The 143,757-nt window shown below is 37.1% G+C and overlaps 4 protein-coding genes across 7 annotated transcripts; 3 read left to right on the top strand and 1 right to left on the bottom strand.

Moving 5' to 3' along the window:
• The first annotated feature begins 7,096 nt into the window (after positions 1-7,096).
• Positions 7,097-18,370, top strand: LOC106054657 (uncharacterized). 2 transcript variants are annotated; one of them, XM_013210744.2, is made up of 8 exons: positions 7,097-7,247; positions 9,132-9,276; positions 11,137-11,340; positions 12,262-12,386; positions 13,248-13,359; positions 15,019-15,070; positions 17,067-17,224; positions 17,958-18,370. In XM_013210744.2, the coding sequence occupies exons 1-8, from the start codon at positions 7,226-7,228 to the stop codon at positions 18,112-18,114; spliced, it is 975 nt and encodes a 324-aa protein (XP_013066198.2). In that variant the 5' UTR covers positions 7,097-7,225; the 3' UTR covers positions 18,115-18,370. The 2 variants fall into 2 exon arrangements, with proteins under 2 accessions (XP_013066198.2, XP_013066125.2); XM_013210671.2 differs by having other exon boundaries at positions 7,098-7,247; positions 17,064-17,224.
• Positions 18,371-36,645: 18,275 nt separating this feature from the next.
• On the top strand, positions 36,646-86,819 carry LOC106069873 (uncharacterized). 2 transcript variants are annotated; one of them, XM_056018950.1, is made up of 25 exons: positions 36,646-36,926; positions 58,320-58,405; positions 59,175-59,307; positions 60,103-60,398; positions 62,309-63,001; positions 65,655-65,815; positions 66,285-66,683; positions 67,614-67,722; positions 70,192-70,383; positions 70,901-70,939; positions 72,157-72,321; positions 73,500-73,649; positions 74,092-74,286; positions 74,952-75,058; positions 75,934-76,093; positions 78,037-78,230; positions 78,984-79,068; positions 80,053-80,275; positions 80,734-80,906; positions 81,678-81,833; positions 81,957-82,102; positions 83,679-83,821; positions 84,475-84,572; positions 85,312-85,486; positions 85,777-86,819. In XM_056018950.1, exons 1-25 carry the CDS (start codon positions 36,854-36,856, stop codon positions 85,839-85,841), a joined length of 4,416 nt encoding a protein of 1,471 aa, XP_055874925.1. In that variant the 5' UTR covers positions 36,646-36,853; the 3' UTR covers positions 85,842-86,819. The 2 variants fall into 2 exon arrangements, with proteins under 2 accessions (XP_055874925.1, XP_055874926.1); XM_056018951.1 differs by having other exon boundaries at positions 36,648-36,926; positions 62,309-62,467.
• An 8,347-nt stretch (positions 86,820-95,166) lies between these two features.
• Positions 95,167-103,153, bottom strand: LOC129924465 (uncharacterized). Its single transcript, XM_056018948.1, has 2 exons — positions 102,808-103,153; positions 95,167-99,061 (listed from the first exon to the last, which is right to left on the bottom strand). The coding sequence occupies exon 2, from the start codon at positions 98,922-98,924 to the stop codon at positions 96,519-96,521; it is 2,406 nt and encodes an 801-aa protein (XP_055874923.1). The 5' UTR covers positions 98,925-99,061; positions 102,808-103,153; the 3' UTR covers positions 95,167-96,518.
• A 4,257-nt stretch (positions 103,154-107,410) lies between these two features.
• On the top strand, positions 107,411-143,420 carry LOC106057907 (cadherin-99C-like). 2 transcript variants are annotated; one of them, XM_056018947.1, is made up of 16 exons: positions 107,411-107,529; positions 115,022-115,149; positions 117,836-117,907; positions 119,957-120,132; positions 121,657-121,746; positions 126,507-126,599; positions 129,789-129,893; positions 130,058-130,207; positions 131,921-132,103; positions 134,171-134,291; positions 136,763-136,905; positions 140,001-140,204; positions 140,299-140,433; positions 140,958-141,107; positions 142,842-143,026; positions 143,240-143,420. In XM_056018947.1, the coding sequence occupies exons 2-16, from the start codon at positions 115,053-115,055 to the stop codon at positions 143,286-143,288; spliced, it is 1,953 nt and encodes a 650-aa protein (XP_055874922.1). In that variant the 5' UTR covers positions 107,411-107,529; positions 115,022-115,052; the 3' UTR covers positions 143,289-143,420. The 2 variants fall into 2 exon arrangements, with proteins under 2 accessions (XP_055874922.1, XP_055874921.1); XM_056018946.1 differs by having other exon boundaries at positions 115,016-115,149.
• Positions 143,421-143,757: the final 337 nt, after the last annotated feature.

The raw sequence follows: 143,757 nt of genomic DNA, 5'->3' as shown, positions 1-143,757 counted from the left end.
GTTCTCGTGCGAGAATAATCCGAAAGCACTGTGTATTCCTAATGAAGAGCGAAAGATCGTTTTATGTGGGTTTCAGTTTGTAAGGCGATTGTTTCCATTCTATTTGAAATAGTTTAGTAATTGATGGATAAACTCATACCAGGTTGGTGAGATCTGAACAATCTGGATACTTTGGAGCTACTGTGTTGTTGTGTGTGTGGGAGAGAGAGAAAGAGTTAGAGAGACATCAAGCTGCTTCTTTATCACTTCCTTATTTATTTCTTCCTAAAATGTTGACAGCCAATGACACATTTCATCTCACACGCTTCGATCTTCTATCAATTGTTTTCCCATTTGTGGTATTTATTCTTGATACACACATTTAAATTAGGCTGCCATCAAGCTAAAGGCTACACCACTATTTGTCATTGTTATGATTTCAACAAATTATTTTTAAGTTTTCTGCAAATAATGTAGCATTGATTTTATTGGTGTAAGTTATAGGATTATCATTTTAGTTTTTGGAGACTCCGCCTAGGAACTTTATCATCATCATCATCATCTGTCCTTTGACTTTTTTAGTTGGGTTGCTGTGACAGTTCGATTCACCGAATCTCTCCATTTTTTTTCCGGTCAGCAGCTGTTCTTACTATGATATTGTTATAAACCTGGTGGTGGCACAGATGGGGGTAGTGGTGTGTGTGTAGTTAGCCGACGCAAATCGCCCCAGGCCAGCGCTAGACGAGCGGTCAACCGTGACGAGCTACTACGGTCAGCCGAGTCGAGTGTCAACAGGACAGTTCGGGAAGGATCGCCATCGTGAACAGAGCTCAGGGGCGTCACGAGAGTTGTAGTCATCTGACCACCCAGAAACGTCGAGCGGCGTTCTGTCCGGTTCGAGAAGGCCAGTAGGGACCCTATATAAGAGCGGAGGTGTCGCAGTCAAGACGGTTCAGAAAGGAGGTTCAAGACAAGAGTTCAAAACACGGTCGACTACAGCACAGTTCAGCGGTGTGGTTCTGTACGGAGCATTACGACGGTTCAGTGCGGAGTACTGTCAAGTACAGTTGAGACGACTGGCGTCTTGATCTTGGTCTGCGATCGAGTCCGACACAACGAGCCTAGTGTGTGAAGTCAGTCCTGAACTGTTGAACCCAGTGCAAGCCCGGAACGAGACGGAGAGGCCAGTGCAAGAGTTGATACGGCGGAACGGTGTTATCGGAGAGATATTTGTACAGTGTACGTGTTGCCAATTGTACAGTATTGGCTGTTATTTATCAACTATTAAAGTGTTACGTTACTTTGGAGCCCTGAGTTGTCAAGTTCTTTAAGTTGGTGGTGTATGGTGCAGTTTGCAGAGAGCCTGGATAGTGAGATTCGTAACAATATCAAGAGAGATAGACCGACCTTCATGTTAGCTCTAGGGGCTTTTTATTATTAACATAGGCTTTATATCAAATCTATGGGCTTTACATTAGCTCTATTTCGTTATTCTTATAGGTAAACAAAAGGTAGAGGCCTATGTTATAAATATATGTTTTTGAAGTATTTGTTTGATGCTATCACTTTTAAACGGTCCGGATTATGCCCCCCTTTTAGAGCCAGATATACAGCGGTAGGGCTCTAGCAAGATGGTATTTTAAACAAAACTTCAACTTTTCCCACAGCTTGCCCATCAGTCGGTGACTAGTTTTTCTGGACCTAAAACTTTTTAAAAAATTCCTTCATATATACGAAGATTGTTCGAACCTAAACGAGCTTCAGGACAACAGGGGATGGCAGATGGCAGGGTTCGAATCCGTAAACATCGTGACAACGTCGGAAGCGCATGTAACACGCCGAGGCATGGAGAAAAATGAATTTCATTTAAAGTACATAAAAAATATTCTTAGAATATTTCTACAATCACATATCTAGACTAAGAAAAGCTACTTGACAAGGTAATCCTCGATTCCAAGATTTTTTTTTTTTACAAAACAACCACAACGAGATAAACCAAATACTTGAGATATCAAAACAAGATACTAACCTATAAAAGCTTCCTAACACGTTTTTCTGTTGAACGAGTGCAAGACATTTTGAACTCATTGTCAGATTTGAGCCTCGTTTTCAGAATGAAGGTGCAACAAATAATTTAAAAAAAACATAGCACAAGAGAACATGAACAATCCCTCGCAAGCTTGACTGAAAATAGTTTGTAGCATACTTAGAAAGTAGGCATAAGTGTTGTTGTTTTTTTAATCTAATAAAATAACGACTTGGAGGCGAAATTATGTTTAAATCTAGCAGCATTATTTGTTTTTTGTTTTTTTTTTTAACATTACCTCTATTCAAGTCAGAACTTAACTAGAACCAGGCAGAAACCTGCCTGGACGCTGATCTAAAAAAAATGGCCCTAACGATTTTTTTGTTTACAAATTTAACGGTTTGGCCACATGGGGAGAACTCTAGTTTGACTGTTATAATTTTTCGAAGTAAAAAAAAAATGTAAATTCGGCTTGAGTACTAGACTTAGGATAGTTAGGATAACCATGGAAGAACTTAGATCTAGAGCCAACATCGGTTTTGAAAGGAGTATCGCGTTCTTAAAAGGACTATTTAGGGCATTATTTGATTCAATGCCTTTTAGATGCCGTCTGCTGCCAGCTGCTTTTAACACGTAGCGCAAGATGTTTCATTTTCTAAACAAACAGCAAACGTTTCCAACGATTGAAACCGAAATGACTAAAGAAAAACAATAACTTTTTGGTTCGAATCCAACTCCAATTGTCTTTCCTTCGTATGAACTCTATTTAAAAAAAAAAATGGAAGTCTTTGAACATACCAAATAGATCTCTTGAACCCATGAACACAGACGAGACGGCTACATCAATCGAGTCTGCATCAATGGGTTGAAGTTTCATGTGAAACGACACATTCATCTTTCATAAGGGGAAGACAAGTAAGTGGTAAAAATAAACACGGAAGATAATCGCATTTCCAACTTGTGAACGAAAAGATTATTAGTGTTTTTATGTGATATATATCTTTTTTTTTTTTCAACTCACTGAGCCTGTCTGCCTGGTAAAACGTTTGTAAACGTTAGTTCTCCGACACCCAATTACGGATGAAGCTGAAATTATGCAGAATTCCTTTTTTTTTTTTACCTGACAACACAAGACTTGTCTTAAAAAATTAACCAATTAGTCAAATATTGGTAATTAATTATTTTGCTTGGTTTCTCGAACAAGGAATAGAAATTGTACTTCACTGAAGTGGTGGTATAAGCTGAATTAGTCCCCTTTATAGGTCGCCGCTTTTAAGTAAGTTAAACACTTTTGAAACAAACAATAGATTTCCATAAGCTAGCAAAGTGGTTTTATGGAGGCTTGAGGAGGATTGAGTTCGACTTCACACATACTAACCTTTTTTTAAAATTTGATATAAATGCTATTAAAAAATGATTATAGTAAAATTTACCCAGATATCCCTTTCTTCCCCCCTCCCCCTCATTTACCCAACTAATCCAGATAAGTGAAAGGATCATTGCGCGTTGAGAAAGCTAAATGCATTGTTGGTCTAGATTTATTACACATGTAATTACATGACTGATCTAAACTAATTGATACAACTACTTTTTGCATAAGCTTTGTGGTTGTTGTTTTTTTTAAGTATTTTTTTTTCCTGTTATCCACTACTTTTTTTTAGATACATAAAGTGCTTATACTGTATAGGCTGCAGGTAGGCTCCATTCATCTACACATCGGACACATTTAGTTTCGTATTTTTTCAAATCTCATATCAAGTCACCCCTTCTTATCTTATCTTATATAATACAGACGTTACTTCAAAAAAGAAGATGATTACGTCCTACGCGTCATGCATTTAGTCTTGCATATTAACCAATGACTTAAATTCTGCCAAGTCACTGGTTTTCCTGGCTAGCTCAGGCAACCCATTCCATGCTCTGATAGCACTAGGGAAGAAGGAGTATTTGTACAAATTTGTCCTAGCATATGGGACGAGGAATGTGCCTTTATCTTTGTGTCTTTCAGAGTATTTTATTAAATTTTGTTTTTGTATTTGAAGATTATTTTGCTTCCTTTGAAAACGCGATTTCTCCCACTTCCCATTCTCGTATCAAGTTGAAACTTTGCACAATTATTCATTATTCCTAACGAAACCCCAATAATGTAATTAAATATTGGCACTTATTAATTTTGTTGGCTAGCGAAAAGGAAAAATTAAATCTTACAGTATTGCGAGAAATGGCTGTGAATGTGGTGCTCTCCCCCTTAGATAAGCCCTTTTTTTTAAAAAAAAGTATCTATATTTATAATTCTCTTCATGGCTCAACATTTTGGACAAGAAGAAGTAAAGGAAAGATCACTCTTTTATTTCTGCAAGTTGGACTTGTGTCACTAGAGTAACCCCACGTAACTTTAGCGGCGAAAAAAAGAGGAGAGGGGGGGGGGGAGAACAAGTAATCTACTCTGTATTCACCCGTCACTAAATAGCAGGGTCAGACTCAACCGTTGTGGGGCCCTATGCGAAACGGATTTCACGGGGCCAAGTTTGGGTAGGGATACGGATGATAAGTGAAAATTAAGAGTTTGCATTAGAAAATAAATTTGTCATTGCATTTTACTTATTCTTTACTACGTACAAAATTACTTTATGAGCCTTGCGTGTAGCGAAGTCATACAGTATATCATAAAAAATATTTTTCCTACATGGATCACGCTCAATAACAAGAATTACCAAATTGCATAATTCCGATTTTTATCGCACGTAGGATTGGCGTTTTTCACATTGAATATTGAATGACACCCCAAATGTCTTTTATATATATATATATATATATATATTTCAGGAGATTTTTTTGAGTTTTAAAAATATTTTAATAATATCCGGAGATTTCCAGGACTTTTTCGGATATTTTGCGATTTCAGGAGATTTTCAGGTGCTCCTGGTAAATCAGGAATCCGCGGGAAATCTGTTAAAATTTATAAAATGGCTTGATTTAATAATTTACACCTATGAAAGTGCGGGGCCCACTGCGGTCGCATAGGTTGCAGTGGCCTAAGGCCGGCCCAGCAAAATAGCGGCGTATGCTACGCCGTGGGTCGACTAGTATTTTTATTTTGCTTGTTTCTTATCCAAGAAAGATCAGCTTGAGATCAAAGTTGGCATGTATTGTAACTGCCAATATTCTACTTCTTCGTGACAAGGGCAGTGGGTTATGACTTGGTGCTATTTTAAGCCTATTGGAAAATGAAAATCACGAAACTGGTATCGTAGGCTTGTAAATAGACAAGGAAACACAAGGTTTTCTTAGACTGTGTTTTAAATTGAACTGGAGTCACAATAAAGTACTGATCTCAATGAAAATATTCTAGAATTTATTCTATTTGTAATGTAAAAAATAAATAACGTTTTACACTGAAATATTTCCTGAGCTTGATTGTAGACACAGATCTAGCTATGTAAATCTAAAGAAGCTAATCTACGTACGTTTCTGTAGTTATCTAACAAAGCTCACAAATATTGTAATATCTGGCACATGTATATGGATATAAAGGAGGAATTAACAAACACATTTATATACAAACACTCCTACAAAACAGAGCTAATTATCATTTGTTTTTAAAGACATTATGAGATCCATATGAATGGGCTAAAAAACATGTATGAATAATTTACTCGGTAGGGGTGGTGAGTATGGGACCACTAAATTAAAGATTGTAATCGAACCCATCTTATAAGTTTGGGTCCAGTTCAGATATAAGATTGATTTTGATTGATTTGATTTTTGATTTGAGGCACATCGGCCATGTCGTGCCTGCAGTCCCCTAAGGATCCCTCTCTCTCTAAACAACAAGGGCCAGATTCTATACAGTCATATCATTAAAATCAAGGTTCAGATATAAGCGGATCGGCTCTATAAGGAGGCCGGTTCCGTCAGATCCTAAGTTTCGGGTTCGGGTTCGATTCCATTATATGAAATTAAGCAAAAGTAATACCAAGTAATAACGCAATTTATTAGTTCAAACAGTTAGACTTGAAACTTGGCATAAATCAAGATAGAAGCACAACTCCTGGCAATGTCTTCCATTCCGAACAGTAGGAATGTGTGCAGTGTCTCCCATGTCTATGCCAACCCAGTTGCGATAAATTTATGTGCATTATAACTTCAAACATTCAAATGACAAAAGTTTTCATTAAAATAAAACACATAAATGGGATAACTAATTGTTAGCCGCTTCAGCGCTGTATATTTTTGAAGCCAAGTGAAACGGAAATAGCATTCAAATAACGACATCCAATACCACAGGCGAACAAGATAAGTTACTCGAATGTTGAATACATTTCATAATCTCAAAGGGTGTCAATCTAGTTATACATATGTTAATCAGTGACTTAAAACTCTTTGAAGTTGTTGGTTTTTGTGATCGATTCAGGCAGCCCATTCCATTCTCTAATGGCACTAGGGAAGAAGGAGCACTTATATGAGTCTGTCCAGGCGTATGGAATAGTAAATGTGCCTTAATCTTTTGTGTCTTTCTGAGTATTTTATTAGGTTTTGTTTTTCGATTTGTAGACGTTATCTCCCCCTTTTTTTTCGATATCAATAAAAAAAAAAATTAGGCCTACCAATTTGACTTATTGGTTAATTTTTTAAAAATAGATTCAAGTTTTGTTAGGTACAATAAATTAATTGTTTTAATGTACGACTCTGTACGCGGGGTGAAGGTCATCAAGAGAATAAAAATTAAAACACATTTTTTTTTTCTTTTAAAAAGATATTTTAGCATTATTTCTCATTGCGAAGGTCTGCTTTTGGAAAGTTATGCACTGCTCGGTGGTCCTAATTGCAGATGTTTTTTATGCTTTATTTAAAATGTTTTTTGTTTTTTTTTTAAATGTTATTTATCAGAAAGGTACTTTTTTGGGGTCACTACAGGTGTTGAAATCAGACCCTGTGATAGAATCGCGAGTCTAGGAGAAAGCATTACAGGATTTTTTTTCCAATAGCGAGAAAAGGTCAGGGGTCAAGTGCTTACCACATCGACGGATACTATCACTGAAGTATTTCTCGGATGAATCTCAAAAAGTGACTCATATTTAAACAAAAGACTTGACAATTTTTTATCAGTTTCCGTTTTAGTTTCCTCGTCAGAAAGTAAGAAACAGAATCTCTGACAAAGTTCTTGAAGATAACAGCGACATAAAAATTTGTGTACATTTATTTGCAGACTATAAAAAAATGAATGATTGTCAACTATCAGGTAAATAATTGCATTATATCACATCAGGTTTTATTGAGTTTTCTTTCAACGGATAATTTGATTGCTGCATTAACAGATAGTGAAATGTGTTGGGATCATGTTTGTGCTTCTTTTGAAGTTGCCTGAAGGCCTTATCTAACTTATGCTTCTAAAACAAACTTATTAGGTCTGAGCTAACTTACGATTCTAAAACAAACTTATTAGGTCTGAGCTAACTTACGATTCTAAAACAAACTTATTAGGTCTGAGCTAACTTACGATTCTAAAACAAACTTATAAGGCCTTAGCTAACTTACGATTCTAAGACAAACTTATAAGGCCTTAGCTAACTTATGATTCTAAATAAAACTTATTAGGTCTGAGCTAACCTACGATTCTAAGACAAACTAATAAGGCCTTATCTAACATATGATTCTAAAACAAACTTATTAGGTCTGAGCTAACTTACGATTCTAAAACAAACTTATAAGGCCTTAGCTAACTTACGATTCTAAGACAAACTTATAAGGCCTTAGCTAACTTATGATTCTAAATAAAACTTATTAGGTCTGAGCTAACCTACGATTCTAAGACAAACTAATAAGGCCTTATCTAACATATGATTCTAAAACAAACTTATTAGGTCTGAGCTAACTTACGATTCTAAAACAAACTTATAAGGCCTTAGCTAACTTACGATTCTAAGACAAACTTATAAGGCCTTAGCTAACTTATGATTCTAACACAAACGTATTAGGTTTTAGATAACTTTAAATTCTAAAACAAACTTATAAGGCCTTAGCTAACTTACGATTCTAAGACAAACTTATAAGGCCTTATCTAACTTATGCTTCTAAAACAAACTTATTAGGTCTGAGCTAACTTACGATTCTAAAACAAACTTATTAGGTCTGAGCTAACTTACGATTCTAAAACAAACTTATTAGGTCTGAGCTAACTTACGATTCTAAAACAAACTTATAAGGCCTTAGCTAACTTACGATTCTAAGACAAACTTATAAGGCCTTAGCTAACTTATGATTCTAAATAAAACTTATTAGGTCTGAGCTAACCTACGATTCTAAGACAAACTAATAAGGCCTTATCTAACATATGATTCTAAAACAAACTTATTAGGTCTGAGCTAACTTACGATTTTAAAACAAACTTATAAGGCCTTAGCTAACTTACGATTCTAAGACAAACTTATAAGGCCTTAGCTAACTTATGATTCTAAAACAAACTTATTAGGTCTGAGCTAACCTACGATTCTAAGACAAACTTATTAGGCCTGAGCTAACCTACGATTCTAAGACAAACTTAAAATTATTAGGCCTGAGCTAACCTACGATTCTAAAACAAACTTATAAGGCCTTAGCTAACTTACGATTCTAAAACAAACTTATAAGGCCTTAGCTAACTACGATTCTAAGACAAACTTATAAGGCCTTAGCTAACTTATGATTCTAACACAAACGTATTAGGTTTTAGATAACTTTAAATTCTAAAACAAACTTATAAGGCCTTAGCTAACTTACGATTCTAAAACAAACTTATCATTAGGAATTAGCTCACTTGCGATTCTAAAACAAACTTATTAAGTTTTAGTTAACTTACGAATCTAAAATAAACTTAATTAATTTCTGGAAAATGTCATCTTGATGTTCTCACATTGGCGACCTGGTCGAGTGGTAAGCGATTCGGACTCTAGTGATAATAGTTTCAAGTTTAAACCCTGTCCGCATTCCTCCCCTAAGTCATACATGGTACTTGGACTAAGATTTATTTCTCTTCCTTTGGGTCGAAACATTTGAAACTTCTAAAACAAGGGAGCTCATCCCCTGAAAAGTTTTATTTTGTTCTCTTGTTTTATATTTGTGTAATTGTAGCACTCTAATCCCCCAGGGAACAGCGATTACATTGCCAGCCATCTAGATGCTTTACGTCAAAACTGCTCTAAAATCGGAGACTGCATCAACAGCATTCGCTCCCAGGAGAGCACTCTAGCTGTTCTGGGCAGAGACTACATCAAGCTTAATACCATTTGCCAGTGAGTAATCTTCATTAATGAATATCTACATTTTATTTACTGTGCCATCTACCGTTATGGATTCTTAAAATAGTTGATCGATAAGAAACTAAAAAAAAACAACGAAATAGACCTACACATATGAAAAATACATATAAAGTATACTAGAATATATATCACGTCACTCTGTCTGGCACACATTTTCTGTTCAAATAAAATAGTAAGCAATCATATTTTGTTTGGCAGTGAATAATATATAGGGATCGAACCCACGCCATTTGGATTTGTTAGCGCGATGCTCTATCTCTTAGATATCTTGCCACATTGACATTAGAGAAATTTTACCTTCATTTAAATGGTTCAATGTTTTACATCGTGCTTTTTTTGTTTTTACCAACTTCCATTTTTTTGGGAACTTTTTTTTACAAAGCTCATATTAACTCTCTCCGTCTGGTAAAAGTGGGTACATGTTATTTCCCCCCACACCCATTCTCGGATCAAAACTGAAACTTTGTACAAATATTAATTGGCATAGACAAGACATGGATAAAAAAAAATTAACCCATTAGTCAACTAAATACAGGTAATTAATTATTTTGTTTGATACCGACAAGGGAAATTAATCCTTCAGAATGTACATATATGGCTTAATATGTAGGGTTTGATCCCCTTATACAATTGTTCACATTATTTCTCCCACACCCATTCTCGGATCAAGTTGAAATTTTAAACAGTTATTTACTGTACCCTCTAAAACATGATCAAAATTAACAAAAAAAACTAACCAATTAGTCGATTAATTATTAATACTTTTTTTTGTGTTGTTGTTTGAAATCGAATAAGGGAAGCAGCTTGAGAGATTGAGAGATTTAGTTTCAAGTGCAAAGTTTGAGTTCTTCCCCTTAGATAAACCTTTTTTATCGTGAGAGTTTGGAGCTATGAGAAAAGTGTAAGCTGATAGAAAGAATTGTAAAATGGGTGGGGAAGCAGATTTGAAACTTTCAAAACGACCTGAAACAATTCGTTTATTTTTTAATGAGATTGTACTGTATTAGATAGGTAGAATCGATACATCTTTCTAGACATATCTCCCCTTCTACAAGCAAAAAACGGTAGAACATCATAGGGCAATTTTGCATGCTAAAGGAGGATTGTAGTTTTTTTCATCATAGATGAACATTCCATTATTAATCTTAGGAAAAAAAAAGTAAAGTTCCCCTTTTCAGGCCATTTGTTTCTTTGGCAAACGGTTAACAAGCAGGGTGTCATGTGGCCAGCACAACGACCAACCGTCTTTACTTTCCCCAAATAAAGTTAGGTACCCATTAGAGTTGGGTGGAATCAGGGGCGCCCTAAAAATCCCGAAATTAAAAAAAAATTCCAATCATCACTGAGATTCGAACCCCAGACCCCAGGTTCGGGGGCCAAGCATTTAACCACTCAGCCACCGCGCCTCATAAAGTAGAGTTTCCCTTTCAGACCTTAGGATCTATATGACATATGATGTTAAGGTCATCTGTTTCTATAGCCAACGGTTTACGAGCAGGATGTCATGTGGCCAGCACAACGACCAAACACGTTTGCTTTTCCCCAATTTAGGTACTCATTAGAGTTCAATAAACTGAAATCATGTGATATTTCAAAGTATCGATTTATTTACAGGTAAAATATGTACAGAATAAAATTTACGATTTAGATATAAAACAGGTTTTAAGCGTTTAATGCATAGACATTTTTTGTTTGTTTTAGATGATGTGCGTACATAAAAAGATACCTTGCCCCCCCCCCCCCCCCACACACAACTAGCTTAAGTTATCTTTTTCTCTTTGGTTTTGAAATCTATTCGCTCGGTCCCTATTAAAAATCTTTTTTACTGCACAGATTTATCTCTGGAAGCAAAACTAGCCATTCTTCCAATGTCAAGGGTCAGTGCACCGCGGAAGTCCGCCAAGACATATCCAAATATTTAGAAGAAAAAATTCAGCTAGAAATAAACAATGGCGGAGACTGGGCGATGATGGAGAAATGTTTGTCTCAAGAGAACGTCAACACTACCACACTCAGCAAAGTGGACACAATATGTAGGTAAGTGCACTCACTAATGGGCTACAAGCTTGCCTTTGTAGGTCTATGTAGATCTTTGTAGGCCTATGTAAGTCTTTGTAGGTCTATGTAGGTCTTTGTAGGCTTATGTAGGTCTTTGTGGGTCTACTTCAGGGATTCTCAACCTGTGGGTCGCGACCCTTTTGGTGGTCGATTGACGATTAGCCAGGGGTCGCCTAAGACCATCGAAAAAATGAATTGTTTTTCTCCATTCTTCTATTGCTGTGTGTGTCTGTGGAGGGGGGTCGCGACAGAGTGGGGGGTTGTAAAAAGGTGTCGCCGAGCCTTAAAGGTTGAGAACCGTGTCTAATTGAAAGTGAGCAGAAAAAAATGGAAACTTCGAGTTCAGGCTGTAATATAGTGTTGGTCTCTCCCAGTCTTAGAATGAGTTGGATTCATAGGGCGTATTGAATGTCTGAGTGTTAGCTGTAGTCGGAACGATGTCTCCCACACAGCAGTTCCTTTCTCCACCCAGCTGTTATAAGAGGGAAATATTTTAGAATAGACATAGCTTCAAAACACTGTTTGATTGCGTTGATCCTGAGAAAATACTAGGCTCTATCCGGGAGGCGGGATTGACTACTAAAATTTGAGTTGAGCTCGGGCAAAGTATAAATATATACAATTAACAACAATCTTGAGCGTTTACCTTTTGAAGATTGATGACTGACTGGTCGTGTGGTATGCGCTCTTGACTTTTGTCTCGATGCTCCCGGGATCGAGCCCTGCCTCCACCGCCGTTCTGTGGGAGGTTGTTGGCTAGGATGTAAAACATGTATATAATCTTCAATTTTGAAGGAACATCCGAAACACGCGAAACAAGACCAAAAAAAAAATGAATGTGTGTCGTCAAGTATCAAGAATATTTCCCTAAAGGTCAATTTTTATTCACCACCACCCCAGGTTGGCTGAGACCCAAAGTGAAATCTGTAAAGATATGGGAAATAAACTTCACGGGACTGTCCAGAACTTCTTCACACATGAACTCCAAGATGCTCTTTGTTTGTGTAAAAAAATACATGCAGAAGGTGGGTCTGTTTTTGTTGTGCAAGGCAATTTTTAAAAAATAAATTTTCATTGAACTTTAGCTTTGGGCAAAATATAGATTAGAATTTGATTACAAGGTCTAAAAAAGCACACAAATTATGACATGGTTAAGTAAAATGCTACGCTGATCAATACTTCAGTGGGTTTTTTTATACAGTGTACATCAAAAGCTTATACCGGATACACCTAATAGCTTGCTATTTATTAATGAGAGATTTCATAAGTGGACTATACAGTAGTAATCTAAGCAAATGTTCACAGTGCACACCAATTTGATTCACTTAGCGAAGATTTGAAGCGAATAAATGAAACATAAATTTCTAAATTTATCTAAACAATTTTAGAAAGCATATTTTTCATTGAATATTTTTTACACCATTTTAACACCTGGTTTTGCAGTAAATTCTCAACAATGCCAACTGCAGCCGAGTACTAGAACAAAAAAAAAATCCGGATATAATTGCATTACTAACTGATCTTTATGGAGGATGTATAACTGCGGTTGTACATTGGATTAAATATTGTTAAAAGTTGTCATAATCTCAAGAATTATTAATATATTAATAAAGTATTTGCAGTGCAACATAAGCTATAGTTTAGGAAACCCACTTCCCCCTTCCCCAATGGTTCTAGGGATATTTTCAATCCATCTTGAAGAGAGAGCAAAGGAAGATATATCTTTGTTATTTACAAGTGGGACCATATCTCAAATAGCTTTGGGTCTTATCAAGTCTAAACCCGGTCCTGAGTATTTGTGTTCGAAGCACAAACAACAAACAAACTAAAAAAAAAAACAACTCAATAGTAAGCTCAGTGTATTATTTCATCTTTTTTTTCTTCAGAAAGTTGGCAGATGACAACTGTGTACATTTCTGTCGGAGCAGTACTTTTGTTCTTTCTCATTTGTTTGGGCATTTTCTGTGGCCTTAGAAAACGGAAATTCCGTAAGAAAATGTAAGCGCTTGGTTTTGTTTTGTTTTTAAATTCATTTTCTATTTCCATTACAATAACATACAAGTCAAACAAGGGAACAGGTTCCCCGAAATACAACACGATCAAGTTGTAAGTAAGTAAAGTTCCCCTTTCAGACCTCACGATCAAGTTGTAAGTAAGTAAAGTTCCCCTTTCAGACCTCACGATCAAGTTGTAAGTAAGTAAAGTTCCCCTTTCAGACCTCACGATCAAGTTGTAAGTAAAGTAAAGTTCCCATTTCAGACCTTGCGATCTCTAGGACAGATGACGTAAAGATCATCTGTTTTTGTGGCCAACGGTTAACGACATGGGTGTCATGTGATGTGGCCAGCACAACGACCAACCGCCTTTACTTTTCCCCGACTAATGTCAGCTACCCATTAATCCAGAAATTAAAAATCCCAGTCTTCACCAAGATTCGAACCCGGGACCCTCGGTTCAGAAACAAAGCGCTTTACCGCTCAGCCACAGCGCGTCAAAACACGTTCAAGCGGTCGATATAAACAAGCAATTGTATATTGTTCAGTTTTATTTAGAATGTTCAGTTTTATTTAGAATGTTCAGTTTTATTTAGAATGTTCAGTTTTATTTAGAATGTTCAGTTTTATTTAGAATGTTCAGTTTTATTTAGAATGTTCAGTTTTATTTAGAATGTTCAGTTTTATTTAGAATGTTCAGTTTTATTTAGAATGTTCAGTTTTATTTAGAATGTTCAGTTTTATTTAGAATGTTCAGTTTTATTTAGAATGTTCAGTTTTATTTAGAATGTTCAGTTTTATTTAGAATGTTCAGTTTTATTTAGAATGTTCAGTTTTATTTAGAATGTTCAGTTTTATTTAGAATGTTCAGTGGCATAACAAAATGTACTGCCGAGGACAGGCGACGTAAAGAGGATGGTACTTGGGATAGCCCATTATACAAAATTTCTCTTGGACTGAAGCGCACTATTCAATTTAGTGAACGAAAAATCGCGTATCAAATGAAAACTATTAAAGGCAGCACTGGCCCATATTAGTATGTTAAAACATTCGCTTTGCTTACGTCTGCGGTGGGCGTGATCCATCTTCGTGTTAAGTAGGACATCTTGCCGCGGACCATTTTTAAAATTTTTTTTTGTCACACAAAAAGTTGTCAACATACCAATGTACAACAGTCTGGAGAATTTCGACCACTTTAACATGAGAAAGTAGAGAAGAATCGCGTTAGCGGAGACGTTCTGAAAATATCTTCTTCAAACACTTTTGATTAGATATTGTTGAAGACGCCGCTCACAAAAGGATGTACATTTTAAAAGGTCATTGGAAGATGAAAGATCATAAAACGACGTTCATAATATTTGAATTTGTTGATTCTAATGTTAGTTTAGTTGGTTAGTAGCCAAAAGTGGATTGATAAATATCAACAATGAAAATAATTTTTTTTCCTTTCGAAAAAAAAAATTAACCATCCGATTTCCCCTCCCTTTTGCTCCCCCCCCCCTCACCCTAAAATGACTAGGGAGTGTGAGTCTGTGTGACACAGTGTGGCAAACGCTGCAATACATAATGACAATTTTGCAAGTATAAAACTAATGTAGGGAACTCAGTAATGGATTTTATTTTAAAGAAAGATGGTATTAATGAATCATTGTTCATGTTTCAGGTCAACAAAGCAAGAATATCATATTTACGATGAACTAAACAGTGAAATTAAAGTAAGTTATATATCTAGGGTTAAAGTTGGTTTGTATACAGGGAAGATGTTTGTATATCCATTTGTTTCTGTGTTTTGTATTTTGTATGCAGGAAATATGTTTCGATATCGATTTGCTTATGTGCTTTAGTTTGTATGCAGGAAAGATGTTTCTATATCGATTTGCTTATGTGCTTTAGTTTGTATGCAGGAAAGATGTTTCTATATCGATTTGCTTATGTGCTTTAGTTTGTATGCAGGAAAGATGTGTGTATATTCACCTGTTACTGTGTTGTAGTTTGTATGCAGGGAAGATGTTTGTATATCAATTTGTTTCTGTGTTGTAGTTTGTATGCAAGAAAGATGTTTGTATATCCATTTGTTTCTGTGTTTAGTATTTTGTTTGCAGGAAAGATGTTTCGATATCGATTTGCTTATGTGCTTTAGTTTGTATGCAGGAAAGATGTTTGTACATCCATTTATTTCTGCGTTGTAGTTTGTATGCAGGGAAGATGTGTTTATATCCATTTGTTTCTGTGTTGTAGTTTGTATGCAGGGAAGATGTGTTTATATCCATTTGTTTCTGTGTTGTAGTTTGTATGCAGGGAAGATGTTTGTATATATCTTTCTCAACAAAGAGAGTCCATTATTTTCTTTAACTAAAGTTTTTACAAATCTTAAATCGGTCTATTTACTTTTAGTTTTGCTCTAGTCACCATTCTCTACTCACTAATCACTAGCTTCTACCTTAGTCATGGTCCTCACCACTCACGTAGCGACTATGGATAATCTTGGTGAGATGAATGCCTGGGCATTAGCTGTGGTCGGAACGATGTCGTCCAAACACCAGTTCCCCCACCCCCTCCACGCAGCTGATGTATCCAAAGGAGTGGCAAGTGCAAATACAGGGATTAGCAGCGTCGCAGGCTCTGCCAAGTTGTAGCACTGAGTGCTGCAAATGCTGATAGATCCCCGGCTCCTCATTTTTTTCCTCAGGGTTAACTCCCCAAAGCCTTTCCCGTGATTGGGTTTAGCCGCAAGGCAGCAGAGGTTTTTATTCTGAGTTTTCCTTCTCCTAGATGTGTAGCCACCAGTAGCTAACGAGCCTCCCTTGTCCGAAGCTTACTGGTTTAGGCGCCAGTTATTCGCCTCCGCCCCTTTTCCTGTTAGTGAAAACAGTTCCGCCGGACTTAATATCTGGGCCACACGCGAATACCAGAAGTTAGTCTGGTTGTCAGAGGCTATTTGAGGTGCATGCCATTAGGAAGCATTTTATAGATAGTGGAGTGTTTATATCCATTATCACTTACAGCAATGACAATCTTTCGGAAGTGAATGAATGAATGAATCTCTAATAATTCTGAAAAGCGTAACAGAATTGTAAAAACACTCTAATTTAAAGTTACTGTGTATACAAAAGAAATTCTTCATTATTTCTTTTCCATAAATGCCTCTTGCAGTTCTATCTTTCTAAAAGGTCTTTAACATGGCCAAACTAGGCTAAATCTTTATTAGGACTCAACAAACACCAACATGGTCCAACAATGCTTAATATTCATCATGATTAAACAACATGGTCAAACAGTACATAATCTATATCATAATTAAACACCATGGCCAAACAGTGCCTAATCCATATTATGTTTAAATAACATGGCCAAACAGTACCTAATCTACATCATGATTAAGCAACATGGCCAAACAGTGCTTGATCTACATAAAACTTGTTTCCGTTTGTAAAATGTTTGTAAAATGTTTTACATGTTTAGTATGTTCCTTCAGAGTTCCTAGCCCACACATCCCACAGGACGACGGGGGAGGGCTGCTTGCAGGGTATGAACCCGGGTCCATCAAGAAGTCCAAACGACAGTCGAGCACGACCACTCAGCCATATTTTCTTTATACCATACCTTGGTAATTTATCCTGATACTCGGTCCACCTATCTAGTTTATCTTACACAAAAATACACCCAATGTAGCTTACACTGTTGTAATGAGCACACAATATGTTGCAGCAGCTTGCTGGTGAACAAAGGCCCTCTATGGTCTCAGCCATGTCAGAGTTTAGCACTGGAACCATAGCTCCAGATGAAGGCAGCCGCTATGCGAAATTATTTTTCCCGGAGATTGAGAGGGTCTGTAGAAGTCAGTGGAAGTCTACCATACGAGATTGCAGGTAAGGTCTGGTGGTTAATTCATTTTCTATAAATGGAACGATGTTATTTTTTAACTCTTTCTCTCCGTAATTATTTACCATATTCTGGTGAAATCAACGCTGGTATCGTCAGCTAGGAGAGAAAGAGTTAAAAAGGAAATCAAATATAAAAGAAGTCTAAAAAGTGATTTTCAATAATTGTTTCTAGTAAATTACTTTCTTATTTTAAAATCCTGAACAACCTATAGGCGATATTTTTGAAAAAAAAAAAGGCCTTTACATAAATTTGTTTTAAGTTGACGGAACAATTTGATATCGATAATTAAACTATACTGACGTATTGTACAAGAATATGAGTGTAATATATGAGTCAATGGTGCGATTTCAAACAATCATTTGACATAATTAATTTTTTATAAAACAATATCCGGAACAACTTTATAGTTAATAAAATATAAGTCAGTATATGCAACGTGGCCATGTGGCCAGTACAACGACCAACCGCCTTTTAGTTTTCTACAACTAATGTCAGGTACCCATTAGAGCTGGGTGGACTCAGTCAGAGGCACCCAAAGATCCGGAAAATAAAGATCCCAATCTTCACCAGGATTCGAACCCGGGACCCCCGGTTCGGAAGCCAAGCGCTTTACCGCTCAGCCGATGTTCACATCATTATCTGCTATTCTCCTACCAACTTTGCAGACACCCTTATCCTTAGTATAATGTTTCTATGAAGGTATTTAACTGTCCTCAGGGTTGTGGCCACGATGGCTGGCAGACCTGCAGGTGATCTCACGTCCATTGCATTTTGTGAGCACTGCCAACTGGAACATGCCGTGGAAACATGCCAGGGTGACTACGGCGTCAACTTTCCGCAAGGACAGCCTCGTTTAGAAAGCCTCGACTTCTGATCACAAGAACGATTTATTGGAAGAACGCTGCTCTCAACTAGTTTACTAGGAGTGCAAGCATCATTTTGAGAGATATTGGAATGAATTATATTTGTAGTGTAGGATCTTTATGTAACAAACATGAATCAAACTCTGGTGTTGTAGGATCTTTATGTAACAAACATGAATCAAATATGTGTTTTATGATCTTTATGTAACAAACTTGAATCAAACCTGTGTGGAAGAATCTTTTTGCAATAAACATGAATTAAACTTGTTTTGTATGATCTTTATATAACAAAAATGAATCGTATCTGTAATGTAGGATCTTTATGTAACAAACATGAATCAAACCTTTCCGCAAGACAGTCTCGTTTACAAAGCCTTCTGATCACAAGAACATATTATTGGAAGAACTCTGTTATCAAATAGTTTCATAGGAGTGCAAGCATCATTTTGAGACATATTGAAATGAATCATCATGAAGCAGGACGTTTTGGCGCAGCCATTTTGGCGCAACCGTTTTGGCGCACGTGACGTTTTGGCCCAAAATATTTTGGTCACATAATTTACATTCATTGTATTATTTATTTAAAAAGCATGATACATATCTATGTTTTGTATGAGTGTCTTGTGTTAAGACGAATGTTTTATGTACAGAACAAGAGATATTTGTGTCCGTTATTTTTGGTATTTAAGTTTGTTATTTAATTATTGTTAGATCACTCACTAACATTACACAAGACCAGGCAGCCATTTATACTTCACAACATGCGTGCATAAAATAGTCAAAGTTATTAAAACTTTTTTTTTCGCGTGTGTGTATGTGGGGGGGGGTATATTGCAGTAGTGCATATAGGACAGGCAGTACAAAACCTCCTCTTTCTGCCATAATAACGTAGATCTCTTAGAATATAGAAGGGGTGATTCTGAATGTCCCATCCAAGTAAAGCTTTTTCATTTGACTGCTCCAGCTGCCATTGGATTCTCTACCGAATTGTGAAATTCTTGTATTTTCCCTTTTATCCCGAGTCATACAAAAGAAACGTTTTCTTTCAGCTTAGGTGAAACTATAGTTTTGGTATTCTAATGGAACAGTCAGAGTTGACTTATGTTTAGGTTGTGGAAGAGCTTCTTACATTTCATGTCTTCTCCGTTGAATTACTTTACGTAAAACGTGTTTTCTTGGGCAATTTCGCATGCACTAAAGTTTCCTGTAGAGCGCTGTTTACGATACAAGATGGGATCTCTGTGGAAGAAGCAGCCCTCTTTTTAATTGTTGTTAAAATAGAGGCAGCCTGAAGTTGTGCAGCATCACTTCCATGGCTGTGCTGGTCTAATTGAATGGAACAAGGTCTTTGTTTACAGCATCACTTCCATGGCTGTGCTGGTCTAATTGAATGGAACAAGGTCTTTGTTTACAGCATCACTTCCATGGTTGTGCTGGTCTAATTGAATTGGAACTAGGTCTTTGTTTGCAGCATCACTTCCATGGCTGTGCTGGTCTAATTGAATGGAACAAGGTCTTTGTTTACAGCATCACTTCCATGGTTGTGCTGGTCTAATTGAATTGGAACAAGGTCTTTGTTTGCAGCATCACTTCCATGGCTGTGCTGGTCTAATTGAATTGGAACAAGGTCTTTGTTTACAGCATCACTTCCATGGTTGTGCTGGTCTAATTGAATGGAACAAGGTCTTTGTTTGCAGCATCACTTCCATGGCTGTGCTGGTCTAATTGAATTGGAACAAGGTCTTTGTTTACAGCATCACTTCCATGGCTGTGCTGGTCTAATTGAATGGAACAAGGTCTTTGTTTGCAGCATCACTTCCATGGCTGTGCTGGTCTAATTGAATTGGAACAAGGTCTTTGTTTACAGCATCACTTCCATGGCTGTGCTGGTCTAATTTAATTGGAACAAGGTCTTTGTTTACAGCATCACTTCCATGGCTGTGCTGGTCTAATTGAATTGGAACAAGGTCTTTGTTTACAGCATCACTTCCATGGCTGTGCTGGTCTAATTGAATTGGAACAAGGTCTTTGTTTACAGCATCACTTCCATGGCTGTGCTGGTCTAATTGAATTGGAACAAGGTCTTTGTTTACAGCATCACTTCCATGGCTGTGCTGGTCTAATTGAATGGAACAAGGTCTTTGTTTGCAGCATCACTTCCATGGCTGTGCTGGTCTAATTGAATTGGAACAAGGTCTTTGTTTACAGCATCACTTCCATGGCTGTGCTGGTCTAATTGAATGGAACAAGGTCTTTGTTTACAGCATCACTTCCATGGCTGTGCTGGTCTAATTGAATGGAACAAGGTCTTTGTTTGCAGCATCACTTCCATGGCTGTGCTGGTCTAATTGAATGGAACAAGGTCTTTGTTTGCAGCATCACTTCCATGGCTGTGCTGGTCTAATTGAATTGGAACAAGGTCTTTGTTTACAGCATCACTTCCATGGTTGTGCTGGTCTAATTGAATTGGAACAAGGTCTTTGTTTACAGCATCACTTCCATGGCTGTGCTGGTCTAATTGAATTGGAACAAGGTCTTTGTTTACAGCATCACTTCCATGGCTGTGCTGGTCTAATTGAATGGAACAAGGTCTTTGTTTACAGCATCACTTCCATGGCTGTGCTGGTCTAATTGAATTGGAACAAGGTCTTTGTTTACAGCATCACTTCCATGGCTGTGCTGGTCTAATTGAATTGGAACAAGGTCTTTGTTTACAGCATTACAACGCCAGAACTTCTTAGAGCGGTCTGCACTAAACCTATCGAAAACATAGAGATATCCTTCATGCAAAATTTTGTCTTTTCCTCGATTTGACTGGACTTTTTCCATTGTTTATACAGACTGCCATCAGGTTTAAAAAAAAATAGAATAGAATGAAACGGGGAAAGTTTTGCCAGTCTTTCAGCGTGCAGGACAAATGATTAGTGAATGTTCCAAACTATTATGTTAACCGCTGTGATGCGGACGTTATTTGTATTCTAGAGGACTTGCGTTTTGTGCCCTCTATTATGCGGATGTAATTGTATTCCTATACATTGGAGTATGTTTTCTTTGTGTAACTACTATGAAGTGAAATATATTGTTATTAATGAATAAATCTCATATTTGTCTGGTAAAGATGGACTCTAGTCTTTGTATACAATTCATGTTTGTTACGTGTTAAGTGGACACACGAACCCAGCATTCTACAGCATGTTACACATCAGCATATTACAACTAGAAACAGATTATCGTCTTATCCGTCAGAGAGGAAAGGGTGGAGGAAAGAGTTTATACAAAGAGTAAAATGTGCCCAGAAAAGAGGGGGCGGGATAGGTGTCACAGGCAATGACCATTCCTAAGGATATGATCGCCAGACGCATGACGCCAACGACCAGTGCTCGGTGCTGGTCTTGTCTTGATTTGTTGGACTTGACCTGCGTCAAGGGGAGATGTGTCACTCAAATCACCCTTACCCAATTTCTTAAAATATATCTTTTAAAAGTATCTTAGCTTGTTCGGATATTAATATTCTTTTTTTAAAATGTCTTTTGGAAAGAAATCAAACAATGTCATCCAGAAATCATATATAATTAAAGAGGAGGGGGAGCATGTCATTACCATTCAGGAATCGGACTTATTATATATTCATGAAATAAGCAAAACATTAAAAAAAAAAACAGAAAAAAAAAGTTCCTGAATGTTATAATTCATACTATACATACACTATTATAGCAGAGTGAAATAAACATTGTTATAAAAGCTACGCGGTAATTAAACTATCGTCTGATGATATCTCGCGCCAAAACGTCCCCTGCGCCAAAACGTCTCGCGCTAAAACGACTGCGCCAAAACGGTCGCGCCAAAAAAACGGTTGCGTCAAAACGTCAAGTACCGATATTTGTAGTGTAGGATATCTATGTAACAAACATGAATCATATCTATATTGTAGGATCTTTATGTAATAAACATGAGTCATATCTGTAGTGTAGGATCTTTATGTAACAAACATGAATCAAATCTATATTGTAGGATCTTTATGTAATAAACATGAGTCATATCTGTAGTGTAGGATGTTTATGTAACACACATGAATCATATATGTAGATAGGAATGTTGATTTAGTCACAAAAGAACATGCCAGAAAATGCAAAGTGAAAAGAAAGCTGGATGAGAGAACGAATCTAATCAACAACGTTCAAATATCGAATCTGGACGAGATATTAAAGAATGAAGACTGAGCTCTGAGAACGGGTTTGGGGGAGGAAAGAAAGTGAGAATAAAGAACTAACCAGAAAAATATAAGACTACTTTAAAACAAAAAAAGCTCATATAAGGAAAAGAACCGCACAATTACTGCTAGATTTATTTACCCTTTTCTGTATAAAACAAAACTAATTCATGACCACTAATTACTTAACTAATTGCTGACTTTGTTAAATAATTCATTTGTTGTTATCGACGATGAATGTGTAAAGTTTCAACTTGATATGAGAATGGGAAGTGGGAGAAGAAACGTTTAAAAGAATCCTGACAGACAGACAGACAGACAGAGTTTATAGAAGCTTTGTAAAAATTGATTTTTTTTTAAATGTTAGTACCTATATAAAATGCTCAAAAGTAAAATAAGGATGGGGCAAGTTGTTTCAGTTTCTTGTTATGTAATAACTCAATGTCTGCTTCTTGAGAACCATCTTCTGAAATCAAACAACATGCAGTGGATCCATGCTACAAGTCTATGTTGACTGTTTCGCTTTGCATTTTAAAGCTCGATAATCAATCTGAAAGTGTAATTGACCTCATTCACCAATCGTAAACTAACATCATTTAGCCACGTGATTCTCTATCTCTTCTATACAAATTACGATCTAATTTTTATACACAATGACTATCACGTGACAGTTTTTTTTCAATGTTTTATCAATATTATCACGTGGCTAAATGTTGTTTGTTTACGATTTGTGAATGAGGTCCATTTATTTATTGAAGACATAATACAAATACATGTTTTATGTTCATGTGTTTTATTTTCCTTGATTCACGAGCATTAGAAAAGTTAATATAGACAGCTTGTATTAACTCACTGTCTGTCTGATCAGTTTATTTCTCCCACACCCATTCCTACAACCTTTCTCGCATCAAGTTGAAACTTTACAAACTATGTATTGTACCAAACAAAACATCAATTAGTTAAATATAAACAAATTATTCAATTCATTATTGGTAATTTACTATGTTGTTTGAAATAGAAAAAGGAAAATAACGACTACGTTATTGAGAGAAATAGTTGTAAATGTGGAGTTCTTTCCCTTAGAAAAGCTTCCTTTAAAAAAAAAAGTAATTTTATATTTTGCTTGTTGCCTACATTCACTGACCTATATATTTATTTTATTTTTTTTTTGCATTTCGGTGAAATTATTTTTTCATTTAATGAAAGCACACATTTATAAAAATTGAAATACTAAAGAGATGGTTTATATCGTTTTGAATAGTGTACGCGTACATGTGGACATTGTGGTATCCAGCGCAAGTTTATTAATCAAGTAAAGGTGTTCATTATTTACGACAGTAAAAGGGAAGTAAGTGAAAGTATTTATGTTCTATGTGTATTAAAAGCAGTATTGATTGGAACTATTGTATGAAGACCCACCAATAGTGACGAAATAAAAAAAAACAGACTACGTTGGGCAGGTCACCTTGAAAGAATGTCAGATAACAGAGGAGCGAAAGTCGTATACTGGCGAAAACCAAAAGGCAGGCGACCCAAAGGCAGACACCGAATGCGTGGAAGCAGATCTGAAGCAGCTTGGGGTCAGGGCGTGGAGATGAAAGGCCCAGGAGAGATCTGAATGGAAGTATGTGTTGAAGCAGGCCAGAGCCCTCCGTGGGTTGTAGCGCCACTGAAATGGATGGATGGAATGATTGGAACTGCGGCAGATAATTGTGTATCCATCGTATGTATTGACTACAATCTTCCGTCTCTCTTCCTCACTCCGTTCTCCCTTCCCACTCTTTTGTCTATTTTGAAGTCTAGGTAACTAAAAAAAAGAATAGCATCAATGACTTGCATGATATTGAACTAATAGTCATTGTAACCAATGTAAAAAAGGAGAACTTGGGATTAAAGTCACCGAAACTGAGAGGCTCTTAGTGTATAGAACAATGATTCCCAAAGTGGTCTATATAGACCCCCAGGGGTTCTACGAAAGTGAAAAAATAAATTAGGCGGGGGGGGGGGGTGTCTATCAGATGTCCATGGGGGTCTACGATAATTAATTTTATTTGATTAGGTAGTGACTTATATTTTCCCTTCCCATGTTCAAGGTGTTGGTGATTAAAGTTGTCAATAGCTTGACGACCATAGATTCAACAACACAATTAGTGAATAAATAACGAATGATAGTTTGATAGCAAAACTCGAAATTCGAGGAAGCCGCCATTTTGGATGAAATAAAAAAAACAAATTATAAGGGAGACTACTCCAACAAATGGCTGCCTGGTCGTGCGGTTTGCGCGCTGGACTGTCGTTCGGATTTATCGATGGTCGAGGGTTCAAATCCTGCCCGCTCCCATCCCCCGTCGTCCTGCGGGAGGTTTGGACTAGGAAGAAAATTATCTTCAACTCTGAAGGAACATCCGAACCATGGAAAACAAACAAACAAACAAACAAACAAATACTTGATGTTTTTAACATAATAACATAAGTAATATCTTATATAATCTTATATAATACAGACGTTACTTCAAAAAAGAAGATGATTACGTCCTACGCGTCATGCATTTAGTCATGCATATTAACCAATGACTTAAATTCTGCCAAGTCACTGGTTTTCCTGGCTAGCTCAGGCAACCCATTCCATGCTCTAATAGCACTAGGGAAGAAGGAGTATTTGTACAAATTTGTCCTAGCATATGGGACGAGGAATGTGCCTTTATCTTTGTGTCTTTCAGAGTATTTTATTAAATTTTGTTTTTGTATTTGAAGATTATGGTTCAGTGTTTTATGTATGATTGCTACTTTACTTTTGAGCCTTCTGTCCTGAAGGCTTTCTAAATTTAGTGATTTTACTAAAGGTGTTACTCTAGTCAAATGTGAATATTCGTTTGTTATGAATCTCACTGCTCTATTTTGTGTCTGTTCCAGTTTCTTAATGTTTTCTTGAGTTGAGGGGTCCCAAACGGAGGATGCATATTCTATTATTGGCCTAACCAAGGTTAAGTAACATTTTAGTTTTATGTTCTTATTTGATTTATAGAAATTTCTTTTAATAAATCCTAATGCTTTGTTTGATTTTTTGTAGTTTCATCAATATGTGGATTCCATGATAGTTTTTCATTTATTATAACACCTAGGTATTTTGCGTTTTTAGTCTGTGATACTGGTTTGCCATGAAAAAGATAAGTGGAATTAATTTGTTTTAGTTTTTTTGTTACTCTTAACAACTGACATTTTTCTGGGTGGAAAGACATGCTCCAATTTGATTCCCATTTCTGTAATTCATCTAATTCTCTTTGTAAAATATCTGTGTCTTGTGTTGTTTTTTTTGTTCTATATATTATGCAATCGTCTGCAAATAATCTGACTTTTGTTCCTGAACTAATACAATTAGGTAAATCATTTATGTAAATTAAAAATAGTAGTGGACCCAAGACTGTACCTTGAGGTACACCTGAGTTTACTGTTATCGGTGTTGATTTAGAGCCATTTATTATTACAGTTTGTTCTCTCCCTATCAGAAAGTCTTTAATCCACTGATGCAGTGGACCATTAATGCCGAAATATTTTAATTTTTTAAGCAAACTATGGTGGTGAACTTTGTCAAAAGCCTTAGAAAAATCTAGTAAGATAGCATCTATTTGTTCACTATTATCTAAACCTTTTGAAAAATCATCAATTAGTCCTATTAGTTGTGTTTCACATGATCTATATTTCCTAAAGCCATGTTGGTATGGTGTGAGGACATTATGTTTGTCTAAGTGGTTTATGATGTTGCTACATATTATGTGTTCTAGGATTTTACATGTGATGCTGGTAAGTGATACTGGTCTGTAGTTCCCTGGGTCAGATTTTTCTCCTTTTTTAAATAGGGGGGTGACATTAGCTTCTTTCCAGTCCTTTGGTACTCTGCCCTGGTTAAGTGAAGCCTGAAAGAGTATTTTGAACACTGGGGCTAGCTCATTACTTAGTTCTTTGAGTAATCTAGCTGGAATACCATCAGGTCCAGAAGCTTTATTTGGTTTGGTGTTGGCTAATAGTTTTTGAATTCCATTTTCTTGTACTACTATATCTTCTATGTTGTCTACTTGGTTCAAATTCAGTAATATGTCTTTGTCTCCTGGGGCTGAGAATGCTGATGCAAAGTATTTGTTTAGAATGTTTGCTTTAGTTTCATTATCATTATGTATTATGTTATGTTCATCTTTTAATGGCGCTACGCCTGTTGTTTCCATTTTCTTAGACTTAATGTAATACATATTAATTATTGATTTAAATTTGAATTATATCAAGAAAATAAAGATCTCTCTAGCTTACTAAGTAGCTTTAAAACTTTTTCACTCTTCGACTCACTGCAGTTACAAATTACTTGACAAAAAAAATGTATTTGCAAAAATGCAAAATAATTTAAACAGTCAGTCTACCGAAATCCAGAAAACATGGCAAGGTGTCTACGGGACAAAAAAGTTGGAGAACCACTGGTATAGAATGTATGTAGTACTATATCAGGATAGTAATAGTCGGCTCATATATGTAGGTTTCTTACATTTTTAACACTAATTTAACAAAAAAAAATGCTTACAAATTATTTTTTTTTTAATTCACAACATTGAGTGCAAGAAAAGTTATGGCTCCTTCTTTTTGTTATGTTGCTAAAAAAAAAAATTCTCTACATGACAAGGTCAGCGTCACGGAGCTCTGACGTCACAAATAAATGTCGTTCAACAGACTTGTCTCCCTTCTATGTCTATATTTAGCCGCTGAGCTCTGCCCGCTGGACACGAAGTAGGGAAAGAAAAGAAAGTTTGGTATCCTGTTTGGCCAGGTTTGGCATGAGGTAATAACCATATTGTTGTCTGAAGGTGACTAATGACACGTGGGAAAGAGGTCGTGGAGTCTTCACAGACTCGGCTCCGGGAGTTTCACCTTTACAGTCAAGATCCACACAACTGTTAGAATTACAAAGAAACTAGTCGACCGGCGGCGTAGCATACTCCGCTATTTTGCAGGGCAGACCTTAGGTGACCGCAGTGGGCTCCGCACTTATGCGACCGCAGTAGGCCCCGCACTTTCATAGGACCCGCGCTAATTCTAGGTATATAAATTATTAAATTAAACCATTGTACAACTTATAACAGATTTCCGCTGCCTCCTGTCGATTTACCAGGAGCTCCTGGAAATCTCCTGAAATTGCAAAATATACGAAAAAGTCCTGGAAATATCCGGAAATTATTAATTTAATTAATAATTAATTATTAAAATCCCTGATTTGGGAACCACTGCGCAGTTCATCTCATGTATTGGTCTAGTCATATGAACACTCCAACATAACAATGAGAACGATGAAGAAGAAGAAGAAGAATTAAAATCTTTAGAAAACTCATACGAATCTCCTGAAATATATAGACGAAAAATTGTCACCTTGGGGTGTCATTCAATCGCGATAAAAACGGCATTATCCCGTAATAGTGTAATCTGGTGAAAGAAGATTCTCGCGCCTCAAACTAATGAATAATTACTTTAGTTCAACAATTCTCGTAGATAGATTGAAACATTTGTCGATTCTTGCTATTGAGCGTGATCTATGTAGGAAATACAATTTTCATGATACACTGTATGACTTCGCTACACGCAAGGCTCGTAAAGTTCGTGGGATAACTCTATCTGCAGAAATAAAAGAGTGATCTTTCCTTTACTTCTTCTTCTCGTCCAAACTCTTGAGCAAAGAAGAGAATTATATATATATAGATAATTACAATTATAAACAATGATTGACTATATGTAATCAGGGTATCAACCATGGCGCGAAGGCTCACTGCGTCCTGGCTAATGACTTATAGGGCTCAGACAATGGCGTAGCAAGGGATTTAGGGCATGGGGGGCTTGGCCTTTTTAGGGGTCCCTTCATTATTCGACCTCATATGAGATAATGTACTTAATAAATATATACGTCTAATGTGTGGAATACACGCAACATGGTCAGTGATTTACATAACGACATGAATAGCAAGATAATATGGTATTGGGTTAATATTTAATGTAAAAAAATAATTCAGACACTCATTCAGGTCCCCCCTCAAGTGGGGGCCCGGGTAGAGATTTTCAAATTAGGACCCACCCTACCTCCACCTTAGTTACGCCACTGGGCCAAGATGGGGCCATTAAAGGCCTAGTCGTTCATTACTTTAAAAAAAAAATAGCCCTCAAGCATTGGGTATAATGGTAGGCCACTCTTGCTTGTTAGAAGTCGTAAATAAATTGGGTTGAAACGGCATTAAATGCAAAAGATAGTCTACCTGCCTTAAAACATAATTTTATAAATGCGCAGCATCAGGGACAGAAGAACTAGCTGACCTGGTGACGCTCTATTTAGCGTCCTTGACACTATTTCGTTTATAGCGAAAATCTCCATTAGCAGATTTAACTGCATTAAAAAGAAAGCTACTTACACACAACAACTAACACTCAAAAACACACAAACATGTGTACGTCTAGAGAGGCCTTAAAACTATTAGGTTTTAGAAGCGACGTCTGTAAATTAAAAGTTTTTTTTAGAAAAATATCAAAATGGTTCGTAGCTTGATTGCCTTGTCACGTGGAATGCGCTCCGGACTAGTGTGATGATGGTCTCGGGTTCAAACCACACTCTTCATTTCTAAAAGAACGTAGAAAAACATATTTTCTTAACGGTAATAACTCATTAAAAAAACGTGTCTTTGATTGTAATCCGTAGAGGTACACCTAATATATTACAATGAGGCTGAATGGAAATGCTGAAAATGTCGGCTTTCTAATAATTATCAAAAATGGCAATGAAAATCTAATTCGACGAAATCTAAAGAAAGAATTAGTAAATGGCAATGTTTTCAATTTCGAAGATTAAGGATGAGTGCAATGGCTACGCAGACCCACTTGCGATCTGTATATTTTCTCACATCTGACGCTGACAAAGCCGTCAAGGGTTTATTTAACTTTTCATTGCGTCTTCTGCGCGCGCCAGTTCTTTACAACAATGGTTCTCAAACTTTGATACGCTGACACCCAGGGGTCCTTGAGACGACCGTATGGGGTCCTCAGAAATATTACAATTGTATACAATTAAAATGACCTCTTAGCTAAATGACAGTTTATCCAATCGGGTAATTTTAATAATATTCAATTCTCCCCTGACTGCTGTTTTATATGCCTATTACGTACTATTCTTTGACCACCTAATTTATATTCTATGCATTTATGTAGCTTTTTCACTTAGGGTTCCGTGGGCCAGTTTTGACAATGTAAAGAGGTCCCCTGGTCAAAAAAGTTTGAGAATCTCTGCTCTACAAGGCTTTCCTGTTGGCCTCGAATTAATGTCCCGTGTTCTTCATGAGAGTTCTCCAACTGTAAAAAAGAAAATAAGTCATCTTAAAAAGACGTGGCAAAAATAGTGCAACAATAAATTTATGTGTTTTTTTTTTTCTTTTCGCTGTTCATTTCTATAGTCCGCTTTCACTGGTTAACACTATAATGCGGCCCATTGTCAGAAATGTTTCGACAACCCTGCTCATGTTGTGTGATGGTTTTCTAAGACGCTTGAGTTATAAATAGCCTAATCAACTGACTAGTGAGCTATTTATAGCGCAGTAATTGTCACGTGGTGTAAGGTCAGTTCATTTCAGCAGACATACAAAATGAACAAAAGGTTCATTACTGACTGTCCCAGTCAATCCCAAATAAACGTTGAAAGAAACGAGAAGACTACCAGTTTGGCCACTCCCCCACTACTCTGATGTAGATGTAAGTAAGTAAAGTTCCCCTTTCAGACCTTGTGGTCTATAGGGCAGATGATGTAAAGGTCATCTAATTCTGTGGTCTACAGTTAACGAGGGTGTCATGTGGCCAGCACAACGACCAACCGCCTTTACTTTTCCCCAACTCATGTCAGGTACCCAATAGAGCTGGGTGGACTCAGAGGCGCCCAAGTATCCCGAAATAAAAATCCCAGTCTACACCGGGATTCAAACCCGGGACCCTAGGTTCAGAAACCAAGCGCTTCACCGCCTCCGATATAGATGTACTTTTATGAATATATATAGCAAATATTATTTACCATAGAAATATGTTAATACGATATGTTTATTCTTTTCTAGATTAACCCCTAAAATCGAATATAATTGTATATATAGAACTCTTAACCTCTGAAGGGAATGTTATAGGTTCCAATTTCAAATCTTGTTGAAAAAAAAAGATAAAGGTACATTTCTTATTTCATATGCTAGGACACATTCATACAAGTACTCCTTCTTCCCTTGTGCCAGTAGAACATGGAATTGGTTGCCTGAATCAGCCAGGAAAACCAACGCCTTAGCATAGTTTAAGTCATAGATTAACACGCATGACTAGATTGATACAAGGATAAGCATAGGATGTAATTATCTTCTTTGAAGTAACGTCTATAATTTTTAAGATAATGAAATTTGAAAATGCTTAAAACCCACCTCTATATTTTTACTTGACATTTATTAATCAAAATATAAAAATCGTCTTAAAAAGCCAAAACTCTAATTCACAGTTAACTCTATTCTTCCTGTGAGACCGATAATACTGAAACTTAAACTGGCACTAAAAATAGAAACATTTCTCCCCTTTTACCAAAAATACTTACCAACTGTAAACACTAGATTTTTGTTACTGTCCATTAACTGCCCATTAATCTTTATGGTGTCGTGATATCTACCTTTCTACGCCTCACATAGACTCTCTGTAGACTTACACGGAACTACTTTTAGATCCAAGAATGTGATGTGTCACCAATCTCTGTCACCGAAATAAAGAAAAAATAGTTCCGTAATTGTTTGCTGGCACACCTCGGCCTAATTCATAAACATGTCATTCGTTTGTTGCCAAGGTAACCTTTTTTTTCTCCATTGGTGGCTGGGGCTGGCATCCTGGTTTGTGCTTTAATTGGACACATTTTCTAGAAAATATATGGGGAGACGAAATGGTTTGGGGGCTAATTAGTTTTAGGAAAGGTCAGACTTCGTGCCAGTAGGTTGGCTGCCTGGTCGTGCGGTTTGCGCGCTGGACTGTCGTTCGGACTTATCGATGGTCTCGGGTCCAACGTTGCCAACTAAATAAAAAATAAAATTATTTGAGCTATAAACGGAAGAGCGTAGACAATTTGAGTCTGCGGTGCTAAAAAGTGACAAAAAATGTGTCGTATAACTTGAAAAAGCCTAGCTTATCAACACTTTGCACTAACTCAGTAGAGCCAAAAGACAACAGACAGAGACAGAGCGACTTCCTGTTGATACAAAGCCGTTGGTTTGTAGCTCTAGACAACTGGTAGAACTAAACCGTTGTAGGCGTATTACTTTCTTAATGCAGATTGTGAATACAACTTTTAACAAACTTCTTTTAAAAACAAAACTGAATGCAACTTTTATTAACATTATAGAATAATAATAATATTAATCATAAGGCTTGTCTTCGAGTCCAGTGTGGAAAGCGTGGTCGAGAGGCCAAGTGCTCTTGAACTTAGCTTGGCTCGGCTACCTAGAAGGGGGCTCGAGGTTTGACAGAGTTGTGTTTACTGAGCGCCTAAAGGCAGCACGGAAAACCAACTCTTAGAACCCCCCCCCCCCAACTGGTCCACAAATGAGATTGAACCAAAAGCGCTCTGAGCATGCTATAAGCATGAAAGTAGCGCTATATAAAAGCTATAATAATAATAATAATTCACTTTGCTTCGCAGTCCTAACTGCGACCTACATATTTCGCCACTCTCAGAGCAGACATAACCGTTGTCCACCGGTGCTCGATTTAGCTTCTCTTTTCGCCTTCTACATTATATACACGGCTTACAACTTCAATGTACACGTTTGTAAAAAAGGACACGTGAAATATTGATGATATAATAGTAACCAAATACAAGTCACTTTAACAAAAAAAGTAAAGTCTGTCAGAATGACTCTTTCTCATTTTAACATTCTAACCGCACTTCACATTATCTTCCATTTTCATAAACTCAATTACGACATACTTCCTCTTGGTTACATCAGAATCTATTCAAACAAACAAATTGGCATTGCAGTTTAATTATATCTGAATCAGAAAACACACACACACTCAGTCCATAGCAACTATGACAAACTCAATCACTTTAAGTAAACACTTCGCACTTTTAAAGACAATTTAGTCACAAGAGCAGGTCATCCCTTTTCCAAGAATGGGCCATTGGCAGATCCAGGAATGGGGCAGCAGCAACGACTGCCCCCCTCCGATTTAAAAAGTTCTGAATCCGCTCTAGGCATTGGCAAACTTGTCATAAAAAACCAGAGTCAATATCTTATTATTATCTCATTATTTTATTAAAGGATTAAAAAACTGCTAGGTTGTAATTGTATGCAAGCTTTTCGCGTGTTCAGTTAATTGAGGCCTCGTTCATTCTGGTTTAACGCAATCTACCAAATATGCAAAATTGTGACTTGTAGCGCCACCTTCCTTCTTGCATCCTTATTGGTTACAATAATAAACGCCTGCCTCGTGTGACAGGTTTTTCACGATTCGGATGTCAAGGTCTATTTCGGTTTGACAGGTAAGATATCATGAGTTTCTTTTTTCCTGCTTCTTGGCCCGAAATCTTTCAAATTACTGGCACCTCTTTGAACCAGCTCATTCACACGACTGTATTCTAATTGATTGTTAGAAAGGTTCTCGACGGATGGTCAGTCAGTGCGAAAAAATCTTTTTAAGTGAAATCGCATCAAAATCATTCTCAAATGATATTCTAAATGCCCTAAATACTAGCTGGGTGTAGTTGTGTTAGTAGAAACAAGTTAGGTACCCCTTTCAGACCTTGTGATCTATAGGGCAGATGATGTAACGGTCAACTGTTTCCGTGGCCTACGGTTAACGAGGGTGTCATAAGGCCAACACAACTACCAACCGCCTTTACTTTTCCCCAATTCATGTCAGGTACCCAGAGCTGGGTGGACCCATAGGCACTCAAAGATCCCAAAATAAAAAATCCATGTCTTAACCAGGATTCGAACCCGGGAATCGGCATTATCGCTCAGCCACCGCGCCTTTATTGATAGCTTAAAGTAATATTTTAAATCTGAAGACAATGACTGAATGAAACTGTAGCTCTGACTGATGAAAACTGTGTGAACAATCAACCAAATCTGTATAACTGTTTTTTTTAAACATGTTTCAAATGTTCCTTCAGAATGGAAGATTCTTACATTGTAATAATGTTGATTTTTCCTATGCTTTTCTTCTGTTCCAACTATTACTTCCTTTTCTTTTGTTCCTACTATTTATTACTTTTGTTGTTACTATTACTTACTTTTCTTCTGTTCCAACTATTTATTACTTTTGTTGTTACTATTACTTACTTTTCTTCTGTTCCAACTATTTATTACTTTTGTTGTTACTATTACTTACTTTTCTTCTTGTTTAGAAATACAATGTATTTATTTTGACAGCGTTTCATTCTCCTGTCGATCTGAAAGTTTGCACATAAACTCGTGCTGCGTGACAACACATTTGATTAAAATTTCAGAACTAATCCTTCATAATTACTGAATTCATTAAAAATATTTATACAAAAAAACACTATTAAGGGGCATAACCAATGTTCGTAACAATATATATATATATATATATATATATAATATTCTCTTCATGGCTCAACAGTTTGGACACCAAGATGAAAAGGAAATATCACTCTTTTATTTCTAAAAGTCGGACTAGAGTTATCCCACGTAACTTTAGCAGGAAAAAAAAGAGGGGGGGGGCAAGTAGTATTCACCCGTCACTAAATAGCAGGTCCGGACTTAACCATTGTGACCAAGAAGTCATGGAAAGATAACTGTTTTATTTAGAAAGTCGGACTAGAGCCTTGCGTGTAGCGAAGTCATACAGTATATCATAAAAATTCTATTCCCTACATAGATCACGCTCAATAGCAAGAATGATCAAAATGTTTCAATCTATCAACGAGAATTGTTGACCTTAAGTAATTTTTCATTTTTGAGGCGCGAGAAGCTTCTTTCACCAAATTCCACAATTACGGGTATTGCATAATGCCGTTTTTTTTTATCGCGCGTAGGATTGGCCTTTTCCATATTGAATGACACCTCGAAATTTCGGTCCATATATTTCAGGAGATTTCTATGAAAATTTAAAAGATTTTAATAATTTCCTGAGATTTCCAGGACTTTTTCGTACATTTTGCAATTTCAGGAGATTTCCAGGAGCTCCTGGTAAATAAGGAAATGTGTTATAAGTTAAAAAAATTGTTTAATTTAATAATTTACACCTAGAATTAGCGCGGGTCTTATATACGTTCATGGCCCATTGCGGTCGCATAGGTTGCAGTGACCTTAGGCCGACCATGCAAACCTATGCAAACTAGTCGACCTGCGTATGCTACGCCGTGGGTCGACTAGTACTTATTTAAATATTAAGTATAAGACAACATAATTCTGTTTTTTTTTTATCTAATTAGTTGTATAAACATTTTGGTAAACTTGAGAGTAAATGAAAATGCCTATTGATCTTTTTTTTCTACTAGGAATTTGTTATAATCATTTTTTTTTTTTTGGTTAAGAGTCATGCTTTTTTTATGATTATGTCTCGGAAATGAAAGGCGACTCTTGTAATTGTGCGAGGCGCCACTTTTGGCGTATGTACCATAGGTTGACCACCCCTGGCATAGCATTACGGAGCCTAAGGACATCCTCATGGGTCTTTTTATCTCGCTGTGTGGTAGTGAAATGTACATTGGAAAGCTTTATGAGCGTCTCATTATAAACCTCGAGAAAACATAAGGAGTGATGCGGCAAGGAACCTTTTAACATACCAGTAATCAATGGTGAAAATACGATAGTCATATGTTTATCTCAATTTCAGTCATGCAAGTAGCATTGAAGTATATTTACATTTTTTTTTTACTATTGCAATGTCGTTCGTCCGACTTATGGCGGTGTGACCTGCCTCCACGTCAAACTGTCAAAACATAGTCAATTCTAAGAAAGATCAGTCCGCGGATCATATGTCGGTAAACGTCCAACTTTGGTGGAGATACGGGGAAGCATCTTTCAAACATCTGTCATGTTGCAGTCAGGAGTGGAGTCATCGGAGGAAAGAGGAAGAAACTCGGAAAGAACTATACAATCGATGCCATCAATTACTTCCCTTTGATTTTTTTTCAAGGTCATTAATAAAGATTCTTTTGCTTCCTAGGTCCCTTGCACACTTAAAAAATATGACGAAAAATGTAAAAGTAGGTTATGGGTGCTAACGGGGCTTTCACATTATACCGTGAGGGTAAAATGATCATATGGCTAATTGAAACAGCAGTGTCTTGTCCCAGAATTCAATGGTCATCGGACGACGGTTCGGACACATTGGCAAAGAAGTAATTTGTTGACGCTTCATTTTACAAAAACAAATCACAACACATAAAAAAAGAGTGAAAATGTAGAGATGGCATGTCTATGTCTTAGAATTCCTACCTCAGAAATTAATTCTATCACAAAATATGTATTATTCTGCTGCTTCATTTATAGCATTATCTCAATTTGTTTAGAGATGCTTTGTTTATCATGTCATTGCTTTAAATTTCTACGCTATTATTCTAAAAAAGGAAAAAATTATGTAATCGTTATGAAGTGTATGTGTGTGTGTTTCCAAGGTGATTATGAAGAAAGGGAGCATGTATTGTTAGTTGTAGAGAGAGAGCATTAATTTCATGTTAGTCTTGTAAAATGATGCAAGATAAGCGGCGCTGTTGTAAGCTGTGTTAAGTACGTGAGACGACTCCAGAGTGTAAGGACGCGTTTTTATTGTGACTTAGATTTGTTTAAATACCAGATTATAGTATATTTAAGTGGTTTATTTAACCTCTAATTGAAGTTGTCTATATTGTAATAACAGTTATATTTAGTTTTGTTCTCATGGAAGTTATTTCAAGTTTTATAGGTTAAAAAAAAACAACAACACCCACAACGGTTTGGTTGTCTACCAGAAGTTCTGTGCTATAAGTCAACGAACGCCGACAACAAATCATGTCATATTCGCATTAAGTTTTTTCCTCAACAGTAGAAACAAATTATTTTCTATAAATGTTTCTAAGTTACACAGATTCAAATCTATTTTAAGCATCAAACAGGACATTGCGTAAACAAAAAAATAGGTAGCATCGACTTCTTGATTTCCTCGTTCTTCAATATTTCTGTATGTCATAGTATCCCCCCCCCCCTCCATTTTAAGGGCACTACTTAAACTGCGCATGCTCAGAGTAGCCGAGCGTGTGTTTTTCAGGCTATTTTCACCGTTAAGCACGTCATTTGGACAGCCGTTTAAATAGCCAGGTACAGGTGTGCATGGGACAACTTCGTACGGAACTAGACTAGCAGTAAGAACAACTAAGGAACACGCTTTTATACAGTTTTAATTCTTAAGCAGTGAAATCAAGTTTAACCACGTTTTCGTAATTAAGATTCAAATAAGTGAAAGAAAAACAACAACAACAAAAAATAAGAAAAAGAACTGCCAATAAATCAAACATGAGGACCATAAATGAAATTAGCAACAAGAGAACTATTTTGGTGTGCTGTATCACTATCTTCAGTCTAGTAGGTAAGTCACAATGTAGGTCTAGTGTAACTTTATATTTCTGAATGGAGAGAGATGCTTTCAATGGCATTTTATAACATACATTTGTGTACACGTTTTATTGGACTGTTGAGTCAGCTACGTCTGACATTACTTCATTCTGGTAAGAACGGAAAGAATTTATCATTTGTTAGTTGCTGTGTGAGGATAAGTCGTTCGTTTTAAATGTTCGTTTTAAATATTCGTTTTAAGTGTTCGTTTTCAACTCGTCATTAGTAAAGTTTCCCCTTTCAGACCTTGCGATCTATAGGGCAGATGATATTATGGTCATCCGTTTCTTTGTCCAACTGTTAACAAGCAGGTTGTCAAATGGCCAGCAAAACGACCAACCGCCTTTCCTTTTCCCCCAACTTAACTTAAGTCAGATACACATTAGAGTTTGGTGGACTCGGGGCGCCCTAAAAGTCCGAAATTGAAAATCCCAGTCTTCACCGAGATTTGAACCCAGGTTCGGAAGCCAAGCGCTTAACCACTCAGCCAGAGCGCCCCCATTCAATTTGTTGTTTAAGATAACTTTGACCAAACAACTAGACCATGATATTAGGAAGAGTATTGATGATGTACCCAGGTCTCTGAATTTGACCTATTTTGTTCATAATATTATGCAAAATATTCTAAATACCAATTTAAAAATCTGAAGATCATGTGAATATATTTAAAGGTAGACAGATTTATATTCTACTACATATTTAATTGTATGTGACATAGATTTTTTACCGTTTTAAAACGAATGTAACAATTACACTGCTGTTAGATTATGAAAATGGCAATGTTTTACATGAATACGCAAGCCCAGTTGCGACCTACATATTTTCCCACATCAGACGCAGACAAGGCCGTTGTCCACCGGGGTCTATTTAAGTTTTCTTTACGTCTTCTGGGCCTGTTAACTTCTAAGTCTCATGGGACTCTCTGTCTCTTTAAGAGGGTCATCTGCTGCAGCTACTTTTCTCTATGCTAGTGAGGGCAAAATGGCGATTTTATCTTTATAGCGTTTACTGGGGGCACCTTTGTTACGCCGTCCTCCTTAACGCTCGCCAAAAAGGTCGCTTTTGGCATGCGGTTGTTTCCTGTGAGCTGTATCGGACTGCTATTAGATATGACGCATATATTAACACAGAACTGATCAATATAGAGCCTAGGCGTATTTGTTTAATAGGATAGTGTTCGATTGTATTTTTAGTTGTTGTTGGGAAATGTTGATATATGTTATATGTAGGCCTTGTTAGGGGATGTATTGTTTCATTGGCTAGATGTAGTCTTAACTGTTTTATTTTTCTCTCTAATTAAACAACAATGTTTGTTATGATTTATGTAGCTTGAAATTTTTGCTTCTTTTGCTCTGGTATGTTCAAATATTTTTTTTTAAATGTTATGTGTAATATAAATATATGTATTAATTTCTGTCATATGTTGTATTGAATATACGTCTCTGGAGCCGCGGCGTTTGCTAGGGAAATGAATGAATCATTTTATACTGACAATGTTTGTCATGCTTAGAGGTTAGCGGTGGTATGAATCTTTTGTCGTGTCTCTATCATTGACATGAATATTTCTGTCTATCATGCATGCACTTAAATTAATTTCGTTTGATTTTAACATTAGATGCAAATCTTTTCGTCTCTTTTCACGTTCTAGAAATGATCTTCAAATCGTTTACCTTAGGCTTAAATTAAAATTCTCTTTGATCTATTTATAGATTATGTTATAAAGCCTTATTCTGCACATGGACAATAAAGTTTATAATATGAGTTAAATTACCTTATTAAGCCTTTAAAAAATAACTTTAAAGCAAGGGAAGCAACCAGGATAGATCAAAAAGTAAGATGAATAACTACAAAAAAATGACAGCAGACGTCAACTGTATTTCACTATGACATGTCCTGATAACTGATGAATTTCCTTACAGTTTACTTTGTACTTTGTATAAAGAGTAGGCTCTTCTTTTTTTCTTTTTTTTCCTCTTTTATAAAGTTTCTTTTCCTAGCACGAAACAGCAAGCTTTGGAAACGAAAGTTAAATCGTAAAAGATCACTATTATTGTATGTAACATAATGCAAGGCACAATGTCACATAGTCAGTGATGCTTCAGACTATTCTTTTGTAATATAATAATATATCCAATTATCTGTTGTGTTCCGTACAAGCAAAACAAACATGTGAGCGAAGTTATTTTCCAAAAAAATATAAGAACAGGTTGGCCATTGTGATACCTAAAGCTTATTTCGGGCATTTACATCAATCTAAACGATTACTTGAAATGAGGGAGAGAGAAACGGGCTGGTCCTTGTTCTGGCCATATTACACCTTCACAAGTGACCCAAACATCACCTGAGCCCCATAAGATTAACCTGCGCCTCCTTCATGTAAAAGTTTTTGTCAGGTCAGGATCTATGGCCAGGATACATGATAAGTAGCAAGTAAAGATAAATAGGCTAGTAAAGCCGCTGAGCTGCTTCTTTATTTTTACAAAGCTTTTATCTATTCACTCTGTCTGTCTGGTAAAAAGTGTGTACACGTCATTTCTCCCACACCCAATCTCGGATCAAGCTGATACTTCGCACAGTTATTTCTTTCACCTGACAACACAAGAATCAATAAAAAAAAAAAAAAATAAATAGTTAATTAAATATTGGTAATTAATTATTCTGTTTGGTATCTCAAACAAGGGAAGGAAATTGTACTTGACTGTTGTGGTGGTATAAGCTGAATTATTTCCGCCCCATCCCCCCCCCCCATTTTCCTAATTTGTCCAGATAAGTGAAAAGAAAGCTAAAAGCATGAAATAGCGCTAAACACAAACGATTGGTACAAAATATTTTTAATCACACAGATTTATTGTTGTTAGCCTAGATCAGTGGGGTACGCCAACCCCCAGGGGTACGGGAAGACTTTGATGGGGGTACGCATTACGCCTCTGTAACTATTCTGACTTTTTAAAAATAACCATTTATAATGTTTTGTTAATAAATTAAAATGGGGTGGTGAGAACTTCTACCTCCCTACCCCCACTGCCAGTATGGAGTTTTAATACAACATATTCCATTTAGCAATGAAGGCCTATATAGGTCTTAATTTTTTTATTGGTTTAAAGTTTTTTGTTTTTTTTTATGGTTAATGCTAGATTTCTTAAACGCAAATGTTTCGTATGTATGTGTGTGTGTGTGGCGGTTTGTTCTCTCGTGTGTGTTCAGCTGACTATGGAAGCGTGAAGCTCGAGGGACAGAAGACATATGTCAGTGAGAAGACAGTACACAGAAAGTACACAATGAAGAACACACACACGCACACACACACACACACATCCAAACAGAAATCTTTTTTCGACTACAAGTGACAAAAAAAAGTTTTTGGTATGTATGGCTGAGTGGTATAAAATGAATGTCTGTCTTATTGTGTGGGTTCGAGTTTGAGTCCCGATGGAGACTTGGAATTTTTAATTCGAGTCAGACTAGAGATGACTTGATCGATGCGAGTATGCTTTCGTAGAGACCAGAGTGCACTGAGCGTGTTCTAGTAACATAGAGACCAGAGTGCACTGAGCGTGTTCTAGCAACATAGAGACCAGAGTGCACTGAGCGTGTTCTAGTAACATAGAGACCAGAGTGCACTGAGCGTGTTTTAGTAACATAGAGATCAGAGTGCACTGAGCGTGTTCTAGTAACATAGAGATCAGAGTGCACTGAGCGTGTTCTAGTAACATAGAGACCAGAGTGCACTGAGCGTGTTCTAGTAACATAGAGACCAGAGTGCACTGAGCGCGTTCTAGTAACATAGAGATCAGAGTGCACTGAGCGTGTTCTAGTAACATAGAGATCAGAGTGCACTGAGCGTGTTCTAGTTACATAGAGACCAGAGTGCACTGAGCGTGTTCTAGTAACACAGAGACCAGAGTGCACTGAGCGTGTTCTAGTAACATAGAGACCAGAGTGCACTGAGTGTGTTCTAGTAACATAGAGACCAGAGTGCACTGAGCGTGTTCTAGTAACATAGAGACCAGAGTGCACTGAGTGTGTTCTAGTAACACAGAGACCAGAGTGCACTGAGCGTGTTCTAGTAACATAGAGACCAGAGTGCACTGAGCGTGTTCTAGCAACATAGAGACCAGAGTGCACTGAGCGTGTTCTTTCAACATAGAGACCAGAGTGCACTGAGCGTGTTCTATCAACATAGAGACCAGAGCGCACTGAGCGTGTTTTAGTAACATAGAGATCAGAGTGCACTGAGAGTGTTCTAGTAACATAGAGATCAGAGTGCACTGAGCGTGTTCTAGTAACATAGAGACCAGAGCGCACTGAGCGTGTTCTAGTAACATAGAGACCAGAGTGCACTGAGCGTGTTCTAGTAACATAGAGACCAGAGTGCACTGAGCGCGTTCTAGTAACATAGAGATCAGAGTGCACTGAGCGTGTTCTAGTAACATAGAGACCAGAGTGCACTGAGCGCGTTCTAGTAACATAGAGATCAGAGTGCACTGAGCGTGTTCTAGTAACATAGAGACCAGAGTGCACTGAGCGTGTTCTAGCAACATAAAGACCAGAGTGCACTGAGCGTGTTCTATCAACATAGAGACCAGAGCGCACTGAGCGTGTTCTAGTAACATAGAGACCAGAGTGCACTGAGCGTGTTTTAGTAACATAGAGATCAGAGTGCACTGAGAGTGTTCTAGTAACATAGAGATCAGAGTGCACTGAGCGTGTTCTAGTAACATAGAGACCAGAGCGCACTGAGCGTGTTCTAGTAACATAGAGACCAGAGTGCACTGAGCGTATTCTAGCAACATAGAGACCAGAGTGCACTGAGCGTGTTTTAGTAACATAGAGACCAGAGTGCACTGAGCGCGTTCTAGTAACATAGAGATCAGAGTGCACTGAGCGTGTTCTAGTAACATAGAGATCAGAGTGCACTGAGCGTGTTCTAGTAACACAGAGACCAGAGTGCACTGAGCGTGTTCTAGTAACATAGAGACCAGAGCGCACTGAGCGTGTTCTAGTAACATAGAGACCAGAGCGCACTGAGCGTGTTCTAGTAACATAGAGACCAGAGCGCACTGAGCGTGTTCTAGTAACATAGAGACCAGAGCGCACTGAGCGTGTTCTAGTAACATAGAGACCAGAGTGCACTGAGCGTGTTCTAGTAACATAGAGACCAGAGTGCACTGAGCGTGTTCTAGTAACATAGAGACCAGAGTGCACTGAGCGTGTTCTAGTAACATAGAGACCAGAGTGCACTGAGCGTGTTCTAGTTACATAGAGACCAGAGTGCACTGAGCGTGTTCTAGTAACATAGAGATCAGAGTGCACTGAGCGTGTTCTAGTAACATAGAGATCAGAGTGCACTGAGCGTGTTCTAGTAACATAGAGATCAGAGTGCACTGAGCGTGTTCTAGTAACATAGAGATCAGAGTGCACTGAGCGTGTTCTAGTAACATAGAGATCAGAGTGCACTGAGCGTGTTCTAGTAACATAGAGACCAGAGTGCAATGAGCGTGTTCTAGTAACATAGAGATCAGAGTGCACTGAGTGTGTTCTAGTAACATAGAGATCAGAGTGCACTGAGCGTGTTCTAGTAACATAGAGACCAGAGTACACTGAGTGTGTTCTAGTAACATAGAGATCAGAGTGCACTTAGCATGCTCAGAGCGCTTTTGGTCCAAACTCATTTGTGGACCAGTGGGGGGAGGGGGTATCTACGAGTTGGTTTTCCGTGCTGCCTTAAGGCGCTCAGTAAAGGCAATTCAGCCCGAGTCGGGTGTCGAACCTCGAGCCCGCTTCTAGCTAGCCAAGCTCAATTGGCCTCTCGACCACGCTTCCCACAATCAACAACAAATGTACCGATGTTCTATCAAAGATATGCTGTAATCAGGAAACTATTTATTCTTAGTAATCTTAGAACTCACTTATCAAGGTGCATCAGCGACTTAATTAACAGTGAAACTGTTGTAGCTTTGTTAACACATCAAAAAATGTCCAACGCAATACGTAAGAATGTAAATATAAAAAATGTCTTGAATTCACAGAATATAAGAGCCACGCTTCTTGACCTAATTATGAACATTTGTAATCACCGTAGGAATGTTTCGAAAGCATTTCAATCAATGTAGACATCACTAGGAAATAGATTTGCGAAACATTTTTTAAATGCAATATCGACTTCCCAAAGACATATATAGGTCAGTCTATCGTCATGCCTAAATTCCTATGTTTATTACATACACTCGCTCTCCGAGTAAAGAAAACATAAAACATCTTCTTGTTGTTTGCTTTTATTAAATCCTAAGACAAAAGACTTTCTAACTATTTAATTTCCTATTGTAATTGTACTAGCCGGATATGACCCGCGGCCTGCGGGCCTTAGTTTGTGTATTGATCTACTGGATTGAATTTAGATCTATGTCGAACTTGGAGAATGTTCCCTTCACATTTTTTGTTTTGCCATGAAAACGGTTTTGATTTGTATTCGAGACATACATACATACGCCTTACTTTCTGCTTTATATATTAGATAAATAAGAGCGAAATATTTAAATGAAAGGATGTTTTATCTTATAGTTAAAGGAATGTCTACCTTTCTATTTTACGTGATGTAACAAATGTTTCAATGGGTTGTTTTTTTTTATTTAAGCAGAAATTAGTTGTTCTTGGAACAATACTTTTTTAAATTAGGAAAATGATTTTTTCTTTAAAAGTAATTTTGTTTCCCATTTAAACCCTAGACTAAGAATATGTCGTGACAAAGTGTCCTCTTTTGTCCGTGCGACATGTCAATTTTTAGCACATGACGTAATGGTGGCCAAAAAAAGTGGGCGGAGCTTATTGAATAATCACTATATCACCGTCAGAGATGCACGTTCTTACACACACACACACACACACACACCAGTGCACATCGGACTACACATCTGCACTTATATATCCGGATTGAGTCATAACCCAAGCGTAGAGATGATGCATGGTGGTGACAGTGTGACGTCACACACCAGAGACATCCATCAACAAAGATGTCGGAATGTAGGGAGACACGTGAGAGGTTGTCGAGAGAAACAAAAAAAATCAATATAAATTAGAAACAGATGTAAACATTTCAGTCTTGACAAAGTTGTTTATTTTCTTCTTATCCGCCCCCCCCCCGTCTCCTCACCAGCTGTCCCACTAGCTGTCCATGTCCACAACGTGTGACTGTTTTATTATTTTGTTGTTGTTGTTGTTTTCGCCGAAAGTTGAGAAACACTGTGCCTGGACTTAGCTGCATTTAATTACTAAGTATTAAGTTGTAATGTGAATTATATGGCTCCTTTTGTCTCGAAAGGCAATGGATGCGCCCAAGTGAGTCACTGGTTTTGGCTTAATCTTGAGACGGGGCAGAATCTGGTGTGGCTAATCAAGCCAATTCTAGAACGGCAGACTTTGCCACAATTCGTACATTTGTATGCCTCTGATTTAGGGCTAGCAGACAGGGCAGCTTTCTTTTTTTCCCTCTTGATTAAAGCCGCTTCAATTCTTTTGTTCTCAGCAAGGGTTGTCCCAACACGCACAGTCTGTCTCCATGCACTCCGGTCTTTGGCTATGTTTTCCCACATACTTTCACTGATGCCTGAGGCTCTCATGTCTCGCTTGCAGACATCTCTATATGTTAGTCTTGGGCGGCCCTTGGGTCTGACTCCTTCCACAAGCTCAGCATATAAGATATCTTTCGGGATTCTACCATCTGGCATGCGGGTGACATGTCCGAGCCAGCGTAATCTCCTTTGTGTCAGGAGAGCATACATGCTGTTCATATTGGCCAATCTCAAAACTTCCTGATTGGAGACATGGTCCCTCCAAGAGATGCCCATTATGCGTCTCAGGCAGCGCAAGTGGAAACTATTCAATCTGTGCTCTTGGTACATGTATGTTGACCAGCTTTCACTGCCATAAAGGAGAGTGCTCACAACACAGGCGTTGTAGACTAGGATTTTGGTCGCTGTGGTCAATTTACCATTTTCCCAGACGCGCTTGAAGAGTTTTGCCAATGCTGTGGTAGCTTTTCCTATCCTTTTTGTCAGCTCGATGTCTAAGTCTAGGTTACTGACAATTGTTGAACCCAAGTAGGTAAATTCCTGCACCACTGAAAGGGTGTGGTTCCCAATTTGTATTATAGGTATTTCTGCAACGTCTTGTGCCAGGATTTCGGTCTTGGAGAGACTTATAGTAAGGCTAAACTCTTGACAAGCAGCTGCTAAGGCGTTCACTAGCTTCTGTAGACCTCCTTGTGAGTGAGATACGAGTGCCGCGTCATCGGCAAACAGCAGCTCCCTTATCAAGATACGACGCCTTTTCGTTTTGGCTTTAAGACGTGCCAGGTTAAAGAGCCTTCCATCGGATCTGCTATGGATGTATATTCCGTCTTCCAGGGATTTAAAAGCACTGGATAGTACGACTGAGAAGAAGATGCCAAATAGTGTAGGGGCCAGTACACATCCTTGTTTTACACCGCTCTTAATGGAGAATGGCCTGGAGGAAGAACTTTCAAACTGAACGGTGCCCTGCATATTTTCGTGAAAAGCTGACACTAGTTTTCTTAACTTATTTGGACAGCCGATTCTCTCTAGTACAGCAAACAGACCGCTTCTGCTAACAAGGTCAAAGGCCTTGGTCAAATCAATAAAAGCTATGAAGAGGGGCTGCTTTTGTTCTCTGCTCTTCTTCTGTAGCTGCCGCAGAGAGAAAATCATATCTGTTGTAGATCTTCCTGCCCTAAAGCCACACTGCGACTCTGGATAAACACGATCTGCCAGGATCTGTAATCGCTTTAGTAACACTCTAGCAAAAGCCTTTCCGACTATGCTAAGCAGTGAGATGCCTCTGTAATTGTTACAATCAGAGCGGTCGCCTTTATTTTTATAAATTGTAACAATGTTGGAGTCTTTCAATTCCTGGGGGACCATTCCTTGTTCCCAGCACAAGCTTAGCAGTTCATGGAGTGGTTTGATTAGGGCATGTTTTCCAGCCTGAATTACTTCAGCAGGAATGCCATCTCCTCCGGGTGTTTTCCCATGTGCAAGCATGTCAATGGCAATGCTCAGCTCCTTTACTGAGGGCGTTTCGTCTAATTCCGTCAAAACTGGAAGTGATGGGAAGTTGGAAACAGCATTTGGTGAGATGGCGTTTTCAATCTGGTAGAGTTCTGCATAGTGTTCTACCCATCGTTCCATTTGCAGCGCACGATCGCTGATGATTGAGCCATCTTTTGACTTGAGCGGAGCACACTTGCTGGTGTGAGGTCCAAAGGCTTTTCTCATGCCCTCATATAGTCCTCTTATGTTACCACAGTCGGCACAAGATTGAATATCTTCGCATAGCTCCTGCCAGTATTTGTTAGCACATTGTCTCGCTACTCTTTGGGCATTGTTACGTGCAGCTCTGAGCCTTTTTAAGTTGCTTGGGGTGGGATCCTTCTTGTAGATTAGCATGGCTGCTCTCTTGTTCGTAGTGGCAGTTTCCATTTCTGGTAGACTAGCTTCAAACCAGTCTTCGCTTTTCTTGGTTTTGTTTCCAAAGACCAGTGATGATGTTTGGTAGATTGTATCACGCATAAACGTCCAGCTTTTTTCTACCTCAGTCGCAGAGAAGTTTTTAAAAGCTTCCTCTAATTTGTTCTCAAATTCGGTGCAAAGATCAGGATTTTTTGTGCTAGTAGTATTCAGGCGTGATTTTCTTTTTCCCTGTGAAGTGTGGATCTTAGTTGGCAGCAGTCTTGTCCGGCATGACACTAAAGTATGATCAGTATCACAATCCGCGCTTTGGTAGCTACGTGTCAGCAGTATATTTCCAATGTCCTTTTTTCGTGTCAGTATCATATCCAGCTGGTGCCAGTGCCCAGACCTAGGGTGCCTCCATGAGACACAGTGCTGTGGTTTTGTTCTGAAGTATGTGTTGGTAATGCAGAGCTTATGGTATGTGCAGAATTCAAGCAGTCTTTGTCCGTTCTCATTCATCTTTCCGATTCCAAAAAGCCCAAGACAGTCTGGCCAGGTAGTGTGATCTGATCCTACTCTGGCATTGAAGTCACCTAGAAGGATCATATGTTCTTTTTGAGGAATGTTTGCAATGGCTTCTTTGAGGTCTTCATAGAACTTGTCTTTGTCCTCCTGAGGCGAGCATAGTGTGGGGGCATAGGCACTAATTAGAGTGACTTTTCCAGATGCTGTCATCATACTTATGCTTAGTAGCCGTTCCGAGCCACCAACTGGAGGGACTATCATGGGAAGAAGACTGTTCTTGACAGCAATGCCCACACCATGTATTCGAGTCTCATCCTGTGCTTTCCCTTTCCAAAAGAAAGTGTAGTCAGTCTCGCGGAGCATGCCGTTTTCGGCCAGTCGGGTTTCTTGCAGGGCTGCAATGTCAATATGTAGCCTTTTTAGCTCGTTGTTTATAACTGCCGTCTTCCTTGCATCGTCGATCTGCCTTAGATCATCAGTGAGACCAGGACACATTGTCCTGACATTCCAAGTGGCCAGTCGCATGACAGGGATTTTCTTTTTCAGTTTAATTTTTCTTCTTTTGTTGCTTGGTGCAAGTTTCCAGCCTACTTGTCGTTTTAAACTAAGCTCTAAGCACCCATTAGAGCAGGCAGGCTGTGGCGGATCAGCACCTAACTGACTGGGGGCTGCCCAGGTTGAGGCGGGCGGTAGCTGATCAGTGAGGCGCGAAGACCTCTCCCACCGTCAGAGACAACCCGTGGCGTCCATACATTACGCCAATCAAGTTGGACTTATAACCCGTAACTGTTGTCTCCCGTGTTGTTTTAGCCGCTTTGCAGCAGCACCAGAGTTTCCTCTCCGGGGCGCATTCCTGGGCCTTGGATAAAGGGGTCATGGGTGGCCCATGCGTCATGATCCCTCTCTCGACCTTGCTGATGTGATCCAAAGGAACGCATCGCATTACATTTGGCACCAACTCAGTTGCAGAAGCTGCCGGAGGGAATTTCATAGCTGATACTCCCAACGCCTAAGGGGCTTCACTCCTGATTTCTCCTCGAGGTTGTCTCCTGAAGCCTCAGTACCGCAAGGCAGCGGGGGTTTGAAGTCAGAGTACCCCTCTCCTAGATGAACTGCCTTACTAGGCTGACGAGCTCCATCTGCCCGAAGCTCCCGGTTTTGTGGCGCCAGGTATCCGCCTTCACCCCTTCACCTGTTAGTAAGAGCAGTTTCGCCGGGCTTAATATCTAAGCCACACGAGCAGGCCAGGTGCTGGACTTAGTTGTCAGAGGCTATTTGATACGCATGCCATTAGGAGTACTTTATAGACAATGGGAGCTTAACCCCATTGACATCCCTGGCCATGACAACCTTTGAAACCTTTGTAATGTGAATTACAATGTGTGTATATGTTATAATTACTTTATAACTTCTATTAGGCCCAAGTTAAGCCCGACAGTCACACCATACACACCCAGTTGTACATAAACTAATAAACGAAGTGTATGATGATTTAAATTAAATTATAAATTTAATTTAATGATATTTATAGAATGAACATGATATATGACCAATGATAATGATAAAACAAATACCTATAGGTCTAGACTAATATGGTTCAATTAAAATACTGGATAGTATGTATAAGAAAAAAAAAACAAATATTGACCTTATCAATGTTTCACTTCAAGACAAAGATTCAGTAATCAGGATCATTACTATACAAATGTTCATGACAGTCCCAATATGAATGAATAAGCAAAAGTTCATAGTATCATCAAAGCTCACAACTTCACAAAGCACCACCAGGTCTGAATATATCAACCCGCAATCTGGAACCTCAGGTTCGTAATTCAAACTTGAAACATCAGACAGACAAACTGAGATGAAAACCTCCATCCCGAAATCTAAAACTGAGACCCTCTAGAAAGATAAAGAGTCATCCAGCTTTAATGGGTACCTGACATTAGTTGGGGAGAAGTTGTGCTGGCCACGTGACACCCTCGTTAACCGTGGACCACAGAAACAGATGACCTTAACATCATCTGCCCCATAGATCACAAGGTCTGAAAGGAGAACTTATAATTTACAAAATCTCATCGGATGTTCCTTTAAAATGCAACTCTATTTAATCAGCTTCTGTTGATTGGAAAGACAATGTTTAAATTCAAAATACATTTTCTTGTGGGTAAAATAGTGTGCACTTTATAAAGTGCAAATAAATAAATAGAAATAATGATAATTAAGCACCTTACAGCGCTTTGTACAATTACACTGCAACTTGGTATTTCGAAAAAGAGAAATATTAAAAAACAATAACAACAAACAATAAGTTGTTTATTTTGACCGATAAAATTCAAAGGCGATGAAATAAAGCACTCTGCCACTCCAAACATATTCATGTAATCTATTTGTACTTTAATATGACATTTTTCAATGTTTGCCAGCGTTGTACGTATAGGTTTTGTATGACTTGGCGTATAAGATCTAACACCGGGCATTTACCTGAATACCCATATAGCCAGTCCGCCCCTGGCTATTGCCAAGGCTTTCATCTTATCCTAGAATTATGTGGTATACTGCAGTCATTTTTGAGACTGAATGTGGCTGTGGTCGAATCGTTGATACATATTACACTTTTTATAGTAGCCAAATAAAAAAGGTTACAAATGTATGTTATTTGTACTAATATGATATCTTCCAGGACGCCGATTCCGCTGTTTCATTGATATAAAATCAATAGATGATTAAACGCGAAACATTAATTTCTCCGTGGGGACACGTCCAACAACCGGAGAGGAAAAGGACCCAGCACACATGACCTAAAAAAAAAAAGAAGGACCCATAACTCACAGCTCGGTGACACTTAAACAAACTCATTTATCTCCCCCAGTCATGCAGTAGCTTCTGGTACATCGCAATTAGTTTCCTTTCTCTGCCCTTCAGTTACAAGAGATCTTTTTTTTAGGTTTATGCACATTTCTGTTTTTAAACGAGGCAATATGCTCATAAAAGTAAACCCTAGACCAAAATTTAGGCCAAAGTCAGTCCTTTTTGAAGGAATATATCTACAGGTGTTTTGGTTGAGGATGTTATCTCCCCAGGGGCGTAACTAGGGATTTGGGGGCCCGGGGGGATTGACCTCTTTGGGGGCCCCTTGCATTTTGACATTCGACATATGACATGAGATAATGTACGCAAAAATATATAAGCCCCAAATCAAATTGGTTCAGTATATCAGTAAACTTAACAAAAAGTAATCATCAAGAATTCTTTTAAAGAATAATACCGTTGTTTATTAGTTAAATAATGCACAAGTGACAAATCTAAATTGATATCGCTTCACGTGGTGCATTCTGTGCAGCAAAGACATCTATAACATCAACTACATCGATACTTTCTAGTATTTGTGACTTCACTGACATTAAAACCATGATAAGCCTTTCTTGCGTCATTGTGCTCCTGAGATACTTTTTGATGAACTTGAGCTTTGAGAATGACGTAATGGAAGTGGCCTGAGTTAGCGGTATTCGGAGGAGGTTGCAAAGTCTGAGCACACGTAATTCCCATATGAAGCCTGTTTCCTCAATATGTCTATTGGTGATTGTATTACTGGTTTGTTGATGAAAAGTGCTCGTGCATCAATGACATCATTGAAAAAGCGATTTTCCATTTATTTCATCAAACAAACAGAAAAAGTAGCACAGTTTGTCACAAGCGTGTCTTCTAACAGGTGTCTTGGTTCAAGAAGAAACCCAAAGGTATCCATTTTCTTTCCAGTCTTTGGAATCTGTGACGAACTTGCCGAAGGATTGTATTAATAAGTTGATGAATTCATATGAAATGACGATCACACTTGCCGGGGATTATATGATTAAACTTGACAATTCAATGAAATGAAGAAAGAAACATCTCTCTGTATTTTCTTCAAACTTCTTTAATAACTTCTTCAACTTTCACATCAAATTAACTTCTTAATTCAATAACAACTTGACACTTCATAAATAAAACTTAAAGATACATAAAACTTCACTTAGTATAACTTCAACTTCAACTACTAAAACTTTACTTAATGGACCCGCTAATATCACAAAACTTATTACTAATCGAGGACTGAGCGAGGACCATCGCTCTACAAGAACTACTACTATGCGAGGACCCCGTCTAACTGACTTTCCCGTTATTTATACTTTCTTTGATCGTACGTTCCAGAATCATGGAACCTTCTCAGATAATTATTTTAGTAACTTTGACCTTCTAGAAGCTGACGTGTGCTATTTTTTCCCTTAACCTCTTTCTTTGATTGGATATCTAAAATTAACTTGTTTACGCTGGACACTTGCACTGGTTTGAACTTGCTTCTAGAAACTGGTCGAAATAGGTCACAGACTCGACTCGTGACATTACCCCCTTGCCTTTTTAGCATTTTGTATGCAATATAAAATGCGTAAAATAACATTATTTCTTTTATAATATATGCACACAAAAATCTAAAAAAAAATTGTTCCTATAAAGTACAGAACTGATAATTCGAATAATTGTTGCATTACATTTACATTATTCAAAATTCAAAGTATTGTACATATTCAGCATATATAATTAATATTATAGAAATTACATCTTAGTTCCATACATCACTTGTCTCTACATGATATTTGAGCATGAACTTTCTAACTTTTGTAACTCAAGAAAATATCAAAATTATACAACTTCACAATACTGAAAAATACATGTCATCTCATCATATTACTTGCTAATACAGAATATCTGAATATTAACTTACTTAATAATATATGAAATCTAAACATGTACAATGTCAAATTACTCATTTCTAAAACTCTTATAACAACAGTATTAATGTAAATATACTAAGTAATAAACAATAGCATGACATAAGTATTAAAATAAATCTTGACCCAGCTGTAATGTCTTGTTAGATTTGCTACTTCCTTCTTTCCTGGTACTTGAAACAATTCTAGTTTGTCTGTACATTTCTTCTGTTCGGGCACTTGAAACAATTCTAGTCTATCCGTACATTTCTTCTTTCTTGGTTCTGTATAGTTCAAAATACGTTTAACAATATTGTCATGTGTTTTCAGAGAGTTTTGTTCAACTCTGCTGTTGAAAAATGTCACTTTTGGTTTCAACACAAACTTTCTTAGTTTAGCTACAAATGTACTTTGTTTCAAATGGTACACAATGTCTCTCAGTTCATGAATATGTTTCATTCTAGCTTTAAGCAACATACAACTATTGTCCTTATAAGATTCTTTGCTTTTCATATATTCAAACAAGAACTGTCCAAAATCGACACTAAATCTTTCTTTTAGTGACAGTTTACGTTGTAAAACGATTGAAGTAGAAAACGTTGAGTTTGAATGTTCATGTATGCATTGCACTAATAAATCAGTTAAGTCTTTCTGCAGTAAATCTCTATTGTGCAAAGTTAGAGAATGAACATTTGAGTTGGCAAGTTTGTCAGTTTTTAAGTCAATCACATTGTCTATAAATGTTGATATGTCAGGAACATCATGAAATATCTCAGAATATTCTTCACTTGTATTCAACAGGTCTGTCTTACTTTTCAACTTTAAATGATCTATGTCAATGTCTTTGAGAGATTCAATTTGTTTTGATGTCGTTGGTAATAGTTCATTTATATTGTCTTCATTTTCCTCTTGAATTTTCTCTAAGCATGTAACATTATCTTCTAGTTCTTTTGATAAGTTTTCATTATCTGTATCCTCATTGTATTTTTCAAGCATATGAACATGAAACACTTTGACATATTTGTTAATGTTGATTTCATAAGTTACGTTTGAAATCTTTCTGATGATAGTAAATGGACCTTGCCAGGTATAAATCAGCTTGTTGCTCCTGTCAGGTAACCATAACTTCACTTTGTCTCCTTGTTTAAAATTTCTAAACTTTCTGTATTCATTTAATTCTCTTTCATTTTCAATATTGACTTCAGCTTCTTGAGTTTTTTCACATGGCTCTATGACTGTAATATTTGTATCAAAATCTTGTTGAAAAGTTTTCGTATCTGAGTTATTTTGTTTTGACTGAGACAGTGACTCATTCGAAACAAATATGTTTGAATCTATATTTGATTGACTTTCTTTGGAAGTACTTATGTTACTTTGTTGCTGAGTCATATCACGGTTGTTGCATAAATTGTCCATCAATGTTAGACGATTTTCTTTCTTAAAGTTAAATGTAAAATTGTTTAATTCATCAACATTTGAGTCATTTTTGTCTGCTATAATATTTCCAACTGGTTCGTAATTTTGTTCAACTTTCATATTCTGCTCATGAACTTGGTTTCTCTTAGAATTGTTCATTTGACAAACTTGACATTGACTAACATGTTTCTTAACATCTTTTGTAATGCTCGGCCAATAAAATTTGTCTAGAATTCTTTTCTTTGTCCTCGTCACACTCGCTAGTTTGGTATGTAGAAAATTGTGATTCTTTTCAATGATGTCTTGAGTATATTTCAGTGGTAAAATGATTTGTTCAACAAACTCATAGGTATCATAATTAACACTTTTCTTCACAAGTATTCCTTCTTTGAAATAAGGTACATTAAGTCCTGGCTGCTTTACAATTGTTTGTGCCTTCTTGTACATTCTAGTCAAAGTTGTATCTTTCTTCTGGTCAGCTTTAAATTCTTCATTATTAAATAGTTGAAGTTCAGTAGTATTCTTGTTGTACTCATAAACAATGTAAGGTCCTTCCGTAATGTTTGTTTCTTTTTCTTCTGTTTCATTTTCTGTTTCTTTTATTTCTTTAAGTTTCCTTTCTTCTTCTTCTTTTCGTGCTTTAAGTTTTCTTTCTTCTTCTTCATGTATTTCTTTAAGTTTCCTTTCTTCTTCTTCTTTTGCTTTAAGTTTTCTTTCTTCTTCTTCTTTTGCTTTAAGTTTTCTTTCTTCTTCTTCTATTTCTTCTTTGCGTTTCTTCTCTTCTGCCTCTATGTCTACTTGTCTTCTTTGGTCGTCTCTAAGCATTTTTCTTTCTTCTGCCTCTTTTTCTTCTTGTCTTCTTTTTTCTTCTCTAATCCTATTTCTTTCTTCAGCCTCTTTTTCTTCTCTAATTCTTTTTTCTTCTCTAATTCTTTTTCTTTCTTCTGCCTCTTTGTCTTCTTTACGTCTTCTTTCTTCTGCCTCTTTGTCTTCTTTACGTCTTCTTTCTTCTGCCTCTTCGTCTTCTTTACGTCTTTGTATCTCGAAATTTACTTTTTGAGTGCACCATTCCTCCATTCTTTCTTGTGGCATGTTACCGTAAGCGGCTACTTTGATGTATGCTTTCCACAGGTACGAGACTAAAGCCATTGTAATAACTTAATAACTTTTCTATTTATAAGTACTGCCTACACTAGCGATGACCGACACCTGTCCACAGGTGAGAGGTTAACTATGGCTGACCTAGTTAAATATCGATCGGTGTCTCCTCTTGAGGAATGCAAGTGGTCAGTATTTGTAACCAAACTAGTGTACAACTAGCTTTAGTAACGTTGCCTTCACAGCTTAGTAGATATAGCTTTCACAGCTTGGTAAATGTAGCTTTCACAGCTTAGTAAATATAGCTTTCACAGCTTAGTAAATATAGCTTTCACAGCTTAGTAAATGTAGCTTTCACAGCTTAGTAAATGTAGCTTTCACAGCTTAGTAAATATAGCTTTCACAGCTTAGTAAATGTAGCTTTCACAGCTTAGTAAATGTAGCTTTCACAGCTTAGTAAATATGAAATGTAAGGTACTGACCTTAAAACCGATGATCTGTCTTGCAGGACGTCCTCTATGTCAACTATTAAGTAACCTATTGACTGGAAGTGTCAATCATAAAATACTTTTCGTAGCAATGAATGTACGTCTTGTTAAAGTTTTCTGAAAGAGGCTTTTCTTGTAATGCTTAGTTGAGGCTTTGTCGTTACGAGAGGCTATGATTTATTTGTTAGAGGCTTTTCCTTTTAAATTCGTAGTCCTTGCTAGAATGTGCCGACTTTATTCTTTGAAAATGCCGTATGTGATGCTTGTCTTCATCGGTGCCTTTATTTATAGATGCCTTTTTTCGTCAGGAGGTGCCAATATATGTGACGTATGTATTCTTCGATGTCGCCTTTATTGTTTGATGCCTGTATTCATCGATGCCTTGCCTTATTTATCGGAGGTGCCATATATGTGACGAACTTGCCGGGGATTATATTATCAATACTTGACAATTCAATGAAATGAAGAAAGAAACATCTCTCTGTATTTTCTTCAAACTTCTTTAATAACTTCTTCAACTTTCACATCAAATTAACTTCTTAATTCAATAACAACTTGACACTTCATAAATAAAACTTAAAGATACATAAAACTTCACTTAGTATAACTTCAACTTCAACTACTAAAACTTTACTTAATGGACCCGCTAATATCACAAAACGTATTACTAATCGAGGACTGAGCGAGGACCATCGCTCTACAAGAACTACTACTATGCGAGGACCCCGTCTAACTGACTTTCCCGTTATTTATACTTTCTTTGATCGTACGTTCCAGAATCATGGAACCTTCTCAGATAATTATTTTAGTAACTTTGACCTTCTAGAAGCTGACGTGTGCTATTTTTTTCCCTTAACCTCTTTCTTTGATTGGATATCTAAAATTAACTTGTTTACGCTGGACACTTGCACTGGTTTGAACTTGCTTCTAGAAACTGGTCGAAATAGGTCACAGACTCGACTCGTGACAAATCTGCCCTTCATCTCCATATGAAATCTGTCCAGCACTTCTGTCGCAACACGTTTGAATTGCAGTTGTATTGACAGTCCGACATGAGAACTCAACTTCCCATCAAGTCTTTTCTTTCATATGGTTGTTTTGATTACAGGGAATCCATAGTATTCACTACCTTCTTTTGCTTTTTCGATGGATTGGGTTTTTGTCAGTTTCTCATCATTTTGCAGAAAGCATGAAAGGGTAATAATTTCTTTAGCAGATTCCCGTATATGCAGTCCAGACTTTTGTAGTTTCTTCCGAACTATATTAATTGGGCATAGGAGCTTTGACCAGAATTCAAGATAGGCAAAAAAATTCGTAATTTTCCACTGCACGAAGAAGATTCTGTGCTAATATTATATGGCATTACGTCATTGTTGGTTGTTTATGTTTTGTGCGAAAGCAAAAGGATTCAGAGTATACAAAAGTGGGAAAGATCCATATCTCGTTATGCTCGAGTATAGAAATACTCCGATAAGTGGACTGCCGTATTCACCATCACAACTGCTGACGAGTAGAAGACTCAGGGAATCATTCCAACTGATGACAAACTATTGAAACCATTGGTAGCTGAAAATGCAGAGACATTACTCAACGAACGACAGATGAAAAGCTAAGTGAAATACGATGCAAAAGCAAGACTACCTAAAGATTATTCTGTCGGAGAGTTCGTCTAGGTCAAACATGGCAGAAAGCAGTTGTCATAAAAAAAATTCAGCACTCAGATCTTACATCATAAAGACAAACAATGGAATAACATGCAGAAGAAATCAACGCTTTTTAAATAAGAGTTTCGATGAAGACATCTCTGGGTACTATGATACCGATGAAGACAATGAACTGCAAACTGTTGCTACAAACGAAACAGACAGTTATAGACCAACGTCTAGAGAACTTGTTGTGCCAGACAACCAGAAGTGGACGAATTGTTAAAGTTCCTAGTAGACAGTGCTGGTCGCAGTGGGCGCCGCGCTTTCATAGGCCCCGCGCTAATTCCAAGTGTACATTATTAAATTAAACAATTATAACGTATATAAAATAACAGGGTTTTCGCGACCTCCTGATTTTTCAGGGCCTCCAGGAAATCTCATGAAAAGGCAAAATATACGATAAAGTCCTGAACTTTTTTTGAATTTATTCAAATCTCCTGAAGAATAGACGAAATTGACGTTTTGGGGTGCCAATAAATAAAAAGTGGCATTGCGAGCTTTCATTTGATAAAAATTTATTGCAAAGACAAAAGTAGGCCTATTTTCTAATTCAAAAAATAATAATTTTGACATTATGCTTATCCCTACCCAGACTAGGCCCCGCGCGATCCGTTTCGCTTAGGGCCCCGCAAATGCTAGGGCCGGCCCTGCTAGTAGATATCACTATTAAGAACTTTAAAAGGAAGGGTGTGATAATAACTTCAATAGGAAGGATGTATTAATATTATATGATATTACGTCATTATTTTTTGTTTATGTTTTGTGTGAAAGCAAAAGGATTAGATCATTAGATGTAAATAAAAAGAGAGAGTTTCCATTGGATTGAGGAAAGATGAATAAAGGGGTAATAACTCGAGTGTGAAGTTTAATTCTGAAATTATAGACGCCAAACCCGAATAATGGACAATTTTAGCATTGTTAAGAATAACTTTTAGTTATACTCGATTCTGTAAATTTTGCTTCAAGGTTAATTAGTGTAGCCATATAATACTCGCCATTTAGATCTATTATTAGTAAAGGTAACAAGATACCTGGAATTCGCTGTATATCATGCAGTTTTATTCGTGGCAACAAAGTTTAAAATGGAGGAATAGTTACACTATCAAAAACTGATCTCTGCGGCAAAAATATCTAGGTTTAGTCTTTGTGATAAATTTAATCCATAAATGTTGATTAAAAAAAGACACCCGTTGACACAATTTGTCTATCAAATATATTAATTTATGTATTTACAACTAAATTTCGGACACCCATTTAGGGGCCCCCCCTAGGTGGGGGCCCGGGGGGATTTTAAAATTCCCCCCCATCCCCCCCCCTTAGTTACGCCACTGTATCTCCCAGATCACACAGAAGTAATGCGCTGAGAGACTTGTAGGTTCTCTGTCTCTACTACAAACTTTCAGGCTTTCCGGATCTCTTTGTTCAAATTAGTTGAAAATGACCCACATTGAGAAATGAGTACACTATAAATCTTAGGTCTTGTTTATAAGTCAACTTCGCGGAAGCGTCTAAAAAAACGAATTGGTTCTGTCCTGTACTCTCAAGGCACAGACACTATTAACGTGCTGACAGTGTTGAGTTGTGTGTAGGAACAAAACATTTCTCCTCCTGCGTAGTTTTAGTCTTATTTTAGAAAGCGTCGCTATTCCCCCCCCCCCACCCCCTCCTTTTCCCATTCTCGGCTCAAGTTGAAACTTTGCACAATTATTCACTGTTCCTAACAACATGGGTCAATAAAAAAAATCAATCAGTTAATTAAATAATGGTAATTAATTAATTTTGATTTAATATCGAAAAAAGGGTCATACATCTTACAGTATTGAGACAAACGGGTGTAAATATGGAGTCCTTTCCCTTATGTAAGATTTGTAGTTTTTTTTTTTTACATTTAATTTGCTTGTTTTTCTGTCTTCCTTCAGCGTGCAGAGCAGACGAGATACCAAAATTAGTCGAAAGTGACCCACTGAAACCTTTTAGCAATGATGAACTTGGGGAAAAAATCAAGGTCAGTACATCTGAACACGTGATCTGCATGACACGTGTTCACACACATAAACATTGGTCTGTTCTGTTTTAGTACCTCCTAGCTTTCTTTTAATGCTGCAGATTTATTTAAAGTTCTCTTCGCAACATGCTGAGAAAAGCTAAATTACTCCTTGCTCAATTCCATCTCACCGTTACATATAAGATACTTAAACGTATCTTTTCTCTCCTAATCAGCCCTAATCAGCCCTTCTGCAAACACTGCTCAACACAACACATCTAACTCAAGAACTGACAAAAATAATTTGGTACTTTAATGAGTAAATAAATAAATAACAGCCAATACGACACAATAAACTGACTACACTGTACACCACGGTACTAAACTCTACTGTCTCTTCCTGGACCCCTACTGCTTCACTCGAGGACTCACTCCCCCCGGACTGACTTCATGGTAGGCTAACAGTCCTAGCACACTATGTCTCTGGTCCACGAAGGCTTTCGATCACATGACCATAACACGAGTCATATTAGCTAGTACTATAGTACTGTCCCTTGTCCAATGACAAATATTAGAACAGTTTTCAATTAAAAAGAACAAAACAAACAAACAAAAAACAACAACAACAACATAGTAACCGAATATTCAAAGAGATCTAGCTAATAACTCAGATGACCATGTTTAGTAATGGGTTCATTCTATATCTAGATTTGTGCTATGTCATATATGTACTGTATTACTGTGTTTAGAGACTAGGTTTCTATACTTGTTAAGTGTGTTTATCTATTAGGACTTGTTGGACAAGAGACCAGAACTACCGGACATCGAGCTGGAATTCGATGACCTTTTCGAAAATCTAAATTCCCTATCCTTGAGGATGCCACCTGATTTCGAGTTTAGAGTGACCCAGTTCGGACCTAAAGGTAATGGACAATAAAAAATGTGTAGATTGTAGATTTGTAAAAAGTTGGTCTTACACATTTCATAAAGTACGCTGTCTAATTGTTTTCAGTCTGTCTTGAGTCCGTGTCTGTCTTCAGTCCGTGTCTGTCTATCGTTTGTGTCTATGTCTGTGGCATTTTACGTCTCCGAGACAATATTTTCCCTTTGCAAATTCTCCTTTGACTCAAGAGGCCGACCGTTGCTATAAAGATACGGTCACAAGTTGGGCATCTGTAGTGGTATTCGATTTCACTTTAGCAGTTGACCACCTCGTTCCAATAAATAGGTCATCTGTATTGAAATATTTCTTATACAACAATTTGCACTTTTGAATTCAATATTATATCAATAGAACAAGCAAACTATAATTTAAAAAAAATACTTTATCAAAACAAAGCTTAAATATAGGATATCATTGCACAATAACAGGCATATCTCTCAATGCTTCAAGATTTTGTTCCCCTGTTCCTATATAAAACGAAATGAATTAATTACCACTATTCAATTAACTAATATGTAATTTTTTAAATTATTGCTTCATGTTTTGTCTTTGATTATGAATAATTATGCAAAATTTCAACTTGATCCGAGAATGGGAAGTGGGAGAAAAAATTGTCTAAAGAATGGAATCAGTTACTATAAGCATTGTAATTAGGGTTTAATAAATGCAATTATGTTGCAGTCGGTATATGCTATTGTTACTTAAATTTGGGGTCTTTGATTATTTTCGTGAATATTTTGTTAGATTCACTTTTTTTCGCCCTCTTTGCATTCAGATGGCAACCCTTTGCTCCAAAATGCCAAGGCTATGAAGTGTCTCAGCAGCAATGATCAGCTGAAACATTTTCTGAACCGCGTGAAGGAAGCTTTTAAGGGCGAGTCATCGGAAGATACGTCTGACGACCAGGATGACAAAAAGCCAGAGCTCAGCGACAATAAGAAAAACGACACTTCAGATGAAGTGGACAACACGAAGAAAGAAAGCCAAGACCAGGACAATGACCACACTATGAAGAAACGGGACACAAATGATGAAAAAATAGATTGGGAAGATGTTTTAGAAGAATTGGAGGTAATCTTTTGAACGAGGTTTTATGTATTATTTCTGAACCAATTTAATAACTTATTTAACTTATATTAATTTACTTAATTTTTACATTATGTTTCGTTGAAACCGAAAGTCCTTTACACTATCTAATTCCTATCGAAATTAGATATACACTTAGCCAGGTGCTATTCTTAATTGTTGTTAGGGTAAAAATGCCTTTCCATAAAAGGTCTACGAGATAAACTATAGACCTGAAAGGTTTAAGCATCTCGAAATTAAGTTTATATTTTTATTAAATAATTAGAAATACTGTCGAATCACGTTTGATCTGATCATATTGGGAAGTGTTCGTTTTGGTTCTACACATCGGCATGTCCTATTACACCAGTGCGCCCCGCAATTTGCTATGTGCCATAATTTATATAGCATCCTGCATTGCCATTTACACCGACTCAGAGGAGTCATCAACACCTTGCAGGTATTCCAATCAGTCAGTCATTGGCCTCCTTCAGTCGTAGAACGACTATGGTTCATCTCAGAGCACACTTCCTCATGTGGCTGTGGAGCCCTATTTTGGAGAGACACTCCCGTCCACAGATAGCGCAGGTTAAGGTGGCTTTTGCTTCGGGGGTAGAGGAGCTGGGCGTTTTTCGGATTGTACGTTTTTCTTCCTGAGCTGAGACCCATGTACTTTCACTGTCCATAGCCTTCTTGGTCACTGTCTCTCTCCATCTGTTGCCGTCTAGAGCTATGTCTTCCCAATGGTCAGTATTGAGGTATTCCAAATGCTGTCTTGTGTTTCTATTAGATTCAAGCAACAATCGCAGCCTTGCAATCTTTATTTTCATTGTAGCTTTGAAGCTAGTTGTCATTGGTTACAATTTCTTTTTTAATTTCAAGCTGTTGAACCGGATTCCCACAGCATTGCAATTTATCGAATCACACACACACACACATAAATGGATGCTTATTTCTCCCTTCGTTTTATTTGTAAACAGATTGAAATGTTTTAGGGTGTGCCGATGTTTATTATGTCCTATTAACGAACGTTCGGTCGTCTTCGTAGTGTTAAGGGAGTTAGAGGTGATCTAGTTGAGTCTAGATCAGGGGTTCTCAACCTGTGGGTCGATTGACGATTTGCCAGGGGTCGTTTAAGACCATTGAAACTATGGATTGTTTTTGTCTATTCTTCTATTGCTGTATGTGTGTGAATTAGGTCGCGGAAGAGTGGGGGATTCTAAAATGGGGTCGCCGAGCTTAAAAGATTTAGAACCGCTGGTCTAGATGATGTTGATTCTCTGGCTATTTGAACTAGTTCAATTACTAACAACCTCCAACAGAATACAAATAAATCTAGTAAATAATGATGAACTCCAGTTCTCTACTAAAACAACATTGTATTTCAGAATAAGGGCACAGTCTTGGTCGTCTCTTTAACTACAAGCCTGTCGCCTTCGTCCTCGTTCGTGCTTCATCGTTTCTAGCATATTTCCGTTCTAGCTTTTACAATGTAGTGTCGCCTCACTAAGGGAAATAAACCCTGATTCTTGCTATTGCGTCATTACACTATCAACTAGCCGACCCGCGGCGTAGCATGCGCCACTATTTAGTGACGGGTGAACACGTCCTGAAAGACACAGTTGTCCTAATGGGGGAGCGAGGGGGGGGCGCGGGTGCGGGCGGGAGCGGGCATGGTTGGGCGAAGTAGAGAGCTATATATACAGAGAAGTTTACTTGTTCTCCCCCCCCCCTTTTTTTTTTTTCTTAGCCGCCGACTTGCAGAAATAAAATATTTATCTTTCCATGACATTTTCATCGAGGGTTAGAGAGTTGACGTGCCTGCGTGGTTTCCCGCATGGTTGGGTGACGTAGAGAATTATAATACAGATTAACTTATAGTCTCATGCTTTTTTGTTTTTCCTTTTCCTTTGCAGACGGAAGACTTGGAATGCCTGACAGGCTTTGTCACCGACAGAGAAGAAAAGTTCTTGTGCTCTCGATTGGCACGAGGGTCAGCTGGCGTCTTCGCCAGGATTCTGGCTGGAGGCTTTGAGTGCGACGACCACCTGGACGACAGCGACGAGGAGCACGATGTGAGTCATGAGGCTATAGATGGTTTGTTAGACGATCAAGCCGCGAACAGTAAGATGTTGGGTAACGACGATCAGGACTCGGCGGAGCACGCCCTCGACAGCGTCTCCCTGGACGATCTTCTCCAAGACGAGTCGTCGGAGGCTGTGGATGACATTCTGAAGGAGATTGAAGAATTGGCGGACGGCGTACTCGACAGCGGGGAGAGCCTGGACGAAGTGCTGGACGACTTGGTAAAGTCTGTTGTCCCCAGTGATGACACAAAGGAGAAGACTTCTTTGGACGTTTCGGAAGAGCTGCACAAAGTTGTTCTCGGAGACAGAGACGAGAATGATAGAAGCCGAGAGATCTCGATCGAGATAAACAAGGACGTAATCATTGTGTCCAGTAAAGAAATCACTGAACGAAAAGACGATAAAGATGATGATGATAATGATGATGACGATAATGATCATAAAAAAGATGATGATGATGATGATAGCCACGACGACGATGATGACGACGACAAAGATGATAATAGAGGCCGCTGGCGAAGCGTGAGTGTACTATATAGACGCCATGTCTGTCTGCTGACATGAAACAAGTCGCTTTGCAACGCTTTCAAATAGGGTGCAAGGGAGATAATTTTCAAAAGTTTAAAATAGTTTCAGTAGAAACAATAGCTCCGTAATTGGTTCATTTTTTAAAATAAGTACCTTTATTCTATAACAAAGATATCATATATATTGTATTTATAGTTTTAGTCTTAACAAGGTTTTAAGTATAACAACTACTTCAGCTCTATATAAAATAAAACATATCTAATTGTAGACATATTATATTGACTTCAAGAAGCCTTAGCCACCATAGCGCGTTCCGCTTATTGCTTATAAAAAACATTCCTACGCCATATAAAATGTTTATCATAAACTAAATATATTGAAAACGATTTATATACACCAAATGCTACTAACAAAACATGATAGTTCATTTTCATGTCGATTGGATATATTTGTAATTGGAAGCAAATTTAAAAAATCGCAAGCTTTTTTGGTGTATCCGGTGTAAGCCTTTTGGTGTATCTGGTGTAAGTCTTTTGGTGTATCTGGTGTAAGCCTTTTGGTGTATCTGGTGTAAGTCTTTTGGTGTATCTGGTGTAAGTCTTTTGGTGTATCTGGTGTAAGCCTTTTGGTGTATCTGGTGTAAGTCTTTTGGTGTATCTGGTGTAAGCCTTTTGGTGTATCTGGTGTAAGCCTTTTGGTGTATCTGGTGTAAGCCTTTTGGTGTATCTGGTGTAAGCCTTTTGGTGTATCTGGTGTAAGCCTTTTGGTGTATCTGGTGTAAGTCTTTTGGTGTATCTGGTGTAAGCCTTTTGGTGTATCCGGTGTAAGTCTTTTGGTGTATCTGGTGTAAGCCTTTTGGTGTATCTGGTGTAAGTCTTTTGGTGTATCTGGTGTAAGCCTTTTGGTGTATCTGGTGTAAGTCTTTTGGTGTATCTGGTGTAAGCCTTTTGGTGTATCTGGTGTAAGTCTTTTGGTGTATCTGGTGTAAGTCTTTTGGTGTATCTGGTGTAAGCCTTTTGGTGTATCTGGTGTAAGTCTTTTGGTGTATCTGGTGTAAGCCTTTTGGTGTATCTGGTGTAAGTCTTTTGGTGTATCTGGTGTAAGCCTTTTGGTGTATCCGGTGTAAGTCTTTTGGTGTATCTGGTGTAAGCCTTTTGGTGTATCCGGTGTAAGCCTTTTGGTGTATCTGGTGTAAGCCTTTTGGTGTATCCGGTGTAAGCCTTTTGGTGTATCCGGTAAACAAAATAAGGAACTATTTATAAGCAAAGTATTTTGAAAAATCAGATATGTCGTGTGCACTTTTCAGCACTGTGAAATTACATTTCACCTGTAGCACAAAGTACCTTGTCTTAGTTAGTTGGCAACAGTTATATTTCAATTAGGCCTCCTTGACCTTGTTTATTTTGTGTATTTATTTCAAACTCTCAATCTTCTTGTTTTCAATTCCCTACGTTTGTCTTTAGGTTCCATTATATCACCAACACATTGTGTCATATCGCTTTCTCTTCTTTTTTTTTCTCTCTTATTAATTTCTATAACGTAGACGGAAATTTAAAAATCAAAGCTTATCTACAGAGCAGGGAACTGATTAAATTTAAGTGTGATGGTCTCTAACAGGAAGCACGGGACATTAACCACGATTCATTCACTACATTTAGATAGCCTGGATACATGGATACATGGATAGTAATTTGGTATTGGGCAGTGTTTCCCAAATTGTGTTCCGCGGAACCCATGTGTTCAGCGAGGCCTGAATAGGTGTTCCACGTACTACTGGAATAACTATCTAATAGGCCACAACGTGAAGTATTCTCTCTAAAAAAAAAAAAACCAAGCCAAGTGTTCAGCTAAATACCCAGATTGTGCGAAGTCTGAAAAATTTAGGGAACACTGGGATAGGGTCAATACTTTTGCTAACATTTGCACCTGATAAAGAAATGATGCATCGTCAGTAATTAAGTAATTTGTCCGCTTTCGGATCCTTGTTAATACACGATGCTATGGTGGCTTATGCTTTGTTGTTTATTGTTATAAATGCCTAACGTTCTACTATAACTAACATAACCTCTATGATATAGTAAACAATCATTCAGAGGTTCACGTGATAACAGCCAGGTGCACTAATCATAACACGCTTCAAAAATTGGCACTAACTACAAAAACAAAGATTAACATAAGGAATATATTTATATTGAACAAATGTTTTGTGTAGAAATTAACCTCTAGCTTAGTTAAATAGAGAAAAAAAAATACTGTTTATGTATTGGAAACAGTTCATCAAATCATCATCTATACATCATTGATGGACACATCTATAACATTATAACATCAGCTTAATGTCTCTAAGCTTACAGTCTAAAGTTGAATTATTGAAATGTTTTTTTTATAAATGTCATTTAAACAGAGCTTGGCTAACCAAAGACAATGTGCATTTGAGAATCATTTCTATTTTTAAAATATCTTATTTAAGTGCTTTGAAAATCAACAACACAAACACAGATAATGTAACTTATTAACTCTTGCTGTCAATTTGGCTCTTAATTCTGTGTGTAATAGAAATTCTTACTATATTTGTAACTTTGTTTTTGATTTAAATTAGATTTGTAGTGAAATTTAAAAGAATGAAATATTTTTTTTTTGTCGACAGCGTCTGAGCCAATCCCATCAGATAGCCATTCTCCAACAACTTAAGGCTAAAGGCTCCAGCGCCTGGACAGATGATGACGTCAAGAGAATACTTAGAGTTGCCCCTGACGTCATTGATGACGACTTCCTGGAAGAGCTGCCAGAAAAACTGTTTGACGCACAGTAAGCTCGAGGAAGGGAGAGGGAATAGAAAGGATGGGGAAAAGAGAGGGGGAGAAAGAGAGAGTGTGTGTGAGAGAAAGATAGGAAGTAAAAAGGATAAAAAGGAGAGAGAAAAGAGAGAGAGAGAGAGAGAGGTATTAAAAGAGAGAGCGTATAAATTAAGAAAGAAAACGAAGCAAAAAGAGTACGAGGAAGAAAAAAAGAGAGAAATAGAGAGATGAAAAGAAAGCAAGAGAGGAGAGAGGAAAAAGTGACAAAAATATTTAAGATTAAGGAGTATAAAGCTTAGATAATTTTGAAGTCTGGGTGTAAATTTTCATTTCACTATTATTCAGAAATACGGAGTCCTTTAAAAAAATGGCATAGTGCCTTATCTTTGCTGTAGTGCCGTATGTTCCGCCCCTAAATACAAATTTGTAAAAAAAAAATAAAAAAAATTCCTGATTAAAACTTAGTTTTATCTCCACAGCATGAAACAGTTTGCCCGAATGGCCATGAGCCAACACAGCAACCCCTTGCTCAGGTACACCCTACGAGAGAAGCTGGACGACGACATGGACAAGATGACCGCAGAGCGTCTCCGACAGATCGGCCCAGCTCTGATGTCTTTACGTTTCGACCAGATCCAGCAGCTGGACGGCAAGCTGCTCCTGGAGGTCGACGTGGATGATATCCTCGACGATGACGATGACGACAAGGACGATGACTCCAAAGAAAAAAGCGACAAGGTCAGGAACGTGACTAGAAAAGCTGACGACGATGACGACGACGATGATGATGATGAAAAAGAAATAGTGAGATTCTCTCTTGGGCAGAGGATTAAAGCTTCACTGAATGCTGCCTCTTTAAGTAGACCTCAGTTGAGAAGGTTAGTGTTTCTAAGTGGCATCTAATATATAAAGCAGAAAGTAAGGCGTATATTTGTATGTATGAATGTATGTATACAAATCAAAAGCATTTGATAAAACTTGGCATAAATCTCCTTAGACCATGGCAGTGACGGTAGTGTATGTTTTAAGTTTCTCCCATAACCGGAGAGCTATGATAGTATACAAAAAGTACCTAATTGTATCTCCATTAAAGAACGAAACTTTTTAACAAATCGGGTAAACCCGTTTTCACACTCAACTTTCATTTTCGTGAAAAATGTCTTTTTTTAATGCGAAGGGAACATTCTCCCTGTTTGACATAGATTTAAATTCACTCCAGTAGATCAGTAATACCCAAACTAAGGCCCGCAGTCTGCGGTTCATATCCGGCTTGTTATAAATAAAAGCGCCTTCATAGCTAAGGGAGCTAATCATAAATAAAAATGGTTTCCATAAATAATGGTGTTAATCTTTTTTTAAAAAAAAAAAAAGAAAAGGAATTCTATAATTAAGGAAATTAAGGCAACATTTCTAATCATATATATCTAAGGGAGCTAATCAAGAAAAATGACTTTTATAGCTAATGGAGAAATGAGATATTATTCTCTGCAATCTTCTGAATTCATATAAGTACCTTAGCCATTTAAAACTTCTTCAGCTTATGCCATGAATGATTTGCAGTCCTTATTTATATTGTTACCAACATGGTTTGCGTAGATGTATCAAACATTACACTCATCTTTAATCTTCAGAATCGAAGACATTGCGAAGACATTATTGTTCCCTCACCCATGTCATCACACTCTGCCCTTCTGACGCAGTTTGTGTTAACATTCTATTTTCTTCATTCCCGGCAGTGCGATGTCATCACACTCTGCCCTTCTGACGCAGTCTGTGTTAACAATTTCTATTTTCTTCATTCCCGGCAGTGCGATGCGTTACCTCCACGACGACCTTGACTTTGTTCGAAGTGTCAAGCCTGATGATCTGTTGGATGCCTTGAAGGACATCAGTGACCTGGACTACGACGATGACGATGTAGGTATTTCAGAACTGGTAACACTAGTAACATTTACTTGATGCAGGCTACAGCCATGTTGCTTATAGACGAAGCTCTGTTGGTTTACTTGCTGATTATATTGTAACCCAATCATTGGAAAAACTTAGGGAGCCAACCCTGAGGCAAAATCAGGAGCTGGCGACTCTAAGGCAGTTTGCAGCACCCAGTGCTACACTCTGGCAGAACCTGCGACGCCGCTGACCCCAAACTGTGTCGGCACTGCCGTTTGGATACATCAGCTGCGTGGAGTGAGGGGAACGGATGTGTGGGCGACATCGTTCCGACCACAGCTAATGCCCAGGCATTCATCTCATTTCCATGAAGAAGGCCATAGAGATATTGTAAATAAAAAAGAATGGATTTAACTCACTTTTTAGCAACAATATGATTATGTCGTCACATCCTGTGAGCGAGTTCGGTGTGTTTGTGTGTGTGTGCCTATTTTATGAGTGTTAAGTTTTTTCACTGTGGACCTTTCGGGCTTCTCAGTTTGTTTTGTTTTTTTCTAGGGTAGATTATTTTATGTTTTCTGTCTGTCACATTTTTTCTCAAGAAATGATCTTATCCCTTTGCAAATTTTCATACGACTTAAGAGGTTAATCCTTAATACACAAGCACTGTCAAAGGTTTGGCAATTGCAATCACCAGACGCTGCAGTGTTTTCAGCCTTTTCCATACTTCTGATGTGTACACCATCTGCGACCCAGGACATCTCATTTAGGCTTGCCATCCATGTAGGCTTTATCTGTGACATTTCCTTCTAACTGTTGCAGTCATCTTGAAGAGCTTCATGTTCATGCACTTCATCTTAAGGAGTTGGAACGTGATACTCCCTTGCCTTCTATTACATCCCCATTGTAGTGGCCTAGTTTAGTTTAGAGATTATTGTTATGTCCCTATTGGCGGCGCGAAAGGGTTAACTGTAGGTTCAGCTGACATATGTGACACAAGCCAGTTATACAGTTTAGCGTGCTATATCGAAGGGCAAGGGACAGTACTGGCTTGAACTTTGCACGTGAATAGGGCCCGTGTTATGGTCATCTGATCATAAGCCGGCGTGGGCCAGAGACACAGTGTGCAAGAAAGCGGCAGTTCAAGACAGGACACGGTTGAGACTGGGACTGTTAGTCAGCCATGAAGTCGGTCCTGGTCGAGTCCTCAAGTGTTATGTACGAGTCCAGGTAGAAATAGAGACAGTAGAGTTCAGTACGGTAGTAGTAGTTGATTGTGTTGCCCATTGTGTCATATTGGCTGTTTTAATTGAACATTATTAAAGTACCAGATTATTTGGAGCCTTGTCGTCAAGTTCTTGATGTGTTGATGTGTTGTGTTGTGTTTAGCAGTGTTTACAGAAGGCCTGATTAGGAGAGAGAACGTAACAGTATGTTAGTTTTGTAAATAAATATAGTGTGCATTGTTTTTAACGGCAAAAGTTGTGACGTAGTCAGACAGACGAATGACGTAGCATGATACGGGTAGGCCTACATGATAGGAGAACAAGATGGCTAGGGCTTATAGAAAGATGGATATTGATAGAGATTGCTAAGTATACTACAGATAGAGAGACACGACGAGCATCCCTGTCTGTAAATAAACATTAGTTGAAGTGTTAAAAAGCTGTATTAAGTGTTTTATAGTTCATTGTGGTGTCGCTGGGGTGTATCCGGACTTGCGCAGTAGAATAGGTGAAGCAGAGTTAGACAACATCCAAGCCAGGACACAATATGTCCGGTGGGAGTTGGGTCCAGTAAATAAAATATCTTTTCACTTCAAGTTTTACCTTCTCTGAGACGTAGCGATCAAATGCTGCTCAATGGACCTCATTCACCAATCGTAAACAAACAACATTTAGCCACGTGCTGCTCTATCTCTTCTATATAATTTACGATCTCATGTTTAATTTATGATGGTTGTCACGTGACAGTTTATTTAGTTGTTTTATCAATAAGATCACGTGACTAAATGTTGTTTGTATACGATTGGTGAATGAGGTCCATTGGTCTCCTAGCCGATAGGTTCTAGTAAATGGACAGGACAACCCTGAGGTCTGCTGAGCTTTGAGTAAGTGAAACCTTTTCGTTGGCCGTCCAGTGCGGAGAGATTAGGTTGCTCAATTGACCACTAGATGAAGTGTTACTACTCGCCTATTCTTGTTTGAAAGATTAGTACTGTTTCCTTTCCAGTGCTTTTTTTTTTGTGTGACGGTACGCACCGGTACGATGTACCGGCACCTTTTTCAATATGGTGAAAAATATTACTTTTCTTGTATTTTAACGTTTATTATTAATTTATTAGTAGGTAATCCATCACTGAGTACTGGCACCTATTTTTTATTTTTTTTTACAAAAAAAGCACTGGTCCTTTCTGTGTTGAATATACAGCTTCAAACTACGGAAGGGCAGTCTATAAATATTTGTTTCTCTTATCACTTGTATTTCTTATCATAGGCAAGGGCTGTCTTCTCACATATGGCACTGTCCTCTCACTTCCCGCCAATTTCCAAGATGACCGGAAGTAACTTGACCGCCATGGGTCACCTCATCCGAGGTCTCGGGGTTTACCAGATGGCTGAACTCCAAAGGGAAGCATTGGAGGAATCTCTGGACAAGATTAAGGACATCGACTTTGACGACGATCAGGTATAGCTTCTTTCTTTAGTTTCGTTTGAGAGTTTCTGTTTTCTTTACGCAGCAGACGACATATTTACCAATAATCGCCTACGTATGTGATAAATATATATTACAAGAATTTTCTGATGGAGACTGTACCAGACGATAGAACTAAATCAGAAACCTTAACGTCATCTTTAAAAAGTTAAACGTTGACATTCCTATCTAAAATATAACACCAGGGAATCTAGGTTAGCCCTATGCAAGCACCTGGCCAAAATTCTGATAAATATTAAATGATTACCCATTGTTTTATGAATAGGGTACATAACATCACAAGATATATTTATAACCAAAGAAACAATTTGTAGAAAAATTAATATATAAGTCATAGTTTACATTTTAATAAGTTTGTTTACTTTGAATACTATTTTACAATAAAAATGAAATACTAACTAAAATATTTCACTAATGATTTTCATATTGGTGTATAAACTAAATTTCTTATTGAGAATATTTTGATTTGTTTTGCTTATGTTGTTCTCAGGCTGAGGTTGTCTTTCAAAAAGTTGTGGATGAGGACGAGGTAAGTGATAGTTTGTATTTAGGGATGTGTGATGTCTACTAATAACTAAATACTATTGCAGGTTGTACTACTACTTCTAGTTATTACTACATGGTCTCACTAGCTATTTTGTGTTTTGAAAAGGGTATGAAAACTAAAACATAATTTCTTATATTTTACACTATTATTTCATTCACCATTTATATTTATTCAGCAAATAGCGTGTTCCCACTCTCCCTTTGAATTTTTATATCGATGCCGTATTAATATAAAAGTATATACATCATAATTACCATGGCCTTGTAGAGGGCATAAATTATTTTACGGTCTATATCGTTCTTATATAAGTATACCTAATGATTGCTTCAACCTTAGTGAGAATTTTCATATATTAGCCAACAGTAAGAGTTTTGAAAAAGTAAAGTAGCCTTTTCAGACCTTGAACACCATAGGGTAGATGATGCGAAAGTCAGCTGTTTCTGTGGCTCCCGGGGATGTCATGTGACCAGCATAACGATCAACCGCCTCTATATCCAAAACGTGTATCAGTTACCAGGATGGCTGCCTGGTCGTGCGGTTTGCGCGCTGGACTGTCGTTCGGATTTATCGATGGTCGAGGGTACAAATCCTGCCCGCTTCCATCCCCCGTCGTCCTGCGGGAGGTATGGACTAGGAAGTAAGCTATCTTCAACTCTGAAGGAACATCCGAAACATGTAAAACATTTTACAAACATTTTACCTATTAAAGTTGGGTAGACTCAAAAAATCTCGAGATTCAAAATTTCAGTCTTCACCGGGCATTGAATCCAAGCCCCCCCCCCTCCCCCAATCCAAGGAATTACAACTTAGCTACCACACCGTCTAAAGTCAATACATTGTGTAGAAATGTCGTCACCAATACTCGTGTCAGGCAATGTCAGCGCTTGTTTCAATGTCCTCAAAACTAATTCAAGCTTTTTATTGCAAAGTTTATATCAACTCAACTCCGTCTGTCTGGTATGAATTTTGAACACGTTTTTTCCCCCATTCTCGAATCAAGTTAACATTTGTACAATTATTCATAGTCCACGAAACTATAAGAATCTGTAAATATATATATTTAACTAATCAACAGATACCATTGACCGTATCATTTGCAGAAAAGGCGAGTTCAACGTTACAAAATGATTTTGTGGTTCTTCCTCGTAGATAACTTTTTTTTTAAGAATGTTTACATTTTACTTCTCTTTTATGAACAGGTGGAGACTTTAAGCTTGGAACGATTCCGTAAACTTGGCAAACTGGTCAAAGGAATGCCCACTGGTCAATTGATGAAAATAAAATCTGATGTCATTGATGACCTTCTTGATGATCTGGACGACGTTGACCTGAATGATGCCCAGAAACGGGTTATTGCTGGGATGGTATGTAACAAAATACCTGTCCAGTAATCACATGACTGACTAAGATTCTTTAGACCAGTGTTTCCCAAACTGTGTTCCGCGAAACCCTTTGTGTTCCGCTAGTCCTGAATAGATGTTCCTCGAACTACTGAAATAATTAACTAGTAGACCACCACGTGAATTAACCTCTCTAAAAACAAATAAGCAAAGTGTTCTGCTAAATACACAGAATGTGCAAAGTGTTCCGATGAGGGAAAAGTTTGGGAATCACTGCTCTAGTGAGACAAGATACAATGCTAATCAGCTTTCGTATACAAACTTCTATAGAACATCTCAAAGGAAACATCCACCTATCTTTACAGTGGCGTAGCTAGGGTGGGGGAAAGAGGTGGGAGAATTTGAAAATCCCCCCGGGCCCCCAAATGAGTGTTTTTTACGTTAAGTATTGAATATTACGCAAAATGCAGGGGCCCCAAAAGAGGTCAAGCCCCCCCCCCGGGCCCCCAAATGATGGCAAATTCCTAGCTACGCCCCTGTATCTTTAATTGTATCATGTGGACTATTCACCACTTAACTGTTCAAATAAGTCAGCTTCTTTGACTTTATCTTCAGCACATTCTACTACAGAACTATTCAAATAAGCAACACATATCATTTAAATAAGAGCTAGCACTAAACTGTTCAAAGGAGCCACACACCTATTCTTTAATTATATCAATAGTACAATCTACCTCTGAGCTGTTCAAAGATATTTATAATTATAGCATTAGTACGAATAACCCCAGTTTCAAATAAACCATCAATGTATCATTGATTTTAAGATAAGTATAGTATAATTAGTATAATCTACCAGCTATCTACCTAGTGTTCAAATAATCCACCCAACCAACTTTATATCATCAATACAAAAAGTAAAGTTTCCCCTTTCAGGTTTTTCGATGTATAGGGCAGATAATGTTAAGGTCATTTGTTTCTTTGACCAACGGTCAATGAGTGCATTGTGGCCAGCTCAACGACCAACCATTTTTACTTTCCTCAACTAAAGTCAGGTGAACTCAGGGGCGCCCTAAGAAATCCTGAAATTCAAAATCCCAGTCTTCACCGAGATTCGAACTCAGGACCCCAGGTTCAGAATCCACTCAGCCACCGCGCTCCGCATCATCAATACAAACTACCACCTAATTGTTGATATCTTTCAGGCTCTTCAAAACAAACACACTCAACAAAAGTTTCTGAAGCTCCAAAGTTTCACAGAGGTGGTCAGTGTGACGGATCTGGACGACCTAGACGATGATGACATCTTTGTTTACATGAATAGGTCAGCCAAACTGGACTGGTCACACTCACAGGTAAATCAAAGTCAATAATTTAAATAACTCTTACAACATTTAGTCTTCAAAAGTTTGACAATCGGAATTTCATCTCAGATTGCTTTAAAAACAACTTAGTTTGAAAAGCTGTAACTAAACAAATGAATGATGTAAAATGTTTATTAATTGGAAGGTAAAGGCATCTAAAAATAAGAATCTTTGGTCCCGTAATCAACCACAAACCTTGAGCCCCCGTAACAATATACCCTGGTTACAGTGTTACAGTGATATCCAAACCATATAACTTTAAACCTTTACCATGAACCTTGATGGTGTAGCCATGAACCCTGAACCCATAACCTTAAATTTTGATACCGTAACCATGAGCATTGAACCCGTAAACATGAGCCTTAAACCCTTGACTATGTAATTTGAAACAGGGAGATTTAACGATGTGTAACTTTATTCCCCCCCCCCCCAGGCCTCTGTTCTCGCTCACACGTACATTCAAAAGATTGGAGAGAAAAGATTCAAACCTTCAGCTATTGGCACCTTTGGTCATGTTGCCATTGGGCTCTACCCTGACGATATGGATGACCTGATGAAAACGGAAGACGACGTGCTAGATCTAGCAGACGAGCTGAAGGACATTGAGGAGGATTTAACCTCTGGCCAGGTGAGTCTCTATAACTTAAATGTCATGTCTGCTGCAACTATGACATTATTGTGGTCTGGATAAACGCTGCTGATAAATGGACCTCATTCACCAATCGTAAATAAACACATTTAGCCACGTCATAATAGTGATAAAACAATGAAAAATACGTATCACATGACAACCTTTATGGATTTCATAGTTTGTATAGAAGATATATAGAATCACGTGGCTAAATGTTGTTTGCTTACGATTAGTGAATTAGGTCCATTAAAACAAGATTATGGCGATCAAGAAAACAAAAACTTTCTCAAACAATCTTGGTCATCAGTGCCCCCCCCCCCCAAATGAGTGTCCGAAATTTGTTTTTACAGTAAATATTTCGTCATCATCTCATGTCATGATGTCGAATGTCAAAATGCAGGGGACCTTAAAGAGGTCAAGCCCCCCCCCACCCGCGGGTCTCCCAAATCCTTAGCTACGCCACTGTTGCTCATATTAAATGTTGACGTCATCTCTTATTTTCTCATGTACCTCAAATTTATAAGGCGCAATCATTTCGTGACCCTGATATAACATAAAAAAAACACTTTTACATATACCAACACAGACACACAAAAAAACTATTATAGTCTGTAATTCGAAAAGGAAACAACTTCTTGGACAATACTTTGATGCTATTTCAGATTGATGAACTGGTAGAGAATTTTGAAGACATCACGGAAATGGAGACTAAAGCGTTTGAAGTCGATGAATTGAAAGCTGTCAGAGGTGCTCATCTTATGGCTTACCTGTAAGTCAACAAATTTTCTGAATATTATTTTTATCAAAAATGTATTTCTGCATACAAATGGTGTTTCAGTACTTAGGCTTGCTTTTAGGTCCAATATTCTCCACTATAGACAGCGTACACTATTAATCTTTGGGTACGCCAGGACAGTCACAAAGAAACGGTTATAGGAGCCTTTCCCTGCTACTAAGTCATTGATGAATGTAGATCCCAGTCATCCCAGGCTTCTCTGTAACTTAGCAGTGGTCATTCCTTGGGTCTCTCTTTCTTAGAAGAGTCTGCATATATACTGCTTACTGTAGGTATCCTTCTAGAAGAGGATTCTATTGACTTGTTCAGAACGTGTTTTAGACTTGGTATTAAACGTTATGCATTGCAAACAGCGCACATGAAAGTAGTTGAATCTATGTTCTCGGTACAAAAACATTGACCAACTATCAATTAGTTGAACCTATGTTCTCGGTACAAAAACATTGACCAACTATCAATTCCGTAAAGAAGAGTGTTGACTATACAGCTAGTTAACAATACCATTTTCATTGCTCTAATCAACCTGTCACATTCAGAGACTTTCTTTAACGTTGAACTACCAAAGTACCTCTTTCACACCTTTCCATCTAGAGGTAGATCCTGTGACTGACCGTTAATGAGGGTGCCATGTGGTCAGTACAACTACCAGCCGCATTTACTTTCCCCAATTAATGTCAGATCTCCGTCTTCACAGAATTTTGAAACCCCTCTGTTTGAAGCCAAACGTTTGACCACTCAGCCACCATGAGCCCCTACTGCCGCCTACTTAAGGAAATCTTTTTTTTTTCAAAACTAATTAATTACAGCAAAGATATTTAGAGATACAATCTAATTTTCTAATTTTCTAGGTCACATGACAAGTTTGACAAATTAAGATTTACTGCTGGAGGAAAAACTGCTTTCATAAGCCAGATGTCCAAAATGGCGACGGACAAGATGAGCCGGGAACACATGCATCACTTGGCCACAGCACTATTGAAAATGATGGACGAGGATGACTCTAAGGAGGTCAGTGCAGCTTCTGCCTCAGTTTCGATACTTATAATACTTTCGATACCATCCGCAAGATTCGATACATACCTTAAGTTACGTTAAATTAAAAGACAGTTTCTCCGATTGTTAAAACACGATTACAAAACATGGTATCGCTTCTTTGTCTCGATAAATACAATGTTATGTTGTATTTTGAATGGTGCTGTAGTATTTCATACCAGTCCATTTTTTGTTAGTATTTTTGAGTATTACTTTGTAGTCTTTTAACTGTGACGTTTAATTTTTTACAACGCTTATATTGAGTCACTTTGTTTTGTTTTTTTTTGTATGTCTGGATTTTTGCGATCGATTTTTTGATGCCCGTCAAAATTTTAATACAAAACTCGTGCTCGATAAGAACACATAAATCAGTCAAATGTTAAAACAAATAGTTAATCAATTAGACGTAGTTAATTGATTGTGTTTTTAGATGAAAAAGTACTCAGATAAGTGGAGATCAGTTTTGGGTGGTTCCGTTGACTTCTCTTGGTGAATAGTTTGGATCACAACCATTCTGATTATTAGGATGTAGCAACAGTAGTCGAAAATAGTTGTTAAAGTTTAAGACTAAAAAAGCCCAAATATTAAAAAGTAAAAAAAAAAAAAAATTAAAAAAAAAGCACTAAAAAGGAGAAAATAAAGTAGAAAAAAATTGAATCATTGGGTGTGAATTTCACTTTAACTCACACTTTAACTCACACTTTAACTCACACTTTAACTCACAATTTAACTCCCACTAAACATAAGTTTTGATTTTTATTCTATTTTGTTTTCTGTTTTTAGTGCGTTTTAATATAAGCGGGGTTTTTTTTGACAATGCTTATATCAAGTTATCAACTCTGTTTATCTCGTTCAAAGTTTGTACAAGTTATTTCTCCCTGGTGTAGATTGGAATTTCTATCGTCAGAATCTTTAGGGCGCCTCTGAGTCCTTTTACCTTTGCCTATCCCTTAGTCTGTTGGATCGTTGGGGCACCAGGCAAAATTTGTCGACCGTCTTTCTCCATTCCTCTCTGTCTTTTGGCTTAGTTAGAACCTCTTTCAATGGCAGGCCCGTCCATTCTTTTATGTTGTCCTCCCATCGCTTTCTCTGTCTGCCTCTTCTTCTTTTTCCTGGTACTGTTCTCTGCTGGAAGGTCTTTGCGAGCCCCGAAGATCTTATAATATGGCCTTAGATTTTTAGCTTGCGTTTTTTTATACGGTAGTTAGCAGGTCATCATGGGGTTCAATGGCTGCAGTAACCCTGTCTCTCTAATCTCTTGGTTTGTGATGCGGTCTTTGAGTCCATCCTGCTCTAATAGGTCCCTGACATTAGTTGGGGAAAATAGAAGAGGTTGGTCGTTGTGCTGGCCGCATGACACCCTCGTTAACCGTGGGCCACAGGAACAGATGACCTTTACATCATCTGCCCTATTGATAAGAATGTCTGAAAGTGAAACTTTACTTATTGTTTACTTTATTTCTCCCACCTTCCAATTCTCAGATCAAGTTGAAACGTTACACAATTCTTTATTGTTCCTAGCAAATTATGAATCCTTGAAAAGATTAACCGAATAATTGCTATCTTACATATTACATGTTAATCAATGACTTGAACTCTGCTAAGTCTTTGGTTTTCCTGGCTGATTCAGGCAACCCATTCCATTGTCTAACGGCACTAGGGAAGAAGGAGGACTTGTAGGAATTTGTCCTAGCATATGAAATAAGAAATGGGTCTCTATCTTTGTGTCTTTCTGAGTATTTCATTAATTTTGTTTGATATTGATTAAAGGAAATACATTTTACAATACCGATAGATATGGCTATAATATACAGTTCTCGCCCTTTCATAAGCTCCGTTTATTTGTTTTAATAAAGAAATATACGACTTTTGTCAATCTGTCATTAGTCCTCTTTTTTTATTTCTATTTTAAACTTTAGATAAAAATGAAAGTCGAGGATCGTGACTCGAAGAGACTCAGATCTCTCGGACAGCTGACCCTCGGACTATCCCCCGACCAGATCAAAAAGTTCAGCGGCAGCGCCATCATGGATAACCTAGACATTCTCAGGACTCTCCCCTGGAGCAAATCACAGGCCGAAACTATCTTGGACAAAATCGATGATGTTATTGAGTAAGTGACTCCCATTGGAAACGACGCCAATAAATATGTTTAATATAAATGTACTTAATTTTTACAAAGCTTATATCAACTCACTCTGTCTGCCTGTCTGTCTGGTAAAAGGTTTGTACATGTTATTTCTCCCACACTCAATCTCGGAATTTCGCATACTTATTTCTTTTCACACAAAACGAATCAATACAAAAAAAAAATAACTTTTAGTTTATTAGCTATTGGTAATTAATTATTTTGTTTGGTATCGAACAAGGAAAAGAAATAGTACTTGACTGTTGTGGTGGTATAAGTTGAATAAGTCCCCTTTATACTTTGTAGCGAGAAATAGGTCGCGGTTTTCAAGTTTGAAACTAACAATAGATGAGAATATAAACCTTCAATTTTCATAAGCACTTGGCTGGCATAGTCGTCTTTTGTGTTCGCTTGATTAAGATTGAGGAGGCAGTGAGCCCTTGAATTCAGGTCATACGACTTTAAAAAAAAAAAAACGTTTTAAAAGCGATCAAGGTGACCTTCAAACACAAACCCCCCCCCTCCCCCATCCCCAACCCTTTCCTAAATGGTCCAGACAAGTGATAGAATCATCGCCTAGTGAGGAAGCATGAAACTGCGCTAAACAAAAACAATTGGTCAAAAAAAATATTTATGACCTGTCTGAAGGTTCCACAATAGTATTGACCATTACTGCTGCAATTAGGTAGTTCCGTATCAGGCCCACTCACTCACTATATTCTGTTTCTCTGTTTGCAGGAAGTGGCACTGCAGGCCTGACATTATGGCAAGACTCGGACCAATCCTGCTCCACGATGATAACCCTTTGAGTGACGACTGTGACGTAAGTCTAAACACTTTAGAGCTTTAGCGCAATTTAGAGTTGTAAACAGATGGATTAGTTGTGTTTTTAAAGTTGTCACAGGATTCAAAACCAGTTATATAAAAAAAATATTGCCAAATTATTGGGGGAGAGTTTCGTGACAAATGTCAAGGACGCGAAAGTGAACTTCGATGTTGCCAAATCATTCACTCACCAATTTAGGGGTTTAGAAAAATTCAATTCTGCAGTAATAAAAAGTGTACAGAAATTATCACATAACTTTAAAAAAAAAGGCTATCTTATCAACACAGTGCACCAAAAAGACTGCTATAAATATCTTTCCAGCCATTGATGAAATGAGAAAGTTTCTTGAATTGGAAAGAAAACACTTTTGGTGTTCTCAAATCAAACTTTTTTTTTTAATGAGTTTGATTTGAAAGTGAACAGTATGACAAACTGTGTTGATATGATTGTGTGATTTTTTCACAAAGCTTATATCAACTCTGTCTGTCTGGTAAAAAGTTTGTAAACGTTATTTCTCCCACACCCAATCTCGGATCAAGTTAAAACTTTGCGCAATTATTTATCGTCGATGACCACATCAATCAATAACAAAAAATAACCAATTAGTCAACTAAATACTAGTTATTAAGTATTTTTCATACCAACAAGGGAAATTTAATCCTTCACTTATTTCACTATGTACATATATGGCTAAATATGTAGGGTTTCGTTCCCTTAGATAATTGTACTCGTTGTTTCTCCCACACCCATTCTCGGATCAAGTTGAAACTTTAAACAAGTATTTATTGTACCTAACAAAACGTGAATCAATTAAAACATCAGTAAATTAATTGTTTGAAATTAATTATTGTGCTTGATTTTGAATCGAATAAGGAAAATAGCTCCTGCATTATTGAGAGATGTAACTGTAAGTTTGGATTTCTTCCCCTTAGATAAGCTTTTTAAAGTAAGTATTTTTTATATTTTTGCTTGTTTGTTTAGTGGGAAGTGAAGAAAAGTCTCCTTGGAAGTTTTAAGGTCATCATGAAGGGCTTGGAAAAGAGAAACGAGAACATCAAAGAGAGATTAGAGGAAGGATTCTCCAGGGAGGACAGTGATGACGACGACGATGACGCTGGAGAGAAGAGGCTGGTCAACGCAATGGTCATTCTGGCGACTCAGACGACAAAACCCATATCCAGAAGGAGGCGCGCCGTGCCAGGAGGTAGTTGCAACATTACAGTTTGAAGATGTATATATAGCGTTTAAGATTATGATGGATGCTGAAACTGATGCGCTAAATCCCTGGCGCTAAAATTGTGCTAAAACGTTTGTGCTAACTGACACTGAGTTTATGTATTTGTTGTTAGCATATAGAGTTATCCCCCTTGGTAAGAAAGTTCACATTGTCAGTGTTGTGTGTAACCTGTGTTACGGGAGAGTTTGTGATTAGGAGTCTGATGTCTCCAGCATCTAGTGTTGGGGTCGCTTATTGAATTCAGTGTTCTTTAGTGTAATATTAAGCTTGTAAGTGTATCATTATTAAAGCTAGCACTAACTTGTGGGGTTAAAACTGATATGTACAAATTGTCACTACAAAACTATAGTAACGCTCTAGTTAGTAAGTGAAAATTTATTTTGTTTATTTATCATCTTAACGAATATTTAAATATAAATCCATAGCCCCGTTAACATGTGAGATACTGATGATGCTTCGCGGTTCTGCCAACCAAGTAGACCCACAGACACTGACCGCTATGAAAGATGATGACTTTAAGAACTGCCTGTCCACCTTAGGAGCCATAAGCGATTGGTCAGCTGAGTCTCTGACTACTTTGGTCAACAAAGCGAAACAGGTCAGTAATTAAACAATTCAGTATCTCGCCTCTTTCTATGCAGCTAGGTCTACCGAATCTTTTATTGATACAACGGTCAGGCAGACAATGCCTGATACTCTGACTAAATACTTGATACTTAAAGGCAATATATATATATATATATATATATATATATATATATATATATATATATATACATATATTGATGTCATTATTGTTGTACTAGTGAGCCAATATCAAATAGTTAATCTCGACCACTACAGGGATCAATATTTATTAAAGGGAAATAACATGCATTCACTCAATTCCTTAGCGGTGTCTACTACGGAATGTTCTCATGATGTAATGGGTCTTCCTTTATGCTTTATGCAACGGCGCCTGGTGATTATATATGCCCAACCTGCAATCGCAGCAGTGTATCAAGGATTGGCCTCTTTAGTCACACAAGAAGTTGCAAAGGGAAAAGATCGTCTCTCGAGACGTAAAATGCCACAGGAATGGGTCTACAGCAGTACTGCCCTCTCATTGGTCACATTTCTTAACTAGAAAGATGGCGGCTTGGTCATGCGGTATTGATCTGGACTCTGCTTTGATACAACTTCTGCTTTGTATTGGGCGCAAGTCAGGAGGTAGATAAACATTTGGGCTCTATTGACTAAATAAAAAATAAAAGGGCCAGGAATTTTTAGGGTAATAAAAGTCTTTAAAGAAAAAAGAAACAAATAAGAAATTGAAGATACCAAATTTTTTAAATTTCTTGATTTTAAAAAAATATTTTACCATGATCAGGTTCTGAATGAAACGAAACAATGGACCAATGAACAGATCAAGCGACTAGGTTCCTTGGTGTCTGGACTTGTTCCCACAGAGATCCAGGATCTTCAATTGACTGGAGTGGACGCTATGAATAGTATTGGGAAACATGGGCGTCTCTCTGCAGAACAGGTAGGGGCCTACACAAAAAAATATTATACTTTTAGTGACAGTATAAAATAATATTTTCATGTATTTTTAGCAACATTTATCAATCAAAAAATAAATAAACTTTTTTTTTCTCTTCTATTTCAGCTAAGGGCGGGTTTCCTTCGGTGGATGAATTTGACAGGCAAACAGAATGTTAAACAGATCACACCAGGAGAGTTCTCTTCCTTGTCGGAGTTTGTATGTGCTCTAGATGTCAGTGAAATAGAAAAAATCGACGAGACGTCCTTTAAGTAAGTCCACCATATGATAGCTTGAAGTCTATTTGATGAGTAGGACATGTTAGCTTGAAGTCTATTTGATGAGTAGGACATGTTAGCTTGAAGTCTATTTGATGAGTAGGACATGGTAGCTTGAAGTCTATTTGATGAGTAGGACATGGTAGCTTGAAGTCTATTTGATGAGTAGGACATGATAAAGTCTATTTGATGAGTAGGACATGGTAGCTTGAAGTCTATTTGATGAGTAGGACATGGTAGCTTGAAGTCTATTTGATGAGTAGGACATGATAAAGTCTATTTGATTAGTAGTACATGATAGCTTGAAGTCTATTTGATGAGTAGGACATGTTAGCTTGAAGTCTATTTGATGAGTAGGACATGGTAGCTTGAAGTCTATTTGATGAGTAGGACATGTTAGCTTGAAGTCTATTTGATTAGTAGGACATGTTAGCTTGAAGTCTATTTGATGAGTAGGACATGTTAGCTTGAAGTCTATTTGATGAGTAGGACATGATAAAGTCTATTTGATGAGTAGGACATGATAGCTTGAAGTCTATTTGATGAGTAGGACATGGTAGCTTGAAGTCTATTTGATTAGTAGGACATGTTAGCTTGAAGTGTATTTGATTAGTAGGACATGATAAAGTCTATTTGATTAGTAGGACATGATAGCTTGAAGTCTATTTGATGAGTAGGACATGGTAGCTTGAAGTCTATTTGATGAGTAGGACATGGTAGCTTGAAGTCTATTTGATGAGTAGGACATGATAAAGTCTATTTGATTAGTAGGACATGATAGCTTGAAGTCTATTTGATGAGTAGGACATGTTAGCTTGAAGTCTATTTGATGAGTAGGACATGGTAGCTTGAAGTCTATTTGATGAGTAGGACATGTTAGCTTGAAGTCTATTTGATTAGTAGGACATGTTAGCTTGAAGTCTATTTGATGAGTAGGACATGTTAGCTTGAAGTCTATTTGATGAGTAGGACATGGTAGCTTGAAGTCTATTTGATGAGTAGGACATGATAAAGTCTATTTGATTAGTAGGACATGATAGCTTGAAGTCTATTTGATTAGTAGGACATGGTAGCTTGAAGTCTATTTGATGAGTAGGACATGGTAGCTTGAAGTCTATTTGATGAGTAGGACATGATAGCTTAGGTATAGGCAGAGCTTAGGTATAGGCAGAGACAAGGTATTGGCAAAGCCCAGGTATTAGCAGAACTTAGGTGTAGGCAGAGCTTAGGTATAGGCAGAGCTTAGGTATAGGCAGAGACAAGGTATTGGCAAAGCCCAGGTATAACCAGAGCTAAGTTATAGGCAGAGCTTAGGTATTGGCAGAGACAAGGTATTGTCAAAGCCCATGTATAGGCAGAGCCGAATTTTTAGGCAAAGTTTAGGTACAGGTATAGGCAGAGCCGTTGGTATATGTAAAACTTAGGAATAGACTGGTATAGGCAGAGCTTAGGTATAAGCAGAGCTTATGTATAAGCAGAGTTTAGGTACACCGTATAGGCAGAACTTAGGGATAGAGGAGCCTTGAAATATTGTATAGCATTGACCTAATTGATTATGTTTTGATCCCAGACGTTCAGTAGAGGTAATTGGTCGTACCGTGAGCTGCTCGCCGCCACAACACGGAGCATATGTCAAGAAGGCTTTCTCCATTTTTGGCGCAGATGTCAGCTTGTGGCATCCAGCTGTCGTCGGAGACATGGGCGTGTTACTAGGTAGGTAAACGAAAAAAACAGATTTACCAATACGTCAATCTATGCTAAACATAATTTATGAACTCCAGTAATGTCTATATTGGCCCTATTAGACCATTTTACTGTTAAATGAGTTGAGGCGAAACTCTTGAACCTCTAGACATGTAAGCCTGGTTGAACAAAGCGCTCTGTCTGGAAGTGGTCCAAGCTACTGCTAATGTCCATTTTAAACTTGCTTTTTTTTTTAATGCGTCGGACATTCCGAACGCACGGACTTGAATATGTGTCCAAAGGCCGAGCACACCGGGAACCCCGCCTTTTTCCTATAGTTTACCAAGCTAACCGTGCAGGACTCGCCATTGATGAAACGGTCCTTTGAGGAATGGCGTCTGAATTGTATTGTCCTTGCTACGCTACTGTATACAGTGAATAAGTTAAAAGTTTGGATCACATTCCTTTATTCACTATATTATTAACAGTACCATAATACAAAACAAATATCATAGATGAACAACTGCTTCGCATATACAATCTGTATGGTTTATTGTTCAAAATAGTTTTAAACAACATTTGCAGACAAAAACAATTTCTCTATCTCTTGTGTATGTAGGTAAATATGAAAGATGTAAAGCCGATAATGTGTTAACTTGTATGCCTTCTATTTCATGCACCAGCTGGATTTAGCCCAGACCAAATCAAGAGCATCAACTCCAAACAGCTGTCGTTGATACAACCAAAAGTTATCCCAAAATTACCTAACGATATCATCAATGTGAGTAGTTTGTGTTTTAAATTTTTTATATTCTTACTTTGGTTGATAGCTGGTTGTACTTACCACAAGGATCTTCATACTCTCTACCGATACTAAGTTCTGTTAGTTAATCTAGGATATTTAAACTGACATCCTTAAATAGTGTAAGTGTTATATCCTAACGTATGTTTTATTGTACTTTGAGTATACTCAAATACACATAACTCAATGATTGCGGCCTGTTCGTTAGCTATGCATTTCGGACTGTCATCGCGATGGCTCCAAGTTTAACCCCTGCCCTCTGCCACCAACTGCTGTCCTGCGGCTTGTCTGGTCTGGGACGTAGTAATCTTCACTTCCAAAGTAACGTCCAGACGTATAAAACAAAAACAAGTCTCTTATTTCTAGATTATCTTTTGAAGACGTGGGATTGGTGGCTGAATGATGTAAACCGTTTGGCGACCTAATAAGGCGGCTGGAATCTGAATCCCAACTTGAACTATATTTGCTGAACCAACACGGAAAACGTTTCCTAGATAGGCCTACCCCCCCCCCCAACTGCTTTGGACCACAACACAATGTAGATGCTATAACATGAAAAATGTACTATACAATAGTTATTAAAAAATATAGGCTATAGGCCTATATATAATTCCAGCTTTCAACTTTCCAAAGATGATTTATATATATATAAATATTTCAAGCTCATTGAAGCTATCAACAATCTCGTGATAAAATGATTGAACTCGTGATTCCATAGGCATTTACTGTTGACCAATTGAAAGCACTAAGTACCAACCAAGCTAATGCAGTCACCGATGTCCAGTACAAAGCATTGACGGCTGACCGACAAAAAATTTTGGACTCCAAGGCATCCGTTGTGTTCAGTAGTCACGTGACGTCAACAAGTCAACCCAAAGATGATGGTCGCAATGGTAAGTCAGGCTATTTAATGGAAAGTCTTACTTAACAAATGTGTGTGTGTGGGGGGGGGGTACAGTAAGACGTCAATGTACCGAGCAATCAGGTTCTTATATCTGTGTTGATATGGTTGTTAGGTTTACATAGATGAGGTTGTTAGATCTGTGTAAATGAAGTTACTAGATCTGTGTAAATGAGGTTGCTAGATCTGTGTAAATGAGGCTATTGGCGATGTCATCTCTTCCACTGAATAAGATCTCTGAAACAACTAACCAATTTATCTATTCATTTATTTCTTCGCCAGGTATCGCTCTGACGTCATACAGTATTGCAGCCATCCTCTCAGCTTTGTTGATATCTTTGTTATAATAAACCGTTTATAAAGTTTCTAGGCTGCTTTAAGTACGATATCTGAAACGAGTCAAGAAAAATTCAAAACAAATCTTATTTTCCAAATGTATTTCCAAAATCGTTACTTTCTATAGAGATGTAATATTCTTTAATGTTGACATTTCTTATTGTGTAATTAGATATATTACACACCAGTGGACTTCATTCACCTGTCGTAAACAAACAACATTTAGCCGCGCGGTTCTCTCTCTCTTCTATACAAATTACGTAATATACACAGGCTGTCACGTGACAGTTTTCTTCCATTGTTTTATCAATATTATCACGTGGCAAAATGTTGCTTGTTTACGATTGGTGAATGGGGTCCATTGTGCATTAAGCGATAAATTTCATTCAAATAAAATAGCTTTGTTTTGATTCGTTTGTTTCCTATATACATTTTTTATGATTCGTGAGTGACTAATTTTTTATATGTTTAAAAGTCATTGGCCTTAAGAAACAAATAAAGACAGAACTGTTATTGAATCTACTTCCATATCGGGGAACATACAAGTGTATAAGTGAACATTTAATTAAATTATGTTTAGTTTTTATATATTGCATTTTATGATACAGTATCTTGTGTTTTCAACTGAATTCATGTGTAGGTTTTAAAAGAAGAAAACAATATTTTAGATCAATTCAAGTTTTGATATAAAATTGAAGTATTACATTTAATATATATTCAAACCACTGTACGTGAGAGAATCAAGTAAAAAAGAGACTTTATAATATAACTTCTTATAACTGATGAGTTTTTTGTTTTGTCTATGTATTATATTCATTTCACACTGTTATAATTGTTATATACATTTTAACTTATTGAATTGTATTGTATATGTATCATTTGTATATTCATCACCCATGCATAATGTTCGCCATAATGTTGATAAACATTTCCTTAAACAAAAGTTATCCATTGTACATGCGACAATAAAAGTTTTCCTAATAAAATTATTAAGTGTAAGATTGTTAATATTATGGACCTGATGCTCATTTAGTGAAGAATAAAGTATTCATGAAATATAAATATAGGTATGCACATGATTTAGACCAGTGATTCCCAAAATGTGGTCTATATAGACCCCACCCCCAGGGCTCTATTACGACTTCTAAGTGGTTTTTGGAATTTAAAATAAATGAAATGTAAACTGGGGTCTATGATAGTGCATCTCATGTTTAAGAACGTCAAGTCAACTTTCATTTCCCATTAATCACCATTAACAAAATCAACTCAATACTCAATTTGAAATCTACCTTAGTTATAGTCCAACGCTGTAGTCCAGTGATTCCCAAAGTGGTCTATATAGACCCCCGGGGGTCTACAAAGACTTCCAAGGGGTCTACGAAAGTGAAAAAATAAATTGGGGGTCTATGAGATGTCCACGGGGGTCTACGATAATAGATTTCATTTAAGCAGGGCGAGTTACTTAATTTTCACATCACATAAATGTAATTATTTCATACACTAATATATGATTTGTACCTTTGTCAATCTTTTAAATATTTATCCTGCTATTCAAACGAAAAATTGTTGTAATCAATTTCAATACTTATATAAATAGCTTAATTTTGTCTACATGTAACTAATATTTAGAAAAAAAAAAAGAAATGTAGACAGTACAGCATTAATTATTTAAAATTGGGATTCTTTCCTTCCTTGTCAAACAAGCACTTGCCTAAGTGAATTTTTTATGACGATATGAGACCAGTTACGCTGGAGATCATCTGAGACAATGCCACCCTGACAAAAATTTAGATTTGAAAAACTTTCAAACATTCAAAGTTCAAAATAGACCCGCAAAATCTCTGTTCGACATCATGTAGAGAAGATGATGGTTTGTGAGCGTCTTACAAGATTTCTTTACTTATAGCAAAATACGGAAAACAACAAAAGTCAAACATTGATTGTACCAGTCGTTTTACACAAACCTACATCTGTTATTATGAAAAGAATTTCTTTAAGCAACAATGCAGTTCAAGGTCGCTTCGGTGGCATGAGTTATAAAATTAAAAGCTCTTATTTAAATCTTTGCAAAAGATAGAAATACAGTTTGGTCTGACAAGGTGTAGCGCTGTGTGCTACAAACTGTCTAATAGTCACCATCTTATCTCATCTCTGCCTGTGGTCCTTTCTGGGCATAGGCCACCAACCAGCTTCCCCCAGGCATCTCGGTTCTGGGCGAATCTTTCCAACTGTTTCCACGTCTTGCCCATCTGCATGGCATCTGCTTCCGAATTGCGGAGACCTGGAGAACCACCATCACCACCTTGAAAAAAATCCAGGTATTCACCAATACCTGCCTGAGGAAGATTCTTATTTTCCGCTGGCCAGACAAGATCTCGAATGAGGAACTGTGGCAAAGAACAAAACAGCAGCCCATTAAAGGAATACATGGCGCTAATGGTCACCGTCTCCTTTTATTTCCTTATGGTTGACCCATGTTTGGGTATAGTAGCAAGGCAACAGGGGTTTGAATTCAGTTTTCCTTCTGCTAGGTGGGTAGCAAGCCAAGGCATAATGAGCCCTTCATGCTCGAAGCTTACTGGTTTAGGCTTCAGTTACTCGCCTTCGACCCTTCTCCTGTTAATGAAAACAGTTCCGCAGATTCAATATTTGAGCCACACGAAATACACGAGAAACTGTTCTTTGCGAAACCTTTTACAATGATACTTAAGACATATTAATTAATTATTATTTAATATTGGAAAGACTACTTCATAGAACGAAAAACTCGTAAACGAAACATAATGTCCGTAGTTGTGTAGTTTTAAACTATTTTTTCACTCTTCAACTCAATACAGTTAGAAATTTGTTTTTAAAAAATGTTAATGAATTTGCAAAAATGTGGAAGTTGAGCAGGGGGTCTACCGAAAACTAGAAAACATGACAAGGGGTCTATGAGACAAAAAAAGTTTGGGAACCACTGCTGTAGTCGAATGATTTTTTTAAAATTTCAAATTGAAACATTTTGTTTTAAATAGTTTACTTGTGTCTACATAAAAGTAATAATGTACTCTAATTGAAACGTTTTATTTAAATAGCTTACTTGTGTCTACATAAAAGTAATAATTTACATGACCGAGTCTACAAAAAACTGTAGACAATACACTGCTGATGATTGGAAATTTGGCTTATTTTTCCTTCCTTGTCGAAAAAGCAATTGTCTGTGACTCTGTCCACTTTTCATGCCACAGAGTTTTAAGCTATGTCGCTATGAAACCATTTAATCTGGAACATCAATTGAGACAAGGCCAACAAGATAAAATAGATTGAGATTTGAAAACAAAACTTTCGAACGCTCAATGATAAAGTTCAGAATAGCCTCACTGTAGACAAAATGTTGGATAAAACATCACAAAACAGAAGTTTGTTAGCATCTTACAATATCTTTACTTAGGCCTATATCAAACTCCAGAAAACTGGACACTATAGGCAAAAAAATTGACCATGCCAGCCATGGAAGAGGTTTAAAAACCTGTTTTACACATTCCTACATCAGATATCATGATAAAACAATTCCTCTAAGCAACTATACAGATCCAAAGTTTAATGGTAAGATGAAAGGTTATGTAATTACTTGCAAACGACAAAAAAAAAAGCTGGACTAGTTAATCGTGTCTGATGATAATGCATTGTTATTATCGTATGTTTGTTTTATTATGGATCAATAAATCCATAAAGAACTGCTCTTTGCACGAAACTTTTATCAATTTATCTTTTTCTCTGAAGTATGATAAGTTATGATAAGCGTCCAAAGTTCTGACAATATTTTCTGTTCTTTTTTCTGAGTTTTTTTAAAGCAAGGACATCGCTGTTTGTAGTGCGGTCATGCCACCGTATGTCCATGATGGAGCGCAAGCATCTTTGGAGAAAGCGCTAAAGTGGGACTTCTATAATTACATATCTAATATAACATTTCCTGATTACATACAAAAAAAGTTATTGAAGTTTAATCATAACAGAGTAGTGAAACACAAATGAGCAAAATGAATAATTTCATCGGAACGTAGAAAATAAATACGGAGAGAAAGAGTTAATAACCAGACTGATGTCGGGGTCTTGGCAGGAAACTTTAAAACGAGGCTTGGCCTACTTCTAGGAATGGCGTGATAAACCAGAAGAAAAACCGACGTTCATTGGCTTAAAAACCAGACAAATTGATAGAACGACGCTGATTGGTTTGTAAAATAAGTAAATTTGATATTCATGTGCATAATTAAATTATATCAAAGGACTGTAAGGCGCGGTGGCTGGGCGGTAAAGCGAGGTCCCGGGATCGAATCTCGGTGAAGACTGGGATTTTTTATTTCGCGGTGTTTGGGCGCCTTGAGTCCAACCAGTTCTAATGGGTACCTGACATAAGTTGAGGAAAAATAAAGGCGTTGGCCGTTGTGATGGTCACATGACACCCTCGTTAACCGTGAACCACAAAAACAGATGACCTTTACATCGTCTGCCCTGTAGATCCCTAGGTCTGAAAGGAGAACTTTACTTACAAGACTTAACAATAATTGTTTTTTTTTTTGTTTTTTTTTTGTCAAGCTGCGTCAACTGATAAAATCGTCATAGAAAAGTGTGTAATTGACATATTAAACATTAGTCAGGAGCGAGATGATTATTATTAACATATCATATCGGATTAATTGGCTTTTAGCGAAGAAGTTTTTGTTTTTTTTATTTTATATAATTTTCATCTTACCGTGGACTCTTTCGTCTCGTGAGTCCTAGGGTCCGCGTATGCAGATGTTGCGGCCTCGGAGTATGGGTTAGACAGGCTCATATTAAACCATAAATTTGTAACTATAAGTTAGTTGGATAATTATGAATATTTACAATGCTTCAATACCGAAATAACAAATGCCAACCAGTCAAACATCAACGATGATGGCAACATTTTGACCTCGCGCAAATTTCTAAGGAAGGAAGTAGGATTGATTGATTGATTGATAGTTTGTAGGTCACAGATTTGAGATACGTCTGAACACATTGAAACCTGTCTTTTGACCTGCATTTCTTTCCAAATAAATGACCCATGGGCCGGCCTTAGGCCACTGCAATCTATGCGGTCGCAGCGGGCGCCGCACTTTCATAGGCCCACGCTAATTCTAGATGTAAATTATTTAATTAAAACATTAAAACTTTTATATATCTATATAATAACAATGCTTTCGTGGCCTCCTGACTTTTCAGGGTCTCCTGGAAATCTCCTATAATTGCAAATTGTACGAAACTGCCATGGAAATATCCTGAAATTATTAAAATCTCATGAGAACGCATTAAAATCTCCTAAAAAATAGACAAAAGTGACAATTTTGGGGTGCCAATCCTACGCGCGATAGAAAAAAAAACGTCAAAGGCGAATGTATTTTCTTAAACCAAATCTTAATTTTGATGTTATGCTTATCCCTACTCAGACTGGACCACGCGCAATACGTTTCGCGTAGGGCCCCGCATTTGTTAGGGCCGGGCCTGCCCATGGATGAACCTTTTAGGGGCCACATAGAAGTTAGTGATCCATAATTTTGTTTTCTTCGCTTCTTATCGATTAGTTTTAAAAATACGTGTTGTTGTTGTTTTTTAAAGAGTCAGAAACTATAGGAAGTAACATAAAATGTTTGTACATATGCACATAATAATCAATTCTCATTGGGTGTTTCAAAATCAATTACCTTAATTATCGAGACAGAGTTATGCTCTGGACATACCAAAATTAGAAGATCGGTATTGATCGACGGTAGTGGATGATGTGTTGTTATACGTTATCATTGGACTTTAACGAATTATTGTGCAAATTCTTTTAATATTAACTATCCATTTATACCTCAGTTGCGAGTCTTGGACGCTGACTGCAGAGCTAGAGAGGAGTATCCTAGCAATGGAATTCGAGATGCTAAAGAAGGATCTCAGTTGCAAGTCCTGGACGCTGACTGCAGAGCTAGAGAGGAGGATCCCAGTAATGGAATTCGAGATGCTACAGATGGATCTCAGTTGCGAGTCCTGGACGCTGACTGCAGAGCTAGAGAAGAGGATCCTAGCCATGGAATTTGAGATGCTACAGAAGGATCTCAGTTGCGAGTTCTGGATGCTGACTGCAGAGCTAGAGAGGAGGATTCTAGCCATGGAATTCGAGATGCTACAGAAGGATCTCAGTTGCGAGTCCTGGACGCTGACTGCAGAGCTAGAGAAGAGGATCCTAGCCATGGAATTTGAGATGCTACAGAAGGATCTCAGTTGCGAGTCCTGGACGCTGACTGCAGAGCTAGAGAGGAGGATCCTAGCCATGGAATTCGAGATGCTACAGAAGGATCTCAGTTGCGAGTTCTGGACGCTGACTGCAGAGCTAGAGAGGAGGATTCTAGCCATGGAATTCGAGATGCTACAGAAGGATCTCAATTGCAAGTCCTGGACGCTCACTGCAGAGCTAGAGATGAATATCGTAGCAATGGAATTCGAGATGCTACAGAAGGATCTCAGTTGCGATCCCTGGACGCTGACTGCAGAGCTAGAGAGGAGGATCGTAGCAATGGGATTCGAGATGCTACAGAAGGATCTCAGTTGCGAGTCCTGCTTCAGAAGGATCTCAATTTATTACATTTAAAGACCGCATCACAAACGAAGAGATTAGAGAGAGTGCTACTACAGCGATTGGACCCCACGATGACTTGCTAACAATTGTAAAAAAAAAATACAAAAATGCAAACAAAAACTCTATTGCCATATTACAAGGTCTTCGGGGCTCGCAAAGACCTCTCTTCAGGGAACAGAACCAGGAAAAAAAGAAGAAGAGGCAGTCAGAAAAAGCTATGGGAAGACACCATAACGAATGGACGAGCCTGTCATCGAAGAGGCTCTATTTAAGGCAAAAGATAGACAGGAATGGAGAAAAATGTTCGACAAATCTTGCGTGGTGCCCCAACAGTCCAACAGACTAAGGGATAGGTGAAGGTGAAGGAAGGTGAACCAAGCATGACACCTACCTCGTATGGGGAATGAAGGCATGTCTAATACGATCCCTTTCTAATCAGTTAAAAGAAGCTGTGATAGCACCGGTGCTCCGGGAAGCGCTACATAGACGATTTCAAGTACCATTTAGCCCAATTAGAAAATATACTTATTTGTTATTTTAATAACGTAATTTACGATTTAATAACTAGATCTAGATTTTAAAAAAATATTAAGCGTCGCACGTGGTTAAGTCAAATCTCTTATATCTGATTTGACTTAAGACTAAAACTATTTCAAAGAACAGTCGATAACCTTAGAGATTTCATCCCTTGTATTTGCTGAGCGCCTGAAGGCAGCATACTTCCTCCCAGACACCCCCTCAGCCCACTGGTTCACAAAAGAGATTGAACCCTCAGCCCACTGGTTCACAAAAGAGATTGAGCCCTCAGCCCACTGGTTCACAAAAGAGATTGAATCCTCAGCCCACTGATTCACAAAAGAGATTGAACCCTCAGCCCACTGATTCACAAAAGAGATTGAACCCTCAGCCCACTGGTTCACAAAAGAGATTGAACCCGAAGCCCACTGGTTCACAAAAGAGATTGAACCCTCAGCCCACTGATTCAAAAAAGAGATTGAACCCTCAGCCCACTCATTCACAAAAGAGATTGAACCCTCAGCCCACTGATTCACAAAAGAGATTGAACCCTCAGCCCACTGATTCACAAAAAGAGATTAAACCCTCAGCCCACTGGTTCACAAAAGAGATTGAACCCTTAGCCCAATGATTCACAAAAGAGATTGAACCCTCAGCCCACTGATTCACAAAAGAGATTGAACCCTCAGCCCACTGATTCACAAAAGAGATTGAACCCTCAGCCCACTGATTCACAAAAGAGATTGAACCCTCAGCCCACTGGTTCACAAAATAGATTGAACCCGCAGCCCACTGGTTCACATAAGAGATTGAACCCGCAGCCCACTGGTTCACAAAAGAGATTGAACCCGCAGCCCACTGGTTCACAAAAGAGATTGAACCCTCAGCTCACTGGTTCACAAAAAGAGATTGAACCCGCAGCCCACTGGTTCACAAAAGAGATTGAACCCTCAGCCCACTGATTCACAAAAGAGATTGAACCCTCAGCCCACTGATTCACAAAAGAGATTGAACCCTCAGCCCACTGATTCACAAAAGAGATTGAACCCTCAGCCCACTGATTCACAAAAGAGATTGAACCCTCAGCCCACTGGTTCACAAAAAGAGATTGAACCCTCAGCCCACTGGTTCACAAAAAGAGATTGAACCCTCAGCCCACTGGTTCACAAAAGATATTGAACCCGCAGCCCACTGGTTCACATAAGAGATTGAACCCGCAGCCCACTGGTTCACATAAGAGATTGAACCCGCAGCCCACTGGTTCACAAAAGAGATTGAACCCGCAGCCCACTGGTTCACAAAAGAGATTGAACCCTCAGCTCACTGGTTCACAAAAAGAGATTGAACCCGCAGCCCACTGGTTCACAAAAGAGATTGAACCCTCAGCCCACTGATTCACAAAAGAGATTGAACCCTCAGCCCACTGATTCACAAAAGAGATTGAACCCTCAGCCCACTGATTCACAAAAGAGATTGAACCCTCAGCCCACTGGTTCACAAAAGAGATTGAACCCTCAGCCCACTGGTTCACAAAAAGAGATTGAACCCGCAGCCCACTGGTTCACAAAAGAGATTGAACCCGCAGCCCACTGGTTCACAAAAGAGATTGAACCCTCAGCCCACTGGTTCACAAAAAGAGATTGAACCCTCAGCCCACTGGTTCACAAAAGAGATTGAACCCGCAGCCCACTGGTTCACATAAGAGATTGAACCCTACCGCACTGAGAATGTTGTTCATTTAAAAGGTGCACTTTATAATAAAAGTAACTAATCATTTTTTTTAAAAAGATATTTAACATTGTTAGCTTATGCACTAGTGTAAAACAGCCTCCTCTGGGGATATTGAAGAAATAGTTTGTTTTTATCTACTTTAAAAAAAATATAAATTTTATAAATATTTAAGAAAAAGAAAGATAAAAGCGTACTGGAACTTAACCTACATATTGTTTTAAAATAAACGTTTTAAGAAGTGTTTTGTAGTCTCTCTCTCTCTCTCTCCTTCTCTTTCTCTAACTCTCTCTCTCTCTCTCTCTCTCTCTAGCTGTCTATCTCTTTCTCTCTCTTTTGAAGATAAAGTAAATTTTCTTGGTATTTTATCACAATCTTGGTTTTAGCACTTTGTCTCCAGGGAATGAATGCTTAAGACATTATATGTGTATTATTTCTATGATATGGAGCAAAAAAAATGGAGCCTTCAATTAATTTAATAAAAGTTTATTTACTCATGAGATTCAATAAGAAAACAAAACTTTAAAAAAAAAAAAAAAAATTTTTTTGTTTCTTCATTGACTATAAATAGAATATCAACATAATCATCAGAAATACAAACATCAGACATACAAACATCAGAAATACAAACATCATAAATACAAACATCAGAAATACAAACATCAGAAATACAAACATCAGAAATACAAATAACAAGCATACAAAACATATAAACACAAAACATACAAGTAACAAACTTATTAAAAAATTAAGAATATAAACAACAAACACATAATAAACATACAAACTACATATAACATACGAACACCAATCATAACATGCTCTACTGGTCAATAATCATAAACAATTAAAATATCCGATTTTCACACACAATCAAAAGGCTCGTGAGGTTGTAAAGCAGTTCCTCAACAGTAAACATCAGCGAACAGTGCAATGGTACGAAATGTATTCAAACAATAAATAACAGTTCCACATAAATGGTAACTCAGAACCTAGACAAAGAATCTCCAAACACAGACTGCAAGGGACACAATCTTATGCAGACTGGAAGGAAGATATGCTGAATAGAAAGTAAATCTATGACGTGATCTACAAAAATAAACTCTCTATTCCTTTCACGACACAGACATTTCGATGAATGGAGTGACCTAGATCGTGCACACATTACACATTCTAAAAATATCTCAATATGTCCGGCTCTACAGCCACGCTTGTTGTATACAAATAATTGTAATAACAATCTTAAAAAAATAAGAGTTGAAACTAAAATCAAGTTAAACAAAAATAGCATGACAACAAAAATACTAAAAATATATTTTTTTACATATACTATTAAAAAGTGGAGACGTTGAGACTTATAATGCGATACGATTCCTTAACGAGAGTATCAACATATTTTAAGAGATTCTATAATATAAGTAGCAGATGCAGTCACAATCAATGTTCTGCACAGTAATCAGACATTTAATATAAATGAATCAATAATATAAACCAATCATAACTGGCATTGAAAGCCGAAATATGCAAAGTATTCGAGTAGCCAAGCAAAAAAAACACACACACACACAAACACACACACACAAACACACACATACAAACACTTGGTATGCGTTCTTGAATTTCATTATCTTTTTTTTTACTGGGTGGAATATTGTCCACGTTATTTCTCCCTCTTCTCATCCTCGGATCCAGTTAAAACTTGAGACAATTATTACTTGACACATGAATCAATATGAAAACAAAAACAATTAGTTAATCAATGAGTCTAAATTAGTTGATTTTGATAAGGGAATATTTCCATTTACTTTGAGCATTATTTGTTTCAAGAGTTCAGTGTAAACGTATCAATACATATAATAAACATTTGAGCCATCAGAATGATCAGTGGGCGAGTCATTGTTTTTAATCCTAAAATGCCTTTGATGGCTGTTAATTTATCAGACTTGCACGCCAGTTCGTGTACACTGGTAGACTTTTCCCATTTGAAAAAATCTCTAACAGTGCGCTCATTTAATACACTCCTGGCCCTCGCTTCTTTTGGTACAGAAATACATGGTATTAAATAAAGTCTTTCCACATCACAGTCTTCTGATTTTATGATTAAAAGCCTGTCTTTTAATTTACTATTTTGGCCAACAATTGCAAGCTGTATGGCATTAAACTCCACACTGTTGTGGTCAATGTAGCTTTGTGAGGCTATACACACATAACGTAAACTATTGGCTATAGCCTTCTCTTGCTCAGTTAAAATAAGATGACCGTATCGGACATCCGTTTGGGAATCAAAATATGTCAATTTTAGACTCACCAGTATGCCTTTAATATGCTCAGCAATCATCGAGTCAAATTCATTTTCTGAATCGTATGATAAATAAATATCATACTGTTGACGCTGAACATCTGGTGCAATTCTAGCTTTGTGGCGTCTCCGAGGACGAAACTTTGTCAAAGATTTTCCATTGACAGCTTCAAATGTTGTTTCACGCATGTCGTCATACAGAACAAAAGTGAGAAGAGGACGAATACAACCTTTCATTACTGAATAGTAGAAAAGAACAGCAATCAGAGTTGGTACTAACATTAGAGTAAATGTCAAACCGAATTCGTATAAAATCATCAAGTTCATATTGGATTCAAACAGCTGTTCGAGTATCCAACATTCTTGTGATGAGAAGTCTGATTCAAAGCAAGAATGTGTATCATGATATCTATTCGTATCGGTGTCACTTTGATTGCTTGACCAAGGATCTGAATATACTGGAAATAACTTATGTCTTACTGGGTATACGATCTCCGCTCTATCTCCTCTACCACTTGTTGTGTTGATAAAGTTTCGAAATATTCTAAACTCACTCATCCCGTAGCTAGATTTGCACATACATTGATACCGTAGAAAATAAAGACCATTTTCAGTAATGATGGTCCTTGTAAATGGAGGATTTTCAGATAAAAAACCTCCTTTTCGAAAGAATCTCCAGTATGTCCTCACAAACCATGAGCAGCAATTTTGGTCCGGGTCTTTGCTTTCTGTTCTAGACAATTCAACTCCTATGTTTTCACTCTCGGAAACAGTTGAATAAAAAGCGCCCTCTATGAACATGCTTCCAGGGCTAATCATCTTTGTCAAAACTTGTTCATTTCTTTTATTAAGAAGGAACTCCGAAAAGCACTGAACAGGTATTATGATTGGCTGATTCGTACATTGATCAGGATTGGTTGTTTTAGGTTTACAGTTGCATTCTGAATCAGGTGGCGGAATGGGAATATCATTTTCAGATTTATATCTAAATTCCGATGTCATACTTGGGCCAGGCTGAACTTCAGAATTTAATGGATTGTGGTACTCACATGTATAACTTCCGAAATCTTGGTCTTCCAAAAATTGGATTGTTAATATGGACAATACGTTGTACAATTCTAAATTACCAACTTGATTGACTGTAACATTGATCTGGATTCTGTCGTCGTTAGATGTAAGAGGTCGTCCGTTCTTTCTCCAGTTAGCGCTTTTGTAGATCGGGTCTGGATCTCTGGTCTGATATTCGCAAATAAAAACAACATCCTCCATTGGGTACCGAGAGTATGTAAGCAAAAAGAACGGAGGGGCTTGACCCAGAGTTAACGGATGAGGGAATAGAAACGCTTTGTGCATGTTTAACAAGGGAGTGGCGTCATGAACTCTACTGTCTGCCCAACGAAATATATTTTCACACAATTCTGTCAATAAATGAAAACAACAAAATGCACTACAAACAAACAAAATGGACACAAAATTTTTGAGTGTAATATAACATATGACTCTATTTAAGCCAAACTTTTTCTTCATGTTTTCTTTGATAAAATCAAAATTCCGACCAATGCTAATTACCACCTGGAAAAACATTTTGAAGAAAGGGAATATACTAAAATTAAAGTAAATGATGTCAGTCATTTGCCTATCAAGTTCAAATAATGATTTTTTGTAAGCTGAGCCATTTAGAATGTATTTTCTATCCATCCAAGCGCTTACTGGAATTTGGCGTTTGTCCCATGTCTTAATATCTTCTAAGATTTGTGCTGTAATATCTCCAACATATGAAGGCTGTCGCCAGAGTTCGTAATACAATGGAGAAACTAATAAGCAAAATAATATGAATTTGTATACAAACAAAACAATGAACCTATGAAAGTTTGACACTTCATTGACATCTTTGATAATACAAAGTTTCTTTTTTATCTGTGGTTCCATTTAAAGGTAGTTATTTTGTGGACATTTGTGATCAGATTAATGAAGCATGAGTCTCAGACTTGTGCAAGCAGGTTTTCATTACAATCGTCTTTGTTGCGAATATTCTCCTATTTCAAGATCTGATTGTTGAGAAATTTCTGCAAATAAAAAAAAAAACACATTTATTTTTATTTTTAAATATGTGGCCGGGAAGGTTGAGTTAATCATTGCTCGTGTTTAATGATAGATCTTAGACTTCAACTAGAATCTTCCTTGTGACTCGATATCTAAGCAGAGTTAAACAAATCACAATATTTATCCCATGCTTCTAAGAGCTTACAGACTCTCCACCAAGTGCCCCTCTGTTCTAAACTTCACGTTCACACTCGCCCTAATAATGCCTTAAATTTTTTAAAAATAGAAATGCATTGGCGTGTACAATAAAAGTAGCAATAAAATGTTATGGCCGCCTTCAGTCTCGAAGCGACTAAGGGTTATCTCATACAAATAAAATGAAAGCTTGGGCATTAGCTATGGTCGGAACTATGTCGCCCACACAGAAGTTACCCCCCCCCGCTCCCCTTTTCGCTCCGCTGATGTGTCCAAAAGAACGGCAAGTGCCGATGCGGTTAAGGATCAGCGGCGTCGCAGGTTTTATGTTCTATGTGTTACAGACTTTTCTTCAAGACTGGGTGACGCGACTAGACAACAGAGGTTTGACTTTAGAGTGTTCCTTCTAGGTGGGAGGCCAGGTAAGGCTAACAAGCAATCAATGATGAAATTGGTATATTTACTGGAACTTTTATATATGTATATATATATATATATATATATATATATATATATATATATATATATATATATATATATATATATATATAAAATTAAGTCCTGGAAATATCCGGAAATTATTAAAATCTTTTAAAAACTCATACAAATCTCCTGAAATATATAAACAAAAAATTGTCATTTTGGGGTGTCATTCAATATGGAAAACGCCAATCCTACGCGCGATAAAAAAAAAAACGGCATTATGCAATACCCGTAATTGTGGAATCTAGTGAAAGAAGCTCAAACTAATGAAGAATTACTTGAGGTCAACAATTCTCGTAGATAGATTGAAACATTTTGTAATTCTTCCTATTGAGCGTGATCTATGCAGGAATTAGAATTTTTATGATATAATGTTTGACTTCGCTACACGCAAGGCTCGTAAAGTAACTCTGTACGTAGTAAAGAATGAATAAAATGCAACGACGAATGTATTTTCTAATACAAACTCTTAATTTTCACTTATAATCCGTATCCCTACCCAAACTGGGCCCCGAAAACCGTTTCCCATAGGGCCCCACAATGGTTAAGTCCGGCCCTGCTATTTAGTGACGGGTGAATACATAGTAGTTTATTTGTTTTTCCTTGTGATCTTGAATGACAGTATTGGCCTTGACAAAAAAAAAAAAACATCGATCTCATAGTCATTCAATATCTGTTAGGCCAGGTTCACATTGAACAAAATATTCGTAACAATCAGTTGGTTGAATACATATGAATATGAACAATGTAATAAAATGACACTAGAAAATCCCCGTATCATTTCGTATCTTGTCTTCAGTCGACTAAACAATACACAAATATCCACAACACTTTGATGCGTACACTTCTCTTCTTCTTATATTGGTGGAGATGGTGTTGTGGTTGTTGATAGGAGATGGTGTTGTGGTTGTTGATAGGATATGGTGTTGTGGTTGTTGATAGGAGATGGTGTTGTGGATGTTGATAGGAGATGGTGTTGTGGTTGTTGATAGGAGATGGTGTTGTGGTTGTTGATAGGAGATAATGTTGTGATTGTTGCTGGAGATAGTGCTGTGGTTGTTGATAGGAGATGGTGTTGTGGTTGTTTATAGGAGATAATGTTGTGATTGTTGCTGGAGATAGTGTTGTGGATGTTGATAGGAGATGGTGCTGTGGTTGTTGATAGGAGATAGTGTTGTGGTTGTTGATAGAAGATAGGGTTGTGGTTGTTGATAGGAGATAGGGTTGTGGTTGTTGATAGGAGATAGGGTTGTAGCTGTTGATAGGAGATAGTGTTGTGGTTGTTGATAGAAGATGGTGTTGTGGTTGTTGATAGAAGATAGTGTTGTGGTTGTTGATAGGAGATAGGGTTGTAGCTGTTGATAGGAGATGGTGTTGTGGTTGTTGATAGGAGATAGTGTTGTGGATGTTGATAGGAGATAGTGCTGTGGTTGTTGATAGGAGATAGTGTTGTGGTTGTTTATAGGAGATGGTGTTGTGGTTGTTGATAGGAGATGGTGTTGTGGTTGTTGATAGGAGATAGTGTTGTGGATGTTGATAGGAGATAGTGCTGTGGTTGTTGATAGGAGATAGTGTTGTGGTTGTTTATAGGAGATGGTGTTGTGGTTGTTGATAGGAGATGGTGTTGTGGTTGTTGATAGGAGATAGTGTTGTGGATGTTCATAGTTTGCAGCTCATAGCTTCTAATATTTATGCTGAAAATGTTGAAACCTGACTGCTTACCTGTCACAATGGACCACCTCGGGGGCCAATTCTGAGTTTGTTTTTCCACACAAACTATCTTCATAACCTTGTTTCTTTTTCAAAAAGAAGCTCTTTCTAGTTTTATTAAACTTTGGCCTACAACGGTTTAGTTGAACTAGCTCTCTGGAGTTACAACCTAACAAACAACCCCCTCCCGCTTTACCCATTTCCAAATAATCCGTAACGGAATGACAAAATGTGTTGTACTTGACTAACGATGATACCATTTGATAATCTCTGTAATAACGTTTAGTCTTTTAACTACACAGATGTTAAAGTTATAATTTTAATTTAGGGTATGGTAAATGTTGATGAGTAAAATGGGTTTTATTTTAAAATATTAAAGCTGATCGCATTTTTTTTTCATGCACCCAACATGGAAACGACCAAATTGTTCGGACTGCTTCAAGCGATAGTTCGTATCCAGGCGGATAATTTTGGGGGCGAGGGATGACGACGGGCGTGATTTGAACCCTGGATCTTCGTGAAAACAATCAAAGCACATAATACACGGTTAGGCGCTGATGTTTAACTCTTTCTCTCCGTAATTATTTACCACATTCTGGTGGAATCAACGCTGGTATCGTCAGTTAGGAGAGAAAGAGTTAAGTGAAGGGTTTGGGGGATGGACAAAAGGACATTAATTGATTTAAGTTTCGTAGCTTATTGTGTTTTTACACTCCTCGAGATTGTGTTAGGGTTCTGGGGAAAAAATGATTGGTTTAAAAAAAAAAAAGTGGATTTTGAAAGTCACTATTGATATTACAAAGAGTAAGAAAAGAAGCTCTATCACACACCCCTTCTAGACCAAGACCGGTCAACTACATTTAAACAATCTGACCCTATAACTAGTGGTACAAATCTTGAGAAACTACGTTTCTACACTGTGATAACATTGGAGCAACTGCTACTGATTAAATGTGCAGTAGACTCGTGTCACTAAATTATAAAGCTTTAAGTAATATTTTATGGTGAAGAAATACAAGTTCTATAGTTTGTCAATTAATAACTAAATGTGTATCGCGAATTCAAATCATGCCCGACGTCATCGGATGGCTGCTTGGTCGCAAGGTATGCGCGCTCTGGACTGTCGTCTCGGCGGTCCCTATTCAAGCCCGGCAGCTGCCATCCCCGTCATACTGCGGGAGGCTTTGATTCTGAATGAACATCAGAAAAAAATATATTAAATCACAGAAACAAAGGATTTCGATCAAAGTGATCTACTGAGTGACAACCTGTCGGTCATATTCAAATGGCAACCTTCTCTAGGAATCGCCACGGTGTCCCTGTAACTAAATGATGAATTATAGATCTAGATATATTGAACAAAAAAAAAAACAAGACTTACCTTGACTATATTTTATCCCTGGCGATTATTTAATGATTCCAGAAGATCCTATGCTACGATTTAGATTAACTCCCAGCACACTAGCCGAATGTACGAACCAATGCTGCTGAACAGGTTAGGTATTTGCCCCTGTGTCAGTCTATTTTCTAGATTCACTAGCTGGTCTACACACTACACAGTAAAGGAGGTTTCAATTTAGCTAAGACTTTACACAGCACAGGATCAACAGAAACTGAGAGAACATTTATAATTATTTTATATTTAAAGACCAATGTTTTTAATCTTAGAATCATTAAAACTTTCCTTTTTTAGATCTATAATGCAAATGCCTCAAAACATTAAAAATTTTGTTGATTTTATTTGGTAATTCTGAATGATTGCATGGGTCAGCCATCTTTGTTATTGTTTTGACTGTAATCTTAAATCTTGGGTTTTCTCTCAAATTTTGGGTTTTTGTTATGTTTGTTTTTTTCATAGTCGCTAAAAATATGCTAGATTTAGATCTACTTTTGACTTTTCTAGACCATATAGCCAGGGACGGTTTCAGGAAGGACAGGCAGGGCTACAACCCCGGGGAATCCACAAAATAGAAAAAAAATATATCCAAATTTTGCAGGGCCAGAAACTTGTAAAGTTTTTTTGTTGTTTTTTTTTTTTAACATTTTTCACATTTTTACGGCTGGCTAAAATGTTGTGACTAAGAAGTGTTGCTTGTAGCATGCTTGGACTAAGTAAATACAGTCCTGGATTAACGACAAGGGCTTAACCTTACATAAACTAACAAATAAACATTTTTTAAAACTAAAATAAACATTAAATATTTTTCCTAAAAGAAAATGAAGATTAAATTTACAAGCAATCCTTTCTTCTAACGTAATATAGCATGCTTTTAGATCTAAGTATTTTCATTCATAAATGGATCTTTATTAAAGCTTTTGAAAAATTGTAGGGGCCTCCACAAAAATCTTGCCCTGGGGCTCCACTTACTTAAAACCGGCCCTGCCTAATCTATATAGACTCTAGATCTAACTTAATCATCTTCTTTATGAAGTAACGTCTGTATTAGGCCTATATAAGATAACTTTTATAACAAATTAGTATGTTGATATGGCAAGGTCATTTGAATGTTGGTAATAAACGGTACTGAGACGTATTACTCACGTTGTTCAATTTCTAGATACTCTATTTAGTCCTGTTGTTATTTATATTGTTTATAGGCCTTCCAAATTATTTATCTAGCAGTGCATAGCACAGAAAACCAATTTAAAAACATGTTAACATACTAAGAAAAAACAACAACAAATTATTGAACTTTTTGACATGAGAACATGAAATAATAAAAGTTTTAATTTCATTGTTCATAACATGTTCAACTTTTTTTTTTAATGTAGTCATAAATATCTTTCCTTATTCTTCTCTCCATCTTTCTCTTCTCCTCCTCCCCCCTTCTCTTTATTGTTTAACCCCCCCCCCGTCCCCTGAAATTAAATTTATTGTTTTCAATGTCATATTTATAAGCCACAATAAGTCTAGATTTGTACATGAAATAAACATTTAAAACAAGTTTAAAAGAGAAATGAAAATTATAAAAATAGGCTTACCCCAAAAAAAATTGTTGAAAACAACAAAGCCAACAACTTATTTAGATATTCTGGTACATTTCAAAGGACAGAGATAAACAAAGATAAAAACGAAAAAGAAATAACACCTATATTGAATTTCTTAAAAATATTGGTAAGAAAATTCAAACTAGACAATATTTAACAGTTAATAAAGAAGACTGAACAAGATGCAACGTATTATATTGACACCAATTCAACATTACAAAAAAAAATGGCATTGCTTTGACCACTGGAGTTAAGTTAATTCTTGGTATTTTTAAAGACAATATAATGGGATTTCTTCGGGACATAAACAATAACAAATAGTAACAAAGATGGCTGACTCATGCACTCATTCCGAATTACCAGAATAATCTTTCACTGGCATACTGAAAGCGTTAATCTTCGGAAATTATGTTTACTATAAATAGATATACGATGTAATATCCTTCGGGAATTCCCATAAAAGTATTTATATAATCTCGGTGACGCCCAAACTACGGCTGGCGGGTAAGACCTTGTTGATGTCCAAGGGCTGAGCCGAAGGCTCTTCGATCCCTAAGTTTTAAAAAAAACAACCTGTTTGGACGCAAACAGTAAAAAAAAAAAAAAAACCTGTGAGAACACAGTTCTGTTTGAGAGAGACCCGAGTCAATGCCTATGTAAAACATTGCTGTTTCCAATGCCTTTGGCCCCCGACGCATGCTTGGCTGCACATGGCCAAAGGCCGAGGGCACCGGTAGCCTCCGCCATTTTCCTTCGTTGTACCAAGCTAGCTGTGCGGGACCCACCATTTATGCAACGGTCCCTTTGAGGAACAGCGCATGGATGTGGGACGTGTTCGTGGGGACTTTTTTACAACCCCGCCCGTGCAATGGGTGGACTCTCGTCTACCCGTGGGCATCCCCAGGGGAGTCTTGTGTTGCTACCCATTTAGCCTAGCCACTTCCTCTAATGGCCGTTTCCAAGCGAGCGCCACGATGGGGCAGGGCAACGTGCTCGCGACGGGTAAGACCTGCACCTTCGGAGGTCAGACGCAGCCCGTGACGCCGTGATATCCGATTAGACTCGATGATAATATACGGCGATGCGCCTTGCTTGTCGGATATTTAAGCCCCCATGCTAAGAAAGGTTATTGTTTGATTGTTGTTTTTTTTTTGTTTTTTAAAGATAAAGTTCTAGATTTAGAATCTAGATAAAATAAGCAAAATAGAAGTAATTAAACTGAATGAATAGATCAGGGTTAGGACCAGTAACACAGACTAAAAACGCAAAATACCTAGGTGTTATAATAAAAGAAAAACGGTCATGGAATCCACATATTGATGAAACTATTTTAAAAATCAAACAAAGCATTAGGGTTTATTAAAAGAAATTTCTATAAATAGAATAAGAACATAAAACTAAAATGTTATTTAACACTGGTTAGGCCAATAATAGAATATGCATCCTCTGTTTGGGACCCCTCAACTCAAAAAAACAATAAGAAACTGGAACAGACACAAAATAAAGAAGTGAGATTCATAACAAACTAATATTCACATTTGATTAGAGTAACACCTTTAGTAAAATCACTAAATTTAGAAAGTTTTCAGGATAGAAGACTTAAATGTAAAGTAGCAATTATACATAAAAACACTGAACCATAATCTTCAAATACAAAAACAAAATTTAATAAAATACTCAGAAAGACCCAAAGATAAAGGTAAATTTCTCATCCCATTTGCTAGGACAAATTTGTACAAATACTCCTTCTTCCCTAGTGCTATTAGAGCATGGAATGGGGTGCCTGAGCAATCCAGAAAACCAGTGACTTGGCAGAATTTAGGTCATTGGTTAATATGCATGACTGAATGCATGACGCATAGGACGTAATCATCTTCGTTTTTGAGTAACTTCTGTATCATATAAGATAAGAAAAGAAGATCAACATTTATGATAGCGCGCGTATGTGCTGATAAGATTGATAAGACTACTACACTCTGTAGCATTACATTTCCTCTTCGTTTATTTTTTGTTTGTTTGTTTTGTTTTTTATTTTTTCTGACGGTGTAGACACAGGTAATAAAATCTATTTGATCGAAGCAAGACGTTTAGGCTACGCCGTTTTGGCGCCGTGGTCGTTTCGGCTACGCCATTTTGGCGCCGTGGTCGTTTCGGCTACGCCATTTTATCGCTGTGGACGTTTGAGCTAGATGAATGTTAACACTTGATTTAAAAAGTTGATGGTGTTTGAAAGCATTATATTTAAGAGACCTTCAAATGTTTCCATTAAAAAATGAAGAATACTCATATTTTATATGTACGACTATTTTCTAAGGCTTAAAATCGGGGGCGGGGATTATATTGGTAATCGAATTCATTGGCTAAAAATATTTGATGCAATATATACTAAAATTTTAGTGTTTTTAGATGCGGGGCCAAAAAAAAGGGGTGGGATAGGGGCGAAAAGTTTAAAATAGATTCTCTTTACAATAATTACATATTTGATGTGATATTTTTTATTACAAAAATTACTTTAAGTATTTAAGTAATTCATAAAGTATTCAGATAACAAAAGCTGCCAAGTGAATTGTATTTTTGTTAAAGTTACTTTAAAGCATATAATATGCTTGCTTAGTCATTCTATTTTGTATGTGCATTCTTTTGAAGTTATACTTCGAATACATACAAGCTATTTCCACACACATTTTTTCTTTTTTTTTTATAAGTGCTTCTCTACTTCCGCCCGCCCCCCACCCCCACCCCATTCGTTGTGTCGTTTCTTTAGAGCGGCTGTTTTACAGTTTGAGATTTTCAACTAGCAAAAGGGTTTTTGTTAGACTGCCACAATCATAAATACACATTCACGCATACACACACACACAAACTCTCTCACACACACACACACCACTTGCTGTATACACAAATACGTCTCAAGCATTTGCCCATTGATAAAAATTTCCCGTACTGAAATCGTGTTTTTTTTTTTTGGTTTTTTTTTTTTAGTTGTTATTCTAAAACTGGACTGGGTGGTTGATAAATGTCATTTTTTTAAAAGTTGTCCTTTCATAGGAAGCAATACAGTGACCTAGAGACAGCTGTAGAGTTGATGACTATAAATATTTCATTTAACATCTATGTAAGTTTAGATCTCATAGTATTAATTTTGTACCATCGTATCAAATCTTATCTTATCTTTTGAATTACAGACGTTACTTCAAAGAAGAAGATAATTACTTTCTAGGTATTTCATATGTCAACTAGTCATGCATGTTGACCAATGACTAAAACTATGCTAAGTCGTTGGTTTTCCTGGCTAATCCAGGCACCCTATGCCATTCTCTCGTGACACTAGGGAAGAAGGAGCACTTGTACGAAGTAGATCTAGCTTATGGAATAAGAAATGTGCCTCTATCTTTGTGTCCTTCTGTGTATTTTAGAAGTGTTTTTTTTTTCTATTTGTAGATTATGGTTGAGTGTTTTATGGATTATTGCTACTTTATTTAATCTTTTTAGTATTGATGGTATTATGATACAATAGAAACACAGTATTATGGTTTTTTTGTTTACATTTTGATTTTTAAGATTCGGTAACACTGAAAAAAAAGAAGGAAAAAGTTATAGAGCAATGTGCAGGTATAAGTAACTTTCAGCAAAAACAACAGCCTATTACTGTTTCTAATTGCATTTGTTTATAAAATAAATGCTAGACGCATGGGATCTTTTGTTGGCATATGAGGGGATTGAATAGAATCACATTATTAATAGAGTGTATCTACAGATCTACCCATACCTCCGACACTATCTAATGTCAAATTTACTGAGCTATGGAGAGACAAGCTTTGTGTAGAGAAACTAACAAATAGATAACTAACAAGGTTACAAAGACAGTTTGTGTGGAAACACAAACTCAAAATCGTCCCCAAAGTGGTCCACCCAGGCAGGTAAAAAGACAGGCTTCAATATTTTCAGAAAGAATATCAGAATGGCCTTAGGCCATTGCAGCCTACGCGACCGCATTGGGCCCCGCACTTTCATAGGACCCGTTATTACATTATTTAAAATGGGATTATTTACTTTGTATTAGACTCAAGAAAATATTTAGAGGCCCTGCCTACACGCACGTAACAAACACGAGATCCAGCTATCCTTAAGTGAACACAGCATAAAGTTATACAAGACATTTGTACATTTGTCAAAATATTGACACGTTTAGTCTTTGTCATAGACTTTTCAAGAATGTGTTATAATGTTGCTGTGTGCGTCCTAGCCACTTGGCAATGATTTCATGACCATAAAGCCTATAGCGTATTCTACATTCTAAAATAGCGGCAACAGAAAATTCATTCCAAAGAATTTTTTGTTACAAGTGAAATTACACTTAAACCAGATGTAATGGTTTGCTGTGCTGGATCAGTGACATCTAATTCTATAATATTAATTTTGTTTGTAGGCAATTTCTTAACAAGGTATTGAGACACTAGGAAATATTTTATCCCATTTTGAATGATTTCAGATTATCTTCTTTCTGATCATGCTTAGCAGATTTAGCAATGAAAGTTTTGGCATCCTCTACACTCATTAATAAAAAAAACATTTTGGATATTTTTTTTCAGGCAGATAATCCTAATTAGTCATTGAACTTGTTTCTAATATAAAAGCTGGTCTATTGAGTCTGCTGAATAGCTGTTGTAAGATAATTTATTCTGGTTTCTGATGCTTGAATCAGTTTTATAAACAAACAGATGTTTCGACCTACCATAAGGAATTTAATAATTTTTGTCAGCACAGTTAAAGATTTTCTTTTGCAAACACACTCAGTTTTGTATGCCCTTGATTTCATTCTTTGAATTTAAGCCTTCATAAGCAATGGAATCTAGCTAGTTGCTAAAGACTATAACAGTAGCTTCAGATCTGCAAGTCAGTGCACATCAGTAGGATTCCCTTTGTCATGCTAAGAGAGAGCTTAATCTCAACCAATATTTCTTTTATTAACACATATTCCCTTCTCACTTTCCTCTCAAAAGAACTCGCTCCTGAATTGGGTGGTTTACACAAAATCGAATCTACATCTGTAATAGATCTAGATATGTAAGTAGCTTCATTAACAGTTGTTTGATTTTTAATATGCATAGGGCTATTTAAAGGTATTTTAACAATCCCAACGATTCATGACATAGGCTCTATCGTGAATGTGAAATTTTAGATCTAGACCTATAGAAAGTTAGAACTGCCAATTTTAGATTACATAAAGGATAAGAAAGGAGATTAATAGGCCCTACATTTCTTTATAAGATGGCAGAAATTAATTGCTGCTTTTGAGTAGATATAGATCTAGTTACAGATATCTAGAGTCTTGAGCTACTAGACCTAGTCAATAGTCTAAAGATCTATAATTAGATGTACTTATATCTAGATCAGTTCTAAATCCAGACCTAAGTCTAGTGCACACATGGTCACATCTAGACTAGGTCTAGAATTAGATTTAGAAATTCAGAACTATATCTATATTAGGGGCGGACTGGGAGTCAAAATCGGCCCGGGCATTTCTGTACATTCCGGCCCACAAGTTGTATACCACATGATAAGCGACCAATCCTACCTGACCTCAATAGCATAGTTTAAAGTTTAATAATGCATCGAAAGTAGTTGGTATATGAATAATTTATTAGATGATTTTGAAACTATCTAATAAAGGCTATTGCTAAATGAATAAAATATAACACTTGGAAATGGGGAATCTCTTAATGTGAAAAGTTCTTGCTACCATATACATTAGAATTCACATTCAAGACACCTGAAGATCCCCCATTAACGAACATATTGTTTAGGATTCACTTTCACACCTCGCCATTTTCTCAGACCTATGAACTTTAATTTACAAATACAACTCTTCATTCTCCATTATTGTAACTGTCCAGCCCACAAGGTCATGGGGGCGCGGTGGCTGAGTGGTTAAGCGCTTCTGCAACTGGGGTCCTGGATTTGGAATCTCGGTGAAGACTAGGATTTTGAATTTTGGGATTTTTAAGGCTCCCCTGGGTCCTCCCATATTTAACCGGTACCTGACTTTAATTGAGAAAGTAAAGGCTGCTGGTCATTGTGCTGGGCACATGACACCCTGCTCGTTAGCCATTGGCAAAGAAACAGATGATCTTAACATCTGATATATAGATTGCAAGGTCCGAAAGAGAAATTTACTCTCATCTGTTGCTTTCTCAATAACCTGGAAACCTTAAAGCTGGCTACACACATACACAACAGAACATATCCACTTGTTTTTAATATCCTTACGTTCAGTAAACAAATGCTGTCAAGATATTCTCATGTTCTAGCAAAGCCTCTTTGTATTTCGACTTATGTCAATAACTTTGCCGTCTTGGCATTAGTGTTTCTTATGGCGTTAAGCCTGTTCATTCGTAAATGCTGTCATTATAAAGTTGGTGAATGACAACAATCTAAATTAGACTAATAGAGGCCAGACGTAGATCTAGATTCTAGATTTAAATGTATTAAACAATTTGAACAAAATCTATAAATTATTAAGATATAGCTTATCTTCTTACTGCTTAGGGGGTGCAGATTTATTTTTTATATAAACATTAAGAAGTGAATCATGCGAAAATCATAGTACACAATTATCCAGTAGTAAAGTAAGTAAAGTTCCCCTTTCATATCTTGTGGTCTATATGGCAGATGATGTAAAGGTCATCTGTTTCTGTGGCCTACGGTTTACGAGGGTGTAATGTGGTCAGCACAGCGACCAACCGCTTTTCCCCAACTAATGTCAGGTACCCATTGGAGCTGGGTGGTCTTTTGAGATGAACTCCAATTGGTAACAAGACTGGAAGGATTAGTCCTCCCGTAGAGACTTGGCGAGAAACTCTGCTGTTAGCCGTAGTGCCTTTAAGCTCCCATACAGGTCAAGTGACTCTGCAGACAAACTTTCCCGCAGCTCTCGGAGATGAGGACACTCTTGCAAGAGATGCGCCACTGTCTCAACCGACTCTCCACAGTGTCGGCAACGGGCATCAAAATTTGGCCGGAACCGGGCAGAGTAAGCACCAACAGGGCAGTGCCCAGTTATACACTGCGCAATGATTGATAGTTCCGACCTTTTTAGCCTCCATCATGGATCGTCGCGGTCCGGGAGACGCAAATGTAGCCAGACTTCACGGGCTTTGTTGGACTGGGTGGACTCAGAGGCGCCCAAAGATCCCAAAATTATTTTTTTTAAAGTTCTTAGGTGATCAGTTGACGTTTCTCTACTTCTTCCAGAAGAGTTAGAAGAGTCTTATGAAAGACGACGTGTCGTCCTGTATGTGAAAAATAAAAATAAAAAGTTTATTACTTTAAACGATCAAAACAAGACTATGGCTTGCATATATTTCTGGTCCATTGGTGAATTCGATGGGGGCAGCCTTTGAGTTTGTGTGTTTGTATTTTGGTTTATTGATTAAAATGTGGGAGATCCTTATGCCCCACCCTGTATAACGCATCGTTGTAAACATAAAATCCGTCTTTTACTTCCTTGATCTTATTTCTCAAGTATTTTTCAACCCTTAGAGATTAATATAGTGTAATGTACTAGTTTAGAGAGTAGGTTAGTTTTGTTAGATAAATATATTGTGTATAGTTTTTAGCGAGGGTAAAAGTAGTGACGTAGTAAGACAGACTAATGACGTAGTAGACTTAGGAGAACAGGAGACCAACATGGCGTTATGTTAGAAGTAGGTTGTGTTTTGAATAGCAGTTGAATAGTAATTAGATATAGCGACGTTTTAGGAAGACTGGACGGATTTCCCAGTGGTTAATAAAGTCTCATTTTATAGAACTGAATGTTGTCATCAACTATATTCAACTTGTACTGTTCTGTGGCTAATGTTAAGTAATAAATGATACATAGTCGAAGTTTAGATTAGATTAGACCACAACATTAGATAGCATTTGTGTGTGTGTGTGTGTGTATCTGGTGTACGGAATATGGGAAGTGTTGATGAGCATTGTATTGTAGTAACTTTAAAGGAAGTACTCAACGAGGGAAGCAGGAAAAGATGAATGTTTTTTTAATAACAATGAAGAAAGGTGTGAGACGTTCACAAAGAAGTTAACACTTTCTCTCCGTAATTATTTATAACATTCTGGTGGAATCAACGCTGGTATCGTCAGTTAGCAGAGAAAGAGTTAAAGTAACTGTCAAGCTTTAGGTCTACATACAGTCTGGTTCTATCAATGTCTTACAGGTTCTTCCTGCAAGTTCACTATTCATGCAACCCTTGCCGTGCATCTACAAACACTTATCAGTCTTGCTCCAAGTCCTTGCCCCAGACGTCAGGCCGGACCAAGGACGCCTCTTGGATTCTTTTCTAGAACTCCAGACTCTTTCTTTCTTTCTGTCCTGGGCTTTTGCAAGAGAGGATTTAAGCCTCTCAAGCCCTCACTCAAACGGAGTTTGATGATGATGATGGTGATGATGATGTTGATGATGATTTAACGAAACGGAAACGTTTGTTTTTTGTTTTAATTTTTTTTATTCGCTGAGGCTTTGAATAAGAGATTTGCCCTTTGCAAATCAATTAGATCAATTAGATAATTATTCAATAACATCAGTTCACATTTAACTTCACCTTCACCTATCCTTTAGTCTGTTAAACCGTTGGGACACCACAAAAGATCTGTTAACTGTCTTTCTCCATTTCTCTGTCCTTTGTCTTTAATAGAATTAGTCTAACTAACAATAAAACAGTACCGGCAACACTTTCGAGACGAGCACGTCTCTTCTTTTTTATTTTTTTCTTTTTTTGCATTGACGGAGATAGGGTTGTAGTTGTTGATAGTTTGTAGTTCATTGTTTCTGATTTTTTTTCTGAAAATATTGAAAACTGGCTTTTTACCTGCCTGATCGGATCACTTCGGGGGCTGATTTTGAGTTTTGTGTTTGAACCCAAACTGTCTTTGTAACCTCGTTTACATTGATACTGAATTTTACTGCTAAACCAGATCTTAAATAACACATTGTAAAAAAAAGCGGAGATTACTCTTTAAATTTACCGTAAAAATCTCCAAGGTGGAACTAAGAAGCCAACTTACCTTTACCTTTACCTATCTCTTAGTCTATTGGACCGTTGGGGCACAATGCAAGACTCGTCGACCGTCTTTCTCCATTCCTCCCTGTCTTTTGCCTTAGTTAGAACCTCTTTCAATGGCAGGCCCACCATTCTTTTATGTTGTCCTCCCATCGCTTTCTCTGTCTGCCTCTTCGTCTTCCCTGGCACTGTTCCCTGAAGGAAGGTCTTTGCAAGCCCCGAAGATCTTGTAATATGGCCATAGATTTTAAGCTTGAGTTTTGTTTACGGTAGTTAGTAGGTCATCATGGGGTCCAATCGCTGCAATAATCGCTGTCTATAATCTCTTGGTTTGTGATGCGGTCTTTCAATGTGATACCTAGGATCCTTCTGTAGCATCTCAATTCCATTGCTAGGATCTTCCTCTCTAGCTCTGCAGTCAGCGTCCAAGACTCACAAGCTTATAAAAATGTGGCCATGACCAGGGAACGCATCAGTTAGATTTTTGTGCCAAGGGCTGATCTTTTGTCTTTCCATATTATTTTAAGTTTTGAAAGGGCTGCTGTGGTCTGTGCAATTCGGGCCAATAGTTCGGGTTTTGTCCCGTCATCTGAGACAATGGCTCCGAGGTATTTGAAGCTGCTAACACTAGTCAGCTTTTCACATCCAATACTGATGTCCCTTTTAAAGCCCTGTTGGCTATTGATCATAATTTGTTTTGTTTTTTCAGCATTTATTTGCATGCCATATGCTGCGGCTGTCTTATCATCACCAAGTCAGCTAGTTCTTCTTCTGTCCCTGCTAGGCCATCAATGTCATCTGCGAAACGCAAGATAGAAATTCTTTTTCCTCCAATGCTTACTGTACCTTCATAGCCCTCGAGAGCATCTTTCATTATCCTTTCAAGGAAGATATTGAAAAGTGTTGGTGAAAGTAGGCAGCCTTGTCTCACTCCAACTATGGTTTTGAACCAGTCTCCAATATTATTGTTGAAGTACACCGCACAGGTGGCATCCTTGTAGTGGTTCTGGATAACTTTAATTATGTTTTTATTTATGTTGTACTTTTCCATTGTCGCCCAGAGTGCCCCGTGGGATACTCAGTCGAAAGCTTTCTTGAAATCAATAAAGACATGGGAACAATTCTCTTGGTGTTGGAGATATTTCTCACAGAGTATTCTGAGGTTTAGGATTTGTTCTGTTGTACTGCGACCTTGTCTAAAACCTGCTTGTTCTTCTGATATGATGTTGTCTGCTATCGGTTTTAGTCGATTTAATAAAATTTTTAACAGTACTTTTCATTTTTTCGATTCATTGATGGCTAAAGGTGATTTCCTGTATGGAAACTTGTTTTCTATAGACATTTTGCAACTATAAAACATAAATGTAAATACTTCTACTAATAATAATAATAATAATTATGGCAAGAGCAATTTTAAAAAAATGAAACATTTTATTTGAAAAATTCTTTATTTTTTTCACTAATTATTAGAAATCAGAAGACAAAATAGTAAGTTAACAATAATTATTTTTTAAAAGTATATTTTTGTCTCTTACAAAGTTATAGATCTAAATGTTAAAGGAAATTTTCGGGCACCATGACGCAAACTAAAGTATTGGCTTCAAAATGTGTGTTCAGTGTTTTTCTTTTATACCTGACGAGCACTCGAGTATCTGCACAAGGGACTACTACTGGTAATGTAATACTTTTATTTCCAAGTTTTTTTAGAATTTATAAGTTTATTCCACAGACATATATTTAATTATAACTCTGGCGGTGGTGCGGATAGGGGTAGTGTGTGTGTGTGTGTGTAGTGAGCCGACATGTTTTTCCACAGGCCAGTGCTAGACAAACGGTCAGCCGTGTCGAGTTGTGACTGTCAGTTGCAACGAGTGACAACACGACGGTTCGGGACGGGTCTATGTTGTGAATAGTATTCAGGTCAGTCACTTCGGATGTAGTCATGTGATCAACTAGAATGGTCGAGCTACGTTTCTTCAGTTTCTTGAAGGCCAGCGGGGACCCTATATAAGAGCGAAGGTGTCAGAGTCAAGTCACTTCACTTTACCTCGCAATTTCACACGTACGAGTTGAAGCCAGAGTCAGGAACAAGCACGGTGTGAAGTCGGTCAGGAATAGAGCCGAGTGCAAGTCTAGGAAGAGGAGGAGAGTTTGATACAGCGTTACAGAGTTGACACGTCTGAGTGGTTATCTAGGATGAAGCTTTTGTACAGTCGGTGTTACGTTGCTGCCAATGGTACAGTATTGATTGTGATTTATTGGACATTAAAGTGTTACGTTACTATGGAGCCCTGAGTTGTCAAGTTCTTTGAATTGGTAGTGTCATGTGGTGCAGTTTGCAGAGAGCCTGGGTAGTGAAAATCGTTACAATATATTATACCTAGACGAGTTCAAAGTTCATTCATGCTAACTACTACATTTACACACAAAAAAATTTTTTAAAGAGAAAAAATCTATTTAGTATGCATATACGTTGGACATAATTTAAAACAACCATTAATATGTAGTTTTTCATATTATCGCGTGAACTGGAGCATGCCTGTATAGTAATAGAACACTTAACTAAAGTTTTTTTTGGACATGTTTTTTCCTTGAGTATTTGAATAAGAGATTGACCTTTTACAAAACAATTAGATCAATTAGATATTCATTAAATGACATCAGTTAGGCTAGGTTCACATCTAACTTCACATTCACTTTCACATATCCTTTGGTCTGCTGGACCGCTGGAGCACCACACAAGATCGGTCAACCTTCTTTCTCCATTCTTCTCTGTCATTTGTCTTTGATAGAATTTCATTCAGATGTTGTTTCTGAAAATATTGAAGCCTGCCTTTTTACCTACCTGGGTGGACCACTTCAGGGGCTGATTTTGAGTTTGTGTTTCCACACAAACTGTTTTTTTTTTTTTTTTGTAACCTTGTTTATTAATAAGTATCAGATCAGGGCAATTTAAATCTACCGTTTTGTCGGTCAAAATAGGCATATCCAGTACAGCAAATGATCAGTAGACTCGAGAACCTCTTTCGGTGAGTATTTGTAATAAGGAGGAGTATCCTTACCGATCAAATTGTGTGTCAAGTGCTGATGTATTAACCTTGCAACTTGGTTATGGTGACCTAGGTATGCAGATTCTGATAGAGCTGGACATTTTGCATGTAGTGTTTTTTCTTCCCATTGACGAATCTCATGCCCTACGTCGTCCAAAACGACATTAACATCAGCATTGTGTTGGTTCAGAGGGGTTGCTTCGGAGTTGTATTTTACGTAGGAAGGAAACTAGTTCATTGCTGGAGGCGTGCAGTTTTGATCGTATTTTTAAAACTTCCATCTTTCACTATTTGAAGATGTTCTGCAATCCACTACCTCCATCCTTCCTTGGAAGGTATAACCTTATGGACGAGGACTTGGGATGTAAGCATCGAAATTTGGTTAGTAATTTTCTCGTGAGCCTGTCAATGTCATGTAGGTCGGTGTCAGTCGAGTCAGTCCATTTGATGATACTAACCCTGTAATGGAGTACGTCTCAGCTATGTATTGCAACAATGAAGTTACTGCCAGACAGTTTAGTGTTGCGTATATTTACTAAGAAAATCCTCTTTTAATTTTTTATGGTTTATCGTGGCATTCTGGTTTATTATTATTAGTAATAGTAGTAGAAGAAGTAGTAGTAGTGTATGTGTGTGTATGTATGTATATAGATAGATAGATAGATAGATAGATAGATAGATAGATATAGATAGATAGATATAGATAGATAGATAGATAGATAGATAGATAGATAGATAGATAGATAGATAGATAGATAGATAGATAGATAGATAGATAGATAGATAGATAGATAGATAGATAGATAGATAGATAGATAGATAGATAGATAGATAGATAGAGGGATAACTAAAACATAACAAACAAACGAATAGCGGTTTATGTTCGTAGTGTTCTAAAATCATAAATAAAATCTGTACACATAGATCTGTATTATTTACCAAAAAGCGAACCCATAGGTTTTCACGCTAACTCCCTTTTGTTATTCTGTTAATTAAGTCTTTTGCCGAAGACTTTTTATTGTCTGCAGCTGCTGACCAACTACTGACCATGAGACAAATCAAAAGTACACATGTAATTTCATTTTTAAAAAAGGACTCTCTTATGCGTAAAAAAAACATAATACTTGATAAACGTTTGAAATTCTGAAACACTATAAAAGAAATAATGTTTAACTTTTGTATATTTATCAATTGAGATACGTAATCGCCAGAATTCAAATGTATTTTTAACAAATAAATTAGCAACCTTTTTCTTTTCTTCTATTTAATAATATAAACATTGTTTGACTCTTGTCTTTTTTTTTTTCAGCCTGTGGTAGTGAGCCTACAATAGTCATTAAATTCCCAGAGAGTGATTTAAACGTCACGCTTCCATTTACTGGTATTTTTTTTGTTTTAAAACAATTAAATTTGGAAATAACCACGTGTATTTTAGATTACGAAACAATATATTTACTTCTTTTTTTTATTGATCGTTCTCATTACCTATATGAAAGACCTTAAATAGCCAATCTACGATAAACTGCGCAGTGGTTTTCAGTGCTTTATACAATATAAGGAGCCATTATCTATATGGAAAAAATAAACGAAGAGACTTTAATCAAGAGGGAAAAACAGAAAGCTGCCCTGTCCGCCAGCCCTAAATTAGAGACTTTCACATGCATGAATTGTGTCAAAGTCTGCCGCTCTAGAATTGGCTTGATTAGCCACACCAGGTTCTGCCCGTCTCAAGACTAAACCGAAACCAGTGACTCATCTGGGCGCATCCATTGCCTTTTGAGACAAAAGGAGCCATTTTATTAATCTATATGGAACTTTAAATATGCACGTTTGAAGTAATTAACCATCATTCGATGGTGGCACTTAACACAAACATGTTTCACTTGTTCCAGATTTTATTTTGTAATGCATGTCGCATCCTGCTGGGCCCTATCAAGGGGTTAAAAAGAAATATACGTTGGTCGTGTCAAGATTTCTTGTAGTATTTTTTTACAATGGCGTAGCTAGGCCAAAATGCAGGGGCCCCCAAAGAGGTCAAGGCCCCCCGGGCTCCCAAATGATGGCGAATTCCTAGCTACGCCCCTGTTTTTTTCATGTAGTTTTTGTTCATGTAGTTTAGGTGAGAGTTGGGAAATCTGTGTAGGGATAAAGCGGTATTTTGTGACATGACAAGTTTGAAGTAAACAAAAATTAAATCTTTTATTTCAAGCTAAAATTTCGCTGTACGTAGTAATTTACTTGGAAGAGCGTCGCGCTAAGAAGGTGAAGGTCGTGGGCTCGATCCCAATGCTGTTAATTTTGCTCTCTTTATTTCTTAATGACAAAATAAATATCAGTGTCTAGTTTACTTTTTTTTTTTTTTTTGACAATATATCAGCAGTTTCATTTGCTTTGTGTTTTTTGTGTGTTGGAATGCATTAATAAGCAGTTTCATTGCTTTGAATTTTTGTGTGTGCTGGGATACATTAATCAGCAGTTTTCTGTGGTTTTAGTGTTAAGATTTATATATATACGCATACGCTTCACATATCGTTTTTTCTTAATCTCGCTTTGTCACCGCCAAAGTTACGTGGGGTAACTTTAGTCCGTCTTGCAGAAATAAAAGATTTATCTTTCCATTACTTTTTTCATCGTAATGTCCCGCATGGTTGGGCCACGAAGAGAATTATAGAGAGAGATTATTGATTAATATAACTGGGATCAGTGCTTTATTTTTTTTCTTTCTAAAACTTGGGAGAAAGTTCTGTCTGTCATGAAGACGATCTGGCTTTTCAGCTTATCAAGAAGTTTCAGTTCTGTGAATATATGAAAGATTGAAGTGGCAGTGACCTCTTATAGTCATTCTCTGTTGGGCCATATAATGTTATTGTGTTGTTGCCATCTTTCTTATAAATTCTTAAAATGGCCTGTGAGTGATGCGTATTATGTGTTTTGTTGTTCTTTGCTGGTTTTGTTTGTTTATTTTGTTAAATATTGTTATGATTTGTTAACTCATTCTCTCCTAATTGACGATGATTTGAACCAATAAAACTAAATGGATTTTTGGATTTATAAACATTAATTTGTGTTGCGTAAAAAGGGCATGCACCCTCCTACAATTCGACACCAACTATATTATTTTCTGATAACAAACAAAAAAGTTGTTCGAATTGAATATGAACAGGATAGTAAAATACACATGAGCAAATTGAATAATACTATCGGAACGAGGATAATAATTACGGAGAGAAAGAGTTAATCTGTTTAATAATTAGGTCAATGGTTTTTGTTTGTCAATGTTGTTTATCGTTCTTGTTCTTGTCGTTGTCTCCCTTGTATAGTACAAACAAGAAATGTGATACTTGGTTTCACTTTCAAGTGCAAACTCTAGCACATAAACTAAAAAAAAAATTATTTTTATAACTAATGTTGTTTTTTTATTATACTTCAGATGAATATGTACAAAATGTGTTAACAAATGGACAACCCGCCAGAGTGGATGTGAACTTTGAGCCTGGAGATACGATATTAACAACTAAATATCCTTTTAGTGACTATTTTGTAACTTCATATAATACTGTTCAAAAAGCATTCCAAGTTAGAATGATAAGAGGCATTGACAGAGATGTAAGTCAAATATTTAAAAGTATTCAGAGATTTGTGGTTAAAATGTTTTTATTCTAACAATGACTATATGTTGCATACATGGTTTACAGTGGGCTATCCGTTTTCGTTCTTATGTTTACATGTGCTTGTAACTCGTCTAATGTGTTCACAAAATGTCAATGGTGTGTTGTGTAGTCATTCAGTTTATTAAAGTTATAATTATAGCCATACTAAGCGGTGATGGTTTTCGATTCTATTGTTTTATTATGTTCCTAACAGTATAACGTTTTATTTACTTAAAAGTTGACAAGCAATCCATTCATGCATGTATCAGAATGTATGCTAGGTGAGTCAGAATGTATGCTAGCTGAGTCAGAATGTATGCTAGCTGAGTCAGAATGTATGCTAGATGAGTCAGAATGTATGCTAGATGAGTCAGAATGTATGCTAGATGAGTCAGAATGTATGCTAGATGAGTCAGAATGTATGCTATGGCTAGCTTCACGCGGTGCTGTTTGCTAATTGTGTCACAAACCCCCCCCCCCCCAACTTCGTTTCATCCATACCAAAATAGTTTTTCCCTATAAAAACTATCTTTATATTTCACCGTTGAGAACGTCATTCAAATATCTATCTAAAATAAATGTTCATCAGTTTAAAAAAAAAACAACAGTATAGTAATAAGTATTCTTAATAAACTTAGATATGCAGGGTCGGATTTTAGAGAGGGCTGGCGTGGTTACTGACCCGGGGATTCTACAAGAAAGGGGCATCCACAAAAGAGATGAAAATATATCCAAATTTCGATGGATCAGAAACTAAAAGTTTTGTTTTTTTGTTCTGATTTTTTTTCGCCTTTTTACCGACAATACTTCAAATCTTATGTCGGCTGACCAAATAGCCATTGTCAAGAAGTGTCCACTTGTAGCATGCTTGGAACATATTAACTATTTTGTAAATGCAGCTTCCGATTTACTGCACTCTTTTAACATCAGATGGGAATTAACACTCCGCCTTTTTTCCATTTATCTTTGTCAGACATTAATGCCTCTTCCGATTTCCCGCGTTTTTTTACGGTTCTTTTCGTTACTGCCTTGATAGCGAACAACATCGGACAGGCAAATTTACTATAAGCCTATTTTATGTTAATTGTTTCATTTTTGTTTGCTTTGTAGCGATGAATGCCTCATAGCCCATACGTCTTTGTTTTACTTGGTCTGGCACTGTTCTCTATAAAAAAAAAATCGACCTCGAGTGGGGTCGATCGCCTTCACCTTCCTCCCTCCTAAGATCTGCCAGTGCATCCAACACAGGCAAAGCCGTTGTCTGCTTGTTGTCGGTCTAACTTTCTTTTCGACGTCTTCGCCTGCCCCTCTCCATATGTTCCATAATGCATGTTTTTCAATTTTGACTACTCTGCAAACAAAAGATTGAGATTGATGAGAACATGTACTGTAAAATCTTAATATTCATTATTTTCGGTTACAAATAAACTGTTGCCTAATGCTTTGAAGCGAAATTCTATCTGCTGCGATTATTTGACAGGGTGCAACCACTAGTACAGAAGACGATGTCAATATTCTTCAGTATCGGTTGGTTTGCTATCCAGATGCGGCTGCCGTCAGTTCTAATTCAGTAAGTGTTTGAGAACGATCGAATTGAATATCGTAATGACAGTATAGTATCCTATACTCTTAACTTAAGCGAGCAATTCTTGTATGTATGTATATATATTTTATTTTTTTTTTCGAAAACAGCTCTTACGATTTTCTTTCAAATTTCAAAGTATGTGTATATAAATGAGAAAGAAATTCTCAACTCATTCACCACTTGGGGAAAACTCGAGGTCGGCCGTTATATCGGTTTGAAAATGTTTCATTATTGAAAAGTTACATTTTGCTAGAATGTTTTATGAATGAAAATTTTCAATGGCGTCTAAGGAAAAAAAAAACATTCTTAGATCACTGGGCTTACAGCAGTAAATTAAAATATTTCTTTGCAAACATGAACAAGTTTTAATGAATCAATAGACTTAATTAAACATTTGCGCACCATCTTATTAGTCTCTATTCATTGACTTATATATTATACTAGACTGGAAACCGGAAACAAATTCTTATCCGCGATTGATCGATTCACAGACCTATATATATATATAGATTTGTTTGTACGTAAACTATTTTTCAAGCTGTAATGGAAGTCGCCCCAATCAATCTTTTCTGTCTTAGAAAAGAAATTATCTTTAGTCTTCAAAGTTTAGAAATAATGCAAAATCATTTCTCGGATTTTCTTTAGAGCTATATAAAAGCTATAATTTATTTAGAATGAGCTAATAATCACAGAACTATATATTCACACTAATATATGAAACAAAGCCATTTCCTGTTAGTTTCCATTTAGATAATGTTTCAAAAATCCTAGATCGAAATAACTCATGTCTATTGATTGTAATCATTTTATGTACATTTAAATTGATTGATTAATCTAGATCTTTCTAGATTATGTATTTAAAAATTGCAAAATAATAATTATGAGACGAGAGTACTCTTATCACTGATGTTCAATTACAAGATCTAGATCTAAAAATGAATTTATATGTTTCATAAGTTAGGGTTGAAAAAAACAAAAAAACTGTACTTCTTATAACAACTTTACAAAACAACGCCTTGTTTCAACTTGTTAAAAAATCTCCATGTTCAGTCTAGATATAGTCTATGGCTCTATTAGACATATCAAGAAAGTAAAAACCACCTACACCGCTCTCCGCTATTAAAGTGTAAACAATTAATAAAACTCACAAAACACAATAACCAAACATACCTTTGCAAATTTTATTTCATTTTTTTTTCTTCCATAGTTCCAAAATAAATTAATCTACTAAGTATTTGTGTTTTGTGTTTTACATATTTCGGATGTTCCTTCAGAGTTGAAGATAGTTTACTTCCGAGTCCAAACCTCCCGCAGGACGACGGAGGATGGGAGCGGGCAGGGTTTGAACCCGGGACCTTCGATAAATCCAAACGACAATCCAGCGCGCAAACCGCACGACCAGGCAGCCATTTGTAAGAGTCTGTGCATCATTACAATACAAAATAAAAAATTTATGAATATTTATGAATTGCATTGTAATACTTTAGTAGTGAATACCCTTTTTATAGTGCAACTTTCATGCGTATAGCATTAACAGAGCGCTACGGTCCAACCTTTATGGTGTGGGCAGGGGTTATCTGGAAGCAGGCTTCCTTGATGCCTTTATACAAGTCTTGTCTTCAAGTCCGATGATAAGGAGGAGTGCAGAATTTTACGTGGATACACAGCATCAGCTGCGACCCACATCGTTTGCCACATCCAAAGCAAAATAAAAACAGTATATGCCGGTGGTCGATTTAGATTATTTTAGATTCTCTTTTCGCCGTCTACGTCTGTCCTTGACACACTGGCGGATCCAGAACTTTGGAGTGGGGGGGGGGCGATTTTTTTCCAAACCCTAACCCTAACGCCCAGTAAACCCTAAGACTGTTTCTCAATCTTCGGCGAAACAGAAAAAAAAACGTCTTTCTCTTGCAAGGTTGGGGGTCTGAGAGAGCGCTGTAAGCTTCTTCAGTGGGGTTCGGGGCGAAGCCCCGACGCCCAAAAGCGTTTTCTTGCATTTTTCACTGCAGAAACGCATTCTTCTGACATCTACAGCTCATTATTTATCAGTGGGGTTCGGGGCGAAGCCCCGACGCCAAAAGCGTTTTCTTGCATTTTTCACTGCAGAAGCGCATTCTTCTGACATCTACAGCTCATTATTTATCAGTGGGGTTCGTGGCGAAGCCTCGACGTTAAAAGCGTTTTCTGGCATTCTTCACTGCAGTAACGCATTCTCCTGACCTACAGCTCATTATTCATTCTATTATAAAGTGCCTTTTGAATAATTAGAAAAATATTCTAATATGAATTTATAGTCCCTTAACACATTGCAAATACAACTGATTTGTTCTTTGAATAGATAAGATACCCCACATATTTAGATTAAGGCTTTGAGGATCGACGCCGAAAAAAAAATCGATTAATAATATTCAATAAAATTGATGCATAAATTGTGAGTTATAGTCCTAAATTTATTTAACTAGAAAAATATGAGATAGAGTAAAGGTTGGAAAAAGTCGACTAGGAAAAGATTATCTGGCTTTTGAACTCATCTCAACCGTGACTGTTATATTGAAAAATTTCGTTTGAATTATAACTTTTCCAAAGCAAAGTCTTTCTTAAAATAGTTATGATAAATTAATGTCAAATTACACAAACTCTGTCTGTTAAGGGGAAGGGCGGTAAAATGAAAACGATTAATTCTCGCTCCTTTTTATAATTTCTGCTATTGATTGCATTTTGCATTAAAGAATAGGGGTTGGGCGACTCGATATAAGAATTTACTTTATAGCATATATAAATTATATTAGTGACAGATTTTTTAAAATTTTGTAATTTCTTACTATCATACAAAAAGAAAAAGTATTGATTAGTCCGATGGGGGGAAGGGGATTGCATGTATCGCACTTCCACCTGTTTATATTATATAGATATTCGACTAATTTTGTTCACATACTATGATTTCTCCATAAAAGTAGGACCGCCCCCTCCCTCTCAAAGGGTTTAGATGGGAAGGGCGGTGGAGGTATTCGCTCTTCCCCTTCCAATCGGCCAACAGGTGAACGAAATTATACAAAGACCGGTTAAAATACCAATAACAAGTTTTAATCATATAGATATTTAATTGATTCTGTTAGCAAGCTATGATTTCTGCAAATAAATAGGACCGCCCCCCCCCCACTCGAAAGTTTATGGTGGGGGGGGGGCGTATTGATGCCATCGCCCCCTCCCGACCCTACCAAATCGGCCAAAATACTAGAAGGGGGGCGAAATAATCTAAATATAGGTTGAAATATAAATAATTAGTATATATTACTAACAGAAGTAATAAATTTGCATACAAATTGTGTGAATTCTATACTATAATTCGTCCGCCCCCCCCCCCCCCTTTTGGATCCGCCAGTGCCTTGACAGTGGATTTTCTCTTGTGTTTACCGCGACCTTTATAAAAAAAAAAATATCCAGCTATCTTGTTCTGAAGCCGCCTGCAGTCAGATGTCCTCTTCTATGTCAGTTAAAGCAAGTTGGTGCCTAAGCTGGTCTTTAAAGCGTTTCTGTGGGACATCTCTAGTGCGTCTATCACCTTTCAGTTCGTCCCCCCCCCCCCATACGGGATAGTGCTTTCTCCGGCGTAACTGTCAAACCATAAGAGGTCCATATATACTGTCCATATCGGCGTGTTCTGTATGGGGACTTAAGAGACTTTCTTTTCTAATCGCCGAACATGAAAGCAACTTTTCGAATTGGGAGTCTTTATCCGATCCAAAATAAGTAAACATATTCCCTCAACAAATGATTCAAACGAGCGAGGCTCGGTCACCAGGTACTTAATATAATATTATAATAATAAGGCTTGTCTTCGAGTCCGAAGATATCTGAGGAATGCGACCTACATATTTTTCACATTCAGGGCCAGTATAAGCAGGTGGTCTATTAAGTTTTAAATTATAAAGGTTTGAAATAAACTGTGTATTTTTCCCATTCCTTACATTAACTCACATTTTCGTCCTAGTAGATAAAAGAAAGAATAAATTATTTTTTTCGAAAACTTATCATTATTTAATCTGGAATGAAATTTCGCGCATAAACTTGTGCTGTATGATAACACATTTATTAAGATTTCAGAAAGATCGCGTGATTATTTTTTGTAATTAACTCTTTCTCTCCTTAATTGTTTACCACATTCTGGTGGAATCAACGCTGGTATCGTCAGTTAGGAGAGAAAGAGTTAATCATTTTTTGACGTTAAAACAAAGTTGGACTCAATGGAACTAAAAAATACATTGTATATTTCTTATATTTCAGTTATATTTCTTTGGACGCAAAAATAAGACTCGAGTTTACAATATTATTCGAATGTAAAAGGAATGAATTTTTATTTATTTTTTATATGACTTGTTTAGATTAAGCTACAATTTTTTTATATTAAGTCTTTTTTTTTCTTTAAATATAATCAAATAAATTATATCATCAGTATTTAATTAAGAAAACCTAAGAATTCATTTATATTTATCTGATTATAATAAACGCGGGCGGGCAACCAGACATCACATACAGAGTGGAGGGTATTCGAGAACGAACGTTTGACTACCTGGCGTGCAAATCATCCATAATAAGAAACAAAAAGAGCAAGTGGCGAATTATTTAATTGGTTTCTACTTTTTGCTGATGAATACACTAAATGGACATTTACAGCACTAAATTGTATACGTCTCTTTAAATTAATGATTTTTTTATTTCATTTCGTTTTTCTTCATTCAAAGGCTATATTTAGAATACTAGAGATTCAAATACTTGATGTGAATGACAACACTCCACAATTCGTCAATGCTCCATATTCATTAACAGTCAATGAGGTAAAGATGAAGAAAGACAACACTCAAACTGAAAATAGATTTTTAAAAATGTTATTATAGATATTGATTGATTGGCATTTGTATTTGTATTTATTAGCTGTTATCCCCTAAATACGACAAGTCATTCAGGCATAATTACTTAAGTGAAAGTACAATATATCCATTCCTTCATTTTTAAAACAAAAATAAATGTAATCGGTTGATTATTAGTGGCCCATACAACAGAAAACATACAGATGGTGAATCAGTAGCTCCCTTGTCCGTTTGTCAACCTTCAGATAGTTGACCGTTCAATCACATTCGTTAGGGCCAGACCAACACATATATCAACTATCTATATCTTCATAACAATAAGAAGGTCGAGCCTCTGAGTAAGTATGAACACACAAACTCTCTCTCTCTCTCTATCTCTCTCTCTATCTCTCTCTCTCTCTCTCTCTATATATATATATATATATATATATATATATATATATATATATCTGTCTGTGTTCTTTTTATTACATTACCTCTATTCAAGTTAGGGCTTCATGGGAACTGGAACCTGGACGCAGATCTCAAAAATGGCTCTAACGATTTTCCTATAAATTTAACAGTTGATGTATATCGCCGAGAAAAGAATTACTAGCTCGTTGGCCACACGGGGAAAACTCTAGTTGGACAATTTTTTTTTTCAAGTAAAAAAAAAAAAAGAAAGAAATTCAAATTTGGCTAGAGAACTAGATCTATGTCTAGATCCAACATAGGTTTTGAAAGGACTATCGCGTTCTTCTTGAAACTGTCAGGTAGAGTTGAGCCTTCGGAACTTGGAACTCTAGGCCAGCAAAAGTGAACAATAGCTCTCTCTCTCACTGGCCTGTACACTGTTCTGTCTGGCGGGTGGGTCAGACTCGTGGCAGAAGGCCGCGTACACTAAGACCCCCGCCATTTTCCTTTTCTATACCAGGCTAACTGTGCGGAAACGGCATTTATGTAACGGACCCTTAATTAAGGAACAGCACCTGGATTGTGACAAGGTTGTGGGAGCAGTGCAATGAGGATGCTCTCGCACCCCCTTAGGCACCCCCACGGGATTCTTGTTTTGCTACCCTTTAGCCTAATCGTTTCCTCCTACGATCGTTTCCACCTGGGCGCCACTATGAGGCAGGGTAGCATGCCCGGGCTATCGAGTTCTTGAATGAACTATCGTTCGGGAATTTCTGAATGTAAGGTTTTATTGACTCAAGAGTTAGGTAAATTAATGTTCGGGAATTTTGCGCATTGTCTTCTAGATTCTAGTCTAGATCTAGATCTAAAGGCTTTTCATTGCAAGATTATAATAAAGTGTAGTAGATCTATACATTCGCTAAACCAGGATATTTTTTTCTGGGGGAGGGAATGGGGCTGAGTAAAAAATGTTACATTGTTTATTCACTATTACATTCATTAGTTACTAAGAGAAAAGCAAGCGCTCTATAAATGGTCTAAAGGAGAAATAGTATTTTAATGCAAAGCATTGTTATTTTCTTTCTTTGTTATTCTTCAATAGTGAACTATTCTTCTTCTTCTTATATAATACAGACGTTACTTCAAAAAAGAAGATGATTACGTCCTACGCGTCATGCATTTAGTCATGCATATTAATCAATGACTTAAATTCTGCCAAGTCACTGGTTTTCCTGGCTAGCTCAGGCAACCCCTTCCATGCTCTAATAGCACTAGGGAAGTTTTATACAATGGAAGAGGAATAAATATTTGTGCAGATTTACGTTGTACTGCGGTTATGTTGTAGTTGCCTCAAACAGCACGTGCTAATGGTAATCATGTAAATAATATGTACACGGTGTGCTCATAAAAGGAAATATATATTGTAGAGATATTAAGAGCTGAAGTCTAATCTGTGTCTGTATAATTTGTATTGTTCAGTAAGTCTAATCTGTGTCTGTATAATTTGTATTGTTCAGTAAGTCTAATCTGTGTCTGTATAATTTGTATTGTTCAGTAAGTCTAATCTGTGTCTGTATAATTTGTATTGTTCAGTAAGTCTAATCTGTGTCTGTATAATTTGTATTGTTCAGTAAGTCTAATCTGTGTCTGTATAATTTGTATTGTTCAGTAAGTCTAATCTGTGTCTGTATAATTTGTATTGTTCAGTAAGTCTAATCTGTGTCTGTATAATTTGTATTGTTCAGTAAGTCTAATCTGTGTCTGTATAATTTGTATTGTTCAGTAAGTCTAATCTGTGTCTGTATAATTTGTATTGTTCAGTAAGTCTAATCTGTGTCTGTATAATTTGTATTGTTCAGTAAGTCTAATCTGTGTCTGTATAATTTGTATTGTTCAGTAAGTCTAATCTGTGTCTGTATAATTTGTATTGTTCAGTAAGTCTAATCTGTGTCTGTATAATTTGTATTGTTCAGTAAGTCTAATCTGTGTCTGTATAATTTGTATTGTTCAGTAAGTCTAATCTGTGTCTGTATAATTTGTATTGTTCAGTAAGTCTAATCTGTGTCTGTATAATTTGTATTGTTCAGTAAGTCTAATCTGTGTCTGTATAATTTGTATTGTTCAGTAAGTCTAATCTGTGTCTGTATAATTTGTATTGTTCAGTAAGTCTAATCTGTGTCTGTATAATTTGTATTGTTCAGTAAGTAGGCTTCATGTTTCAGTACGCGTCAGATTATTTGTGAGTTCGTGGCTGCAGACACCCAAGAACACTCCACAAATAGAGTGAACAACCAACAGGCATATGAATAATTATAACTGTTTAATTCACAACGGGAGCAGTCTAGTCTCAGTCAGTACCATGTGCGATGTTACCTCTATGAAAGCCTAACCTCTACTGACTGTTGAATCCATCTACACTACAGTCTCGTTCTGGATTCATGTCGTCATAATTGTGCGTTTACTAGCAGTCACCTAAAAGTGTGTCTCTACACTTCGCCAAATTTTTATATAATACCAACCTATGAAGATAAAAAACAACACAAGTGCCCATATTGCCTACCATCTCATATTACCTATTTACCCATATGTTATTAATAAACGGTGAAAATAATATCAAAGGATGACGGGATATAATGAAACACATCGTTGGAGAAGGGTATTAAGAAGAAATCAATATTTTTAATTAAAACAACACATGTATAACACTTATTTTGTCATCTGAGCTGAACTGTGAGATTATACATCTTATTGCAACATTTTCAGTTAACTCCTGTTGGTCTGACTGTGTTCCGAGGAATCAGTGCCACAGATCTCGATGAAGGACCTAATAAGCAAATTTTCTACAGTTTCAGTTCCGGACAGTCTCCTGTAAATATTAGGATGTAGAATGTAGAGGATATATTGCATTTAAGTAGTTTTTATTTAAAGTTAGCTGATATAAATCATATGATTTATGTATTTGTATAAATAAACATATAAGTGTATCATTAATATAATTTTTAATAACTGATATTTGTATACTTTGTTAACAGCTTAATCTTAATGGCACACAGTACTTCAACTTACCATCAGAACGAGAGGGTATAGTAAGTGTGTTGAGTCCCCTAGACTTTGAAAGTATGTATGCCGCAGCTCAAGGAGATGCTTCACAGGTCTACTATACTATAATTGTTACTGCTAGAGTAAGTACCCACATTGTTTTCTTCAATCAGTATGTATTCATTGAATTTTTCTTTTAATTAACTCGTTCTTCAAAATTATAGATTTAAATGAAAGCTCTCTTTTTTTAGCTTTTCCTTTTTTTTTTGGGGAACCGAAACGGGAAAAGCCGTTATTGGTTTTCTGTAGTATGTCCGTCCGTTCGTCTATCACTCTCAGATCTCTATAAAAGCTATATTTTGTAGTTTACACTTTTTTTTCTGAAAGCTATCCATTTTGGTTTTAATGTTATTATGGGTCCCTTTTTTTTTAACAAATTCACTTTCGAAATGAAATGTAAATGTTAAGGGAGATATTATTAACAAAGAATGATGAATATGATTTTTCTTTAAGCAACATTCATCCCACACGGCTTTGACAATTATCAAAATATGGTTTTAAATATATAAAGATAATATAATATAATATAAATAATAATATAATTTTTTTACTTCTTTTTTTGTATTTTTCTGGTGTGTCAACTATAAATAATAAAAGAAAAAGTTGTATCTTTGTTTAAAAAAAAACAACTAATAACAAATAGTGTATGTATATAAGTTTACCGATTTAAAAAAAACACATATATAGCAATGCGGAAACATTGTCCTACTTAAGGCTTGGAATGTATTATACTCCTTAACATACATGACTAGACTGACCGTGAAATGTATAGGACATTATTATTTTCTTTTTTTGAAGTAACGTCTGTAATATATAAGATAAGATAAGGCACGTTGCCCACATTAAACTTATTAAAATAACTTACTTATAAATATAATAGTAGCATCTCAACAAGGGAAAGAAATTGTACTTGACTGATGTGTTGGTATAAATTGAACTAGTCTAGTTATACTTTGTATAGAGAGAAAAGATCAATCTTTTTTTTTTCTTAAGTACTTCCCGGGCTCAGTGGTTAATGTATTGGCTTGAGGAGGCTTTAGCCCTCGAGTTCAATTTCAGGTTGTTCAAATTTTTTTATAAATGCATTTTAAAAAGCGATCACTGTAACATTTACACATATACCCCATTCTTTCTCTTCCCCCCCCCTTTTTTTTCCCAACTGGTCGAGAAAAGTGATATGATTATAGCGTATTAAGAAATCTAAAAGCATGAAATCGCTCTAAACTCTAAACAAAAGCAATTGATAAAAATATTTATTATTGATAATCTAGATCTATTACAAATTTAATGACATGACTAATCGAAATTAATTGATACAACTACGCTTAATAAAAGATTTGCTTTTTTTTTTAAATTGTTTTTTTTTTTATATTTTTCTTGTTACTAAATGGTATTACGAATTGTAGATTATATATTTATGTTAAGAATTTAGATTTAGTGGTTCACACTCACCAGGACTCCAATGCTGTCATAAATCTCCTTGTCTACATTTAGAAAATCAGACAATGTCTACACTTAAATATTCAGACAGGCAAAAAGCAAGATCTCGTTCGTTGGGTTTGATTGCAGGAAATTCTTCGTAGAAGTAGCATTTTGAATGGTGAGAGATAGGATTGTGTTTATTTGTGGTTTGCAGTTCATATCTCTTAATACCCCTGCTGAAAATGTTGAGACCTTTCAATCTAGCTGCTTTGCGGACTCGTGGGTGGACCTGTGCATGGAAGACCGCTTGAGTTTAAAAAAAACACAAACTCTTTTTTTTTTTGTTATCTTGTTTCCTTCCTATTTTTTCTCAGGATAATGCAAGTCCTCAATCTGCCCAGAGAGCCAACCAAACTACTATAAAAATAACAATTACTGATGGAGACGACCAAGGTCCAGAATTTATTTATCCAAGTTGTATCCAAAGTTCACAACCCACCAGCAAGTCGTGTATCAGGCCAAAGTATCTGACTTCAGTCACTTCAGGAAACTCTTCTGTAAGTTGAAAAATCTGTATTTACGTGAAAATAATAAGAGCAAAAAAAATTTAAAAAAAAAAGGCTTATGGTGGCTAAGCGGTAAGGCACTTGGCTTCCGAACCGAGGGTCCCGGGTTCGAATCCTGGTGAAAACTGGGATTTTTAATTTTGGGATCCTAGAGCGCCTCTGAGTCCACTAAGCTCTAATGTATACCTGACATGAGTTGGGGATAAGTAAAGGCGGTTGGTCGTTGTGCTGGCCACATGACACACTCGTTAACCGTAGGCCACAGAATCAGATGACCTTTACATCATCTGCCCTATAGACCACAAGGTCTAAAAGGGAAACTTTACTTATTTACTTACTTTACTTTGTTACTTAGTAGTTTAAACGCATCCAATAAACCCACACGAGAAACCCAGACATCTCCAGAGTAATCTATCAAAGTCAGACAGCCATCAACAACTACAAGATCATGTCCTATCACGCTTAAAAGCAGAGTGCGGCAATCACCTTTTAACAGCACGCTTACTTTCCGTATACGTACGCTTCACAAAAAATTGTGCTTAAGATATTAGCAAGGCCGGCGTTAGGCCGATTTCTCCTGATTGGGCGCCTGTGAGGGGTTCCGCAATTCAACTTTAGCATATCACTCTTAATCATGGCTTTGGTCACAAGCTTTTTTAAGGTGTTGGACTTAAAGGGTTAATAATTTCAGCATATCGTACGATTGACGTAACGTTAATTAACCCACTGGCGCCTATTGCGTTTGAAATGCTTCCTATGCGTGTTGTATAATAAATTTTGATAAAATGATCTAATTATTAGTAATTGTTATTGTAAAAAAAAATTAAAGAGGGCCTCGCAAGAATTTATTAAATTGGGCCCCGCAATTCGTAAAGCCGGCCCTGACGGAGGAACATTCAAACTGTACAAAAGTGGTAAAAAAAAACAACTGTATAATAGTGGTGAAAATTTAAAATAGTATAGTAGCGGTGAAACTTTTAACGTGCATTGTAGCGGTGAAACATATAATTTCTGACTGCAGATCTCGAGAAAAGGATCCTAGCCATGGAACTAAGATGCTGCAGAAAGATCCTAGGTTTCACTTATAAAGACCGCATCACGAATGAAGAGATTAGAAACAAGATTAATACAGCAATTGGACCCCACGATGACCTGCTGACCACTGTTAAAAACGTAAACTCAAAGTCTATGACCACATCACAAGGTCCCTCAGTGCTCGAAAAGACCTTCCTTCAGGAAACAGTACCAGAAAGAAGAAAAAGAGGAAGACAGAAAAGCGATGGGAAGACAACATCAAAGAATGAACAGGCCTGTCAGTGAATGAAATTCTCTCCAAGTCAAAGGACAGTCAGGATTGGAGAAAGACGATAGTAGTGCCCCAACGGTCAAACAGACTAAGGGATAGGTGAAGGTGAAGGAAGGTGAACGACGTCAAAAATAACATCTTGTTGTTGTATTTGAGGAAGGAGTCATTGTAATCACAACAACTCCACAATGAGGATCAAGAAGGTCTAAATCTTAGTCTTAACCAATACAAACGCGCACACACATTCTATCACGATTGGTGTCGTCGAAAAAAGTAACTCATTTGACGATAACCTATAATGGGGATCTAGGTCAAATGGCATGACTATGGTCATAAGACTTTGTCAAAAACTATTTCACTCTTTCTCTCCAAACTGACGATACCAGTGTAGATTCCACTAGAATGTGGTAAATAATTAAGCAGAGAAAGAGTTAATAAACCAGAAGTAAGACAGGTTGATTTAACTTTAGTGTATACGGAAGTACGTTTAACTGCGGTGAAGCATTAGTACAGTCAGTGTAACTTGTTTCCAATCGTAAAGCTTTGGCTGTTGATTTATTAGCAGGTAAAGAGTAAAGTTGTTTTGGAGCCCAGAGTTATCAAGTTCTTTGAGTTGGTTGTGTCATGATTTGCAGTGTTACAGAGAGTCTGGATAGAGAGATTCGTTATAATATGTATATCAAATAGAAGTCATTGTCTAAAACTATTTATTTATACTAATTTTAAAAATATATAATTGAATGTATTTTCAGGCTAAAACTTTAGAATTTCTACCTGACCCTCCAGACTCTGCTAATCCATCAACAAAAGTTCTAATTTTGATGCAAGACAGAGACACTTTGAACTCGAATGTGTCTTGTAAGATTATTCAAAGTAAGATTTTACCTTTAAGAATTGGAGTAAATAAAATCAAAGTTTTCTTATGACAACTAGCACTCCATGGAACTAAGCCTAGTTGTTCATCAGTCCTTGGAATAAGAGAACTAAGCCTGGTTGTTCGTCAGTCCTTGGAACAAGAGAACTAAGCCTGGTTGTTCGTCAGTCCTTGGAACAAGAGAACTAAGCCTGGTTGTTCGTCAGTCCTTGGAACAAGAGAACTAAGCCTGGTTGTTCGTCAGTCCTTGGAACAAGAGAACTAAGCCTGGTTGTTCGTCAGTCCTTGGAACAAGAGAACTAAGCCTGGTTGTTCGTCAGTCCTTGGAACAAGAGAACTAAGCCTGGTTGTTCGTCAGTCCTTGGAACAAGAGAACTAAGCCTGGTTGTTCGTCAGTCCTTGGAACAAGAGAACTAAGCCTGGTTGTTCGTCAGTCCTTGGAACAAGAGAACTAAGCCTGGTTGTTCGTCAGTCCTTGGAACAAGAGAACTAAGCCTGGTTGTTCGTCAGTCCTTGGAACAAGAGAACTAAGCCTGGTTGTTCGTCAGTCCTTGGAACAAGAGAACTAAGCCTGGTTGTTCGTCAGTCCTTGGAACAAGAGAACTAAGCCTGGTTGTTCGTCAGTCCTTGGAACAAGAGAACTAAGCCTGGTTGTTCGTCAGTCCTTGGAACAAGAGAACTAAGCCTGGTTGTTCGTCAGTCCTTGGAACAAGAGAACTAAGCCAGGTTGTTCGTCAGTCCTTGGAACAAGAGAACTATGCCTGGTTGTTCGTCAGTCCTTGGAACAAGAGAACTATGCCTGGTTGTTCGTCAGTCCTTGGAACAAGAGAACTAAGCCTGGTTGTTCGTCAGTCCTTGGAACAAGAGAACTAAGCCTGGTTGTTCGTCAGTCCTTGGAACAAGAGAACTAAGCCTGGTTGTTCGTCAGTCCTTGGAACAAGAGAACTAAGCCTGGTTGTTCGTCAGTCCTTGGAACAAGAGAACTAAGCCTGGTTGTTCGTCAGTCCTTGGAACAAGAGAACTAAGCCTGGTTGTTCGTCAGTCCTTGGAACAAGAGAACTAAGCCTGGTTGTTCATCAGTCCTTGGAACAAGAGAAGTAATCCTGGTTGTTCATCACTCCATGGAACAAGAGAACTAAGCCTGGTTGTTAATCACTCCATGGAACAAGAGAACTAAGCCTGGTTGTTGATCAATTCATGTTGCCTTATGATGGCAATCGGACGAAATGTTAATATAAAGAAAAGAAATCTCAATTTAACTAACTAGCTATGTACAGGAAAATGTCTTCGGGTTTTAAAGGTATCAATGAAAATACCAACAATGATAACTCCATTGATGGCATACAAGGCCGACCTAAAGCCAAGGCAAACTAGGCATACGCTTGATCCTCCTATTACTCGAGGCTTGCAGATGACTTAATCATTTTTTAGAGAAAAATAACAGCAAAACTTGGATCCGAGCTCAAACATAGTAAATCTCTATTGCTCTGTCTGCTAGACTAGCTCTACGTTTTTACCATGACTGTAGGTTTATTATCGATAATTTAGATTTACTTGTTAGACTACCAATATTAGAAGTACCTTTTGATGAAAATGTTAAGATCATGTTTCAAGTCTGGTGCATTAAAAGCTAAAACGTAAAGCTGAAGGTTTTAGAAGTGGTCAACGAATCGGTTAATTTGCAGGATATTGTCATGAACAGTAGTAAGTAAGTAAAGTTCCCCTTTCAGACCTTGTGGTCTACAGGGCAGATCGTCTGTTTCTGTGGCCCACGGTTTACGAGGGTGTCATGTGGCCAGCACAACGACCAACCGCCTTTACTTTTCCCCAACTAATGTCAGGTACCCCTCAGAGCTGGGTGGACTCAGAGGCGCCCAAAGATCCCGAAATTAAAAATCCCAGTCTTCACCAGGATTCGAACCAGGGACGCCCGGTTCGGAAGTCAAGCGCTTTACCGCTTGGCCACGGCGCCTCCCTGAACACGGTCACCGAAAATGCAAATCAAGCGATACATATGAGAGTCAGCATATCTTCGATTCGATTTTGAAAGATCTTGGCTTATGATCATCTTCAATTAGCACTACAGAACGTTTCGAAAACATATTGATTGATTTCGATATAGATCAGCGGTTCTCAACCTTTTATGCTCGGCGACCCCTTTTTACAATCCCCCACTCTGCCGCGACCCTCCCCTCCCCGCACACACACACACAGCAATAGATGAGTAGTCAATAACAATCCATATTTTGGATCGTCTTAGGCGACCCCTGGCAAATTGTCAATCGAACCCCAAGGGGGTCGCGACCCACAGGTTGAGAACCCATGATATAGATAGATATAGATATGTTTTCTTTATCTTTCATTCTCATTTGGAGCCACCAAAAGCCATTTAGCATACTCTAATAAGATTTACATTATTTCAAGCACACACGGGCCTCAATTATTTTTTCTTATTTATATTTTTATACAGCTGAACCATCGGGATATGAAAGTCATTTTAGTTCCAGCTATATTCCCCAGTACAGTGGTAAACAAAGCCGATGTGTTGTTGAGAAAGTAGCTAATAAGCCTTTATACAGAAGTAATCTTACAAGCTTGGAGCTAGTTCTTGAGGTAATTTTGTAAATGTTTTAAGACCAAAATTATGTCAATGAAATATTTATTTTAATGTTTTCACCTATACAAGTCCCATCAATCGTGCACCTTAATTTTAATGCAGTGATTCTCAAACAAGGGACGCAACCCCCTTGCGGGCGGGAGAGGCACGAGGCCTGTTAGCCTTCCTTTCAATAAACAAAAAAATGTATTTTTATTGCATTTATAAATGAAAATATATACTTTTTTCGCTAGAGCCATCCGCAACAAAATCTACTCGAAACTTTTTGAACAAGACATATCAAAACGCGATTCTTTTCGACCTTTTTATGTTCTAACATAAAATCTCGTAAATTGTGATGTTAACTTCGGCGTAACAAATAAAAAGTGATCGAAAAAACTTACTTAACAAGAAGATGATCTAAAGACAATCATGCCCATCACAGACACAATCTAAAGACAATCACGCCCATCACAGACACAATCTAAAGACAATCACGCCCATCACAGACACAATCTAAAGACAATCACGCCCATCACAGACACAATCTAAAGACAATCACGCCCATCACAGACACAATCTAAAGACAATCACGCCCATCACAGACACAATCTAAAGACAATCACGCCCATCACAGACACAATCTAAAGACAATCACGCCCATCACAGACACAATCTAAAGACAATCACGCCCATCACAGACACAATCTAAAGACAATCACGCCCATCACAGACACAATCTAAAGACAATCACGCCCATCACAGACACAATCTAAAGACAATCACGCCCATCACAGACACAATCTAAAGACAATCACGCCCATCACAGACACAATCTAAAGACAATCACGCCCATCACAGACACAATCTAAAGACAATCACGCCCATCACAGACACAATCTAAAGACAATCACGCCCATCACAGACACAATCTAAAGACAATCACGCCCATCACAGACACAATCTAAAGACAATCACGCCCATCACAGACACAATCTAAAGACAATCACGCCCATCACAGACACAATCTAAAGACAATCACGCCCATCACAGACACAATCTAAAGACAATCACGCCCATCACAGACACAATCTAAAGACAATCACGCCCATCACAGACACAATCTAAAGACAATCACGCCCATCACAGACACAATCTAAAGACAATCACGCCCATCACAGACACAATCTAAAGACAATCACGCCCATCACAGACACAATCTAAAGACAATCACGCCCATCACAGACACAATCTAAAGACAATCACGCCCATCACAGACACAATCTAAAGACAATCACGCCCATCACAGAAGTAAAGATCCCTTTTCAGACCTCACGATCTATAGGGCAGATGATGTTGAGGTCAATTGTTTCTATGGCCAACGGTTAACGAGCACGGTGTCACGTGACCAGCACAACGACCAACCGCCTTTGCTTTCCCCAACTTAGGTCAGGGTGGACTCAGGGGCGCTCTAAAAATTCCGAATTTCAAAATCCCAGTCTTCACTAAGATTCGAAACCTGGACTCCAGGTTCGAAAGCCAAGCGCATAACCACTCAGCCGCCGCTCCCCCCCCCCCTCTCTATCACAGAAGTAGGCTACGTGCGCTTATATTTACATCGACTATCCCACGTATAAAAGTGTTAGACTTATTTTGAAATGTTTATTAGCCCGTCTCACCCCACCCCCTTTTCACATAAACTCTTTTTGCTGTAGGAAAAGTACGTTGTAGACGCCATGATGATACATTTTAGAACCTCACAACGCTGGGAAAAGCCTTGTTCTGAGGCAAAAGGGCGCCACAAGGGGATTTTACATTGCTCCCTCAGACCTCATGATGGCATACAAATTACTCAAAACAAAAAAAAAGCAAAAGCAAATGTAAAAAATCCTTCAAAAAAAAAAGCTTATCTAAAAGAAAACAACTTCGTCCTTAAAACTATATCTACCAATAATGTACAAATTACTTCCCTTATTCAAGCTCAAACAAGATAATTAATTATTAATAATTAGTTGACTAATTGAGTATCGTATTTTTGTTTATTAATTCGTGTTTTGTAAAGAACAATAAATAATTGTTTAAAGCATCAACTTGATCGGAGAATGCGTGAGGGAGAAATCGCGTTAACAGTTATTTAAGGGGATAAAACCCAACAAATGTAGCCACATCTCTGAATACTGAAATATTAGTTCCCCTATTAAAGAAAATTGGTTAATTCTTTTTTTATTGATTCGTGTCTTATCAATGCCAATAAATAATTGTGAGAAGTTTCAACTTGGTCCGAGAATGGATGTGGGAGAAATAAAATGTAAACACTTATTACCTAACAGACAGAGTGAGTTGATATAAGATTTGTAAAAAAAAAACAACAACTGGAAAATTGTGTTATAATTATGTCTTAAGTTTCTTTTCTTTTTCTTTACATCTTTAAAAACCTGCCGGACCTTACTGTTGGAGCTTAAAGAGCTTACATATACCCTAGCTCAGCGGTTCTCAACCTTTTTTGCTCGGCGACCCTTTTACCAGTCCTCACTACGCCGCGACCCCCTAAAAGTAAATTATTTTCATTCAGTAGTATAAGTTACTATGCTTTCGTTACTGTAGATGTAGAAAGCTTGACAACTGATGTTAAAGGGAAAACTGAGGTATCCTAAAAAAAAGGATCTTAATATTAACACGTGACTCTTGACCTTACAGACGACAGTCCAGAGCTTTATAAAAACACGACCAGGCGTAACAATACGTTATGCATTGACGCGCATGAACTTAAAGTGTTAAAAATATTTCTGCTGCGACTTTTAAAATGTTTGAAATCAGTTCCGATCCAGTTGTCTGCAACATCTAACAATAAAACCATAGATTCCAATGAAATAAAAACTTTGTGTGTCAAGTTTTACATGTTACAGAAAATCCATATTTTTGATTGTCTTAAGCGACCCCTTACAAATAGATAATCGACGCGACCCACAGGTTGAGAACCCCTACCCTGTTATTAGGGGGGGGGGGCGCGAACGAATTATTTTCATTTGGGGGGAGAGGGAATAAAAGTTTGCGAAACACTGCGTTGATATTTTCTTTTAGTAACTTTTACACATGCCCTACTTCATTGCAGGCAGTTGAACTGTCACCAACAGCGAGGGTGGACTACGCTACAGTAGTTGTGTCTGTTGAGTTGGCTAATTTAAATCCACCAATCATCACCTACAATTCAAACACAGGCTACATCTATGAGAACTCTCCAGCTGGGGCTAGACCTTTTATTGATGCAACAGCCAATACCACACTTCTCAAGTTAACTTTTACAGACCCTAACAGGGTACGTTTTTACAATCGTAAGAAGTGTAAATGTTGAGTTTGAATTGGAGATGAACTCCTTTTTTTCTTTAACTTTCTTTTTTCTTTCTCTATAGTTTTCATCAGATCCTCCAGTTCCATTGACCGTTACAGTAAGACCTGAAACTACATTTGGTGTTACACAGGACGGATATGTTGTATTAAATAGTGGAACATTGGATTATGAGATACAGAAAGCCTATGTCTATAGTGTAAGATGACTTCTCTCTTCAGAAAAACAAACCTATATTTAACAATTTAATATTTTTAGATTTAAAGATATATATATATAAAGTTATTGAACTAATTGGTTAATTTTTTATTGGTTCATGTTTTGTCAGGTACAACAAATAATTGTGCAAAGTTTCAACTTGATCCGAGCTTGGGTGTAGGAGAAATAACGTATTACAAACTTTTACCAGACAAACAGATTGAGTTGATATAAGCTTTGTAAAACTGCATTTTCTAAAGAGCCTACATAGTAACATTCTGCTAATATTCTCACAAAACATTGCTGGCCATTTTATTAACGGATACCATCGACTGGTGGCAAAATTGTGCATGAAAAACTTGACCTAATGTGGAATTGCAGATAAATGTTCAAGTGTTTTATCTTTATTTTTTTTTTATTAAATTTTTTAATTTACTGTAAAGGGAAAAAATCATTTATATTGAAAAGTTTTAAGCAGTGCTACTATGAATGCTCATGTATGGTCTAAACAAAACATACTTTCAGGTAACAGTGACATCTAATGGACTCTCATCCTCAGAGACACTCACAATCAACGTATTAGATAATAACGATAATGTGCCAGTGATTCAAAACGATGATCCCATTGTGTATGTAACTCCAGGAATCTTCAACAACCCTCTTACTTTAAGAAAGGTCAGTGTACTGATAGATCAATCTTACTTTAAGAAAGGTCAGTGTACTGATAGATCAATGTTACTTTAAGAAAGGTCAGTGAACTGATAGATCAATCTTACTTTAAGAAATGTCAGTGAACTGATAGATCAATCTTACTTTAAGAAAAGTCAGTGAACTGATACATCAATCTTACTTTAAGAAAGGTCAGTGTACTGATAGATCAATCTTACTTTAAGAAAAGTCAGTGAACTGATACATCAATCTTACTTTAAGAAAGGTCAGTGTACTGATAGATCAATCTTACTTTAAGAAAGGTCAGTGTACTGATAGATCAATCTTACTTTAAGAAAGGTCAGTGTACTGATAGATCAATCTTACTTTAAGAAAGGTCAGTGTACTGACAGATCAATCTTACTTTAAGAAAGGTCAGTGTACTGATAGATCAATCTTACTTTAAGAAAGGTCAGTGTACTGATAGATCAATCTTACTTTAAGAAAGGTCAGTGAACTGATAGATCATTCTTACTTTAAGAAAGGTCAGTGTACTGATAGATCAATCTTACTTTAAGAAAGGTCAGTGAACTGATAGATCATTCTTACTTTAAGAAAGGTCAGTGTACTGATAGATCAATCTTACTTTAAGAAAGGTCAGGGTACTGATAGATCAATCTTACTTTAAGAAAGGTCAGGGTACTGTTAGATCAATCTTGTTTAGAAATTAGCATATAGGCCTAATATTTATCTATATTCTCCAAAGTTTTACAAAGCTTATATAAACTCACTCTGTCTGTCTGTCTGTCTAGTACAAATTTTGAACACGTTATTTCTTCCACTTCACATTTTCGAATCAAGCTGAAACTTTGCACAATTATTCATTGTCCCTAACAAAGTGTGAATCAACGGAAAAAAAAAATAACCAAGTAGTTAATTAACAACGTAAAAAATCAATCACGTAAAGTTCCCCTTTCAGACCTTGTCGTCTATAGGGCAGATCATGTAAAATTCATCTGTTTCTGTGGTCCAACGTTAACGAGGGTGTCATGTGGCCAGCACAATGACCAAACGCCTTTACTTTTCTCCCAAATAATATCCATTAGTGCTGGCTGGATTCAATTAGATAATAAAATATTAGTAACTAGCTGTTGTGGTTGGTATCTCGAACAAGGGAAAGAAATAGTACTTGATTGAAGTGGTGGTATAAGCTGAATTAGTCCCCTTTACAGGTCGTCGTCTGAGACTTTGTGAAGTCAGACGTGAAATAGAAAGAATAGATAACTATACAATCTTCCATGTCCATACGCTCTTCGCTAGCAGAACGGTTACATTGTAGGTTTTAACCCACGAGTTCGAATTCGGGTCATTCCCTTTTTTTTTTTTAATAAATACATTTTAAAATGACCACCCAAATACCCCGTTCTATCTCCCCCCATCCTTTCCCAACTGGTCCAGACAAGTAAAAGGATCATATCGTATTGAGAAAGCTAAAAGCATGAAATTGCGATAAACAAAAACAATTGGTAAAAATATTTCAAATCGTACCGATTTATTATTGTCTAAATCTATTACAAATTTAATGCATGACTGATCCAAACTAGTGAATACACTTAATATAAGCTTTGTTGGTTTTTTTTTTTTATTCCTATATTCGGCTCTGTATTTTGTCCGGTGGAGGTGGTGTTTTTCATCAGTCTTCAAACATTAATTTGATCTAAATACAATGAGATTCTGTTTGTTATTTTTCCATACTTCTAGCTAACTGCAACAGACATAGATTTTGGACCTCCTTTGTTTTCCCTCCTGCGTGTGTTTCCCGCCACTCTAGATGTGACGTTTTCTGTGTCTGGAGATGGAGAAGTGAGTTTGCAAGGTTTAATCAGGCCCACTGACACATATATTGTTTACATCAGCGCTTCAGATCAGGGAACTCCAAAACAAAGGTATATACCTCACAATTCTTCATTGTCATTCTAGGTGAGGCTCAACTGATGACTATTTAACATCGTTATACCATCTTTTTCGGTTCTGAGTAGAACTATTCAATATTACAAACTTGTGAATGACATATGCCTACGGTTTGTAATTATTTTTATTTGTTCCATCATTTAGGTCCAAATTATTTTTAAAAATAAGGACTTTTTTGTTTGTTTCAGTTCTGATGCTGTTGTTGTGATTAGTGCTAACAGAGGTACCAGTACTTAGCGTGTACATGTATACATGCATGTTTATATTTTAAATAGCAAAAGAATATCTCGTGTTATATTATATCAGAAGTCATTTTAGTTTAATTATATGATGTATGTTTCGAGAAAACATTTAATTTATTTATGCAAATAGGCCTACATTTAAATTATTATATAAAAACTAAAGAAATTAATATGTTACTATTGTCCTTTAATCTTTAACATATTTATATGTCTTTTTGTATGTGCCCATATTTTATCTGTTTATGTGTGTCTTTTTTTCAACCGCTTTGTGTTGGTGCGTATGTGTGTTTATACTATTGGTTTATTTGAATCCGGTATATGATTTATCATCAGCGCTTTTCTGTTCTTTTTCGTACTTACCAAAAATCTTTTTTTTGTTTCTGCATCAAGTTTCATCCATTTTTCAACTAACTTTCCGGTAAATATTTTCCTTTTTTAATTTTCTCTAGAAGCTATGGTCTTAT

The sequence above is a fragment of the Biomphalaria glabrata genome, chromosome 2 (assembly GCF_947242115.1).
Source record: "Biomphalaria glabrata chromosome 2, xgBioGlab47.1, whole genome shotgun sequence".
In the NCBI taxonomy this organism is placed as follows: Eukaryota; Metazoa; Mollusca; class Gastropoda; family Planorbidae; genus Biomphalaria; species Biomphalaria glabrata.
Note: the sequence above shows the minus strand (reverse complement) of the source record. Positions and strands in the feature narration are given on the sequence as shown.

Coding starts and splice junctions, on each gene's coding strand:
- LOC106054657 (XM_013210671.2), top strand. CDS start 7,226: ATGAATGATTGTCAACTATCAG. Junction 7,248..9,131: donor GAATGATTGTCAACTATCAG/GTAAATAATTGC, acceptor CTAATCCCCCAG/GGAACAGCGATTACATTGCC. Junction 11,341..12,261: donor AAAGTGGACACAATATGTAG/GTAAGTGCACTC, acceptor CCACCACCCCAG/GTTGGCTGAGACCCAAAGTG.
- LOC106069873 (XM_056018950.1), top strand. CDS start 36,854: ATGAGGACCATAAATGAAATTAGCAACAAGAGAACTATTTTGGTGTGC. Junction 74,287..74,951: donor AGGATTTAACCTCTGGCCAG/GTGAGTCTCTAT, acceptor ATGCTATTTCAG/ATTGATGAACTGGTAGAGAA. Junction 80,907..81,677: donor TGGTCAACAAAGCGAAACAG/GTCAGTAATTAA, acceptor TACCATGATCAG/GTTCTGAATGAAACGAAACA.
- LOC129924465 (XM_056018948.1), bottom strand. CDS start 98,924: ATGGAACCACAGATAAAAAAGAAACTTTGTATTATCAAAGATGTCAAT.
- LOC106057907 (XM_056018947.1), top strand. CDS start 115,053: ATGACGCAAACTAAAGTATTGGCTTCAAAATGTGTGTTCAGTGTTTTT. Junction 115,150..117,835: donor TGCACAAGGGACTACTACTG/GTAATGTAATAC, acceptor TTTTTTTTTCAG/CCTGTGGTAGTGAGCCTACA. Junction 140,205..140,298: donor CTTTTACAGACCCTAACAGG/GTACGTTTTTAC, acceptor CTTTCTCTATAG/TTTTCATCAGATCCTCCAGT.